This window comes from Parasteatoda tepidariorum, chromosome 9, assembly GCF_982258835.1.
Source record: "Parasteatoda tepidariorum strain Cologne lab strain chromosome 9, Ptep-v5.0, whole genome shotgun sequence".
In the NCBI taxonomy this organism is placed as follows: domain Eukaryota; kingdom Metazoa; phylum Arthropoda; class Arachnida; order Araneae; family Theridiidae; genus Parasteatoda; species Parasteatoda tepidariorum.
The window spans coordinates 83,962,654-84,093,348 of NC_141763.1; the positions used below are offsets into that span (position 1 = coordinate 83,962,654).

The 130,695-nt window shown below is 30.5% G+C and overlaps 3 protein-coding genes across 3 annotated transcripts in view; all 3 read left to right on the forward strand.

Moving 5' to 3' along the window:
• The first annotated feature begins 582 nt into the window (after positions 1-582).
• Positions 583-63,861, forward strand: LOC107441166 (glutamate [NMDA] receptor subunit 1). The gene is given in 21 exon segments (XM_087152270.1): positions 583-790; positions 5,587-5,996; positions 10,224-10,352; positions 18,760-18,936; positions 20,270-20,370; positions 23,280-23,392; positions 25,483-25,663; positions 27,124-27,272; positions 31,252-31,302; positions 31,305-31,351; positions 33,503-33,608; positions 36,355-36,479; positions 36,567-36,731; positions 40,178-40,412; positions 41,792-41,940; positions 43,863-44,020; positions 45,945-46,117; positions 51,214-51,318; positions 54,152-54,297; positions 59,038-59,103; positions 63,401-63,861. Coding segments are annotated over 20 exon segments (3,099 nt in total). The 5' UTR covers positions 583-790; positions 5,587-5,633; the 3' UTR covers positions 63,761-63,861.
• Positions 63,862-75,784: 11,923 nt separating this feature from the next.
• On the forward strand, positions 75,785-124,354 carry LOC107441163 (excitatory amino acid transporter 3). The gene is made up of 10 exons (XM_016054315.5): positions 75,785-76,231; positions 86,007-86,205; positions 92,297-92,510; positions 99,438-99,480; positions 100,563-100,677; positions 101,341-101,467; positions 101,924-102,157; positions 117,134-117,328; positions 120,360-120,500; positions 121,907-124,354. Exons 1-10 carry the CDS (start codon positions 76,157-76,159, stop codon positions 122,139-122,141), a joined length of 1,578 nt encoding a protein of 525 aa, XP_015909801.1. The 5' UTR covers positions 75,785-76,156; the 3' UTR covers positions 122,142-124,354.
• Positions 124,355-128,961: 4,607 nt separating this feature from the next.
• LOC107441162 (speckle-type POZ protein) overlaps positions 128,962-130,695 on the forward strand; it is a 3,071-nt gene continuing 1,337 nt past the window's right edge. The window contains exon 1 of the mRNA XM_016054314.4: positions 128,962-130,695. This exon is cut by the window's right edge and continues 1,337 nt beyond it. Within this exon, the coding sequence (XP_015909800.1) occupies positions 129,119-130,695 (1,577 nt within the window). The 5' untranslated portion in view covers positions 128,962-129,118.

Here is a 130,695-nt window from a genome sequence, read left to right on the forward strand (position 1 = left end):
AAATTAAGCTTATAACTAAAATATAAAATTAATCATTGCCAATTCACGAGTATTATTTATTCTCAGAAAAAATAATAACTTATTAGTTGCTGCTACTTTTCAAGTCAAATTTATATGCATTTCTTTTTTAATTTATTGCAAGAAATAAAATTTTGTAAAATACAGTAAATAAAATATTTGAAATAAATATTTGCTTTTGTCATTTTCCCACGCAATTATGTGAGTGGAAATCAAAATCAAAAAGTATCGCGATTTTTACAAGTGAATCCAATTAAATGAGATGAATACTTATTGAGTCTAATAAAATAGGCAAATACTAGTTATAAACACCACTTACCGAATATAAAAATAATTTTACAAACAATTATATATAAACTTCATTTACGATATTTAAACAAAGATTTATAAAGATCATTACTCAGGATTTTTTTTACAAATTTTTATTTATTTAAATTTCGTTAAATCGTGTTCTACAGCCACATGGTAATATTTTATTCGTACATTTTTATTAAAATCATAACAGATGTAATTTAATGGATAAATAACAGATGGCGCCACCTCTACAAAACAGTCTCGAATCCCAGTCATTCAAGGACGAGGAAAAGATGCAGAAGAGAAGGAGAGAAAGATGTAAGATATGGATGAAAGGATGCTGTTTTTTATCATCTGAGTTACTTTCCTGCATCATCGAGTGATAAACAACAGCTAAGGATAAGACTGAATATATTTATTATTACTGTGCGAATAGAGATTCGTTTTTGCAGTCTCCAAAATGGAGAAAAAGATAAAAGTAAGTAAGGATTTTTTTTTCACTCTCATTTTAGCAACGTTTTTATTTTATATTTGTGCCCAGGCACAGTAAAGTGCTTGACCTATTAAATATGCAGTTAAAGGCTATCATTTGTAGGCTTAGTTTTTAAAGAAAAAAAATATGAATCTAATATTATACTTCGAATATTTAGATGTTACACCACAAGTGCATTTTATCTTTGATTCCGAGATAGCACTTATCCTTAAAGGATGAATGTACAAGACTATCAGGGAAAAATGTAACTTAATAATAATTTTTATTGGAAAAAAAATCGAATTTTTCAGCTAATTTTAACTCGTACTTAATAAAAGGCTATAACTAAAAGGGAAAACGAATGCTGTTTATGATTTCGCAATCATAGTCAACTAAAAACTCATTTTCCTAATTAAGGGTTTATTTAATAATTCTACTTTCAACACCATAGAATTACTTGAATTTTCAAAGTAGTGATTTTATAATCACACATGCATTATATATTAAAAGAAAATTCATCATATTGTATGAAATAAAATTTAAAATACTAAGCCTAAATAACTGCAAACTAATTTACGCTAAGTAGCTGTTAAGCGTTAAAATAATCAATTGAATTGAATTTTAGAAGATATAGCTTAAAGAGTTACTTTCAGAGTTTATTTTCAATACACGCTATTCATTTGTGCATTCATTTTTTAATGAATTTCAAATTTATGGAGATTAAAATTATTTCTCAGTTAACATATTCAGCTCCATGGAAAAATATGTAATTTATGGAGATTAAAATTATTTCTCAGTTAACATATTCAACTCCATGGAAAAATATGCAATAAACAAATGTAGTGTACAAAATCTGTGTTTTTTTATACAATAAATAGATAAATTAAAATTTTACTAAATGAAAAAGAAAGAAAAAATGAATAAAGAATACACATGGAAGATTTATATTTAGATAGAACAAAAAAAATATGTTTTTACAAAGTCACATTTTAACATTAAAAATAATATTTGATATAAATAAAGAAGAAAAAACTTAGACAGAACATACCGAAAGAAAATTAAAGGAAATCTGAAAAAAGACACATTATTAAAATTCAACTATATGATAAGTAAAGAATTTTTAATATTGTTTTCCATTGATTAAATTATTATACCAAAAAAAAGGTACAGTTTGTGTAATTTGTTAATTTTATATCTCAAAAGAAATAAGTTGAAATTTCCTTATTAGACTGCAACACAATGATTTATCACATCATGCTTTCAGAGAACAGCTTAAAACTGTTTATTTAGATTTTCAAAATATAACTGACACAAAATCTTGCATCTGATAACACTTATAAGAAAATATTAAATACACTTTTAACAATTTGGCAAGTTTGAAGCTATATTATATTACGCAATATCAAAATTAAGCTGAAAAAACTGTAAATTTGTAAAAATTGATTAATTAATTAAATACTGAGATCATTTACTAAATTCATGCTTTTAGTTTTCAGTTCAAGATCATCAAATTCAATTTTTTTAATGAAATAATACGATTTAATATTACATTCATTAAATAATAGCTGCTGATTAGCATTTTAAATGCGTTTAAATTATAAAAGTTCTAAATTTATATATTTATATATTTTGTACAATACTTCTGGTTAATACAAAAAAATCAACTTTAACAGAGTTTTTATTTATTATATAATATCAACAATGTTGATTAACAACGTGCTTAACGATATATAATAATAGCACGTTGAATAAAACCAATATTCAATATAAAATAAATATAAATTAATATTATTTTTAATAAATTAATAATTAAACGTATCTAAATATTAGATAAAAAATAATTCTCAACTAGCTTTTTTGGAAACAAATAAATTTCTGAAGTTATAAAAAAAATAGCTTTTAATTAATAAAAATTAAAAATTAATTTTAAATTCATAAAAATTTAAAGTGAGTAATATTTCATAAAGGTTACCCACAACATTCACCAATTTCATAAAATAAATATTCAACATAAGATAGGCAGCTTCAAGTTTTAAATAAATATAATAATAAGATTTAAAAAATTTGAGAAACTGGTTGCCCAATATCGAGAGCGCATTCGTCATTTTTATAAGAATAATTATTAAAATAATAATAATAAAGAAAAGAGAAATATATAAATGTTTTTGTTAGAAATGAATGAGTTTATTAAATAATTTTTTTTTATTTAAAATAAATATTCAACTTTCAAATTAACATTCTATAATTTACATTCATAAAACAAAATGCAAGAATTTGTAAAATGAAATTAAATGTTTGTTTCATGAAATAAAATGCTTTGACATCTAAGAAACTGGCCAATGTTAAAAATATTTTTGAACATATTTAAATATAAAATATCAAAAATAAGTTTAATGGGAAAAATATGAATTAAAATTAAAAAGCTATATTGTAAACCTCTAATTCTAAAGATAAAATTCAGTATATGAAAAGAAAATTAATTTTTAAATACAATTAAAAGCAAAATTTAGGAAACTACTGCATTAATTAAAAAACGTGTTACAAAAATTGTTATTAATATAACAATATAATTTACGACACATTCTATTTAATAAGATATTATATTCTACTTAATTGCATGAAATAAAGTAAAATATAGGCTAGAAAAATTACAGAAATAAAATACTAATTATCGTACAAAAAGTAAACTTCTTATCATATAAAGAAAAAAAAACATTTTCACCAAAAAGTTTTTTTTTATTATTGCTAAATATTCCACAAAACTTCAGCTACTCTACAAGTTGAAAACCGTATGAAATCGTATCACAGCTATCTGTTACAAAGTTTTCTTTGAAATGAGCTAATTTCTTCTATCGTAAGGTTTAGGAAGTCTATGGTTCAAGATCGGAACTATAAGGTGGATAGTCAAAAACCTTCCAGCAGGAACTTTTGGTGTATTTTGCCTTATGTAGATCAAGCGTTGACGCTAGGATGTATCTGACCATTCACTCCATAGGTCAGATATTCCTCCAAGTGACTTTCATCTGTTCTTGCTCTTGAAGAAGTTCCTGTAAAGAACATGTAGAACGCAAAATAAGAGAAGAATATTGTGGAGAATTAGCAAATAATATCTTCATAATCATCTTTAAGCTTTGTTGTATGAAATTTCTGTGATAAATTTGAAACTTTAACGCTCTTCAACTCCAAAATAGTTAGCAGTTTTAAGAAAATTAAAGACTAATACCTTAACAGTTATAATTCAACATTAGTGTGAGATAATTCTAAAATAATTTTGAACGGAATCTTGCGCTATATTAGCACAGTGTGAGAGAAACAGCTAAAAAGGGTAAACACGTGTTTTACTTTAAAACTGAGGTTGAACAGTCAATCTATATTTAGATTTGAGATTATCAACGTTCAATTCAGAACTTGTGCAATTTTGAACTTAAAAAAGAAGACAAGAGAACTTCTAAAGCAAGAAATGGGGTAAACCACTCTTCGTGGTGGACAATTTGATGGAACTAATCCGCATTTGCGTTACATGAAGAGGAAAACCACAAAATTCTCCCATCGTGAGCTTGACAGGAAGGGGAACTTATTATTTGTATGTCATTGAGGATAATTAACGTCAGAACTGTGATTCGATTGAATCGGAAGCAGAATTTGTTTCAACCACTGGGATTCGAATCTGGGTCACCTAATTGGGAGGTGAACGTTCTATACTCTGAACTACCGCTGCTCACAGATTAGGGAGTGCCTAAATTAATGTCTGGAAAAATTCTTTGAAACTCGCGTTTTACAGGTGTGAGTCACCTGTAAAACGGTTTAAAGTTACGGTTAAAACTGATTTAAAGATACAGTGCGTAATGATTTTTTTATTTATTTTTATTTCCAATGAGCTGCACAATCGGTCTTGCCGATGAGCAGACCTAGTGCGTTCTCCAGAGGTGGTATCCACTCTTTCAGGACCACCACAATGGGTGAGATACCGTTGGTCATGTTAAATTGGACGTCTAGTTTCTGCCACACTAGATGGCAGCACCGAGACTCTATTTGGATGCTAAAGTGCACTAGGAATTTAATTTTGCCGGAAATGCCATGAGCCAATAAGGCACTCCAGGGATCTCTTACGTGGCGCATAATCATACGACATGGCCTCTGAGGATTTTCTGCATCCCGAAAATCCGGTGTCTGGGCCGGGGATCGAACCCGCAGACTTGGGCTCAGAAGGCCGACGACAAACCAACTGCGCCACCCAGCCACTGCGTAATGATTTTAATAACGTAATAGCAACTTGATATTTCCTATACAGTTAATCTTTAGATTATATTCATCACCGTGATTCCAACCTGGGTCACCTCATTTAAAGGCGAGAACTTTATAAAGAATATTATATTTAAAATCTTCATTCTTGATTTTGGGATAGTTAACACTTTTAATTATCCCAAACATTAAAAACTTAACATTAAAAACTAAATTTAAAAACTTCGCGTTTGAAATATCAGCACAAGTAGCAAGTTGATAGAACTCAGCGAATAACTCCTAAAATATCTATCATTTAACTTGCTGGGGAGTTATTTTTTGAATAATTTTAAAATGTATCGATATGAAAGAAAAAATGAATTTATTTTTTCGGTTTAATCCGGTACGTAAGTTCACCAAAGTTTACACGATATTAATGTTCAAAATGTTCAACAGTTTTAACACTGATAAAATTTTAACAACATTTGGTGTTAAATTAGTTTCACATGTCTAATCTTTCGTGTTTTTTTTTCTCTTTTGGTGTTAATATTAGCATTAAAGGAAATTAAATGTTCTTTCAGAAAAATGTTATATCTGATCGGTGACCCTGAACGTCGACTCTTCAGCCATGACGACCAAAAATCACCGAACTTCAGCCAGCCCTTCAGCAACATTCAGCGGAACTTGTAATACATTCAGCTCAAGCAACATGCGACTTTCTATATCTAAATGGCTTGTCTCACTTCTCTTGGCGCATTTTATATCGGCGACGATAGCAGGCCATGGCGACGATCGTACTCAGGTGTACAATATCGGAGCCGTGCTGTCCATAGGGGACAAAATTCAAAACTTTCTCCAGGCAATAGAAGATGTGAATGAAGATATCAATGTTCTTCCTCCAAGAGTTAAGCTGGAAGGAGTGTCGTTGCCAATGGACAGAAATCCTATAAGAACGGCTCAGAGTGTTTGTGAGCATCTAATATCAGCTCAAGTAAGTAATTCTTTCAATTTTTCAATTAAACTTTTTCAATCTTCCAATTTTTAAATCTTCAAATGTTACATTTTTAATCCTCCATTGTAATTTTTTTTATTCCCCAAATTTCATTTACTAATCTTCAAATATTGTTTTTATTTTTAAGCATCCAATGCTTTTTTTTTATTTTTAAAATGCTATTTTTTTTGTTTCCAATTAAAATTTTTATTTTCTCGTCTCATATTTTTATTTTTCACTGTTATTTTTGAAATCTCAAAATGTTGTTCTTTAATCTTATAATGTTACTTTTTAATCTTCCTATGTAATTTGTTTCATATTTAAGTGTTACTTTATTCCTTCAATGACTTTTTTTGTCTTTCAGTGTTATTTTTCAATCTTCAGATTTTATTTTTTTTATATTGCAATGTTATTTCTTAATCTTAGACTGTTGTTGATATCTTTAAAAAGTAATAATTTTTATCTTCAAATATTTCAATTTTTTAATGTTATATTTTAATTATTCAATATTATTTTTAATTACCTATTGTTTCCGTATCTTTTAAAATCAGTTTTTCTTACTCTTTGACTACAATTAGTAGAAAGATTTTAGAAGTTAAGCAGCTAATATCATGTAATCCAATGAGCATCTAATATAATTCAATAGTTCATTGCGTTTCGTTTAATCTTCTAGCGATAATTCTCAATCTTCCAATAATATTTTTAATTTTGAATTGCTTTTAATTTTCATTCTTAGAATGTTTTACTTTATATACTATTACTTTTTTTAAGTTCCAGTTCTTAGATTCCAAATTTTCAAATGTTTTTTTTAAATCTCTAAATGTTATAGAAATGATTTTTGTTTTTTAATATTATTCTTTATTCTTATATTATAATATAATATTTTTATCTCCCAATCCTATTTTTTTGTCTTTCAACGTTATTTTTTTAATCCTCAAGTAATATTTTAATCTTTAAATGCCCTTTTTTAATTGTCAAATGATATTTTTTAATCTTTTTATATCATTTTTGTATCTTTCCCATTGTTAATTTCTTTTATTTTCCAATGTTATTATTTTTTTATCTTCTTATTCAATTGCTTCCATCAAATAATGTTTTAATCTTACAATACTTTTCTTTTGATCTTAGAATATTATTTTTGTAATCTTCAAATACTTGTTTTTAATTTTCCAATGTTAATTTTTTAATTGTACATACTAATTTTTTTTAATAAATAAATGTAAATTTTTATTATTTAATAATTCCATATCTTCTCAGTTCAGTTTTAAATACAGTTAGTTGCTTTCCTGTATGAAAGTTACATTTTTAATGCCCTAGAATAAAAAGCAACGCTAAAAATGTAGAATCTCGTTATTTTAAATAGCCTTTTTTTCCTATTGCTAAAATTGTATTATATTTCTTATTTTGTAGTACAAAGTTTCTATGAAAGTAATAACTGACAAAATGCTTGCATTTACATTTGTCTAGAAAAAACCACAGGTTAGGCTAAAGTATATATATTATTTTTAATATATACATTTAATGTGTTATTTATCCTTGGTTTGTTCAAAACTGCTTGCAGATTGTTTTGTTTTCTCTTTTAATATTTTTCTATTTTATGAAGTTTCTGGAGCTGTGACTTCATATTTAGTGAGATAATTTCTACCTGTAGTATCACTTAAAACGTCAAATTAATGTTATTACTGATGCTTAGAATACGGGGCTTCTATATATAATCTAAAAACTTGACGTAATATTATCGAAGTAAAATAAAAAGTAAAATTTTCAAGCAAGAGTCTAAAAGCTAAGCAATTTTGATTCATCTGAACAATAGAATAAATAATTACACTCAATTATATAAACAATGAACACTATTATGAATTATTGCTCCTTAGAAATTATTTGTTTTTCTTTTAATTTTTTTCTTTTAATTCATTTTCTATTTTATGAAGTTCACGCAGGTATAAACGTTACTTATAGTGAGATAATTACAGACTGTAGCACCGATTAAAAACGTAGCTTAGAATAAGGAGATTCTATGGAATCCTTAGTAAGACTTTCAAAAAAATTAAAAAAATTTGAACTCAGCATTCAATCAGAGTACTTTAATTACATATGGTCGAAAAAGAGAGCTGCTTCACTTAAATGACTAAAACAATAGCCATTTTTTTATTTTTCATTTAAAAAATTATTTTTACAAAAATTGAGGTTAGTTAACCCACACTTTATTTTTTCTACGTAAATACGCTGACATTTTTCTCTCAATCTATACCCTTTATTATGACCCTATATTATTACTTTACCCTTAATCTATACCCTTTATTTAATCTATACCATTAATTTGGGTGTTCAACTTAATGTTACAATTTATTTTGTTACGCTAAGTACAAAACTAATAAACTTAAAATTTCGAGGGTGGGTTGACACATGTACAAGGAGTACAATGGAGCAAAAGAAAACTATAATTGTATAATTAGTTCGATAACTATTAGGTGTTAAACTATTAGGAAGAAATATCATGTGGGCCGCTCTGTGGGCATCAGGAATGAAAAATACATATTTGAAAATTGACATTTTTTATTAAAAATCTAACGCTAGCTTTTTTCAAGAATTTTCATCTCTTCGAAAATTACTGCAATTCCTTTTTTACGTTTAATTTTATTTTGGTTGCTCAAAACCTATAAGAACTTGAAATTACGAAGGTGTGTCGATAAATGTACAAAGAATTAAATGAAATTTTAAAAAAAAAATTATTCAATTATTAGTTCTGTGATTACCAACTGCTAAACTTGCAGTAATCATAAGCCATGTTGAGGGATTCATTGCAAATATCTTGGGGGATTAATGCGAATATAGTATGGCGATTTAACGTGCTGAAATGGCTATTTTCCTTCATCTTATTAATTTTGCACACTTTTTTTGTTTTCGAAATTCATCTTTATTTTAAAGTGATTGCAATTTTAAGTGTTTTTAAGGCTCATGTCCAAGTGGTCGTGAGTTCGATCCCAGCTGGCCAAGGATTCCCTGTGTAGTTAATGGTGACTGGTACACGTTAAATCTGCTGGGTCATAAAGTCCTTCGTGTTCCCAATACATATCCATGCCTCTGGGGATACTGAATTAGATATTGATCGTTCTCTGGTTCACGTCAAAATTACGATATGTGGTTGAATGAATGGGACCCCTCTGTAAACGGGCTATGACGTGTGTGTGACCGAAGTCAAATTCTTGGTCATTGACCCCACCACGGAAAGACAAGACACGCACTTTCTGGCTAAATTTTCTTGGTATTAGAAAGCAGGCTTGCTGATATTGGCAAGTGGCATTAGAATTTTCATCCTATTAGTTTTCATACGCTTAATTTTAATTCATTTTTTTTAAATTTATATATTTTCCTAATTTTCTGTTTTTTTCCCTTTATCTTCCTAAATTTACGTTAGTTTCAATTTTGTTCTACGCTTCTGTTTAATTCATTCTATTAACTGACTTTTGTATTCATGATATTAATAAGACAAAATCTTCCTTATTCATTTTTGTTTTTATTTTTCATTCAAATTTTTTCTCCAATTAATTATGTATTATGCGAGCTAGATTGGTAGCCGGACGTGGATTATACGGTTAAGGGTTTTGCAAGCCTAGATACGTGTCCACGACTGGAAGAAAAGAAAAAAATGGCATTAGAAACAACAAAAACATAATTTTGAAAGCAAGAACTTTCGCTAAACCGTTACCATATAAACAGAAAAATTACTAAATGAATGGTTTAAATACCTATATTTCAGTTTTATTATCAAAAGTTTAGAACTCTTACCAGAAATGTCTTTACATTTCTGGCATATTTCTGCTGTCTTTACATTTACTATAATGTCTATTCATTAATGAAATTTTTCTCCGTTTAGTTTAGCATCTAACTACAGCAATAGCACTTCAAAACGTACAGATACATTGGACCATTTTGAACCAAATCTTAACTGGCTCTCAATTACAATTCAATATAGTGAAACGTTGAAACCTGCTTTAGATAGTGGGATTATTACTTATGTTACTTCGTAACTAGAAATCTCCTTTCATTCATAACAAAACTGTCAAACTTTTTGAATAAGAAAAGTAAAATTGTAAATTTTCCCTTAATTAAAATCATTGAAAGTGCTGAAACCGTTACTTAATGTAAAGTTGAAATTGGATTCTATCTTAACTGAAAGACTGTGTATTTTCGTACTTTAAAAGTAAGTTTTTGTTGTTTTCGCAGGTATATGCAGTTATTATCAGCCATCCTACTGCAGGGGAATTATCACCTGCAGCTGTTTCTTACACTTGTGGATTCTACAACATTCCAGTAATAGGTATCAGTTCCAGGGATTCGTCTCTCTCCGACAAAGTAAGGAACCAAATCAATTGCTGACCTATAGTTTCTCTAAAGTAAGAACTCCCCTAGCTATTCGTCTGGACCCGTGGCAGTGACTATGTTAACGAGGAATAACTATTTTAAGTAGGGGTGTGGGTCACTCTTTAGGACAGATTTTGGCTCAGATCGGCGAGGGAAAGGGAATCTTTTTCTTTGGTTGTTTAGCCCTAGAATGAAGAGAAGCTACCCTCCCTGAAATGCGCTTTTCTTGTTTCCATAGCTGCAGACGGCCTCATACTTTGTGGCTGGAGAAGTTCTTACTGTAGACAAACTATAACTGTTAAAAAACTGCTAACTACAGCTGTATTCAGAAACTGTTTGTAAAAGTTATATTTTATCACCACTCAATCTACTTTTTCCAGAAAACTTAAAAACATAAAAAATGTGGGCAGTCATTGTTTCATAAAACGGATTTCAATTTATGCATTTATTACTTTGAATGAGACATTTAGAGCTGAAAGAAAAAGAGTTAGGTCTAAGAAATGTTGAGAGAAAAACAACTATAGATATTTTCGAAATTTATTAATTTCAGGTTACACCTTCTAAGCAATTTATTAGTTGTCACTTGAACTTTAAATATTTGTGCTTCTAAAAGAAAATTCAGATTAAATTCTCATGGCTGTTGTCGTCCAATTTGAAGTATTGCAAAGTTTTGCAATCATATTCTTCTTTACGATTAAATATGGTAAAATGAGTTTCAATTTCTGTATAAATTACAGAATTTAGTTTCATAAAAGTGGCTTCGACCCCATACCTAAAAACGTACCCCTCCTACTAAAAAAGTCCCAATAGTGTTCCGGTCCTTCTCTCCTAATAAAGTCCAAAATGTGTCTTATTTAAATGTTTGATTGGTTGTCAAACTTTATTGCAAATATATTTCCAGGACAAAAATACCACTCATTTGTTTTGAATATATTAAAAAGACTTAGCAAGCTCCTATCCACTTAAGAGAATAAGATCGCTTTAGATAAAATTTTCTTTTAATATATTTTCTTGAAAAAAACAATACTCTACATCAGTGATTCTCAACCACTTTTGTGTGACGCCAAATTCTTAAAATGTGCCGCCAAATATTAGAAATTATACAATAAAAATTATAATGCTTTTTTTTTAATTATGAGTAAAGTTTAAATTAAAGAAAAGTGTATATATATAATATTATATATATAATATTACTTTTTATAGTGTTTCCACGCTTTAACCGCTTGAACATATTTGTTGGCGATTGTCTTGTCTCTGACAATCCTAAAATAAGTTAAAATAAGATGGAAGTGTTTAAATTGTCTTTGGCGCACAATTTTAAAAAATATTGAAATAAGTAGGAAATTTAATGACTATTAAAATTATTAATTAACAAAGGAAAGCAAGCTAAATACTAACTTTCAACGGAAATAAAAGCTAATCATTAAAGTAAGCTATGCAATTTATAAACAAATTAACAAAGGATAACTAACAGAAAAAATAAGCTAACAATTAATAATTACCAAAAAAACTAGTTTACAAGAAATCACAAAAAATAACAGTTAACGTAAAAAGAAACTAACAGTTAATAACTATAGAAGACAAGCTAACAATTAATAACTAGCAAAAAATAAATAACTCTTACTAACTAATAAAAAATTAGTTGAAAGAAAAAATTAATCCCTTAATAAACGTGCTTCTGTAGTACATATTATTTTATTTCACATTCAAAATTATTATCACGAACTATTTAACATAGTGCATAATAGGTAAGTAAACAACTTTTAATCTAATTTTTTTCATTGTGTGCCGTCAAATTTCGAAATCGTTAAAAGTGTGCCGCACCAAAAAAAAGTTGAGAATCACTGCTCTACATTTTTGTTACATATTACAATAAGAATGAGCAAAACCCTATTTATTTAAGATAATAAGAATCAATTAATATGATAAAATTTGTTATAGATATGGTATTTTTTTAGAAAAAATACTTTATATTTTTGTTGAATATTACCATAAGAAAAAGCAAGGTTCTATTTACTTAATTAACACAATATCAAATAGATATCAATATCAATATCAAATAGTACTATTTTTAATGGAACGAAACAAGTCCTTGCTTTGGCTGATGATGTATTATTGATTGAAAGAAGAAAAAATGCACTTGTTGACCATTTTAAAGACTTGACCAAAGAAGCTAGCCTTTTTGGTTTAGAAATAAATATTGATAAGACGAAATACGTGATAATGGATTCTGAAGGAATGGATATTGACACAGAGCTACGAATTAATGAAATGACAATATTTGAAAGAGTTAGGGAATTTAAGTACTTGGGTTCAGTTTTCTCAGAAAACAATGATATTATGCCAGGCATTAAGCAAAGACTAACTGCTGGAAATGGCAGTTTTTTTTCACTGAAGAGATTGCTAACATCAAAAGTAATAACGAGGAAAACAAAGCTTCAGGTTTATAAAACTAAACTGCTGTTTGTAGAAAATGCAACACCATGAAGGAATCATCAGAATCAAATGAAATTCGCAGCAAATGTCAATTATAGGATATTATGCAAATTAATAAAGTTTCAGAGCCATCGCGCGTGCGTGGCGCGCGCAGCGCCCTCTGAATTGATGCTGAAAGCGTATAAATAAAGTGCTGTAGCGGGACGTTGAAAATAGTCTATGATTATTTGTTAGTGGCAAACGTTTAGTGAGACCTGAGTATGCCTCCACGACGGAAGAATAAGAAATTCAAGCAACTTACGGAGTTTGAACGAGGGAGGATAATCGGCCTTCGAGAAGGAGGATTTTCCTATCGCGCAATAGCAGCTCGTATGCAGCGGAACAGTTCCACAGTGATGCGAGTTTGGAAGCAGTGGACCGACGAGCACCGAACAACTCGAAAAACAGGCACTGGACGACAGAAGGTGACGTCAGAGCGCGATGATCGACACCTGCTCCGCATGGCGGTGAATGATCGCACAGCTTCCTCCAGGCAGCTGGCAGCACATTGGTCTACTGCTACAGGTGTACAATTGTCGGCTTCGTCAATTCGTCGTCGTCTGCTGCGCCGTGGATTGCGTGCAAGGGTGCCATTATACAGGATTCCCCTCACGGCGGATCATCGACGGCTGCGTCGGCAGTGGGCTCTTGAGCACAGAGACTGGCGAGCTGATTGGCACCAAGTTGTCTTTTCAGATGAATCAAGCTTCAATTTGTGGACCCATGATGGCCGTGTTCGTGTTAGACGTTATGCCGGTCAACGCTGCCTTCCTGAGTGTATTATTGAACGACATAGTGGTCGAACACCCGGAGTTATGGTCTGGGGTGCGATTTCGTATCATGGACGATCCAATTTGATACGAATTGAGGGTAATCTCAATAGCAACAGATACGTCCGTGAAGTGCTACAGCCCGAAGTCGTTCCTTTCCTTCAAGGCATCCCTGGAGCTATCTTTCAGCAGGATAATGCACGCCCACATGTTGCGCGGACTGTTAGAGACTTCTGTTCAGCACAACGCATGCAACTTCTTCCTTGGCCTGCTTATTCGCCGGATATGTCGCCTATTGAGCACGTGTGGGATATGGTTGGTCGGCGTCTCACTCGTGATCCGCGTCCTGCAGTTTCCAAAGACGAACTTTGGTTGCGCATACAGGCGATATGGAATTCTCTTCCTCGAGCAGATATTCAACATCTGTTTGACTCCATGCCATGTCGTATAGCAGCACTTATTGCAGCGCGTGGTGGCTGCACCAAATACTGATTTCGGACGCTTAATTTGTTTCTTTTGTTTTGAAAATTTCATCATTTATTTGTATCAGTACAAGTCGTTTCTGCATTAAATTTCATTTGATTCTGATGATTCTTTCATGGTGTTGCATTTTCTACAAACAGCAGTTTATAATCAGATCAACCGTTATCTATGGATAAGAGACATGGACTCCAACCCAGAAACAAGAAAAAATGCCGATTACCTGGGAAAGAAAAATTCGTGGAACTATTTTTGGACCTGTCAAAGAGGGTGATCCGTGGAGAAGGCGATGCAATTTCGAAACTTCAATACTATTTATGGAAAAATATATAATCAATTATATGAAAGCAAAGAGAATTCAATGGCGAGGACACCTTGAAAGAATGGGGGAAAACAGAGGCACTAAGAAAATATTCAAGGGCAGTGCCAAAGAAAAAGAGGAAGGCAGGCCAATAGATGGTTAGACGAGGCGGAGAAAGACCTTAAGATTCTAAAGGTCCGAAACTGGAAACAAAGAGCTAGAGACAGGCGACTTTGGAGAAAAATTGTTAGTAAGGCCATGGTACAACCAGTCCCTAAGCATTAGTTAGCTTTGTATGTATGATGCAATATCGGTACCTAAGAAAACGGTGGTTACGCTAACATACAGGATTGTTTACAACACGAGTTCAATTTGTATAAATCGTTAACAGGTTTATAATTAATTTTGTTAAAATATAACTTCTTCAGAAACAAGTGCTGTTTTTAGTGCTTATTTTAAAAACAGTACTTTTCTCTCTTTAATGAGAAATATATATATATATATATATATATATATATATATATATATATATATATATATATATATATATATATATATATATATATATATATATATATATATATATATATATATATATATATATATATATATATATATATATATATATACAGAGAGAGAGATTCACGGTTGGATAAGGACTTAAAGCTTCAAGATATCCCGTTTAGAAACAATAATCAAATAAAGAAATAATAAGTAAATAAAAGTTCTGTAATCAGTATCACCGATTTGACGGCAGCGTCAACTCATGTTAGAATCTATTGAGACAATGCGCCTCAATAGATTCAAACGATTCGATAGACTGAATGCCCTATTTTATTGTTGCTGTTGCAATGCTTAGGGACTTCTTGGGACATTTATTGGTAAATTAGTTACCAAACAACGACACAAATTCCAACTATCTTTATGTTATTGCAAATAAAATTGCTGGATTCATTATCACCGATTTGGCGTTATCGTCACATCACGTTTGAATATATTGAGACAACGCATCTCAAAAGAGTCAAACGTTCCATTTTATTGCTTCAGTTGCATTCTTAGGCACTTGTATTTCAAATAAAATTTGAAACCAAGAAATTATTTAGTTTACCAGTATCATATTGGTACGATTTTACAGTAAATTAAAGTGCTGTAATTAGTGACGTGATGACCACTCATTTGACGTTATCGACTCGTCACGTTAGAATCTATTACAATAGCGCGACTAAAAATCAGGGCACGTTTCAGACGTAACAAAGACCAACCTAAATCACATATAAAAGGGAACTCATCTCCGTATACCGATTCCCTAAAAACAACATCGAAGCATTCAAGCATCCATTTTATTGCTTCAATTGTATCACATCTTCGGCAGTTGAAAGCGTTATTTCGAAAAACTGAGATTGTCTTTACTTCAGCCCAAACACTCTCTATAAATAGAACAAAAATCCCATCAAGAGGACTATCCCTCTCTACCCCCGGTACTTCTCTGGAAAAAAGCAGGATCTTGGCTGGCTGCCAGCATTCTCCGGACCAAGTCCGTATTGATTCCAGCGAACTTCGCTTCACCATGGAAACCAGGATTCGTTCTCCCATTCCGGTTTTCAATTTCCTGCGCAGCATCTCCAGATTATCGTGTGTAAATTCCTAATTTCGAACTTTATCAACGGCAAAGTCGTTTGTTTTCATTATCGTTGACAAGTTCGAAACTCTGCACCGCCTTAGTTTGTTCGAGATGTTCTTATTGTTGACATCTAAATTAGCTTCGAGGGGTGTCCAGAAAAGGGTTTTGGAGTAACTTGTTTTTTTTTTATGATAACATTCGAGGGAAAGATTTTATTAATAAATAACTCAGAGTTATGGTAGAAACATTGTTCAAACAAAACTTTTATGGCTATAGCTTTGTCATCATTTTAGTTTTCCTGCATTAATTCTGACTTTTCGACATATTGGAATTTAAAGATTTCTGTAACATTATTAATTAATATCATAACGACCAATTTAGAAGCTATGTCAAAAATTATCTTTTGATATACTAATATTACACTGTAATTTGACAAGAATTTATCATAGCTTGGTCTAAAAGTGTGACAATTATTTCAGACAAATTATAAGTTAACATAATTTTTTTTTCATACTTTAGCATTAACCTACGCAGTATCTCCAAATTAAAGGAAATAAATTTCTCATTTCAAACTTCAAAATCAAATTAGTGAATTTTCATAGCATTCGGCATTTTCATTTTCAATGTAATAATCACTCATTTCAACCAAAGTATTAATTATTTCACAGATTAGGGTTTGATCTAATTCCATTATTTATGCCTTATTATCTATTATTCCATAAGTATTATCCCTTTATAAAATTAAACCTACTTACATATGATGTAAATGTATCGCATGAATTTGTCTAAAATTACGTAAAAAGTTATTATTTCGGCAAACGTTTTAGACTTTATCATTGGCTATTTCATTTATGTTAGTTTTTCATTATATCTCATTCTCTTCATTAGTTCTATTAGTTTCTTATTTTTAATTTTTGGCAACGAAGAAGTAGTTTCGTTTTCCTCATCTTTGACGAGTTCGAAATGCTTCAGGGAATTAGTTTGTTCGAGATAATCTTATTGTTTTCATCTAAATAAGATTCAAGGGTTGTCCAGAAAAGATTTCGGAGTAACTTTGTTTACATTTCAAGGGAAAAATTAATAACCCTTCTCTATGGTGGAAACGCAGCTCCGTCTAAACGTTTTTGTTTAGCTTTGTAATCATTTCAGTTTTCCTGCATAAATTCTGATTTTTCAAATTATTGAAATTCAAGTTTTTTTAATATTTTAAAATTATCCAGCATTTAATATCATTTAATCATTTAATATAATATAATATCATATAATCATCATTTTATATCATATAATATCATATCATTTTATCATTAAATATCTGTTAATATCACATCATTTAATCATTTAACTATATTTAATATCATTAATTATCATTTAATATAACAATTTAATATAAATGTGGCCTAATTATTTATTACAACGCAAATTAGGGTTTGATCTACATAAAATGTGATACGTGAATTGTCTAAAATTATGTTATAACGTGATTATTTTTCGGCATAGTTATTGAAATTATATAAGCATATTTTTTCCTCCTTATACACTGCCGTTTGTAGCATCCCCAAATAAGTTCCTTATTTCGAAGTCAACGGCAACAAACTATTGCTTTTTTATGGTCATTGATAAATCCACTCCATATTATTTTTTTCGAAGTGATCATATGGAATGCTGTCAGCTTCTCCCACTTTTTGTGGATAATTTTTTTATTAATTAAAACGTTTATAAAATTTATATTTTACGATTAAATTTGTCTATTTCACTCTCGGCTATCGTAGCTTTTCTTGTTTTGTATTTCACCCTTATTTTCCAATTTTTTGTTGACAATTTTGCGTTTTCTGTTTCATTTCAATATTGCTTTCCTTATTCACGTCGACACTGTTAGAAATTTCTTGGTAAAAATGGTTAAATAGCCATTTATTTCATTTTTACTTGACCATATTCAACCTAAACAGTCAATTAACCATAAAAAAATATGCAAACTGTTATGTTTGAGAGAAAACGTTTATTGGCTGTTTCTACCTAATACCGTTTAACAACCAGAAATCAATTCGTGCCAATTAGGCCCACCTAATGAAACCATTTTGTTCCGTGCTTTTGAGAACATAATGTATCTGAGAGGACTAAACGTTCAATCTCATGACCGGCTGAACAGGGGTTCGAATCCCAACGGTGATAACACAATATTTTTCCATTCCTTCAATACAAAAAAAGTATCATGCACTCTTCTATCTGAAGACAATTAGAATACGAAACTATTATTCGCGCCTAAATCTCCAGAGCTCCAATATCAGTTTTATTTTTATGGTTTAAAAACTATGCTAATCGTAAATGATTACAAAACCATATAGTTTTGTATTTACAGTATCTTAACTCTACCAGTTGTAAACGATATCAAAACAGTAAAAATAATGAAGTTTTCCTAAACGTAAATTTTGTGGCTAATCAGGTGGACAGGCTGCTGCCGATTATTTAACTGTAATTCCAGACTAAAAATTCAAACAGTGTAGCGAGTCTTAAGAATGGTGCTTGCGCAAGGAACATGTCGACTTTTTTTTGACATCCTCATATTTTTGAAGCAAACGAAACTACATCATCATCATAAAAATCCTCATCATCAAAGCGAAAATCATCAAGTATATATATTTCCGCTTCAGTGTCTTAGGAACATTCATTTAAAAAAAATTTTTATCAGGCTTTAAATAACTTTGTTTTTGTTTGCATCGTGTAAAAATTTATTTAACTTGTTCTTTATTTTAGAATTTGCACACGTCATTTATGCGAACAATACCGCCTTATTCTAACCAAGCTGATGTATGGATTGAGATTCTCAAGTTTCTTAATTACAAGTGTGTCACCTTCATACACAGCTCAGACAACGATGGCAGATCCACTCTCGGGCGATTCCAGAATTTAGCTGATTTCTCTGGCATCAAAGTAAGTCAAACACTCACATAATGATTTAGTTTTCATTTTACAATTGTTACTTAGCTAATTTTCATTCCACCATTTCTACAAGGCTTGAAAAATTATATAAAAAAATTATTAGGAACTACTTTTGTGAAAAAGAGAAAATAATATTTTCTCTGCCAGAATAAAATTAAGAACATTAGGTGTACCACTTTGGCATAGTGTCGGAACAGTTGATTGTGAAAAGGATGCCATACAGCGGAATGCTCTTTCACATACAAAAGTAATTTGGAATTCAGATAAGAGTAGCTAAATTGTGTTGTTAAGAAGACGCTATAACCGCTGGAAAAACTTTTCATGGCAATTTTAGTTTCACTTTTATTGGAATTTTGAAATTTTAAGTTTTGAGATAAAGGAGCTCAGGTAAACCTAGAATAAACTTAAGCCTGATAGCCATCTTTACAATGATTAAACAAATTATTACAAAAATAGGGAAAATTTTATAAGCTACGTTTTTAAAACAGAGAAGATAATCAGATCTTTCTGTCAGACCTAAAATAAAGAACATTAGGTGTACCACTTTAGCAAGATATAGGAAGAGTTGGTTGGGAAGGGGACGCTGTACTGGGGGAGAAACCCTTAATATTAAATGCTTTTTCACCTAAAGTGTAATTTAAAATTACTTTTTAAGTGTTAGGTGATTTAGAATTACTTTTAAGATTAGATTATCTTCGGTGTAATGTTAAGAGGAATCTATTACAGCTGGAGAAATATTTAATGGCAATTTCAGTTTCACCTTCATTGGCCTTTTGAAATTTAAGATTTTGAGAAAAATAGTTCAGGTAAACCCAATGTAAACCATGATGTTACCAAAACTAACTATACTCTGAACTTTGAAGTTCAAAATACCAATGAAGGGGAAACAGAATTTGCCATTAAAAGGTTCACCAGAGGCTGTAGTGTCCTCTTAACGTCACATCAATGCTAACCTAATTTGACATTCGCAACCGCCTGGGATTTATCATTACTGATTGTACGAATACAATAGTGACGCATGCGCATGCTACACTTTCCCAACCGTTGCAGACTTTACATTATATGAGAGTAGTAACACTAAGAAACGATCGCAGAAAGTACAGTCTGATTAGACAACCAGACTTAGTAAAGGGAATGGAACCCAAAGCAAGGCCTAAGTTTAAGGCCTAACCCTTTATGTCGACTGGGTGGCAGATGGTGTGTTTGTTGCTTAAGTAATGGCTTTGCTTTTTCCGTTTTAGACCTGATTAAAATATTATTTTAGTGATCTTGGCTAAATTTTAGTCTACTTTTTTAGCATTTTAATTGTTTTTATTGCTTTCAGGTAGAAGACATCATTGAGTATGAAACAGGAATTACAGAAATCAGTCAAAAGCTGGAAGAGGCTATGGGACGATATTGTAGAGTTTTTATTTTATACGCGAGGTAAGTTTTTTCGCATCAAGTAGTAAAAGCCTAAAAAGTTGCAGCTTGTTTGTTAGGTTGTAAAAAAGTGCTTTTGTAAGATTCTCCAAAAACTTGATACCTTCAGATCTAAAATTCTTAAACACTGAAAGTGTTATAAGAAACCTGAAAAAAAAATTAAACTTTCTCCTTATTAGGCACTTTACTGGTGGAAAAATAAAAGGAACCTAATTTAGCGATATTGGCTATTAATTGGCTCAAAAAATACCAAGAAAATGAAATTTTTTTTATATAATTACTACAACAAAATATTAAAGATACATTTGGACTTAGTTTAAGAAAGAAAATAAAGAAAGTTTTTTTTCTTACCAAAATCACCACAATATCACACATAAAGACACTTATTATTTTTTTAAAGAATGTTTTCACTCATAATACAGATGTTGTACAGGAGAATAACTGTAAAAACTGTTACATACCTCAGTTTAGAACTTCAAATCTATGATAAGAACATTAAGTGAATCTGATCTACAACTACTTCATGAATCCAACAGAATGTGGGGAATAAACAGGGAAGACTCTTCAAAAATTTGCTCTTTTTTCGTAAAATTAGGAAACATTTCTGACGCCAGGAGAGTAGCATAAAAACCTTTAAACAACCCTTTAAATTATTCAAAATGTCAAGTTTAATGAGACAATTTAATGAAATATTTTTTATACGGCATTAAACATGCATAATGGACCGGGATATCAGAGTTAAAAGTACGTCGGGCTCGTGTTTGTGAGTTCGAATCCCTCCGGTTGAAGAATCCCTGTATATTAAATGGTGACTGATGCACGTTAAATCCGTCAGTGTCACAAAGTCCTCCAAGTCCTCACATCAATACCTCCAGGTTACTGAATTAGAGATTAATTGTTCCCTGATTTAGGTTTAAATTACGTTCTGTAGATGAATGAATGGACGTGTGTGTCTGAAATCTTATTCTTAGCCATAGATGGCACCCCTAAAAAAAGAAGGAACTCACCCTCTGTCTTAAATCGCTTATCTTCCCACAGCAGGCTTGCTGGTATTGGCAAGTGGCATTAGTAACAACGAAAACAAGTATACATAGTTAATTAACACTACGCTAAATATTGAAATGTTGGTGTAATAGTTTTAAATAAATTAAATAAGTCTAAGAAAAAGTTTTGTTCTGGACAGGAGGGAGACTTTCGTATTAGGTTCGTTCAGTGACGAAGATGCCTTGATTTCTCAATTATCACAACATAATTGTGAAATAATATCTCATTTTATTTCAGTATAAATTGTTAGAAAATATATCGGATTAGCATTCTTCTTCCTTTTTTGAACAGAGGCAAAAGCAGTAGGAAGTTAATGAAAATGTAACATAACAGAGAATATTAAATTCGAAGCTTAAAGAAAAATTTTTGGCCGTTGCTTGAAATTAACCTAGAAAATTGGCGTGCTTTAATGCTGCCAAATGGCGATGCGTGGACTATTCGCAGTTTGAATTGGCGATTAATTTTAAAGGGAATTATTAGCCAAAAATGGAATACTTAAAATATAACGGGGAGGGATGATGATCATTGGAGGTACATAACCCCTCCCAATATAAATATGGATACTCCCATAGAGGGAAAAGGACCGTTTTATGATCCCCGACTCGAGAGTATTCCACCCCTAAGCTTAACTTTAACCCAGTTAGAAGAAGGACTTCAAGTATAAACTTGATGTCTGCTACCGCTTCCGCTACTTTTCTCACACTGGCCTGCGCTTAGTGCCATTAATTTAGTCGCCAAAGGGCTGCATCTCCTATAAAAGTGTGGAGTGTGCGCTCAGCAAACAGGCACATCTTAGTCATCCTAAGTTCAAGTTCAAGTTCCTCAGAGGTATTCGATTAAAGAAGTTAAAAGATAAATTGCAAAGGAAATGGGCAAGGTCTTAGACAAATTTAATGTAGAATCGAGTTACAAATGCAAATCTTATAGATGTAAGTGCATAATTATGTCGAAATATTATTTCAGTACGACAGTTTTAAATACAGGTAATTTTAATTTTTTTTTTAGGAACTTGTAAATAAATCTTTTTTATATTCAAGGATGGACATGAAAACATTTCGCCTTAAAAGTATAAAAAATGACAATTTTCTATCTCGGAACAATTTTGTGATATTTCGCTTGAACTTCGTGCTGTTAGGTGTTTGTAGAATCTTCGTATTTTGTTAGTGAAATAATTTATGTGTTACCCATGGGCAAAACGGGTCTTGTTTTGGGTTTGATGGCGTGTGCACTTTATTTGAACGTCATCACACTTTTCAACCATGTTCAAGAGTAGTAAACAGTGCGCATGCGTCGTCATTACATGCGTTGCTATGCCGACCGCTGTTGTTTGAAAAAATTTTTTAGAATTCTTTTTTTCTTTTTCTTTTCACCAGCAGTCATTCTTAATGTATTTACATAATAATAATTTTATGTATTTTTATATTCTTTTTATTATTAACTTATAATTACTGTCTTGACGGTGATTTTAATATGAATACTGTGTTTTGCGACGTCTTGAGACACGTATATAGCCAGGATTTGAAAACCAATCCGACGACAAATATCACTTGAGACAGTTTTTGCAACTCGTGATTTGAAATGTTGTGGCGTTTATCGGAGTCAAACCAGAAAAAAAAGCATTTGACAAATGGGTAACCTGTAATCGTAATAAAGCGATCACAATTTTTAAAAAAAAATTTTTTTAGGAAATTGTAAATGAATAATCTTTTTAATATTCATGGACGAACATGAAAAAATTTCGCCTTAAAAGTATAAAAAATGACAATTTTCTATTTTGGATATTTTGCTAGTTAGGTGCTGTTAGTTTTTTGTAGAATCGCCATTTTATTTATATTTTGCTAATTTTATGTATCTATATTTCTTAACAGTACAGAAGACGCCGAAAGTATTTTTAAAGAAGTCGATGCCTTGAATATGACATCACCCGGCTATGTTTGGATTGTCTCTGAACAGGCACTTTTAGCTCCAAATAAACCAGATGGTATGCTCTCAAATGACCATTTGTTTCTAAATTACCAGTGTTTTTTTCTTTTAGTCTAAAATTTTATATTTTACGATTTTTTTCATGCCTTGAAAAATATAGTAATCCCAGATTATGATAACTTCCTGAATAAAGCTTTCGAGATTATAATTATCTCTTGATTGAGGAAGTAATCGGAATCTTATAGTGTACTAAACAACAAAAAGCCTTCTAAAAAAATCTCAATATTATATTATTAAACAAATGCCAGTCATTGGCTATCTATTAGGTCATTAGGCTTCTAGCTCTCCAGTACTTCTTAACAATACAGTCAAAGTCTTTTAGTCCAGAGCACGTGTCCAAATGTGCAGCAGCCATGGCTTGTCCGGAGTTACATAAAAGACAATCTGATGAAATAGTCAGCTTGAGGCGAAATAAATGAGAACGTAGACAATCATGTCCGGTCAAAAGTCTAAACATGGCTACGGCAGTAGCACGGGCTGAATCCAGAACACTGTGAGTTCCACAGAGCACTTTTTAGGACTTATCTCTCCTCAATATTATATAGTTAGTCATGTATTGAATCTAAACTTTAATGTTTGAGCATTTTCAGAAGAGGAATCTTTTTGCAAAATCCCTTCAATTGTCTCATCGCTTGTTTGGTCTGATTTCTTTAATTATAATTCTCTTTAATTCTGGTTTTTTCAAATTATAAAATATAGTCCAGCAGTTACTAAAAAAATGTGTTAGATTATCGGAATTATATATGTACTAAAATATAAAATCCAGAAAAATGATTCGAAAGAAAAGTAATTTTTAAAAGTTTAAAACAGCATACCTCAAATATAGTTGACAGACTTACTTTGCAAAATCAGCTAATAAAGATTTTTCTGATTAGCATCAAAAAGTTGGTAAAAGGTCGGATAACATTAAAAAAGATTTTTTTTAAAAAATTCAAAAATCCTCATAGATAAGCTTTTATCTTGATTTTCTTTTTAAAAATTATTATTCTCACATATTTAATCATGAAAGCAGTAATGAAAAAATGAAAAGTATTAGAATCATCTACTGAGTTAGTTTAAAAATGATTATTTTTGGTAATAGAATCGACAATAACACACCGGTCACTTCTTATTGGACATCAGAAGAAAAATTTATATATTCCAGTAAATTTTATCTTAAAAAATCAAATCTACCTTCTAAATGTATTATAAAATGCATTTCTTCAAATGCATAAGTGTGTTGAAGTTATTTTACGTATTGGATATTAGTGAAATATAAAAAAGAAATGTGACTTTTTTAATGTGACATTTTATATATATATATATATATATATATATATATATATATATATATATATATATATATATATATATATATATATATATATATATATATATATATATATATATATATATATATATATATATATATATATATATATATATATATATTATATATATATATATATATTCCTGAAGTAAAATATATTTAGGAAAATGCTCATAGGTAGAATAAATAATTGTTTGGTTGCTTTACATGCAGATTTCACTCAAAATCAGTATTTAATTTTCAAAAATCAGTATTAGGCATACACATTTTAAAATTTCTTTTTTTTTTGGAAAATTTTCAAGCTAAGTTCAATGCTTCAAGCAGTAAGTGATTGCTTTTTTTAAGAAAAAATTGTATAAGGAAGAGCCGTGGTTGCTTAGGGAATAGAGTGCTCGCATCCCTATATAGTGTCCCGGGTTCAAATCCTAGCGATTGTTAGTCGGAACGAATTTCGCACCCGACTCGCATTGAAGACAGTGCTGACTTAAAATATCCTCAGTAGTAGACTGATAATGGGTTAAAGGCCCCTTGTTATCAGGCTAACCATGAGAGGTTTTCGTGCTTTTCTCTACATGTAACGCAAATGCGAGTTACATCAAAATGTCCTCCACGAAAGCCTAATTTCTCCTAATATTACCTTGTTAGCATTACCTTACCTTAGTTACCTTGTCCCTTGTCTTCTAGATGTCTTTTAGGAGTTGAACATTGAAAGTCCTGAACTCAGAATTGTCGAATACATATTTTTCCAAAAAAATAAAACAATATCTGTGTCATTTCAGGTGTGATTGGATTGAAATTAGTGAATTCGACAGATGAGGAATCTCATATTCGTGATAGCGTGACTGTAATTGCAAGAGCATTCCGCCATCTTTACTACAATTCGTCCCAATCAATTGAACCTGCCCCCAAGGACTGCAGTACACACGAAAAAGATTGGGATACAGGACAAAAGTTTATCGGGTAACTCTTCAATTGTTTCTGCTTCGTATTTATTTTGTTTCCAACTAAAAGCTGTTATTTATAAAACAGAAAAGGTTTTTCTGGTGAAATGAAAGTTACTTTTTCTTTTGCATAGTTTGAAAGTAACACTTTTGAAATATGCATCCAAATTTCCAAAAGAAAAAAAAATTTGAAATATACACCCAAATTTTCATATGTTTTTCTTTTTTGCATTTATTGTGTCTGTCATAATCTAAGCTCCTTCTGTAGAGCTGAATATTGGTAATTTAATAGAGATTGAAAGTTTTTTTTAAAATTCTCTCTTTATGTTGCTTTTTAATTTCGTCTGTAGAAAAAAAGAGGGAATAACTTTTACTTAATTGAAATTGATTTTTATAACTGTTGTTACAATCATCCAATCATCATGAAATTTAGTTCTGAATTTTGATTTTCAATCAAAATTCGAGGCTAAATTGAGTCAAATCAAAAATGAAAATAACCGATTTCATACGCTATATAAAAGAGCAAATGAGCAATTGATGGTTCGGAATTTTAAATTATTTCCTGACAAAAAATGTCTTAATTAGTTTCGTACTTCATAACATAAATGTCCTAATCATAAGTGGGAAGATATTACTTATTTTGCGAATTTTTATTTCCAAGACAAAAATGCACAAAACAAGTGACATAGGAACAATTTTAAAATCGATACACTTTCTTCACGATTTCCAAAATCTTAAAAATGTATTAAATAAACTGACATGACACTGTTGGAAATTCCTTGATTAAATAACAATTTATTGTAATTTCATTTTACCATATTTAACCAAAATAAACAAATAAACACTTAACTGTAAGCTCTGAGAATAATTGTTTATTCACCGCTCTTGCCTAATACGGTTAAATAACCACATTATCCGCTCCAATTAAGCTCAATGCCAATGAAAATCGAGAACGCGCGTTGTTCAAAAGCTGATAGTTAAGCCATGTGATTGGGATTACGAATTCAAATTTTTCTTTTCCATCATCGGATACCTAATAATCTTATAGTAAGAAGAATGTGAGAAACACCTTATGTAGCCATTTAATTCCGTGAAGATGGGTACATACTTTAGATGAGAGGGATAATCTGCTAATTTTATAACATGCTGAACCGAATCCCAGAGTTGGCACAGCAATATTTCCTTCGACACATGAGTTTACAGAAAAGGCCATTATTTCCTAATCTTTCACGCTTGATAATACCACTAACAAACTAATTTAAGCCACATTCTCTTGACAGAACACAACTCAACCACAACCTTACTCCCATCGGAAATAACTATATGAACTAAAGAAGTAACTATACAAGTTCTAAATGCTTAAACGCCTTTTTAGATTTTTGAAAGAAGTAACTATACAAGTTCTAAATGCTTAAACATCTTTTTAGATTTTTGAAAGAAGTTACTATACAAGTTCTAAATACTTAAACGTCTTTTTAGATTTTTGAAAGAAGTAACTATACAACATGGGAAGACTGGAAGAGTAGCCTTTGATGATAAGGGGGATAGAGTCGATAGTAATTATGATATCATCAATATCGTCAACAGCAAACTATACACTGTTGGAGAATATATTTACTCTCATGTAAGTTTCATTGAAAAATAACAATTCCATATTTTTAATTTTTATTGAGTAACTCTTGATAATTAATTATATAATTTTGATCGCAGTTATGATATCAATAATATTATAAACAGTGAAAACAAATAACTGCTTAATGATTCATTTGTTTGTACTAATGAAAACGATATCATTAATATTGTACAGGACAGACGGTATTCCGTCAGATGAATAGATTTACTCAAATGTAAATTGTAAAAAATAAAAATGTCTTATGTTATTTAATTGGTAAGTTTTCAGATTTTTTTAGTAGTTTTTTTATGATTAATAATTATTGATAACTGGATATTTTCTTAACTTATAAAATTATCGGAGTGACAGTTGAGTTTCTGTAAACACAATAATTTCAAACTAATACCCGCAATAACCCATGTATAAACTTTCGGTTGTCTGAAATGAAACAAATTTAATTAAATAATTAACGTTCATTGTCGTGTAAGAATACAGTATCATAAGAGATAGCTGTGTAATTAAGCCGTAAGAGATAGCCGTATATTTATAAAAAATAATTTGGGCAGAGCGCAAATGCACTATATAGGCACCACCACAAAATTTTATTTTTTATCGAATCCAGTCAGTGACATAATTGATCTCTACGAATAGTAAGATCTCTGTCTTATTCCAATGGAAAAAAGATTTTCTCAATCAGTGTGAAGAGTGGTGATCTTCAGGTCACCCCTGACCATATATCAGATTGTCTGGGGGTTTCCAGACAAGATCTTTTCACGAACCCAATTCCACTATTAGACTTTGAGTGACAGATTTCATAGACCTGATTTAGCATTGCTGAACAACGGATATATGCAACAACAACAACATCGAATCAAGTCTGCTCAATTTTCTGTGACCAAGAGACAAGACTTAGACCGGGTTAAATCCAAGGATCTCCATACCAGGTTGAACGCCGGATTTCCATTCTTAAGGCGTTAAACAAGCCTATTGCTTGAACACTACTTGACTAAATTGCCGGCAAAGCTTTCTGAGAATCATGTAGAACAACCTCAAGCTCACAGATAAAGATTGATCAAGGTCAAATCTCTCAGTCAACAGACAAACGCGCCTAAAAAATAGCTACACACCAACCCATCATCTCGTAATCGGTATTCGAACTTTATAATCAAAAACTATTTTATTTTATTTTATAACTGTCGTTGAACAGCTGATCCAATTTTTTGGGTATACGACTGCTAATGTTCAACTGTATTTTGAAGCCAGTCCAGAAGACAAGGGAACTCTTTTATCAAATATTGGAAGTAATTTGCTTTCGTGGAGGACTTTTTAATGGAGCTAACGAGCATTTACGTTACATGGAGAGGAGAACTCCAAAAACCTCCCACTATTAGCCTGCTGGGAGGGGGACTCGAACCCGTGAGTCTTCCACTGAGGATATTTTATGTCAGCACTGTGGTCTGTGCAAGCCAGATGCAGAATTCGAATCGACCAGCCATCACTGGGATTCAAACCCGTTTCACTTCGATGGAAGGCGAACGCTCTATCCTCTAAGTCATCACGGCTTCATCAAAAATTATTGTTGTAGGAAAAGAAAAAAAATGAAGAATATACTTCAAATTTCAACTGTCTCTCTATATCAAAAAAAAATTACTGCTGACGTTGTCACCGAGACTGTTTGAGAAAGTTTTCGCTGGTTGAGTTGGGTACTTCCATTATTTAAAAAAAAAAAACTATTGGATGAAACAATATGAAAATGCTTACATTTCTAGAACAATCTGAAAAAAATTTTTATTTGTGCGGTTCCCAATGTTATTAATTATTTTACGTGCAATTTAAATTTTTTTGCTACGTAATTCAATTAAGGGAAAACTATAAGTCATCTAACTGTAATTATTTTCACCTGTACTATTGTGTCTAAGAATGAGCAAGATGTTTTACTTCGATTAGTTTCTAAATTAACTTTGGAGTTAATAAATAGTTCAAATTGGATAAGTTCCTTGACTTGGAATTTTTGATGTTCACTTCGAGATAATCAGACACTGTAGTTCAAACAGATAAAAAAGTTTATTCTCTTTGAAAGTGGAGACATTTCATCCTTATTCTTACTATAAACAAATAATTTTATGTTGAAATAAATACTTTTAAAACAATTTTTTTCCTTTTAATATAAAATATTTCCTAACAATCACAGCTGTATTTTTAATTTTAGCTTCTTCTTCAAATTAAAAATTAATCAGGAATTTACATTTAAAGATTGAGATTCTAATTGATGTATTAAACCGAACAATCAAATCCCTAAGTTTCTGAAAATTGTGAATTGAATTTTATTATTCTTTAAGATTCTAATTAAATGAGTATAATTTTTCTGGTAGAATTATTTAATTTATTGTTTAAAGAATTATAATTAAATATAACGTTGTCACGTGGAAACTATGAACTGAATCGTTCAAAAAGTCAGCTGCCAAACGATTGTAAATATTTCAAAAGTATAGGAAATTTGGAGCTGGTTCCAAAAGCTCTATGTAACAAAACTCTTCCATTAAAGGTTTCTTCGAATTTTTGGAAGTAAAAAAAAATTTTTCTCAGTAAATTAAACTGCATTGCTCTTAGCTACAATATGTTATATAAGAAGATGCAGTGAAATTAATTATTATAAAAGAGGAGTGATAGTGAAAAATGAGCCGTAATCTTTATTTTAGTTAACATTTGAAATTTTAGAGTTCTCCAACACACAGCTCTGCAAGAAACAGTTGCCGTGGCCAGATGTACTAACAAGATTTTGATTTATTATATATTGTTAAAAGTTCAGATTTGAAATCGAGCTCTTATTGTCAATAATATGAAGCATAAAAGATGACGTGAATTAAGCAAGAGAGAGAGAGAGAGAGAGAGAGAGAGAGAGAGAGATGAGAGAGAGAGAGAGAGAGAGAGAGGAGAGAGAGAGAGAGAGAGAGAGAGAGAGAGAGAGAGAGAGAGAGAGAGAGAGGGAGAGAGAGAGAGAGAGAGGAGAGAGAGAGAGAGAGAGAGAGAGAGAGAGAGAGATATTATCATTAAGTGGAGTAATCAGAGCAATTTCAGTGGTTGGCGAGTGACAACGAGTAGTGAGCGGAACCGCTTAGAGATACCGAAAATTGCAAATGGCAAAATCTATGTCACTGGCTAATTGACCAATTTACATTTAATCTATGCAGAAAAAAAAATTAGAATTAAAACATTTTAGTTAAAACTTTGCTGCTTTCAATACCGTAAATGCAATACTGTACAATACTTGGTAGTATATTTAACCCCGAGTATGTTTTATTGGATGAAATAAAAAGGAATTCCATTATTTTATTTAAAATTCTATAGCTTTTTTACTACTTCGTTGTTTTTAATAATTACACACATACGATCAATGGCAGCGGCCATGAAAGCACAACAAAGTCACGTGGAGTTTAGTTGTCAAAAGCAGGTGGTAGATTCATAATAATCTGGATTGTTTTCTCACAATAAAGACTTCACCCAATTTTGAACATCTTAAATGTAAACTGGAAAATGTTTGGGATGCATTTTTCTCACAGTGAGATTTTTTGAAGAAAGAAATGAATCAATTATTTTAATTTATAATTCTTTAACTTTTTGTAATTTCGTTGCTTAGCGTTTTAATATTTTGTAATTAATTTAAATAAGAATATTTATAAATAGCTACATACATAATTCGGCGCTGTGCAATATTTGGAAAGATTATATTCCTCTCGAAGATTCGTCAATAAAAAGAAGATTAATTTTATTTAAAAAATTCGCTTTTTGGCAGAGTTCATTGTTTGCTTTTTAATAACTAAAGAAAATTAAGTTGCATTTATTATTAATAATGTAAATGCAATATTCAGGATCACATTTATCCCTAAACAAGCTTCTTTGAACTGAAAAAAGAATAATTCATTTTTAAAAGAATAGTTAAAAGTATCTCTTTGTTGCAAAAATTATCAATGGTGAATCTCTGTACTTATTTTTAGATAATTATGAAATGACTTTAACACTAAATGTTCAAGATATTGTCTGGCCTGGTGTGAAACAAAAAAGCCCCGAGGTTACATCGTCCCAACACACTTAAAAGTAAGTTCATTATTAGGAAATTTTACTTTTATTTTATTGATTAAAAGATACAGTGAAGTTCCTCTCTCAGTTCCCGTAGAAAGATTCACTGTATGGGGAATTTCGTTAAACTGAGATTAGAATTTCTTGCACGTGTTAATGACAGCATTAACAAAATTTCTAGTGGGGACGATAGGTTAAAATGTATATGCGAAATATATGATTTTTACTTAAATATGAAGCAAGACATATTATGAAGGAATGAGTATTGCATTTAATGCGTGATTTCCCACATCATAGAATTTATTTGTTGTGGATTGTAGCTGGAAGGAAATAGGAGAGTGGTTTTGAAAACAGGCACGAGAACAAATTACGGGCACAGAAATACTAACTTTGCTTGTGACTTACAAAAATGTCACAATTAAAAAACTTAATCATCTGAAAAATTCTAGAATGACGAAAACCAAAAAGATAAACTTTCGAAAAATTTCCAGAAAGATTAAAAAAAAAAGATAAACGTCACAAAATTTTAAATACGATAAAAATTGAAAGGAGAAACGTTCAAAAAATTCCATCAATGAGGTAAATTACGAGTAAAAAGATTAAAATGTGAAAAGTTTCAAATATGGGGAAAATTAAAAAGGTAAACGTCAGCAAATTTTAAAAAACTGTAATTGTAAACATTTGAAAATTTCATCAATAGATAAATTAAAAAGATAAAAGTTAAAAACATTTTAAAAAATGATTCAAATTGATAAACAACTGTCAATTTTTTAATTTGAAGAAAATTGAAAAAATTAACGTATTAAAAGTTCCGAAAATAAGGGTAAATTTAAAGATGAACGCGTGAAAATTTTTAAAAGTGATTCAAATTGATAAGACAAAATGTTTGAAAAATTCCAAAATTACGCAAATTAAAATGTGAAATATATATATGCACTTTTGTCAGTGTGAAAATTTTCAAGAATTATGCCTGAGAAATTAATTATAGACAGTCTGGGAAATGAGGAGTCTCAGAAAAAGTGATGACTGAGTAATTCCTAATCGGGAGTCTGACAAATGATTAGTCTGAGAAAAAATGAATCTTGACAAAATTTATTATAGAGGAATATATCACTGAGTTACATGAAGAATATTTTGAAAATTATCAAACGTTCCTCTAAAAATCTTTTTTATGAGGAGAAATTTGCTGCAGGAAACTTCGTTGAAAGGTGACTCTAGTGCAGGGTTCCTTAACCTGTGGTTCATGAACCCCTAAGGGGTCCATGACTTATATTTTGGGGTCCGCTGACTACTCCTAATTTTTAAAACGTTTGGAAGCCTACCTATTGCTTGTAAAGGGAGTTATGGCAACTATAATTCCGTTTGCTACAGTGTATCTTTGCGAAGCGGGATTTTCCACAATTGTGACAATAAAAACATAACATCGAAATCGATTGAATGTTGAACATGATATGACCGCTTGCTTTGTTGAAAACCATCCCCCAATTCAATTTGTTATGTAAGGAAAAGCAGCAGCAACCTTCACATTAAAAATTTTAATTTTAAAAATTTGCATACTATTAAAATAATAAAATTAAATGTTTTCAGATAATTGGGTATACTATAGCCTACGTCACAGGTTGTGTTATTCCTACTAAATTTAACCCATGAACGGCATTTTCTGCGAGCCTAACTTCAAGCCACAAATAAACAAACGAAGTGTTTGATCGTTTAAACAGCTGCTCGCCAGATTTTATTGCATTATAAAGAAAAGTAATTGATATTCGATTTTTGATTAATAATTGATTTATGTGGATAGTTGCATTTATGTGGATAGTGGCATAGAATTTAGGCATTGCGTCATGGTAAATGTTATTCCTACTAAGTGGAAGTAGATGTGTTTTTTTTATATTATACCCAATTGACGTTGTTTGCAATTATTTTTTTCACAGGGGGGTGGTCCGTGACTTCTTAAAATTTTTTAAAAGGGGTCCATTACATCAAAAAGGTTAAGGAACACTGCTCTAGTGTATCTTGCAATAGATCTAATTTAAACTTTCAAAATTATCTTACTTTGAATAATATAAATAAAGATGCTATTTATATTTGTGTCTTTAAAAGTTAGCAAAGAGTATTACCGTAATTTAATGCTATCTTGTAAGTGGGTCTAAAAAAGGTCTTCTATTTTAGGTAGTGACAGTACCTGAAAAACCATTCACATGGGTTCGAGAAGTAGATGATCCATTGCTGTGCCTAGATGATGAAATTCCCTGCCCAAGAAGAAATAAAACAAGTGGTAATGCTCTTTAAAGTCCAAGCAAAAATTCTTTCACACTTTTTAAACAATCCGCTTTTCGTTTAATGCACGCACATGAGTTAGCACTACACAATGGGTGAAACAAATGAGTTTATTTTTTTTTACTTTCCTAACTTAATATCGTCAGAGGCAAGAAACACTATGCATAAAAATATAATCCAGTTCTACAAAAGCTAGTTCTACTAGTTCTAAGCGTTCTGCAGAAGCTTCTAGAAAGTACTTCTGTTTTAACCTCATGATATCATATGTTCGTGCCATACAAGTGAAAATTAAAAATGTTTTAGCACGTTAATAGCAAAACTACACTGAAGAGCCAAAAAAAAAAAAAACAGGTATACCTCCTAATATCGTGTAGAGCCCCCGCGAGCACGCAAAAGTGCCGCAACACGACGTGGCATGGATTCGATCTATGTGTGAAGTAGTGCTGGAGATAATTGACACCATGAATCCTGCAGGGCTGTCCATAAACCAGTGGGAGTAAAGGCCTGGTTTCTTAGGAACCAGACCAGACAGGTTAATACCAGAACTAGCCGTCAGCTGGAAATCAGCGCTAACCTCTGATTGGTCCCATTTGTGAGTTTGATAGTATACGTCATTGAACGCTCATCTTGAACTACAATTGCCGTCCAACTCAACTGCAGTTGGATTACAACGTGACGTGAACCACAGAAGCAATGGCGGACAACATCTAACAGCACATTGAAATCAGCCAAGATTTTGATTTTGACATTAAACATAGGTTCTTCATTAATCATAGCACCCTTCATTTAGCTCAGCTATAATGTGTTTTTTCTTGGACAAAGTCATTATTTGTTCTCTAAAACACTGGTCGACAAAAACAAAATCAATACAAATTCAAAATAAATATTTGTTTACGTTATTAATGCATGCGCAATGAGAGATAATGTCTGCGTTGGACGGACTGCTCACGCTGAGCTAACAAAAAAGTATTTTTTTGGCGTCAGCTCTACATCAACTTACCGCTGACGCCCAGATAAGGCGCTAGTTCTAAGAAACCAGGCCTTGAGCTAACAAACCAGTATTTTGTTGGCGTCAGCGGGACGTTGACGTCCCGCTGACGCCCAGATAAGGCGCTTGTCCTAAGAAACCAGACCTTAAGAGGGGTTGGGGATATCTTCTGAGCATCACGTTGCAAGGCATCCCAAATATGTTCAATAATGTTCATGTCTGGAGATTTTGGTGGATTTCCGATACTCACGGTATACTCGTGAAATGGTCATACGTGAAAATCCAAATTTCATTGCTATCTCGGAGATGCTATGTCCCATCTTCCGTGCGCCGACTATAACACCAGGTTCAAACTCACTTAAATCTGTATAACCTGCCATTGTAGCTCTAAGAACTGTGCTAGACACTCGTTGTCTTATATATGCGTTGCCGATCGCAGCGCTGTACTTTGATTGGCTCCATATTTGCATACTCATGCCTGTACCAGTTTTTTTGCCTCTTCAGTGTAGTTCAATGTGAAATAAAGTTGCAAAAAAACTTTATTATTTTTTGAAAAAAATAACAGACAAAATTGTCATTTTCAAACAACAGTCAATGGAAAGTCAACAGGTTTGTGTTAAAAAAACAGCTCAACGCCAAATAAATTTACAAAATCTAAATATTTTTGATGATAGAAGCCGTATTAAAACAGTAATATGTATTTGCCTTAACAAAGACATCAATACATATATTTAAAATTAAATACCATGTATCAAAAATAACTTTGCTAATTTATTGCTGTTATTTTTACCCCATTTGCAAATTTGGTGTTTTTTACTGTTTTTATAAAAGTTTAAAACAAAAGATAAAATCTTTTCTCGTATACAAATTGATTTGTAAGATTTTAATTAGAATAACATGTTTTCAAATCTTCTTTTCTATATTAACTGCGAGTAAATAAATGGAGGTATTTATGAACTAAAACCGTAATAGCTCATTGGTTAAAGTCTCTGAAAAGTAACTGGAATTCGAATCTCATATCTCAGTGGTAGCTCAAAGCCCACCCAGCTTCAAATAGATTGTATAAGATCCAGTTTCAGATCGCATACCTACACGGGGAAAAATATTCTGGTAAAATTACCGTAGTGTATGATTATGAAACTTTTGGTAAAAAACCACATTCCAATTAATAAAATTAAAATAATTAAGCCTTTCATTTGGTAATTTTTCCACTGACATAGTGACAGCTCACAGAGGTTTTCAATATTTTAATTTTTATTACCACAGATTTAGTAAAAAATTTAACAAAATAAACACTTAAAAGTAAATTTAAAACCAAATAAATGGATCTTTTTTGCAATGCTCTTAGGTATCATGATAAAATTAACAAATTTTGCCTTATTTACCAAATTTCATTATAGATTATAAATCTAAATTTATTATTAATTTTGCTAAATTCTTTACTAAAGCACTTTTATAAAAATTACCAAGATTTTTAATGTTTCCACTGTTAATGTACTCGGAAAAAATTATCGCATTTTGGAAGTTTTGTTCATACTTTCTTAACAGTATGGGAGGCAAAAGTGGCTTCAATGAAATGTTGACTACATTACCACTTATCAACCGTTGATCACGAAAGTGTGCAGTGCAAATCTCCATGAATTTCTAGGCCAAATATAAGCTATTGCAAAAAAGCTTTATGTTTTATTAATTATAAAATAGTTTATTTAGAGTTTAATTTTATTAGAAATTTTACCAATTATATTTCTTTTTACAGGTGATTTAGATATGTATTGTTGTCGAGGCTATTGCATGGATTTACTGAATGCTTTAGCCAGCGAGTTAAACTTCACGTACAACTTGTATCAAGTTGAAGATGGTCTTTACGGAAGTTTCGATTATGTAAATTATTTTAACTCATTTTTTTTGTTGCAAAATGCCAGCCAGTAATCCAAAATAGCAGGTTATTAACTTTATAATTTATTCCAGGTAAACGGTTCTGAGAAAAAGATATGGACAGGCATGGTAGGGGAATTAGTTTACGAACGTGCTGATATGGTTGTTGCTCCCTTGACCATTAACCCTGAAAGATCTCAAGCAATAGAATTTTCTAAACCTTTTAAATACCAAGGAATCACCATTTTAGAGAAAAAGGTAATTTGATTAAATGAGCAAAATATTGACAACTTTAAATGAAGTGATTTTGTAAACGTTTTATTGAAATTATTATGTTGCTCAAGATATTGTTTGCACCGATTCATAAAGTGATATTACACAACTAACAGGCTGCTAATCACAAATACAAACTGTTATGCGGATTACTGTTACTGCTATACAAGTTGTTTTGCTAAACAAAATTATCATAAATTTAGATGTTGTTAAACAAAGAGGTATACAATACAAAGTATGATAAGATATAAATAGGTTATTATGTTATAGGTTTATGAAAAATTTGCTGTATTAAAATTAATGATTGCATTTTTTCATCAGATGCATTATACATAATGGCTGTTTTAAGTTCTTTTTCCGCAATAAAGTTGAATTCTGTTTTCCTACATAGTTAAAAAATTCTCAGAAAAATTTTTTAAGTAGCTATTTAGTCAATTTTTATTTTACCATACCAAGAAAACAGTCAAATAACTATAAGTAACGCAGTAATTCTGTTAACAGTTAGAAGAACAGTTTATTAACTGATACTGTCAAACAACCAGAATTTAACTAAGAATGAAATTAATCAGAATTTAACTAGAAATGACCTGAACTAAGCTCACCTAATAAAACCACTTAGTTACAATCGCCTGAGTACAAATCATAGCCAGGAGGGATAATCAGTCAGTCTCACTACCGACAGAACTGGGGTTCGAGCCCCACCTTTGGTAGATTTATCTTCAACGCATGAAGAGTTATCAGTGTTCAGTTCAGTCCAATTAGTGTCCTGCATTCTCTATTGCCTAATATTTAATTAAAAGCCGAATTCCAAGTCAGTTAAAGAAAATTTATGGTTTTGAAACAATGTTAAAGTGGTTAAAATACCGTATAACTTTTGTATTCTGGTTTTATTACCATACAAGTTGTAAGCGATTTCAAAACCGTAAAGATAAAAAAAAAACGTTCTTTCCTGTAAATGGACAGATAGCTGCCGCTTATTTTACCATAATATCAGAAGGAAAATTCTAACACTGCAACTGGAGTTCTAATTTTAAAAATAATTCAAAAAATATTTCTCCTTATGTCTTAATACGTTTAAAGTTATAAAGGTATCTGATTTATGCTTATGTCCATTTTGTTTGCATTCTTGGAAAAAATAATCTTCAAAACCTACTGAAGAGAATATGTTATAATAAACTTAAGGATCCTCTTGTTAAAAAAATAAATATAAACGAGAGTTTATGAAGAAAAAATATTGAAACGAGTGAATTACAAGTAAATGTAACTCAACTGTACTTCGATTGATGACGGTACCACACAAGAAATATTAAACAGTGTATTGAATTATTATATATATATGTTTTCATTTTCTGCAGTTACTATTTAACATTTTCTACAGCACACTAATTGATAACTATTAATAGCGAATAATAAATTGTTTAAACAATTATATCTATACTAGGAGGCTCCGCCCTCTGCTCGCTAACGCTCGCCATCCCCCGAGAATTGCTACGCAATCCTATGTGGTTCACGCCGTGAACCATGGCTCGCTGCGCTCGCTCACCAATAAACACAATGTTCTAGCACAAAGACATAATATACTATCATCAAAGACATAGTATTTTATCATCAAAGACATAGTATTGTACTTATGTAGAAGAATTCTACCAATGTTCTTATTGGCTTTTAAAAAAGTATATTAGCTATTTAGATTGTACATGGTGAAGAAAACAAAACATTAGCTAAATAAGAAACATATTAGCAAAATAAATTATCAAATATTGCTTCACTAATATTCTGCATTTTAAAGCGTGAAAATTCAATGCATAAATAAACGCGAAATATAAAAAAATTCAATGCATTCCATACAAACACTTAAACGTTTTTTAGACGATTAGCTCCCAGTAGAAAAATATCAATTCAACAGCGGCCTTTTAAAGCATTCTCACTTTAATTAATTAATTAATTCCTAATTGGGTATAATATAAAAAAAACACAACTACTTCCACTTAGTAGGAATAACATTTACCATGACGTAATGCTAAATTCTATGCCACTATCCACATAAATCAATTATTAATCAAAAATCGAATATCAATTACTTTTCTTTATAATGCAATAAAATCTGGCGACTAGCTATTTAAACGATCAAACACTTCGTTTGTTTATTTGTGGCTTGAAGTTAGGCTCGCAGAAAATGCCGTTCATGGGTTAAATTTAGTAGGAATAACACAACCTGTGACGTAGGCTATAGTATACCCAATTGAGTTTAAATTAAATACTGTCATGTTTTTAATGCATGAATCTGAATTGGGTATAATATGAAAAAAACACAACTACTTCGATTTAGTAGGACGCAATGCTAAACGAATGGAATTTAGTTATTGTTATTAGTAGCTGTTGTTATTTGTTTTAGTTGTTGTTGTTTATTTAGTTGTATTTAATTTCAATAACTTTTCTTTATAATGCAATAAAATCTGGCGAGCAGTTCGGCGAGCAGCAAGTTCGATCGTTTAGATCGAACTTGAAGTTAGGCTAGCAGAAAATGCCGTTCATGGGTTAAATTTAGTAGGAACAACACAACCCGTGACGTAGGCTATATTATACCCAATTGAACAACCTGATAATGCTCACTCTGGTTATTGTTATCTGGTTGCTCACTACGTGCTCTTGCGCGCCGAATCCAATCAATTAAAAATGAAAACTGCTGCCAGCGCGAGAAAAGAAATATCATCGGTTTTATTGATACATACATACGTACGTATTAGCGTTTTATATAATATAGATTAGGAAATTTGTTGTAAGCTATTTGAATGTAGCATCGGTATTTTTATTATTATTTCTGTTGCATGATTCTGTAAAATATAATTTATAATTTTCTTTCATATTTTTCATTACACACTATTTGCAGTTAAACAAAGCATTTATTTAACACTCTTTGATGCAGTGAAAAAACTTCTTCCCGTTTCGGCTTTGCCAGTATTTTTCTTTTCATTCAGTAATGAATTAATTGAAGAAAAAATGGAAATGCGTCAAGTATGATGTTAATGTGACATAAAAAGACACATAATTTCTTGTCAATTTTGTTTAATGGACAGCAAGAAGTACGATGTTTCTTTTTTTATTCAATAAATAAATTAATTGAATGAAAAAGGACAAAAACGATAATATGTAAAGTAAAAATGATAAACATTGTTTTCTTTTTAATGAATATCAAGATTTTTATTCATTTAATAAATTAATTAAATAGTAAAACCACGGGGTAATACGGTAAGGCAAAATAAAAACCGAAAAAAAATTTTCCGGTGGCTTTTTTTAAACATTAAGATTTTTTTTTATACCACATCATTTTTAGATAATATTTATGAATAGTTTTTGTATACCTATTAAAACAATATATAATGCTCAAATTTTTAAGCAACGGAATAATTGTTTTCTGAATATTTCAACAGCATCCCAAAAGTTCAACTCTCGCCTCTTTCTTACAACCTTTCCAAAAGACATTATGGATTCTTGTTATGGTATCAGTTCACGTCGTCGCTTTGGCTCTTTATTTACTAGATCGCTTCAGTCCATTCGGCCGTTATAAGCTGCCTAGCAGTGATGCCACGGAAGAAGATGCCCTTAATCTCTCCAGCGCCATCTGGTTTGCATGGGGCGTACTACTAAATAGTGGTATTGGTGAAGGTAAAATACACAAATAATTGTTAATGTAATTAATATTTTAAATCAATTTTTAAGAATTGAACCCTTATAAAAATGCATGTTGTTTTTGAAGGGTATTTGAGGTTGTTTTGAGATGTCAAAGTTAATTAATATTTATTTAAAGTTGATTTCAAGAACAACCTTAAAAGATCAACCTCCCAAGTTGTATAATCAAGGTGTATGAAGTTGTTTTATTCACATTTGAGGTAATTTTGAGATTTTGAGGTTTGCTTACTTTAGAGCAAGCAGCTTAGAGAGGTTATTTTTGAAGTGAACAGGCTATTTTTTCAACTCTTCAAGTTGTGAATAATTTCACCCAATCTCAACTTAAAAATTTTGAGTTATATATGAGGATGATTTTATGATGTGTAAATGAGGTTGAAATTGAGGTTTATTAATGAGGTTATTTTTGGTACAAAACATAACCTCATTTTCTACCTCAGGTGTATTTTTTGCATCTGTCAAATTCAAAACAACCTCAAAATCACCTTACTTTTTCTGTAAGGTAATTTATAGTTGTTAAAGTATTAACAAACAATTTATTTCTTAAATGTCATCTTATGTAAAAATCTTTAAAATAGTAAATATTAAGATCATAGATACAAACCCTGCATTTTGCAGGAGGCTCTATGATGCAATATTTACTGTATTAGATATTGCAGCACTGAAATCAAGGCAGGTATATTTATAAAATATTTAGCTCAAAATATAATTTCAACCCATCTACTATGTAAAAAGTTTGGTATTAAATATATAAATAAAAACTGTAATATATTTGAAATTTTGATTTTTGGTGCTTGCTACATTATACCATAACTTTATACCATAACTTTATGGTATAACTTAGCAAGCTCTACTTTATACCATAACTTTTTTCTAGTTAAAACTTATTGTATGATTCGTATCTGAAATTTTCAATTGGAAAAGTTTGTATGTGTTGTAGTTAACTGTAGTATATTGTATGGTAGTCACTCATATTAATACTTGTTTTATTGCACGATAAATTTATTAAAAAAAAGAATTATGAACATTTACATTTTATCTTTCATTAATCTTCAATAATATTTGATTTTGAACGTATGCGTGGTTAACAAGTTAAGGAAATTAACAGTTAAGTATATTTTTTATCGAAAGTGGAATTTGTAATTTTTTTCATGCGTATACAGCTAAAACATAAAAAAATGAGAAAATTAGGTCAATGAATTATTTTAATTTTGAGACCCGTATCATCTTTATAACACTTCTACCAATACAACTCAAGAGAGTTATAGGTTTCACACTTTTAGTTTTTAGATTAATTCTTATAGTATGAATAGATATTTTTTTATTCTGTTCTAGAATAATTTAAATTCCTGTTTCAGGTACCCCCAGAAGCTTTAGTGCCCGCGTCTTAGGTATGGTGTGGGCAGGATTCGCTATGATTGTTGTGGCTTCCTACACTGCCAATTTGGCAGCTTTTCTCGTTTTGGACAGACCAGAAACATCTCTCACGGGCATCAACGATGCTAGGGTTTGTTTGTTGTTTTTTTTGTGTGTGTTGAGTTTGGCTATAATATAATATTGAAAAGAAAATTTTATGTTTAAATTCAATTTTTAACTAATTATTTCCAAATTATAATTGAACTTTAATAAGTCAAGTAAAAAGTAAGTTGATATATAATTTTTCAAGGAATATTCATAAAAGATTTGTAATAATATTGTGAATAAGTGGAAATTATTTAAGTAATAATGCTATGAATTGATTTTTACTTTATTTCAATAAAATATCAAAACAAAATGCTTAATCGGAATCGGTAGGGCATATACCAATAATGTTAAAACTGAGCTTTTTCAAGGTACCTTTTCTCAGCATCTAAATAAGATATTGCTTAAGTTTTTTCCCCACATAATATTTAAGCACACATGTTTATACTGTGGTAACTGTTAATACACATCTTCAGCAGAGATTTTTCAACCAAAAACTTTAAATTCATCATTTCATCATTTTAGAGCAAAAATCATTTTTAACTCAAAAAGTATTCTTGTTAACGCTAAAACATCCTCACAGTATACAATTGATCTAATCTCAAATATCCTCAAAAGGTTTCAAAGCAATACCATAGAGTTTCTTAGAAAGGGTACATCGAAAAACGTTTTAGCATAATTGGTATATGCCCTACAGCCTCCCTTTAAATAATTGGAAATATTTATTCATACATGATTAACTAAAAAATAAATGCATTTTTTTTAAAAAAAAAAAAAAGATCGACAATAACTACGAATAGGATTAATCTTCAAATCAAGAATAACTCTAAGTTGCTTAAGCGATGAAAAATATAAAATTGCGACATATTCATGCTTAAAAGGATAAATTATTCATCGAAATAAACTAAAGATTGGGAAAAATAAAAGTAAAATCATTTATATTAAATCGTTATTTGTTTTAAGGGCAAAGAAAAAAATATACTTCCGTCTTTAACATTATGCATCTATTAAAAAACATTCAAGAATTTTCAAACGGATTTAAAAAGGAAGCCTAATAAGTACATAATGAAAGATAATTTTTAAAATTCTGTAGAACATAATAAAAGAAAAATACAGGAAGTACCATCAAGGAGTAGTAACCATACTATCAAAGAACAGTGCTGTATATTCTTTTAAGACCCAGCGTTCAATATATGTTACTACATTTGACACAACTTTATGAATTAAAATAAAACTTTAAGTTTATTTTGTTATTGTCAATGTATAAATATAATTAGATTTACCTTTCTGGATGGAGTTTTTAATTGCTATGAAAAAACACGAGAAAAGTAAGAGATTCGACTTAAAAAACTTATTGAACAGATTTATGGCTTTTAGTCTTATTATTTGAAACTGTGTCATGACTAACATATGAAGAAATGCATTATAAAAATATCTTATATTCCGTGAAAAATATTAAAAACAGAAATTTATAAATTTAATTGGAAATAACTAAAAAAGTAAATTAAGTTTCATTAATTACTTTTTAATTAATTAATTTTTTTTTAATAAAATAGATCCCATTACGAAGTGATTTCTTTAAAGCTATGTATTTTTTAGTAAAAAAACACACTTTCTTTTATTATTTAAAGCTTGCTCCCGGGCAGATATGTTAGAACAGAAAGCGTTGACGTTTTCCTACTTAAAAGAAGGGAAAAAAGAGCATTTTATTTATTTATTATTACTTTTTTTTTTTTTTTTGCTTACAAGTGAAACATTTTGTACTTTTAAGATAATTGTAAATTTTCTTATTTTTTCATAAATGAATAATAAGAAGAATTCTAAATGAATAAAAAAAATTCTATAAATGAAATGAAATTAAGATTTATATTCTTGCATGTTGTTATTTTAAAATCTAAGTTGTTGATGAAACGAACTATTAATTCTTTTTCTGCTTATTAATTTTGAATACTTTTTTCTGATCAATAGTTGAGAAATCCAATGGACAACTTCAAGTATGCGACTGTTAAGGGCAGTTCCGTTGACATGTATTTTCGCAGACAAGTGGAACTTTCTAATATGTACAGAACAATGGAAGGTAAAAATTACGATACGGCGGAAGAAGCGATAGCCGCTGTGAAATCAGAGTAAGTGTTAAAGAACCCGTGTAATTATAATTGAACATTATTTAATCTTCGACGCACATAAATACAGAATCTAACTTTTTATCTTTGATATACTTAAAATATTGTCTGCCCAAATTGATTAGCATATTTTAGGTCAGACTCACGAATCATTAAATTTAAGCCACAGTACATGAAAATCCGATTGGTGGATGAAAAGTTATTCTGAATGCTTTATTTTTTTATTTGGTGCATAACTTAAGGCATATATAACATCTTTGTGTACATTGTTAAAACACTCGTCTGACTTCTTTAAAATGTATAAACAGATTAATAATATATTTTTCAAATTTGCAATTGTAGAAGCAAAGTAAAGAATTTTTTGCTGTAAGTCTCTCACTCATAAAAAGAGAGGAATTAGTAAACACCTACTGAACCTAATACTTTGTAAAGTTTTGCTATTTATTTTAATATGCTTCCAAATACACTCTATAACAATAAAATCGACGCACCAAGAAGCAATCATCCGATTGCTTTGAAATTTCGTACGCATGAATGTTTTGAACAGATATGGCTGGAATGATGCCGACTGGGGACGTATAGTCTTTAGCGACGAATCCCGCTTCCAACTGTGCCCTCACGATCATCGAAGACGTGTTTGGAGACGCACAGGGCAGAGGGAGAATCCTTCCTTCATTATTGCATGCCACACCGACCCTCAACAAGGCATTATGGTCTGGGGTGCCATTTCAATGACAGCCGGACTTCTTTGGTCGTCATTAGAGGAACGCTTACTGCACAGCGATACGTCGACGACATCCTAAGACCTGTTTTGCTACCGTTCCTTTTGCAGCGCCCTGGGCTGGTTTTTCAGCAGGACAATGCCAGACCACATACGGCACGTGTTGCTATGAACTGTCTGCAAGCTTGTCAAACTCTTCATTTATCGGACTATGCCACGCCGTGTGGCAGCTTGTATCCAGGCTAGAGGAGGTCAACACCTTATTGAACTTGTTACTGTAACTCTGCAATAAATTATTCAATCTTTCTGAAATTCTAATAATTTGCTATTCTGTACATTGTCTTCCTATCCACCAATTTACGTTTCAATCGGACAACTCCTTCTTGGTGCGTCGATTTTTTTGTTATAGAGTGTATTTGGGTGCTATCAAAACTGCATGTACAACTTGTTAAGCTCAACTTAAAAAAATTATTGGAGTTTGTATAAAACTATAAATCTGTGTTAAATGCTGCTAAGTATAATAAATTCGTTTGATTGTTAATTAAGAATTTCCTATAAATAAATAATGCTGAATAAATAGATTATTAAATAAGCTAAATACTGAGTTGTGTGAAACGCTCGTACTACGCCTTTAAATTGTATTTCATTTACTATATTTAGCGAAAATCAAGGTGAAAACAAAAACTATTTTCACAGAGTTCGGAGGTTTCATTTAACAGAATTTGGTGCTCTTTTCGGCTGGCGAACGCATTATTTATTGTTTTTATTTTTGTGACAGTCTCAATTATTTGGTGCCTAGTTGTTTGCTCTCGGATCACCGAAAAGCACCCAAAATTGAATTCATTTTCAATTGCACAGTTGCATTTCATTAAGTACATCTGTAAACTATATGCCTTGGAAAAATCAAGGTGATCTCGATTTGTGAAACTATTTTCACAGAGTCTCAATTAAACTATTTATGAACTATTAGCATTATCAAAACTATTTTTACTGAGTTCCGAAGTTTCATTTAACAAAGTTTTGTAATCTTTTCGGCTAGCCAAGCGCATTGTTTATTGTTTATATTTTATATAAGTGCAGGTCTAAACTATTTGGTGTCTTTTTGCTTGGCCGCAGCTAGCTGAAAAGCGCAAATTTTTTTCTTAAATCGTAAAAAAAATATTTTTAAAAAATTAACTTTTTTTAAATTTTTTTTTAACTCTTCAGTGGTTTGAGTGCTTTTATATGGGACTCATCGAGATTGGAGTATGAGGCAGCGCAAGACTGTAACTTGGTAACAGCTGGTGAACAGTTTGGACGATCAGGATATGGAATTGGATTACAGAAGCACAGTTTATGGGCCGATCAAGTCACCCTCGCTCTATTAGGGATGCATGAAAGTAAGTTCATAAGCAGAATGTTAGAAATTTCTAGGTAAAAATGGTTAAATAGCAATTTCTTAACTGTTATTTTGCCATTTTCAATCAAAACAGTCAAATAACCTTAAAAAGATGACATTCCAACTGTTAAGTGTAAGGAAAAAGCGTTTTTTGACTGGTTTTACATAATAAGGTTTATACAAACAGAATTCTATGCGGACTAATACATAGTCACTGAGAGTCAAAGACCTCTCAGTGGGTTTGTGACGGCATCCTCAGAAGTGTTAACGAACCATAAGATCACGCGGTAAAGGCCTGGTTTCTTAGGACAGGACGCCGTCAGCTGGAAATCAGCGCTAACCTCTGATTGGTCCATTTGTGAGTTTGATAGTATACGTCAGCGAACGCTCATCTTGAACTACAATTGCCGTCCAACTCAACTGCAGTTGAATTACAACGTGACGTTAACCACAGAAACAATGGCGGACTACATCCAACAGCACATTGAAGTCAGCCAAGATTTTGATTTTGACATTAAACATAGCTTCTTCATTAAACATAGCACTCTTCATTTAGCTCAGCTATAATGTGTTTTTTCTTGGACAAAGTCATTATTTGTTCTCTAAAACACTGGTCGACAATAACAAAATCAATACAAATTCAAAATAAATATTTGTTTACGTTATTAACGCATGCGCAATGAGAGATAATGTCTGCGTTGGACCGACTGCTCACGCTGAGCTAACAAAAAAGTATTTTTTGGCGTCAGCTCTACATCAATTTTCCGCTGACGCCCAGATAAGGCGCTAGTTCTAAGAAACCAAGCCTTGAGCTAAGAAACCAGTATTTTGGTGGCGTCAGCGGGACGTTGACGGCCCGCTGACGTCCAGATAAGGCGCTTGTTCTAAGAAACCAGACCTTAAAGAGAAAACAATAATAAATAGTTCAAACTTTTGAGCGGCGTATAATATTTTTGCTCTAGCTAATTTAATAGCACTTAAATGTTTTTAAGTGGTGACTTTTTAGCTTTTTATTAGAATAAATCAATGTAATTTATCAAGTTATAATTCAATAAAATGAACACGTAGGACTGTTTGATGCTTTTCATGAAGCAATATTATGTGCATTTCATAATAGAAAATGATTTAATAAGAATTTTTTTCTTTTAATTTTAAATCTTGATTCATCATACTTTTTTTAATATCAGACGAATAAACCTTATTTTATTGCATAATTTATTATGTTCTAATATGTAATGAAATATTAGGTATAATCATATATTTGAAAATAAGAAATGATACATTTTAATAAGAAAACGATTACGAGACAGAAATACGTTGTGTCATGAAATCAAGGAGACAAATAAAGAAATTATAAGTTTATTGGCAAATTCATTTTTTATTTTAAAATAGGTTCTAAAGAATTCTTTCAGAATCGTATGTTATACATTTAAATTCCAAATGGAAGTAATCTGAGCACAAACACTGCACAACAAACATAAACACTGCATATTTACAAATAAACGACGCATATAATATTAAAATGGGACAAAATAATTTTGCTAAGTACTAATTATAAAATAAGAGTAATAAATCAATTATAAGTAATTTAGAAAATAATTCGATCCTTAAGATTGTAAAACTTTAAAATAGTATTTATTATTTTAAAATATAAATATATCTTTTTTTAATTGATTATTATAAAAAAGTAAAGTATTTCCAAATCTTAAGTTTTTCTAAAATATAAATTTATTGATGACAATCTTTCTTACAAGACTTGTTAAAAAAATATCCCAAAATAGAGATTCCTCTAAAAAATTAATAGTATAATATTCTGGAGCAGAAACTGTTCAATAATTTAAAAAATTACGCATTGTAAAAGACAAGAAACTATTGAATATTATTTTTATGAATTACATTTGAAATTGTCTACAAGATTTGGTGAATTTATAATTTTTTTACAAGACTTAAGATCGAAAAAAATAAAAGTATTTATTAAAAACATTTTTCCTGTTACTCAATAAGATACATCACATTTGAATGAGTATGCATACACATGTATAAACTTATATATTATTGTTTTAAAGCTTGTTTAGACAAACTCTTCTAGACTTATAAGATAAACATAAAAATGGTAATAAAATGAGAATAGCACATTTAATCTGGAGCAAACTTAAAATTTATTCATGCCATATGAAGTATGAACAAGTGTTTCATTAATATTCATTTAAAATTATAACGTACAAAAATTAAAATGGCTAACAATGAATTAAATTCCTTTTTTATAATAACGATTTAATGCATCGGAGTTTTTTTGCTTTCGAGTATGAATATTTATGAAATTATACTCATATGATAGTAAGCTATCGTTAATAATAAATAAGTCAATCATTGTTATTAATTTTGCTTTCTTTTAAAAATATAACCAAAGCCTTTTTAGCAGTTTTTTAAATAATAAAAATTTTAACTCATAAATGGCATCTGATATTTGTTTATGTTATATTTAAACAAGATAAATAATGTTTAAATTTGTTTTATTTCACGTCTAAAAGTTTTGCAGAAGTACAAATGCTTTTGCTAGTTTTATATTCTAATATTCACTAACAATAAACAACACCTAAAACTTTGTAATTCTTAAATACAACTCGTTTCATTATGTATTTGAAAATCTTGTTATAAAGTCTGCAAAAACGAATATTAAAATATAAAAGATAAATAACACTTACTCGACTATAAACAGTTATTTGATGTCTCGTTTAATGGAATTAATCCTTTTTCGTTTCATTTCCTCATTTTTCGGAAACTTAGAAACTAATACTTTAGGCCCACTTTCGAAGTTCCTTTTACATTCTTTACATCTTTACATTCTTTACATCTTTATTGTTAAAATTCGTGAAATAATGCTATATATATTTTTGATGATGGTTTATTACGACATATCCGACGGACAGACGGGTCTGTTTTGTCAATGAATGACAAATACTTGAAATTCCAAATCCATAAATGTAAAAAATGTCCCTAACCATAACCTTTGTTGTGGGTAACGGATAGACAGACTGTTTCCAATTATTTTATCGTAATTTTAGAATGAAAGTTCAAACTGTACACAATAACAATTAGTACACAGTAAAAAATCTTTTATATTAACAATAGAAATGGCGGCAATTTCTTAACATCTAAATGGTGTTACACTAAAATTTCTACTACGCCAAGAACAGAGGATAGTTCATGGTACAATGATACACCAAGATTGTTCTTGTCTTGGTAGCACTTCACTACTTGGTGTAAGAAAGCCGCCACCATATTTGTTATTTTTTTGTTGCTGTTGTTCGAAACACATTTATCAGTGGTATCAAACTAAAGATGGAGGCTAAAAACAAAATAGAATTGTTATAAGATCTTTATAAGGACATAAGAGCAGGATCATTTTCCTGCCTAACCAATAAATTGCGTTTAAAATATTTATAACTAATGTTGGGAAAAAATTCTTTTAATTCTAATTCATTCATTATCATTACTACCACAAGAAGAAAAATATTTTCTAAAGCTATTTTTCGAATTAAAACTGCACTAATTATAATGATATCAGTAGTACGCATAACCAAAATTAGTTACGCTTCATCTGCTTGAGGCGATTTTCTGGAGTTCCCAAAACGAATAATTACCTTTTCTTCATTAACTTTGCTTTTTAGTACATAGTTTAATTTTTATTTCAATAAATGCAAATTACCAAAATTAACTAAGCATTGGCATCAATAATAATATGGCGGTGTAGAATCAACATCTCCTAGTAGAGAGAAAACCTCAGCTAGGATCAATTTAGTAGTCCAAAGCAACGAACATAAACTGAGCCATGAAGGAAACATAAGAAAGATGTAACTACATTCGAGGTACTAAGATACGCAGTGGTGGAAAATACAAAACGTATCATAACGTTTGGACTACTAAAGTATCAAAGTTCTTGTTTATCGTAAACCGTGCTGAAGCCTTCTCTCTTCTTGGTAAAAGTCGATTATTATTCCTATCGACATTATGTGTCAGAGGAAATTAGACGCCTGGCAAAATGTGGATTCAAATGTTATTGTATTTTATTTTATTTTTTAAGTGTGAAATTTCGAATTTCTTAGATGGGGGTGAGGACAGTTTTATTGCGAGACTGAGAAAATGATGATTAAGTAGAATCCATTGGAGAGTGTGATCTGTATGACGACACAGCTAAAAATATTGAATCCAACACAGATGATATTCTTGAAGCTTTAAATTTGTATCTTCGTAAGTTTTTAATGGTTTTCATTAATATTTCTTATTTGAAGAACAAATGAATAAATAAAATTTTCTTAATCGTGATTTCTTTTCCGAACGTAATTTAAATTATTGTTTCAAAAGAAAACTAAACGTTTTTAAGTAAAATAAATATGATAAGAAAAAAGCGAAAAATTAATTGTATATGCTAAACTCTACTAAACAAAATTCAGTGGCACGACAGCCCATAGAGGGCCAAGGCCTACTGTACCCATCTCAGTTTTCTTGACCTTGGGCTCTGGGGTGCAGGAGAAGAAGTTTCGGTTAGGTGGTCACCAGAACGCGAAACCCCCAGTCTTTAGTTCCCAAGCATGCTTGGTACTCATTTATCCACCCACTGAAGGGATGAAAGGCTGAGTCCATGCTCGAGGACTGAGCCCAGGACCTGTAGCACGGGAGCACGAAGCGCTACCACTCAGTCACCGGGTTGAATAGCATATTATTTGTTCTAACTATTTTTAATATGTTATAAGAAATTGTATATAATATATTAAAAATAGTTTTCGAAAGGTGTTAAATTGATTCAGAGTTATTCAGTTTTATCTCATTGATAGAATGCATTGATATTTCACGATTAACTAATGTCCAACTTTTTTACCGATTTTATTATAATCGGACCCTGGTTCTTATAATTTTTTTAGAATGGGGGTGGGTTGAAACTTTGACATATACACCAGGGTAAACGGTTTACCCTGGTGTTACAGAGTTTCTTATATTTACGAAATTACGTTTTCTTATATTCCCGGTTTTACTGGGAATATAAGAAAATTATTTCTTATATTCTCTCTAAAATGAATATATTTTTCTAACTTCTAGGTGGTTATATGGAAGATTTAGACAACCGATGGATTTTACAAGGCAGTGAGACTTGTGAAAAAAACGAAAAATTTCCCGCAACTTTGGGCTTGAAGAATATGGCTGGTAAATACATGGATATAAAATATAACAGAATTTTTCTATGAAAATAAGATGTTAACTTTTTCACTAAAATTATCGCTGATTAACTATTCGATATGGTAGTTTATTTCTCTGTAATATGTTAAAAATATTTATGTTGTTGTTGTTGAAAATTAATTTGCAGTCGAAAATTATTTCTTACTATCAAACATTGTCGATATAATTTACTCGAACTATCATCATCATCATTTTATTTTCTTATCATTATCAATCTTGTGATGGATGGTGGTCTTTATCAAACTTTTCCTTATTAAAAGATTATAAAAAGAATGTAGTGCAGGTTGAGTAAAAGATAATTTATAATAGCCCAAGACGAAATTCTTGATGGAACTATCAAGATATTTTGATGAATGATTTATGTTGGTTTATTCATGACCCAACACTATTTGATGGTAACTATCATGTAGTAATTGATTTCGATGGGTCAAAAAGCTTCTATTATTTTATGCTGAAGGATGATATTTTATTATATGATGGTCAAGCAAAATGCTAAGTTAAAGATTCGTTGGAAAGCAACTTCCATTTTCTCATGATGTAAAAGTTTGCTTTAGTGCTGTGATGGTCATCCAGAAAGTTTTGTTTGAAATTCTTGGTAAAACAACTTTCATCATTTCATGATGGAAAATGTTGTTTTAGTGCTATGATGGTTAACCATCAAATGATGTTAGGTATTGGTGAACCTAGAACAACCATCATTGGACGATAGAAAGTATTTATTTAGCATTACTAGACTAGTCACCTATCAAGTAATGCTTGCCATTAATAATGAAGTTTTATCCCTTATTTAATAATGTAATTACTTATAATAAACGATGTATGATAAATCATTTCACATTGAATAATGCTGTATTCTTCATCTCATGCTAATAATATTTTGGGTCAAATATTTTTTTTAACATGAAGTAATGTTTACATAACAGTTATGTTTTACAAATATCAATTTGTTTTGTTATGAATACCAACTGTCGGTTAAATAAATTTAAAATTCATTTAACAGAAACTACCAGTAAAAGTCTTATTTTTTTATCAAGGGAAAAAGAGTAGTCTAGTCTTGATGGTTCTAACAAAAAGCATGGTGGTTTATGATGGAAAATTATAATAATAACTTTGTTAAATCTTGATGGATTTTTTTTGTTGGCCCATTATAAAAAACCATCATACAATGATGGGTAAGCTATGTTGGCGTAACATAAAATTGTGCCAATTTCAAATGTTGGATAATGGCAGATTTGATATTCCCATCAAGCTGTATGATGGTTTCAGATGGAAATTCAAGTTGGATTGATGGTAAATTCATACATGTTGGTCCATCAATGGAAAACCATTATGATTTGTTGTCATGGGCTCAAAATTATCTCACTTTCTACTTATTTGATCCTGTTGTGCTGCCTTTTTATTATGACTTTAGCCTGATTTTTTGACTCTTACAACTGTTGAAATCACTGACAAGACAGTAATCATAAGTTAATAATAAAAATAATAAAAAAATAATAAACTCACCAAGTTAATGCATAACAAAATTAAAAGTGAAAAAAAAGAATTCTAAAGAAATTATCAAACAGCATCTGTCTCCATAGCAATCCATGTAATGACGACGCATGCGCACTGTTTACTATTACTTTTGAACACAGTTGAAAAGTGTGATGACGTCCAAATAACGTGCGCATGCCATCAAACACAAAACAACACTCATCTTGTCAATGGGTCATAAGCTTACTAAGTAAATCCCTAATTCGTCGATAGCACTTGGGAACGAATTTTTGTTGCATTCATAGAAATACTTGATCTTACCTAATTCGGATATCCTTCTATCTCTGAGTCTATCTTTTGTACAAATGTACAAGTCTAAAAATGTTATAGATAACAAAGGAACACGTAAATGTTGCGACTAACTTCTACGGGAGTTAGGGCAGATCATAAGGATTGAAATTGCATACGAACCAATATCCAAAGATGCAATCGTACGAGACTAAGGGTGCTACCACTATTATGACCTATTCGGATGCAACCAAAGATACTGTTCAAAATAGAGGAAGTGCTACTAGTGGCGTATGATGACAATTTCGGGCATTAGCTCCCAAGCATTTTCAATCCTAATCATTTGCCCTAACTTCCCTAGAAGATTTACAGACGATCTCCTGTTGTATATAACATTTTAAATTTGCTCATTTTGTCAAAAAAAATAGACTAGAAATGTCGTTTTAAAAATATTGCTTGGAAAGAGAAACTCATTGCAGATTTGAAGCTACGAAAGATACGATTGCAGATACGAAAGTATCTACGGTCTGTTAAAAACTCACCGAAGTTAAGCATCACTGGCTGTGGTCAGTAAGCGGGTGGTTGACCACTTTGATCAGCCTGTGTAAGGACCGAGGGTGAGTGTTATAGGTTTGTGAAACTGTTCTGCCGGAAAGTGCTCAACTTCACGCACAGTTCGGTGGGCTATCAAAGCAGGGGATCAAATTTGTGATGGCTTGTCTTCGGATCATCCTCAGGGATGTTTCTCAAACAATTGCCAATACTCCATTGTGCAGCTCTAGTGCGACGTAAATTATATACCAATCAGTTAAAAACTCTTATGCAACAGGAAATAAAACGTTTCCAAGTGTAGTTATCCTAAAAACTAATAATTGTAAATAACAATTAAGCAGTTTTATATAAAATAGTGTGCCAAATTATGATATAACAATAACAATTGTTGCATAAAGAACCGGAATAGAATATAACCTAACAAGTTGTTGTAGAAATATCACGTGTCAATATTTTTATTTTTTAACCTCTGAGTCTTGTGTTGCAGGGGTTTTCATTTTGGTTGGTGCCGGAATAGTGGGTGGAATAGGTCTCATCATAATCGAGATCATCTACAAAAAGCATCAGACAAGGAAGCAGCGAAGATTAGAACTGGCGCGACACGCCGCGGACAAATGGAGAGGAGCTGTTGAGGTAGTTGTATTTACAATGCTCTCTTTATCAATTCCAGCGCCCTCTAGTTTTAAAAAAATGAAGTATTTTTTTTATAAAAACTGTGTTTATTTTTTCTAAACGTTACGCTAACCTTAAAATTGTTTTGCTATTTTCTTGTTTCGGAATTATTAGTTTGGAAAGGAATTACTATTTAAATCTCATCATATTATTGTCATGCTTATTTTTTTATATTTCTTATGATTGAGAATAACTTTGTTTCACTTTTATGACTGTTTTATAGCAGTCCTTGATACTGTATAAAGATAGTTAAAACTCTGTAGTCAACTAAAGGAGGAAATCTCTGATTAACTTTTGATGTATTGATAGGATTTGCATGTACTAAAACACCATCTTAATGGGTAAAAACAGTTGAATCTTAATTTATAAAAAAAAAATAATTTTCTTAACTTTCCGTAATAATTTACATTATTGTTCGATATTAACTATTTATTAAATATAGAAATCAGTGTTAAAAACATACTTCACAAATTAGACATATTTTGCTAATAAGTACAAACTTATTCGTAAATTTGAAATTGTTGAGGTAGTACTCTTTTTAAAAATAAAACTCTCACCTTTGGTAATTAAGGAGTTAGAGCTATGTTTTGTTAGTTTGCGAATCATTTTGTCGCTGCATCGTGTGATTTTTGACAAAACATGAGCTCTCAAGCATTTGACGAAACTACTTCCTCACTTGTGTGTGTTTAAGAATTCTCAGTTCATTGTGTAATTTTATATATTGTTTTCCTCTTGCCTGATCAATAATACAATATTACGATGTTTCTACAGAAATTTTTAGTGTAAATTAAGCTGGAAAAGTAATCGTCATTACCGTCAATGCATGGTAGCTTTCTTCTCTCACAATATGTCATTACGATTGGTTCTCTAACCCCCCCCCCCCGATTTTTAAACAGCCCGTGCTTCATCATGGGAGGGTACTAGTGATAGTGAACTTGCTTATCAAGCAGATTTCATGGTCTCAATATTCGGCAATGAATGGGCTACAAATCTATCATACCTCGTTTATTAAAGTTGCAATCCTTAACCAATTGTGAAATTCCATTTGTTGCACTGCGCTCAATTGATTTGACAAAATTCGTATTCACAATGAAATGACGATGTTCACTTCCTCAATTTATAGAAATAATTGGTTTGAGCACTCTTGAGGAAAAGGTTTTGTCAAAAAGGAAAAAGAAAAAAAAACCTATTAAATTTGAGTATAGATTTTTCACGACATGTCAATGAAAATTCGTTTATTAGTTCAGAAGTTAATAAGGATGATTTCTTTTTTTTTTTTGATGACAGCTTAAGTCCAAATAAAATCCTTCTGTATTTGTTTAATTCTTAAAAACAGCATGGAAAACTAAAATTTAAATATAAGGTAATCAAACTATTATTTTTTTTATATCCTTGCACATACTTCTACCTTTTTTCAAACACTGACACCTAACGTATTTAAGCATTTCTTTTTTCGTAAATTTTAAAATCTTATGCACCTACATTAAGGGAATTTTGTTTGCATGCTTTCTAACAAACTTGATTTGTAACAATGTCAAGAAATAGTTTGATCTAAAATTGATGTTATCTACAATTGCTACAAGTAATTATGTGTGAAATTACTAAAAAACCGAAGGAAAAGTTAATTTAAATAAGCTAATCAATTTAATATATTTAGGGCTAAACTTCAATCTAAAAATTCATTACTAATTCTTGCAGTTAAATCGAAAAATGATTTTTTTTAATGCAAATGTCTTCTCTTTCATTGTTTTTTTGCTTAGTTCATAAACATGTTAAATAAATAATATGTTAAGTAAAAAGCATGTTAAGTAAATAATATGTTAAGTAAAAAACATGTGAAGTAAGTAATATGCTAAATAAGAAGCATGTTAAGCAAAAATGTTTATTTACTTAACATGTTGTAATTTGCTAAACATGCATAATTTAAAATGATACTCGGACATCGTTCAATAAAAATACATTACAGCAAATTTATGATGTACAACAGAATTGCGATATGCATTTATGCAGCAAAGCCACACTGTTAGAACTTTAATTCTGAAATTATGGTAAAATAACTGGCAGCAGTTTGCCCATCCAATTATTCGCAAATTTACAGTAAAGAATATTTTTACCTTTACGGTTCTGAAACAGTTTACAATTAGAACGGTTAAAATACCATGAATACAAAACTATAAGGCTCTTTTAACCATTTGCAATCAGTATGGTTTCAAAACTGTAAAAAATAAATTTAACCATTTTGGAGATATACTTTGGACTCTGAAGACATAGTTTAGAATCCAGGGCCATAGTTTGTGAGACTATAGAGACATAGTTTAGCAGCTTAATTGTGCTGCCATCTATGCGTGAATAAGAGTGTTCTAATTGCCAAGGTCTAAAATTGGGAAGTGCGGGACATGGGAAACACTTCATATGTTGAAGGAAATAGAAAAAATATTGTTATGTCAACGCTGGAATTCAATTCCCCATTCTGTCGCTCAAGAGATTGACAGATCAGCCCTTTCAGTTATATCATGTTCCCATCTGCAAAGAACTAAGTTGCTTCAATAGGTGGGCCTAGTTGGTGCTATAAAGTTCTTGTTGTTTAACCGTATTAGATGAAAGCAGTTAATAAATTGTTTTTCTCACAATTAACAGTTTGAATACCATCTTATTTATGGTTATTTGACAGTTTTGTTTGTATATGGTAAAATAACAGTTAAATTAATTGTTATTTAATCATTTCTTCCGAAAAAATTTCCAACAATGAAAAATGGATCACTATAGTCACTCTTCTTTATTTTACTTCATTTTTTAACTATAGTAATGTAATCATGAGCCTTTCCCTACAATTTGTTTATATTTTCAAAAAGCAACGCAGGTTATAATTTTATTCTTAATTTGATTTATTTTGAATAAATGTCTTTTTTTATTCTCTCAGAAGAAATTATTTCTATTTTTAAATAAAAACTGTATTGATTTTTTAAAAAAATCCTCACAGCTTCTGGTTACGTCCTTTGGAAACAAATCGTAATTTATGTTTATAAACACATATTTAAAGCAAAAATAAATTTATCAAAACACAAAAGCATCATATTTTTTCTTTTTTTTTCACTCTACAAAGTTGAATAATTTAAAGGTATTCCCGATTTTGGACTCAAAACCAATAAAAAAATATATATAGATTTATCAACAATTGGTCTTTTTATTTGATCCCTTACTAAATATCTAAATGGTAAAGGTTTGCCATTTAGATATTTAGGAAATTAGAATTTAAAAAGTGTAGATTTTGGCAAATAATCATCTTAGGTGTATTTTTTTTGTAATTTAACTATTCTAAAAAGCGTTTTAAAATTATTCTATTAAAATTACTGACTTATTAACAAGCTTTTGTTTTTGTCATTTTGCCATAATAAATATAGACACTCGTTACTGATAGTAAAAAATTCGATAATAATTAGTTTTCCGTATTTTTTATATCAGAAAAAATTTTCGAAATCCACTAACATTTCTTCTTTTTTTTGTTTTCTGCAGACAAATGTCTTAATGTTCCAAAAACATCATAAAAATTAAACGATAACCATATCTTCCTTTCTCTCTCTCTCTTTCTGTTTTTTTTTTTTTTTTTTTTTTTTTTTTTTTAAATTTTTGGCTAAAATATGTGCTCGTTGGTCATAAGAGCTTTAATTGAATCGGAATATCATAAAATACATTATAGATAAAATGTTATACGTAAATTAAAATTATAAATAAAAGAGCTTTAATGAGCTATATAATAAATATCATTTCACAGTCATTATAAAAAAAAGCATTATATAATTTTTACAGTTATTATAAAATAAATAAAAATGAGATATAAATCGCAATAAATCGTCATATTAAAATATTATGAATGAGAAATTAAAATTTTGTAAATAGAATCTATACCGAGATAAATTATCTTAATGATATTAAAAACGTAATGAAACATAAATAAGATATTTACCGTAATGAAACATTTTAAACAATATATGTTAAATGTTAGAAAACATTATAACTTATACCGTAAGATATATACCGTAATAAAACATTTTAAATAATATATAATGCGTAATGAAACATTATAAATAAGATATAAGTAGCAGCAAAACATTGTGATTAGGATATAGATACCATAAAGAACATTGTAAATAAAGTTCACAGAGGAAGAACGGTTTAAGTCCATAAAAGCTTATCAGGAGAAAAAAGGATTTTAACCTCGAAAATAAAAGGTTTTTCTACAGGCAGAATCATTTTAATGATTTGTCAAAACTTTATAATTCTCAAGATTCAACAGATGTCGATCCAAGCGTCAATTTTTTGAAAAATGGACTTAAATCATTCTTCCGACATGGTTTTCCAATAAGATGCAAATCGTAAGAAAACTTAATAAATACAAGTCGTAATAAAACATTGTAAAAATTGTAAGTTAATATTATAAGTAAGTAATTAATCGCGTTTGTAATATTTATTCATTTTATTATTAGCTATTCCAGCTTTTTAGCAATTTCGACAAAACAATCTTTCTAGAAAATGCAAAATAAGAACAATATATGAAAAAAGTACAATTCCACTATCATTTCTTTCTGTTGCCATTTAGCTAAAATAAATTATGTTAAACTTTATTTAAATATATATATATATATATGTATGAGAGTGTTATATGTTTATTAAACTGTGGATTGAATCGTGATAATTCCACAGAAATCTCCGTTGAACACCGTTCCCAAATCTTTATCACTATTTTCCAAGATAACATCCAAGGAAGAGGTAAGCTGCTCTCCGCAAACAAATATTCGTGGCATGTTCTTCGCTGCAGCTCTTGGAATCTCTTTTCACTTATCTTCTTCTTTGCATGGTCAATAATGTGTACTTTTTCTCTCTCTTCCCCGTGATTGTTCCACCCCTATGTCTTTCCAAGTATCACTCTCACTGTCAAAGGTCAATGTCGTCGAAACAGTCGAAATTTTTTAAACGCAATCCACTTTCATTATTTTATTCAATATTATTGTTTGTTTTTTTTTCTTTTTTCTTCCATTTATAAAGTATGTCAGACAGAAAAAAGAACAAAATTTACAAAATTTAAAAATCATTTTCTTTGATTTCATAAACTTAAAAAATACTTTTTAGAAAAATAATTTTTTTTTTATTCATATGATGTTGCTACTAACTAAATATGAGATTAAGTTAAAGAATAAGATTACCCAAAATATCAGCGATGTTTTCTTAAAACTTAAAAGTAATTTTCTAGAAATGGAAGAAAAAGAATTTAAAAATTGAATTAGGACAGTTTATATTGAGGAGCAATAATTCCCAAAAGAAAAAAGACTTAAGGGGAAAATAATCATTGTTGACGTTCTAAAGATAGTTCCTTTCTCCTCTTTACTTTTTCTTCAAAACTTAAAAAAAGAAGAAAAAAAAAAGGTTTTGATATTTTAAATTCTTATATCAAAAGCTACAGATTTGTTTTGCTAGGAGCTATTAATTTTATTATTGTTTCAAATGAAAAGAAATATTTATTTAACGACTTAGCGAATAATTGCTTTAATTAGCAATCATATTTTCGTGAAAGGTAAACAAAAATTAAAAAATTAAAGGCTTAAGAAATAAACTTTTTACAGAAAGCTTTGATGTTTTCAATTGTAATACAGTTTTCATTCACATTTCTTTATCATCGCAATCTAAGTTATTTTCTGTTTAAAGTTGTTGTTTTTCTTATTACTCTAAGTTTATTCCATACATTGCTTTAAAAAATTTAGAAAATGTTTATTTCACACATATTTTTGGTAATAGTTAAAAAAAACTATAACGTATACAATTAATTTTCTTTTCTTGACTTATAATTTGATACTTTTGATTTTCAGCACATAATTATTCATATTAAACAGTAACTACGGTAAATAAATTGTACTTTACTATTAAGTTTTTGCAAATAATACAGTAACTACGGTAAATAAATTGCACTTTACTATTAAGTTCTTGCAAATAATACAGTAACTACGGTAAATAAATTGTACTTTACTATTAAGCTTTTGCAAATAATACAGTAACTACGGTAAATAAATTGTACTTTACTATTAAGTTTTTGAATTTTAAATGTTGGGAATCTCTCACAAATATTTTGGCTTTAATATACTACATTGCTTATAAATTTTCATCATGCATTATATCTATGTATATATAGCTTTTATGATGTTAAATTGTCATTTCTTTATGTGTAATCTAAAACATGCATTCGTTATTGAAGTAAGCGTGACGTTTTTAAAGTTTTATTAAAACAAATGTAATGTAGATATTTTTAAAGGTAACCTTACGTGGTTGCTTACATTTTTAAAGATGTGCAAAATTTTGCTGATTTAATTTCATTGAAAAAATTACGCTTTCTCCAAATTATTTTCTTGCTTAGTGAAAAAGCATATGTGACTTTTTAACTATTAAATTTAGAAATTTGGTATGGTGATTTGTGAACAGAGTCTGTAATTCAGGCGATTTCCATGAATCAAATAGTGCCTTATTATTAACTAAAAGATACTGCGATACTTGAAATGTCACATAATATAGTTTTCCATTAAGTTTTTCAATCATTAAATAACAACTTTGCTTTTGAAAGAAATATTTGAAGTTTTGAATTTTTAAGAGTATGAAAGCGACATTGGCCTTTACATTCTCTTTAAGACCTAGCATGGCTGAAGGAAAAGAATGTTCTGTGAACAGAATAAAATAAATTTGAATGATGTTTGATCTTTTGCATGAACTTTACTTCTTCCAAGTAACCACGTAAGGTTAATTAATAGTGGCTTTTAAACTATTTTTTTTCTCAATAAATATGGTTTAGGAATAAAGCAGATCGAAAGCAGAAAGGATTTAATTGAGAACACAAGATAGCAAAAGTGTATTGAACCAATAATCAAAAGCAGAAAATTGTCTTTATTATAAAGTTAATATGCATTAACCTTTTTACGTAGAGTTTTTTTTTTAATTCAACTTTATAAAATGAGTAAAAAAAAATGATGTTTTGAGAATAAAATAGCGTAGAGTCTATGCTATTTGGAACGTGGTTACTCGGCCATTACGTGAATGATACTGAATTCTGTCTATAGCTGTCAATCTATATATTGTAGAAGTAGAAGTGTTGTTGTGAGGGAGCTGTTTGAAAGGGGGTGGCCTGATTGCTTACACCCCTCTCTGGCCCCATGCATAAAAATTGCACGATATTTTAAAATTTTCTAAGTGAAGAAATGTTTTTTATGATGAAAGAAAAATTTTATAATTACAATTGAATGAACTTAGGTCATTAATTTTATTATCCACGCTGTGAAATAATGATCACATACATAAAATTTAATGTTTGAATTTTAAGATATAGCTTTTATTCGAATATTCTGGCTCGTCCAAAAATGCAGTTAAGTAATATTTTTCATTAAAATCCAATTTTTTTTTGCATTGATACATCATATCAAATTGTGAACTGAAGGAAAAAAATATAGTAAAAGTACCGTACTGTAAAGTAGAGGCGTTTCTAGTAAAAAAAAATTTAAAAATAAAAAACATAATTTCGATTAATAAGACCGAAATATGCGGTATTTAAACAATTAACTTAGTAATATTTCCACTCATATGGTAATGGTTTACAGGAAATTCTGGTTTTCAAAATCAAAATTATGGTTCTTATTATCACTCATTTAGTACAAAATTCAAAGCTCAACAGTAAATTTAATTGAATTATTGATTTTTATGCCATGCTCTGAAGTATCATGCTAAAATTACTAAATTTTACCACATTTAACAAATTCTAACTCATATTCAAGAATCAAGGTACATTGGTGTATATATATATATACATTATATACTGTTCTGGTGAATTAGATATCAATATCAATTTTAAATGCTTAACAAACGCTTAAAGGCGATACAACAAAGCAAGCATACAATGTTTTCTTTTTTTTTAGCAAAAAGTTATATTTAAAGCTGTATGTAAGGTTTAAGATATGTATTTGTATAAAGTTACGCGAAAATTTTTGTTTCGTTTCTGGACGATATTTTTATTTATTTAAAACAGGAATCAGTGTTGGTTTCAGATTTTAAGATAAAATGTCTTTAACTGGTTTTGTTGCAGTAAGAAAAGCCTTAAACTAATTCATACGATACACTGAATCGTTTGCAACTAATTGCAATACTTGAAACGCTAGTATTCTATTGGATACGGCAATGCAAATAATTTTTAATAAAATTACGGTATAAATTACTGGCACCTCGAATGCCAGTATTTTCTTCCGTAAAATCCGTTTTTGCCATAAAATGTTACAGAATAAAAAATCTGATATACCGAAATTTTTATAGTAAATGAATCATTGCAAAAAATAAGATTTCAAATTTCATTTATCATTTCTCATTTTTTTAAAAATACAAATGTTAATAAGAAATTTAAAGAAATATATAAAATATACGCATTATATAGATTGCCTTATGTATTCCATCCTTCGTTGATTTTTAAAATTGGCATTTTATACAATGCTTTAAAAATGTGTGAAATGTTTAATAGTTTTTTTTTTTTTTTTTTTTTTTTTTTTGCTACCTATTTTTTGACGTTCTGTGAAATGTTTTCTTTCTTCGTTTTTTTCTCTTTTCATAGAAAGCCCGAGATTTTGCTGGAAAAAAAATCTATGTGCTTTTTTAGTGATAAAATTATCCTTAGATAATTTTTTGAATCTAAAAGTGTTTGTTACTTACATTGCTCATTCAAACTAAAATATTTGCAGAGACGTTCTAATTTTATGTCCATACGGTGCCACGCTATAGTAAATTTTAGTTTTAAAGCATTGAGTCACAATTTTTTCTCTGCATCGCCATCTGCTCCTAATTTTCGTTACTATTTTTGAAACTTGTTTCAAAAAATTTTCGGTTTTCTGAGCAGAATAAAACAAATAATTTAATTAAATTTTCAAAACGGTGATCAACCATTTTTTTTTTTTTTTTTTTGCAATTCATACAGAGTACGTTTTATAAATTGTTTTTTTAATTTGAAGTTTACTTGTTACTTAAATTGTGCATTTCACATTAACTCTAGAAGAAAAAGACCCTAAGAGCCACTCTGCAAGCGCAGAAGCGGATGAGAGCAAATGGAATGGAGGCCTACACCATCGAACGAGGAATGCAGGGGCTTTTAAGTCAGACAAGCTCTGGAGTTTCACATAGGCCACCACTGCCCCCAAGGGGAGGAATGCGAATGGCAGAGATGTCCCAACCCGTGGAACTCGAGCCTATCCGGGCGCCGGACATTGACACGGATATTCACCATCTACCTCCACCACCGCCTCCACCGGCCTCGAGTCCAGCTGTCCGAATGAGAGGAGGAAGAGTGTCTTACACGCCAAGAAATGAGCATCTATTCACCCCCAGCGGCGATCGTTTCGATATACCGGTCTAAATAAATCAATTATTTGATATTTTAGTCATAGTATTGCGCAGTGGACCCACGGCGCAGTGATGAAAACAAAAAAATGAAGAAAAAAAGAACAAAAAAACAAATAATAATAATTTCACATCATATACACGCACTTTACTTTATATGAATAAAAATAACTTATATTAGCAAAAATAATATTAGCATTCATATGATAGAAAATATGACTCATTAATCATAAATAGAATATTTTCATTTCTCATTTTCTTTTTCTGCCTATGCGATAAAATATGCACATGGATACTGAAATAATAGGACTTTTTACACCATATATAAAAACACTTCGTATAAATAAAATATAATTAATATTAGGGAAAATCCTAACATTTACATGAAAGCACATTTATTATAAGAAGAAAAAGATTTTTTTTTCATAGATGATAAAAAATGCACATGAAAACAAAAAGTAAAGCTAATAATAATGATTTTTACATCATGTACAAGAGCACTCTTTATAAATGATGACAAAAAAGCATTAATAAAAAAAATACTAGTATACACATGATAGAAAAGATGACTAATTTAACAAAAATGCTAGACTTTCCTTATTTATGTTGCACGAGTAATAATGTATACACATCGCTAAAAGTATACAAATTTTTATACAATATATTGTAGAATTTTCTTAGATTGTACTTCATTTTAATCATTAAAGCTAAGTTAAGAGGATTAAGAGTTTTAATTATAACTATAATATAATATAATTAACATTTTTTTAAAAAAGAAGTTCAATTATTTTCTATATTTTTTTTATATTTATTTTTTATTTTCAATAAAAAACTTAAAACTTATTTTCGTATTAAAAATAGATATTTAAATACTTTTGTTGCAGCATCTGATAAGAAACGAATTTAAAAATACTCATAAAATATAAATGTTTATTTGTAAACAAAATATTTATCTACAAAAAGAACCAATTTAAATACATTGAAATTTAATAAAAGTGATATTAACGATACGTTAAAAATGGCAATTTATAAGCTAATGATACATAAAAAAATTATACATTAAAGCATAATTTATTATACATTATTATCTTGCAATACATCGAATACTTCTAATCAATTAAAAATAGTGAGTTTTAGAATTTAAAATTTGTATTTGTATTTATGATTACTTTTACGTTACGTTTATGTTTATTTATTTGTATATTACATTTTGTTTGTTTTTATAATACTTTATTTATTTATAAGTTAAATGTAGAATATGTATATATTTTATTTATATACTTATATTTATTCGCTTATTTATATTTATGTTTTTTATTTCATTAAATCAGACAAAGTTACATTTATTTATTTTTATCAAAGATTTAAAAAATAAAATAAATGCAAATATTTCTAATGAAGTAAATGAGAATTTTATACTTAACATTTTATTTTTATGAATATTTTGCTTTACGTCTTTATTTGTTTGTATTTTAACGTTACGTTTTGTACATGTTTTATATAGTTTAACTGTTGAAACTTTTATTTTTATTTCATATGCATATACTTTTAAATAGTTGCATTTGCTTATATTTTATAAAAGAAATTTTAAAAAATGTATAGTGGACTCATGAATAGCTGCCATAATTTAATATTACATAATATTAGGTGTAATTAATATTAGGAGTTTGACTATATCTACTCGTAATTACAGTTATTAAACTTTAGCACTATATTAACATATTCTTTTCCGTCATGTTAAATAAATAAATAGCGATTCTGCACTGAATTATATTTGCGTTTATTTAACGAAAAATATTTAGAGTTAGTGGAAGCACTCATACAATTATAATAATTGAAAAAGCATTAACTTAGTTACACCATCTCTGATGAACAAATAACATAATTCTGCACTTAATTATTTTTAGATATATTTTGATCACATATAATTATTTAACTTAAACGTTAACTTAGTAATGATATCTCAGATAAACAAACGTCTAATTTCTGCTCTACATTAATGCTGCGTAATTTTAAGCATAATATTAGAAAAGTGAGAAAACCCATAAATAATAGTTATTAAACTTAAATATTAACTAAACATCTAATGAACAAATAGCCGATTGCTATAAAAACTTAGACAATTTCGAACAAAACCCATGAAAGAGAAAAAAAATCGACTATATAGAATTCAGCTTAGCATGAAACTGTATTAGATCTGCTGAACTATATTATGGCATGTGTCAGACTTAATAATATAGACTATATTCACCGTGCTTTTGCTTAGACAGTGTAAACTTGCATGATTTACTCAACTAATGGCGTGGATTGCTGTGTACAACGCAAACTGTAGTTGCTGTTCATATAGCTGTATTTATAAACATGCCCCATCATCTCTAGAAGCTATAAGCAAAGATGGAGAAAAAAAAACTGGATACATAAAAAAAACCAAACGATATTTTACCCGTGTGAATATTTTTCTGAAAAATAAAGTGGCAACGCTAGAAGATGAAGTATTTTTGTCGCTGCAATTGTAGTTCCCTATGTGACTGAAGACAGAACAAGCTCTGCTGTGTTCCATATTTTACATTCAAGATGAAAGAAACTCTTCCACACATTTAAAACTAACGTTTTTCTTTCCTTTTTTTTAAGCGTTGTAGAAGATTCTTAATATGTGTTAGAAAAGGAAAGCTCAAGAATTAACTCTGATTCTTATGCATTATTATTTTTCTTTTGCCTTTTTAGTTCTAATTACAGATATTTATTTTCCATTTAATTACATAAACATTGTTCCATAAAGACTACCTTTAAAATGCTTTTTGAATCTTCATAAAAACTGATGTAAAAAGTATGCATATTCAGAGGATACAGTTGATATTTAAAGTAGGAAAGAAACGGCATGGATATGTAAAGAAACGCTATTGAGAAAGGCGGGCTGAAAACATCAAAACATGTTCGATTGCTATAGAGGAGTAGAAAGGTGATCCTTAGGAACACCTCCAGATTTTATCAGGCAATGAAGCTGGTTTTGGTGGTTTTCAGCACGCTTTTTTACCAGCACACACATTTGGAAACTTTGAATCGTGTTGAGCCTGTAATATCATTCACATTTGCTACGGTTTTTAATATAGCGCAAAGATAAATTACAAAACTAGACTTTTTAATCTTAATTACATAATACTATGGTTTGAGTTAGACAGGAAAGAAGTTAAATTTTTTCCAGGTTGCAGCAAACGTAAACCATTTTTTGAGGTTTAACTTTAAACTGCTTTCTTTTTTAAATAAAGCGATCTCTAATATGTAACTTCATTGTTTTTAAATTTTTATAATAACATACAGGATGTTTAATAAAGAACACCTTTATTATATTTATTTTAGAATCCAAATAAAAATTCAAAATGAAGCCCATTGGATTTTGCAAATATATAAAAAAAATTTAAATTTTTATTATTAATATTTTCTTATGTAAAGCGACTTCTATTATGTAAACTTTTTTTACTTCATTTTTTCGCGATGATTATTATGATATACAGGATGTTTAATAAAGAAAGCCTTAAATATGTATTTTTAGAATCCTAATAAAAATTTAAAACAAAAAAGTGCAAACATTACATTTCGTAAATTTATATTTAGCACCTTAAAGAGCTCGGGTTTTTCGAGCGTGGTAAACAGAATTCGAGTGAAGTCTTCTTTTTATGTTGCAGTGGTATTTAAATTTGAGTATAATCAAGAATTAGAAACAGCAATATGAAAGTTAAGACTGAAAAACCCTTTTTTTTGTCACTTATCATTTAAAACATATTATTATAATAAAGTATAGTATTATTTCTATTGTAAATATATAAATAAATATTTTAACTGAAATAAGAAGTTTTTTTTTCGAAACAGTTAATTGAAAAGAGGGATAATAAGAGTCGATGCATGTGCAAGATTACAATGTTCTTATTTATAATGTGAATTCAAATCCAAATTTAATATAAACATGCTTTGCTTTTTTTGTTGTAAAAACTAGATGAACATGTATTTAAAAATGTGTTGTTGTTTTTTTTAAAAATGTTTGTCGGTCTTTTTCAAAACATATGGGCGGTAAGGGATAAAAGAATGAAGGAAAAAAAAGCGCAATCGAAATCACAGTATAGGAAGGTGAATGTAGCAAACAACGAGACGTAATTTTTTGCGAGAGGAATCGGGAAGAAATTGAAAACCAAATATTAAAACCATCTTTAAGCTGCAATCTTCAATAAAACCTGTTTTTATTATTATTACATCCGCCTTTCTGTACTTAAATTTGTTTCATTTCAATACAGTTTTTTCCTACCGATAATTTCAATTTATGACCCCCAGTATGCGTACTTTTTGTTCTAGGTTTCGATAAGGAATCTAAAACTACATATTAAGACATAACAATCTATATGTACATACAAGACATGTATAATATTAACATGCATAACATGTCTTAATGAAGCATATTATAAAATGTGATATTATATTATAATAAAGTGCTGATTGTTGTCGCAATACCGCAAATTGCATACCATATTTAACCAATTGTATTATACTACTTATATTTCATTATTTGTTGTACACTATTTTTATGGTACAATTCGTAATATGCTGATTTAATAATTTTTATTAGCAAGTTTAATTTTTCTCTTAAAAGTTTTGCAACAACTTATCGAAAACACATCTATTGTTTCTTTGCAAGGTGGTAAAACTACGGGAAAAAAATTATGTTATTTTATTCAGTTTAAGTTATTAAAAGCTACATCAAGTACTTCTTGATAAAGTTGTAAATAAAAAAAAATGCGTGCTATTAACCTTCACAGATGTTTATATTTTTATCTCAAAAAGAGATGTAAAATATATATAAAAAAAAATAACGGCAGCTATGTCAAATTAGAATATTAATGTAGTAAACCTTTTCTTAATAATTTTTGGATAAAAATTATGCTTAAAATAATGCAGGGTGCGGTAAAAAAAAGACCAGGACAAACAATTTTAATATAACTTAATTAAAATTAAGTAAATTAGAAAATATAACAATTAATAATGAAATGCAGAATATTACTAGTACATAAATTGAATTAGCTTCAAAGCTGAAGCTATGCTAGATCTCAAACGCCTATTGAAATTTTCAGCAATGGACCGCAAGACCTTTAATCTATCTCATTCCTCCTGACGGACCGATTACGTGCAGCGATTCTGTTCAACGATTGTGCACGGCGAATTACTTCAAATTGTCGTTATCCTTGCTTAAACATCTGAAAAGTAGATGTTTTGCTGACATTGCAAAAAAACTGTACCTAAACTAAGTGATATATTGTAAAATATATAATAATTATAAGGATAGCCCAAAAGAAACGAACAAATGAATTAAAAAGAAAGAGGTTAACTTGTATGATGCATTAACTTTGTCTGGGTTTTTTCCCGCACCCTGTAAATATTTTTGCATTTACTCATTAAAATGCATAAAAGGCCAATGAATAGATGTCAAAAAAAACTGCCTTAACGTTCTATACTTTTTTTCTCTTCTCTTTTCAATTCACATTTTGCATAAATCAGGAGGTATAAAGAGCAATGAAATGTGGTGCTAAAACTAGTTAGCAAAAGTAAAGTAATTGTATATATTTTTCCCAAGCTAATTATTGCTTATTTGGGTACTATTCTTTTATATAGACCACTCTCTTTTCAAACAGTCGAAATTCCATCGCCAAGTTGGCTATCCTTGTATCCTTAAATTAATTATTATTTGCTGCTAATGTATCGCTACTTGGCGACGCTGATTAGTTCTTCAGACAGCTTTGAAAACGCGTAGTCGCTATAAAATCTGTGTACCATTTTTTATATTCAAAGTGAGAAACGTTGAGTGTTAAAGAGTTCAAAGAAAGTGATACTACTTATTACGTATATATATGTACTTGTGTATGGAAATTGGACATTATGTATAAAAGAAACTATTGTACCTATTTATGTACTTAAAGAAGAGATGTAATAATAACGTAACTATAACTATTACTCACAAGTACTGTGTTTAAATTATTGTTTATATTTAATTTTAATAATTTAATTATGTATGTATAATTTACTTGGATTGTGTTATTAGCTTTGATGTTGTTGTGTTAAAGTTTGTATTGTCCTAAAATATTGCACAAAAATAATTTTCCAAATTTAAATTTTTTTAAGTATCTATTTTGGTGAATGACTGCTGAAATTAAACCGTATGTTCATTTTTTTATAAAAAGAATGAAATGCTATTTGCTTCACTTATTTTTTTAATGTTTAATTCAATTTCCAAGAAAATATTATTTAATTAAAATTGTATGACTTTAAATTTTATTATAGATTTTATGATTTTTAAACAATTTCTATTATATTTATGATGTATTTAATTTCCTCTGTTCGCTGTAGGGTATCGATATCTAAAGAGAGTTACGACAAACAGGGTTGAAAAATTTACTACATTTGGAGAATATTCCCTCAAATCTGGCTTTCTTTCTCAGCGGAAAAAAAGAAATTACCTATACCGAACTGCGCCTCATTTTGTTAGTTTTACCAGCCAAAAAACATGCCAAAATTGCGTAAATTATTGACGGATTGATTCAGCTTTTAATGAAAATAAAACATAATTTTTAGTTAGTTTTAACACTTTCTTAAAAGAAATAAATTTTTAAGAAAGAATTAATTTCGTTTTTAAAAAAATGGAATACATATTTTGGCATATAATAAATATGAAGAATTTAAAATAGAATGGTTTACAAATTTAATTCATGAAATATAAATAGTTATTTAACATTGATTTTGGATTTAATAGATTCTTTGAGCAGTTAGATAAAACTAATTTTTAAATCTAGAGAAACAGATTCCTATCTGTAATTTGAAATTCCACAAAATAAAGAAGCCTTATCCATGCATTCTCATTTAGCATAACGTCAAAATTTTCGTTTCGTTTCTTTTCGGCAACTTTTGACTCTCATCCAATCACAACCCAGATAGCAGGCAAGCTAATCGCAAACGTTGTATTTACACTTTTATTTAGTTGGCTTATGAACGTTGGCTAATTCAGACTTTTTCAAACTTAATAGAAAATAGTATGCCAAGTTTGATTCCTTAAAGAAAGATTAAAGGCATGCGTCACATTTTTAGCTTTTACTTAAAACCTTATTTGTAGTTTTTTTTCTTTCTAACTTTGCCCAGGCTCTCAAATGTAACATTTTTTTTTGTTAAAAACTTACTGATCAAGCTCATCTTCACTTTTAAAGTGTTAAAGAAAGTAATATAAAAGCCTGATCAAATAGACCTTGTTTTATACATGGTCATAAAATCTAAAATAAACCTTTAGAATGCGAGTTTATCCGCGAATAGAAAACTCTTTCTACTCTTGATATGTGAATGATGATTCATCCCCGATTTATGTAGGTTTTTCTCACCTCGTTACGTAAAGACTGATTCATGAAGGTTTTTCTCACCTTGTTTTGTAAAGACTGATTCAATCTTCATAAAAAAAATTATGTAAGCTTAATGCGAACTCAATAGTGCGTAATTAGTTCGGCTAAATTTAACATTGTTTCAAGCTTGCATGGATTATTTGCTAATCTTTGATAAACCTTATTGGGCTTTATGAAGAAGGTAGGTTCTGATATTAAAATCAATCCATCACTAGAAAAGGGGACCAGGCGTCTTTGAATCACGAGGACAGCTCTAAAATTCGAATAGTTGTCCAACTTTTAAACTCTATGAGGATTTAAAATGTTCTCAAATCTTAATGTATGCCCTCAAAAATCTGCAAAGATGCCTTTAAACAACTCATATTTTTTATTTGCTGTGAAATATCAAGAACACCAAGCTAAAGCTAACTGATGAAAAATCCATACTCACCAGAAAATATAATATCATCACAAAATAAACAAATCTTAACAATCATGTATTCATGCATTTTGCATGTGTTAAGCAAGTGCAGATTATCATATGATATGCAAAACTACTTAGTAATGAAAACACCTGATATTAGTTATCCTTTTTCCAAAAAAAAGTTGGCGTGCTGGGTTACCAGTTCATTAATGGGAATAATATAAATTGATATTTTTCATAAATGTATGGGTGTCCTCAAATCGCATAATTTTTTGAGGACACTCCGTTGATTTGTTCTCAATTCAAGGTTTAAAAATCTGATAACCTTGCCTTACACTGCTATCTGGGAGGCTGTTACCCGTCTGCCGCAACTCTCTAAACGTCATTTAGGTATGGTAACTCTACTTCACTAATTCAGTTCATCAGCAAAATATATAGAACTGCCAACAATAAAAAATTATTTTTATCATCGTCAGCGAGTAACTGATACACTTATACAATGCTGCATCTGACTGATACATTTATATAATGCTGCATACACTGGAATGCAACGTTGGCCATCCACTGGACAAGCTTCAGCTACTTGTTCAGTCCTGTATTAGCAAGCTTTTTAAAATGCATGTTTGTGTATGTGTGTTAAAGCCAGAAAATAGTCAAGTAGATTTGTTAGAAATAATTTTTTCATAGTTTCACGATAAGTATCATATTTAACTGTACGTAATTTGTATCTGATTTACATAGATCTTTAATTATAGAGTCTCTGAAGTTTGTTTGTTTTTAAATATTCTCTTAATTTTTCAAGTTTTGATTTTGTCGACATTCTGGGATAAAGAGAAATATAGAATATTCACATACGTTGTTGTTCTCTCTTTCTTTCTTCTAAAGTAGTACGTTCATTAAAAAAATATTTTCTGAGAATTTTTATTTTAAAAATTTTTGTGAATTTAAAAAAAGGAGTAAAATTATTTATTAATTTTTCCCCCTCATATTTCATACAAAAAAGTAAAGTTTTCCCACAACAACCCAATGTGAGTCAGACAGTCATGGAGGTTAAGGCTCCACAATCTCTTGGTCGACTGTCATGAAGGTGACAAGTTGGTCATCAATGTGCACTGACCGTTTTTACTTCCGAGACAAACTGGTATCGATCAATCTGAAAGCTGAGTGGGTTTCAAGTCGCTGCCAAGGATCCAACCCTTGTCCTTCAAAATTACAGAATAGTATCTCAATCAATGAGCGAAAGCAGTTTAAATTTCATAAAAATACAATAAAAAAATTCCAAATACACTGCATAAAAGTCTGGATCAAATTACGGTATAAAGTACTTTACTATCGTACTTATTGATTTTTATCACGGTATAAACTACTTTACAGACACCTTGGGTGCACCATCCGTAAAATACATTGTACCATAAAATCCATTTTTACCATAAAATATTACTGCCATAATTTTACTACAATATTCATTTAATTTAAGCGATTCGGTTATTTTACAGTTAATATTACTGTAAAAAGTACAGTTTATCAAATTGTTTGTTCCGTAACATGCTCCGGTAAAAGTGGATTTTAAGGTAAAACGTATCGGCATCCTGAGTACCGGTACATTTTACAGTAATTTTATACAAGATATTTTGCAGCGTAGTCCTTCAAAATGATAGCTTAGTGCCTTCATTCTTGAGCAATCATGAATCAGATTTCGTGGAAATACAATCTGATAATTCCAAATAGTTCATATGAAACATATTTAAAATTTAAAAAAAAAAAAATTTATAATAATTCTATTTTGTAAAATTTTGATAGGATAACAGGGTACTGAATTTATGATAAGATAAATATTGATTGTTGATTTAAATTATTGCAATAAAATAATAAATATTTCTTAAAAAAATTAGCATAATATACTTAATTCGGTAATAATCGGATTTTTTTTTTAAATGATGTAATATCTTTTTATTTGCATTCGGGAAGATGTAACAAATCATGCAAAATGTTACAACGTTAAAAATTACCATTGCAGGGAATGCGGAAGTAAAAAATACATTAAATACAACTTTTCATACAGATATTTTCTTTCTATTTCAGTAAAGCTTACTAAATCATATAGAATTCTATGATGTCGAAATATATTATTTCACAGGAAGCGGAATATCTGCCAACTATTACGAGTAATATGTAAGATTTTATTTTTATATCTAAAGTGATCGTAAAATTAATACTTACTCTCACATCTTCATTTTGTAAATTTAATTTAAAATGAATTTGATCACCAATACGCGTAAAAAAATAAACTTAAATGCATGACATGTTTTTAACAATATAAATGTACGACAAACATACGTAAGTGTGTTTAGATTTTGGCAAAATGAAGAAAATATATATATTTCTATTTACAACTATAATTAACTTATCATCTAATCACCACTTGGGAAAATCATATCATCAAAAAAAAGTAAAAATTGTATGCATGAACTGCATGCAATTCGAATGAAAATAGTAAAAATTTTTTTCAAGCGGCTAGTAATGTTTTTTATTTCCTGAAAATAATGATAAAGAGTATTATGAGGGCAAAAAATATTATTGATTAGAAAATACACTAAATATAATTCAAATAAAATTACTCTTAATAAAACTTTTTACGCAGATACTTTATTTTCATTTCATGAAGGCTTAGCAAATTAGAGTGTTATGAAAATAACAAAAATAGAGTGTTTTGACTTCGCAAAATATCATTGCTCGCGAAGCAGCAGTACATTTAATTCAAATGGAAATATTTTGATTAAAACTTTTCACGTAGACAGTTTCCTTATTATTTGCTGAAAGCAATCACAAAGAATGACATCAGGGGGAAAGAATATTATTCTCATTGGGTAGAAATAAATGTCATTCAAATGAAATTAGTCTAAATTATACTTTTAACTTAGGCACATTATTTCCATTTTAGGAAAGCTTAACAAATCTTATAGAAAGTTTCGATACCGCAAAACATCATTGCTTGGAAAGCAGCACCACCAGCGATTCAAATGGAAATATTTAGAAAAAAAACTTCTCTCTAGTTTATTTTTTATTTGCGGAAAGCAATCATAAAGAATGCCATGAGGTGCAAAAAATATTATTGTTCGGTGAGTTATCAATTGTGTTATTAATATAAAAAATATTCTGTGCAATACTTCTCACTCAGAAATTTTGTTTTCAATTAAGAAAATCTTAACAAACCATATAAAATGTTTTGATGTCGCAAAATAGCATTGCTCGGAAAGCAGCATAGCATGTAATTAACATGGAAATACTTTTAATATATTTCTAACGCAGCTAGTTTTTTTTTATCTGAGAAAGAAACTAATAAAAAATTTTATAAAAGCAAAAATTTTAATAGCTATTTTGGTAAGCTAGCAATTACGTATTTTATATAAAAATACTCTGAATAATACTTTACAAGCCGATATTTTTTTTATTTTTTCAAAGCAATAAAGAAAAGAATGCTATTAGGGCAAAAATATTACTGTGCAAAGAGTAGCACTGTAAGTAAATCAAATAAAAATACTTTTTACGCAAATTTTTTTTATTCCAGGGAAGCTTAACAAATCATGTAGAATGTTATGACGCCACAAAATAAAATTTCAAGACAAACAACGCGTTTTATTCAAACAAAAATATTTTGAATAATTTTTTTTACACAGATAAAGCTTTTTATTCAACTTAAGAAAGCTTAACGAATCATAAAATAGTTTGACAGCACAAAGTAGTATTACATGTAATGCAGCAATGCTATTAATTTAAATAAAAAATAATTTGAATAAAACTTTTCATATAAATAAATCTTTTTAATAACAAGAAAGCTTAATAAATCATAAAAAATGATTTGATATCACAAATTATTGCATGAAATGTAGCAATACTTTTAGTTTAAATAATAATATTTTAAACAAAACTTGTCATATAAATAATTCTTCTCTTTAATAATCAAATAAAGGTTATAATTTTAATTATATTTATTAATAAAGTCTGATAATGCGAATGCTTTAGTGGCAAAAGCAATTAAAATAAACAAAACTATTTTTCTTAAAACAAAACATCGTAACATTCTCCGCCGGTAAATATTTACGCAATTGCCTTAAAATAATAAACAAGGGGAAATCTGTGATAACTGAAGCACTTGAGATCGCAAACGATAATAAAACTCTTCCATCCTTACATCCGTAATTTGCAAACGATTATAAAAGATCAAAACACTGATTCCCTTACAACATCGAAATCGTTTGAAGATTATTTTACTGTCAGTAAAAGCTGTTCATAAAAACTATCCGAGTAATTTACGCAGAGGAAGAAAAAAATCGCCATTTGCAGCTGCGTAGGCAGACAGATTAAATACCATCAGTAAAGAGAGAGACCTACATCGAAAAGATGATCTACGCGAGGGTCCACTTCAAATTTAAAAAAGATTCGAACTGTTGCTTTAGTTCTAAATAGAGGACAGAGAGAGTTAAATGCTCTCTGGAATTGGATGGTGTCAGATTTCGAACGGATATCACGTGTCGGCTGGGAGACTTGAATCTGAGCAAGTGGATGTGACCTTATGTAACACCGAATGGCAATCGAGAGTGGCGAACGTAAAAAACCCGCGAAATCGCGGAAGGAAGACAAAGAGGAAAACAACTGCGAGGTTAGTGATTGTTTTTATTTTAATCATGTAACTAATGATTAACTAAGGATTAGAGGTGACTAATGTTAACAGATCGTAGACCGATTAAAAAAATGTTAAGTAATATCGTATGTTAATATATTGTATGCTATTGTATTATACTGCTTAAATGTAGAAATCTGTCATTCTGCAAATTATCTAATGTGCTGAATCAGTAGGATGGTCTGTTTAATTGCAAAAAATTGCCTTATTTCTCTAACTACCTTGATTACCTGCACATAACCGACTAGGCATAAAGTGAAAATAAGATCTTTGGAACAACAGCTAAGTTTTTGCATAGTGCGCAAAGAAAAAAAACCTTTGATCAAATGATCGGATCTCTAGGTATAGGACTGACTCTTAATGGTTCGATGAGGTGACCTCAAATATGCTAATTAATTAGTGCAGACGATATTTTAAGTTGTGAAATCAGCCACAAAAAAGTACTTTTTCTGAATAAATATACCTTTTTTCTCTATGCATTCGAACTTCTGACTCCTAAAGAAAAGGGGGTTGCTACAATCTAGAAAATATGATCCCAATAGTTTTATCAAGGGAGCGGCCAAAAATTTAGACCCCTTATTGTTCATTTTAACAAACCATTTTCCAAAGATAATCAAAATTAGCATTCTTGAGGTCATCTTCTCGAACTATTAAGATTGAATTCTAGATCGTGAAGAACCGTTAGAAAATATTCCAAATAGTCTGTTTTTTTCTTTACGCACTACATGTTTAAAATTAAAATAATGTTATTCTTTTCCCGTTATCTATATCAATAAATTACTACGATCGAACAATCTACAGATTAGTTGATAGCATCAATCACTTTAAAAACTATAATGCGAAGAATCATCCGAATATCATTAGAATTCAGGAATTTAACATAATGTCACTTATTACTCGAATCAAGTCAGTATATTCAGTCCAGCAAACAGCATATTAGTTTATAGAAGGAACGAAACAAACTTAAGATATTTAACGAAACGGAAAATATTAATGCGAACCTTTTTCGAAGCGAATAGCGGAAAATTTTTGATTCCGCATTTCAACAGATTTTCTTGGTTAAACTGCAGATTAGCTTGGTAACGATTTTTTACCTATTCAGAGTATTTAGTATTGATCCCACTAAAATATATTTCGAATGTGAATTTTGTCAAAAAGGAAGCATAAAAATACAAATATTAGGAGTTGTAAAATAGTTTTATAGTAAGAAAAATATGCTACTAAAATGTGGCAAATCACTAATGAGGAAAGTGTAATAACCTGCACATTACGGACAAGACATTTGTTGAACAGATAATAAGAACGCTTCACGCTTCAAGGAACATAATTTTCTTTTTATTTATTCTTTCTCGCTGTATAAATAATAAAGTTACTACGATGGAACTATTGAAGCTTTAATTGACAGTATCGATCATCTCTTACTTTATAAACTATATTTTAAAAAAATCGACAGAATATTATTACAATTGAGGAAATAGGCCAAATGTCATTTAATTATTTTTCAATATCTAAATAATCAAGTCAGTAAATACAACATAACAGCCAATCAATTAGTTAATAGAATTAGAGCAGCAATCTTCAGAAATTTAGCGGAACAGAAAATTTTAATGCGGACCTTTTTCTAGGCGAATTGCGGAAAAGCTTTGATTCCTCAATTTGACTTATTGCTCGGGTTAATCTGCAGATTAACTTGGTAATGTATATGTTACCGGCAAAGTATGAAATGCCGGCTATATATATAATGCCTAGGCATTATCCTACACTGATGTTTTTTTAAGGTTCAGTGCCACTGCTCGGTATGCATTTGCCCGGTATACCCTACACTGATGTTTTTTAAGGTTAAGTATCATTGCCCGGTATATATTTGCCCTATACTCCAAACACTGATGTTTCTTCTAATCTATCGTCAGTAAGTATTAAAATATCGATTAAATGTAATTATATCCACGAATGAATTAATATCAAATCGGATGTAATAAATATTTCGGACATTCACCAAAGTGACTATGTGATTGTCAACATCCACCGATGAAAGTCAACAACCACCGATTTCGGTCATTCACAGTAACATGCACATTATTTACATAATAACCTCATCAGGACGTTTATTTCATACTTAGCCTAAATAGCATCTGGTATTATATATAATGCCTAGGCAATGTGTGAAATATGAATCATTTCATACTTTTCCGGCTAGTTTTAGGCATTATATATAATGCCGGATTTCACACTTCGCCGGTAACATATACATTAACTACCTTATACATACACAAAGTATTACATAATGATTCTTTTAAAATATATTTTGAATGTAAACCTTGTCAAAACTGCAGCATAAAGTTATAAGCATTAAAGATTGCAAATTAATTTTATATTAAGAAAAAATGCTATCAAAATGTGTAAAATGTCTATTGAGGAAAGTGGAATGATACTTCATCAGGTTTCGAATAATCACTTTTCCTCTCCAGTGTCTGTCCTTTGAATTCCAAGCATGTTTAGATGTTATCTGTCTCGCCTCCCTCAGTAATATTTCGCTACATTTCAATAGTGTTTTTTTTCTGGCTTAAACATTTATTTGATACCCCTAACATGCATGCATATTTGGACTACGTTTTTATTAAGGATTCTAAAACAATTTTTAAGGTTGAATACTTCAAAACATTTATTTGATATCCCTAACATGCATGCATATTTGGACTGCGTTTTTATAAAGGATTCTAAAACAATTTTTAAGTTTGAACACTTCAAAACGTTTATTTGATACCCCTAACATGCATGCATATTGGGACTACGTTTTTATTAAGGATTCTAAAACAATTTTTAAGGTTGAATACTTCAAAACATTTATTTGATATCCCTAACATGCATGCATATTTGGACTGCGTTTTTATAAAGGATTCTAAAACAATTTTTAAGTTTGAACACTTCAAAACGTTTATTTGATACCCCTAACATGCATGCATATTTGGACTACGTTTTTATTAAGGATTCTAAAACAATTTTTAAGGTTGAATACTTCAAAACATTTATTTGATATCCCTAACATGCATGCATATTTGGACTGCGTTTTTATAAAGGATTCTAAAACAATTTTTAAGTTTGAACACTTCAAAACGTTTATTTGATACCCCTAACATGCATGCATATTGGGACTACGTTTTTATTAAGGGTTCTAAAACAATTTTTGAGGTTGGACACTTCAAAACATTTATTTGATACCCCTAACATGCATGCAGATTTGGACTACGTTTTTATTAAGGATTCTAAAACAATTTTTAACGTTGAACACTTCAAAACATTTATTTGATACCCCTAACATGCATGCAGATTTGGACTACGTTTTTATTAAGGATTCTAAAACAATTTTTAACGTTGAACACTTCAAAACATTTATTTGATACCCCTAACATGCATGCAGATTTGGACTACGTTTTTATTAAGGATTCTAAAACAATTTTTAACGTTGAACACTTCAAAACATTTATTTGATACCCCTAACATGCATGCAGATTTGGACTACGTTTTTATTAAGGATTCTAAAACAATTTTTAACGTTGAACACTTCAAAACATTTATTTGATACCCCTAACATGCATGCATATTTGGACTACGTTTTTATTAAGGATTCTAAAGCAATTTTTAACGTTGAACACTTCAAAACATTTATTTGATACCCCTAACATGCATGCAGATTTGGACTACGTTTTTATTAAGGATTCTAAAACAATTTTTAACGTTGAACACTTCAAAACATTTATTTGATACCCCTAACATGCATGCAGATTTGGACTACGTTTTTATTAAGGATTCTAAAACAATTTTTAACGTTGAACACTTCAAAACATTTATTTGATACCCCTAACATGCATGCAGATTTGGACTACGTTTTTATTAAGGATTCTAAAACAATTTTTAACGTTGAACACTTCAAAACATTTATTTGATACCCCTAACATGCATGCAGATTTGGACTACGTTTTTATTAAGGATTCTAAAACAATTTTTAACGTTGAACACTTCAAAACATTTATTTGATACCCCTAACATGCATGCATATTTGGACTACGTTTTTATTAAGGATTCTAAAACAATTTTTAACGTTGAACACTTCAAAACATTTATTTGATACCCCTAACATGCATGCAGATTTGGACTACGTTTTTATTAAGGATTCTAAAACAATTTTTAACGTTGAACACTTCAAAACATTTATTTGATACCCCTAACATGCATGCATATTTGGACTACGTTTTTATTAAGGATTCTAAAACAATTTTTAACGTTGAACACTTCAAAACATTTATTTGATACCCCTAACATGCATGCATATTTGGACTACGTTTTTATTAAGGATTCTAAAACAATTTTTAACGTTGAACACTTCAAAACATTTATTTGATACCCCTAACATGCATGCATATTTGGACTACGTTTTTATTAAGGATTCTAAAACAATTTTTAAGGTTGAATACTTCAAAACATTTATTTGATATCCCTAACATGCATGCATATTTGGACTGCGTTTTTATAAAGGATTCTAAAACAATTTTTAAGTTTGAACACTTCAAAACGTTTATTTGATACCCCTAACATGCATGCATATTGGGACTACGTTTTTATTAAGGATTCTAAAACAATTTTTAAGGTTGGACACTTCAAAACGTTTACTTGATACCCCTAACGTACATGCATATTTGGACTACGTTTTTATTAAGGATTCTAAAACAATTTTTAACGTTGAACACTTCAAAACATTTATTTGATACCCCTAACATGCATGCAGATTTGAACTACGCTTTTATTAAGGATTCTAAAACAATATTTAAGGTTGGACACTTCAAAACATTTATTTGATACCCCAAACATGCATGCATACTTGAACTACGATTTTATTAAGGATTCTGAAGCAATTTTTACGGTTGGACACTTCAAAACACCCTGTGTATTTCTTAAATTATCATTCGATAAGGCTAATTATCTTATCAAAATTTCGTTCATCTTAGTATTAAGAGCTTTGAAAATATGATTTAGATATAAAATGTTTAGTGGTCGGTAAGAAAACACGTGAAATTTCGTGTGTAATTAACAAATTTCTGAAACAGATTATCACTGCTTTAGATTTTTAAAAATGATTTTATAAATAAACAAAGTGTAAGAAAGGAAATAATTTCCATGGCTTATTTCTGATAACGTTTAATAATTTTATACAAAAATATTTATTTTGAGTTAACTCTTGGAAGTCCTATCATTTATCTCGTACACCAATCTACGTCACGAAAAGACGTATTTTTCACAATTAGATACCCGCAAGTGACGTCACGACTTGGTAATCGCAGTATTTGTTAAAACAACGCTTCAGCAGCTAATCAGGTTCGACGCACACGTGACGTAGCTTGGAGGTGTTCAATTAAATCTGATCCAAAAACTGATTCAGTGTGATATTAAACCATGCTTAACAGCTGTAACGATAACATGTCATGCACAACCATATGATTCCAGCGGTATTCTTCATCTCAAATTGCAAATAGCTAATTAAGAATTGAATATTGAAAATCTTAGTAACATATTTATTGCCTCTCAACGTTAAGATATTTTTTTTTTACCTATTTTAAATTACATCTTAATGTAGGGCAAAATTAGCGGTTGCCGCCCGCCACAGTGCAACTAAATCTAACTATACTCTGTAGCAAGTTAAGAAAAAACCATTATTCTTACGGAGAGAACCTGTTTGCATCGAAGTGCTCGCCAAATGGATGCCAAGCTCCCAGCACAAATGTATATCAATATAGCCAAGAACACTACCATTGCACAGTCTTCTTTTATCTTGCTTTTCTAAATCGTGTGAAATAAGGATAACAAAACATATTGAATAAAGGCTATTGTTTTGTATGCCATCAAATAAGAGAGTTACATTATTATAAAAAGTTATTTTCTGCACGCATTTAAATGAATGGATGAAAAAATAATAAATATTGTTATTTGAAAACGATTTACTTCTACAGAAATGTAAAACTCTTCCTCTCGCATTTGATTTGTTAAGGGCATGTCAGCATAAGACTCGCCATTTATAGTGGTCCAATCAAATCCAATGCTCTTGCAACGTCCTATAGTTGTTTCTTTTTCAAGAACAAATATTCTCCTTATTTATCGAAATGTGTCGCCAAGCCTAAGATTCCTTTAAGACTACGAAACTATAAAAAAAAATTATTAATAATTCTATGATATATATCATAAAAGATAGCACGAATTAAATTTCTGTCTAACATGTTTAACTTTTAAAAGCTTTTATACTGTTTTGAAAGCATATTTGTATGATTTGATAACGGAATTAAACCCAAATATATGGAGTCGGGAATAATTTCTTAAATCTTATACCGTAACAGTCTTTTCTTCACTTGCAACCTGATATATATCATAAAAGATAGCAGGAATTACATTTTTGTCTGACGTGTTAAACTTTTAAAAGCTTTTATATTTTTCTGAAAGCACATTTGTATTATTTCATATCGGATTTAAGCCCAAATATATGGAGTCGGGAATGATTTCATAAATCTTATACCGTAACAGTTTTTTCTTCACTTGCAACCTGATATATATCATAAAAGATAGCAGGAATTAAATTTCTGTCTGACGTGTTAAACTCTTAAAAGCTTTTCTGAAAGCATATTTGTATAATTTGATATCGGATTTAAACCCAAATATATGGAGTCGGGAATGATTTCATAAATCTTATACAGTAACAGTCTTTTCTTAACTTGCAACGGAGTATAGCGACGGCTAAGAAAAGACCATTCAATCGCCACTCGATTAAAGCTTACTTTTTCGAAAATGCACCCCATGTACATTTTATTATTATTTTTTTAATAAATATGGAATAATTATGAATATTTTGTAATATTTTGAAAATCACTTTATTTCCCTCTCGTTTTTTTTTTTCTTCTTCTTCATTTTAGAAATGATGAAACTTGTAATGTTTACCTTACTTTGAGAACTTCCTCAAAAGAAATGCCTTAGTTAATATCAACAGCTTTTTTAATCACTTAAAATTTTCAATTTTTGAAAAAAATAAACAACTGTTAAAAAAGCTACAATTTGTTACTGACCAGTAGTAAACATTTTTCTAATTCTTCTTTGGTTTAGTAACTTCTGTTTCAAAGTAAATAGCTGCTTTCCTTTCAATAAGGTGTCATTAAGTAGTCAATTTTAGAGATTATTTTACGTAAAGAATTTCGCCTTAAAAGGGACAGTATTATTTATTAGAATTGAGACAAATTTATCGCTTTAAAAAGAGAATAATAAGGTGGGGTAAAACAAATACATGCTGGAAAATATATGACTCTCCTGCAGTTAGGCTGACAAGTAGTTAAGTTTACAAACATAAACTTGAGCTAAGTTGACAATTTCCATGATGCATTTATACAGGGTGTCCGGAAACGATCGCATAAACTCTGCACAGCTAGATTCCTCGTTGGGAGTATATAAAAACTGCCCAAGGAAGCGTTCCTGTACGATCCATAGTTTACGAGAAAAATACGAGAAACAAAGTATGACGTCACTACGGGTGCAAGAAAAAACACTTTATTGAACATATCAACAGCAGTATACAATGCACAATTTAAATCAGATGTTCAAAGTGTTCATTTTAAACATCATCGTCTGGAAAGATATGCAAATACTGTTGCTGATATGTCCAATAAAGTGTTTTTTTTCTTGCACCGGCTGTGATGTCATACTTTGTTTTTCGTATTTTTCTTGTAAACTATGGATCGTACAGGAACGCTTCTTTGGGCAGTTTTTGTATACTCCCAACGAGGAATCTAGCTGTGCAGAGTTTATGCGGTCGTTTCGGGACACCCTGTATAGGAAAAAAAAGAAGGAATGATATCATCTAATATAACTAAAGCAATTTCACTTTTAAAATTTTTAAGGAACATAAGGTACATAATATTGCATCGAAAATCCAAAATCGTATCTTATGGCCAGCAAAACCATGTTTTGGATGTTTTCTCGCTTTATTAAGATCTCACTTTCTCTCTAGAAAAACAAGGGAATTTTTTTAATAAAATTCTAATTAGGCCAGTCTTAATCTATGATCCGGAGACCTGGACAGAGACCTGGCCTAAAAATAGAGAACACAAAATAGCAGTTTTGGAAAGACAGATTCTCATGAGCACTCTTAGCAATATCGAAAAAAATGGCCTTTGTCAAAGACGTTTTCATAGATTTTTTTAAAGAGCTCGATGCCATCAAGTGTATTAAAATTAAAAGAATAAACTGGTCTGCTCGTATTGCCAGAATGGATAGAAAGATCCAACAAATGAAATTTTGTGTGCAAACCGATCACTCGTCAAATTAAAAGGCCGAAACAAGAATGACTCGATTCTGTTGATTCAGATTGGGATAAAAGACTGACAGTCCAGGTCAAAAAATTTGCTGTACTGAAAGTGTTGAACCTAAGCTGACAATGATAAGGTTAATGCACTGCAACAAAAAAAGTCTTCACTACTTTTTCGCGTTTTCAACAAAGAGTTGAAATATCAGTCGTCTCGAGTTGTCCCAAGCGCTGAAGGGTAAACTTTCATGTTTACAATTTTCTGAATGAAAATTCTTTTTTCACATGGACAACGAAAATCTGAAACTGAGCTAAGGGTTAGGTAGAATTAAAATGTTAAAAGCGAATAGTTCATATCAACAGACAATGTGTTTCATCACAGTAATTGTTATTAAAAAGCATAATCAATGTTTAGTTTCTACAAGTTTCTTTATTGCATGTCATATATTTCAATTTAAATTCCTAATAGTACAATTATAGCGCAATTATAGCGCAAAATTGGGAAATTCATAATTGTATTTTTGAAAAAGTTGAGAATCTTTCACAGTAATTATTATTCTTTTTAAAGCATGATTATTCTTTCATTTCTGCAAGTTTTTCTATTGCATTTTGCTTATTGCAATTATTTTTTTTATTTCAATAAAAAAAATTTAATTGATAATTAATAATTTATTGACTAAAAATGTTAATTTTTTTAAGAGGAATTAGTTTTACAGTTTTTAATAATTGATTTACATTCTGAGGGTTTTACTCTAGATTTCAAATGGGCTTATTTTAGCGAACATGGTTTACAAAGCAAACCATATAAGATTGCACAGCAATCCGGGTTTGGGTAGTTTTGTGTTAGGATTCAGGGGGTGGTGCCCACTAGTTTTTATTTGCATTTGGATTGTATTATTCTTTATTGTATTTTTCTTAAAATTTGAATTATTTTAAAATGCCAGCAAATATTCAAACGTTCTCTAAAATGAACTATTAATTTAGTAAATTAAATTATACAGTAATAGTTATAGCTTCATAATGTTTTCTAGATTGAGAGGCATTCATTTTGTATTAATGTATGATTTAAGCTTACGATCGATACTTTTTTCCTTGAGTGGAAATTTAGCTTTGCTTTTAGTAATTAATAGTTATATATGGACCATGATCATTATAACTATTCACCATTATCACCTAATCAGCAAACCGAGTGTTTTATCTAAACCGAGTGTTTTATAGAAAATACGTTAGGCCTTATTTTCTCTATAAATTACATTAGAATTACACCACTTATTTTCTATATTAAACTGTTGACGTTGCATATTTATGAATTAAACTGTTTATTTAGAGTCTGTCTGAGATATTTAACTTCATGACAAAGAAATATTCAAAAAACTACGCACATATTTACCAATTTGTAACAATATAATTATGTCTTTTTAGTGTCTACCATGGTGTCGGAATCATGGTTTTCTGCTTCTGCTCCTCCTGGCTACAGTCTCGGGATATGTTTTGGGTATCCTACTGAAGTCCCAAAATTTATCCAACCAGACCATCCGCCTCATAGGATTTCCGGGACAACTTGTCATCAGAGCATTCTTCATGATAATAGTTCCTCTTCTATTCTGCAGTCTTGTACTAGGTATGTATGAAACATATATGCTTACATTTGTTTCTTGGTACTTCGAATGTTTGTTTGATTTTACAAAAAAAAAAAAAATTTATGTTTTAAGCTTTATACTATTAAAGTGGGAGTTTTTTTAAACCCTCGCCTTGTATCCAATTGGTGGTCTATCAAATGTATTTTCACTATCCCTATACAACTGTAAAAAATTCCGGATCAAATTACTGTATAAAGTACTGGCAATTTGGTTGCATCATCTGTAAAAGCCATCTTAATGTAAAGTCCATTTTTACCGTACTTTTTACAGTATATTTAATTACAATGATTCTGTGATTTTACGGAAATTGTTACAGTGAAAATTGCGGCATAGCATATTTTTTATTCCATAACATGTTCTGGCGAAAATGAATTCTCTGGTGAAGTTCCGACACCCTGAATGCCTGTACTTTTTTCCATTTTACAAACCGTTTTTTTGTTTTTTTAACCGAATTTCATCCTAAAATTTTTACAGTGTAGGTTAAATAACTTTTTACGTGTATCTTTACTTAACTATCATTTGCTGTCTCGACACTGAGGAAGGTTTTTGTTTGTAGAATAGACACTATAGTATGTTCATTTCTGTACTTTAAAATGCGATTTATACACATTTTTTGTTTTTTTATATTTGAATGGCCCACGAGTTTATTTTCCTTGAAACAGACTAGTTTGTCTGTATATGAAATTATATTTTATTACAAATGGTGTTTCCAACAACATGCATTGACTATTTAAACTTCCTGGTTATTTTATCTGATGAGTTGTCCTTGTCGTTATGCAATTTTAATTTCATGTTTAATTTAAAAAAGTAATTTTAAGATGACTTAAAAAAAATTTTAATTTTAAGTCTAATTTCATGTAATTTTAATTTTAAAATCAATTTCATGCAATTTTATTTTTTGAATTAATTTTAATAAGTATCCAGTCTGAAAATGATTTTTTATCATGATCATCATTAGTTTTCATTATTTTTTTTATCAAGCTCATTCTGGCGCTACAGACCTTTGCAGAGTCCTTACCTCTTTTAAGATTTTGGACATTTATTTTTCTTCAGGTTACATTTATTTGTAGTTCGTAATTTGAAGTGATTTCAGTTCCTCATCAATTTGTTTCTTCTATCTTCCTGCAGATCATGACCATCCTTGTTTTCCGTCTAAATAATTCACAATTCTAGCATCCGAAATGAAGATTGAATGTATAATCTTTTAAAAGCCACAAAACGACGAGTTCGTGCACGAATTATACACTTCCGATTTATTTTTAAAAAGATAATTCTGCCGAAAGTAACTGCTGCAAAACGGAACAGGGGAAACGTCGAAAAGCTGGCTATTCTTACGGGTATTTAAATCGTTTTTAGGATCTTATCTCGGCAATATTTTAAGTAAGTCACATGAATTCGGATGCTTTTCAAAGCTTTATATATCAAAAAATTAAAAGGAAATTATTGTATTGAAAATAAAGTATTTATTTTATATTTTTGAGAAATGTTTATTATAAGATCTCTTCACTAATTTAGCTGATATGCGGTTGTTAAGTTTGAAAAATGGAACTTTGGATCAATTTGAACTATTTTAGATTGTAATCTGCGAAATTTTGACAATTCGGAGATAGCTTTTTGTATATTACTGCATTAAGAAAACGATGAAAAATATTAGATAGCTGCCCAATAGTACAATCTATAACGTTCTTACAGTTAATCGACATGCAAATTAATATTTCTACTAAATTTCAAAGAATTGTTGCACCACTTTCTACTTTTATTTTTATCTACTCTTAAAATACTTCCTAAACGTCTTCTCGTAAAAACGATAATCTTATCGCGTTGATTGTCGCCTCGTCTTTCTTCAACAAAAGAGTTAAGTGATTCCAAAATACTCAAATGTTGAGTTGTTTATTTGATGTGAAAGAAATAAGAAATAAACGACTAACTGTTGAAAAATGTTTTGAATATTTTATAGAAATTAACAACATTCGCCTTTATAAAAATTTTAGTTTTGTACTATTCTAAAAGGATTTAGGTCCTTATCACTAAAATTCGATGATTTATGACATTTTGTCTCGGTATTCTTTTTTTCTTTAACAGCTTTTTCAAAGATTTTGGACATTATTTTTATTTATGTGATCATTTCCTATTTTTTGCTACTTAAAACGATTTTTTAATATTATATTTTTCTTTATCATTATTATTATTATAAAGCTAGCTCATTTGGCGTCCAGCCTTTCAAAATTATCCTGCACAGTGTATAAACTTTAAAGGTTGTCAAGCCAAAAGCACAGCACATCTGTATTTAAATATTCTAATTCCTTATTCCTCCTCAACTCCTAACACCTTAATCAATTTTAAACAATATGTTACCCAAGTTTTTGAACCGTTTAGCTGTTGCAAGCTTCTTCTCCCGCTCAAAACTTCTATGTTTTCAGTTTCAACTATTTTCAAACAATGTCTGAGTTTTTAATGTATTAACATTTAGTAATAATTCTAATTCTGTTCAACAGCCATTTAATCTCATAAACCACCGTTAGTATGAGCTCGGGCCAAATTTAGCTGCTGCACTAGAAACAAAATTAACTAGTATCTCACAAGTATAACGCAACTTAAGAATACATGCATTTATAGACATTTTCTAATTGAAGAGTTTGGAACGGCCTCACGGAGAGTCAAAATTCGTAATGGTGCGAGTAAAATGAGAGTGAGAATGATAATCGGTTTGTGTCGTTATTTCACACACCCGACTTAAGATTTGAACGCAGCTCATGTGCTCATCGAGGCAGCTGTAATGTCTACAATCAAACGTGAAACACAATAAAAATAATGATTAGTTTCAGCTAGTTATTGCACAGTACCCCTCAATTCAGAAAGTTACTTTTTTTATTTCCAATGTCTAGACAGAAAGTTTCAAAGAGTTAAAAGTATATGAACACAGAAATTCAATCAGTGGAACTAAAAGCAACATGTCAGCAATCATTGCCTAAACTTACCTGCCCTTACCTCGATTCCTCTGTATCACTACGAAGTTTCCTTACAATTCAGCCGATGTGCCCTATCCATTACTTCTGCAGAGTCAAAAAGTGAACAGGTAGGATCGGTTAAAAAGCCTAGTGGTGCAAATGAGCAAAAAGGAAATCCTGTCTTGTAGACCACGAAAGGCCACAACAGCACTGCATCTTAATTTATTGGAAATAAGAGAAGGACACAAAATCCTCCATCTTTTTAGGGCTGTCCGAGTCCGGAGCTTTCATAAAATATTAGATGTAAATGGTTTTGTTTTACTAACAGTTTATTTCTCCAATGTTGTTGTAAACCGGCTGAATTTTCTGCAAGAAAGTCGGTTTGCTCATTGTCCCAATGACCATAATGGCCAGGCAACCACTGGAGAATAGTTTGTTTCTCCTTTCAAATAAAAGTTTTCAAAAATTCTTGACATTGCAGGATGTCTGGTATTAATGGGTATTTAACAGATCTACTTGACTGGATGATTGCTTGAGAATTATATTTAAATAACAGTTTATCTAATTATTATTTTAAAATGTTCAACCAAAATAGTCAAATAACTATTAAAAAGAAGATGAAATTCAAGGTGTTAACTGTGAGAAAAATCGTTTATTGACTCTTTTCACTTAATACGGTTAAACAACGAGAATTTTATTCACGCCAAGTAGACCTACAACCAATGAGATTCGAGTGAACATTCTACGAAAGCTAGAAGCTAAGTCATGTGATGAGAAATTTGTATTTTTAGTTTCCATCATCAGATACCTAACACAACAGCGGATACTTAATAATCGTATAGGTGTGTAGTGAAATTTGTTATGGAACCACATAGTTTCTTGTAGCAGGGTACATACTTTGAGGACCAATCTGCCAATCTCATAACCGGATGAACAAGTGCCGATTTCTCAGTGTTGAAACCTCAATATTTCCTTCAACACATAAGGAGTTTACAAATAACCCCAGTATTTCTTTTTTTTTAGCAATAGATAGAACTACTTGACAAACTAATTTTAAAATGATAGATAGTTCTCTTTAAAAACACTAGTTATCCACAGCCTTACTCTAATATCTATTGTCTAATGAAAAGCCGAGCATAAATTAATAAATTACATTTTTACTGTTTAGGAACTATGCTAATTAAAAATGGTTACAAAACCGTACTTTGTATTCACGGGTTTTTAACCATTCCAGATATAAATGGTTTCAAACCCGTAAAAGTAAAAAGAAATGTTCCTTATCGTAAACATTACGGTTCGGATGGATTATCTACTTCCGATTATTTTACTGTAATTTTGGAATGGAAATTTTAAGATTGTAGAGAGATTTTTTTTAATGTGAAGATATTTCAACTATCGACTAGTCTGAAAATATTTTATGTTAATGGCTATTACTCGTATTTCCTTAAACTATTTCTAAGTCATAACTCCACAGTATTGCAACTTTTGTCAATAGATTGTTCTGCTTGTTAAGAAAAAAATAATAGACTATTCCAGGTGAAATATTTAAACGGGCTTCTTGTCAGTTGTGGCAGCAGACTATAACGAAATGTCACCGCAAATAACATTTATTTATAATTATATCTGTAGAATTTGAGCGGTGGTGGCTCAGGGGATAGAGCTCTTGCCTCTTAATAGGGTAACTGTGATGCCACAATTGGCATTACATATTTGTTTTCTATCCTTTTAAAATATCTTCCATTACTTAAGCTTTTTTTTATTAATAGAATTATATTTAAAAATAAATCAAAGACCTAATCTTTTAAAACGAACATAAAATATTTATTTCTTCTCCTCTAAATCAACGGATACTTTTTATTTCATTACTAATCCAAAACAAAAATCTATTTATAACTTTTCAGTCTTAAATTTCCAACTGCTAAATGTTTCGGTTGCATGGTTGCAATAATTCTCATAAATTTGTTGGCGACTCGTGATCGCCAAGGCATTTTTTTAAACCCATATTGATATGCTAGTTGGCTTTGTTTTGGCTATGATATATTATGATAAATAGCCAAATTATGGATCTCCTACCCATACTTTCTCTGTCCGTTGAGAATAATTATATTCACTTGAAATTCAAAATTTGTGGAGGCTGGGAGCCCTTTGGGGCCTCCCCAGTCTCAATTTCTAAGCGTCGGAAATGATATTCTGGCTGTATGATCTCTCAATAGAGAGTATTCTGATTTCATCCCTTTAAGGGATTTCTTATTTTTTGATGAGGAAATAGCCATTGTCTAAATCACCAATTATGCTTAATAAAATCTAAATTTACATTTAACGATTTGTACATTATTTCCTGGAAACTTAATTATTCAATTCATTCATTAATGGCCTAAATGAACATTCATGTATTACACTATACGAATATTGGCGGCTACTGACGGAGAAACAAACTTCCGTCATAGTAACCCAGGATCGAATCTCGGCGATGGCTGGTTGATACGAATTGTGCAACAGTCTCGCATCGATCATAGTGCTAAAGTAAAATAGCATCACTTATCTACAGATCATTGCTTGAAGTTCTATTGCCGTCGGGCTAACCTTGGAATGTTTCCGTAGTTTCCCTCTATACGTAACGCAAATGCGAGTTAGTTCCATAAAAAAAATCTCCTGGAATCCCTTCATCCAGGAGTTCCCTTATCTCCTGGATTGGGATCAATATTACGAGGCTACTTATCTGAATGTTGATAGTTGTAAATTCAATATTGGGTCAGCTGTTCCACACCGGTTATAAAATAAAACAATAAATAGTTTATACTATCGTTTGTAGAACTTTCTAATTCATTTTGCTATCCGGTGAGAACCCATACTTGGTTTCCAAAGCAGACTGCAAAAAACCATGCATTTAAAAGGCCTTTCGTTTTTTTTAATTTGAGATTTTTCAAATCATCCCTCATTTTTAGTTCATTAAATAACTCAATAATCACTAATAAAACCAATAACAATTTAATCGTCGTTAATTAAATAACTCAATTAATTATCTTCACAGTTGTTGTTAAACAAATAAAATCACTATGAGCATTAATAGTTTTAATAAACTGTTTCTTTTTTCCGTAATGCATTGGAATGTTTTTCTCCATAGGTGTGTCGAGTTTACGTAAAGGTGGTGATGCAAGAATGGTGGCCGTGACGATAGCTTTTTTCCTGGGATTGTCATCTTTAGCTGCCATAATGGGTGCCGGTGCAGGACATATCGTTCACCCAGGACAAAAAATCACATCCAGCAGCATACAGGTACAAACTTCCATGTCAGGAAGAAAAGGCGTCATTCTTGATTCTATGATGGATTTACTATGGTAAGATATGAAACTTCTAATAACATACGACTATTTTTTCCATTTATTGTTGTTATACCCATACACAGTGTACAGAGGAAATGGAACAACTTTAAATACCTTTTCATCTAAAAATCGGATTTTCACGTAATAAGTCTCAATCTTAATGGTTTGAGGGACTGTCCTAAAATATGCTAATTAGCTAGTGCTGAGGATATTTTAAATTACGAATTCAGACAAAAAAACGCATTTTCTCTGAAAAAAAATACTTTTTTTGAAGATGGATTTGGATTCCTGACCATCAAAATTGGGAGGGGGGAGCCACAATCTGGGAAATATGATTCCAATAGATTGCTAAGGAGAGCGGTCAAAGTTTGGACACCTTACTTTTTGCATATTTCGTCTTATCTCGAGAACTTTTTAGCGAATATAAAAATCTTTCACTTAATTATAAATTTCATTTTTTCGGAGATAATTTAACGTAAAAGGTTCTTATTATTTTATTTGAAAATAGTGAAATAAAATTTGATTTGCAAGGTACACAAATTTTTACATCATTTTAAATAATATAATTTCATATGTCAAAATATAGAATTTGAATTAAATCGGTAGAAATTTTCCTGTTAAAAAGAATTTTAAATAAATTATTTTTTAAAAATTCTATTTCTCCCGAACTTTTCGACCAATTTTGTTCCTTTTTTGTATTTTGCAAAATAAAATTTCATTTTTTAAAGTAGTTTAAAATTTGTATACCTTAAAATTCAAATTTTTTTCCGAGTTTTTTTGGATAAAATTATGAAAAATAATACAGATTATTATTAAAATTTGTTTTATGTGAGGATAATCGAATTTTGTAATTAAGTACAAAAATTTAAATAAATAAAAAAGTCTCCAGATATGGTGAAATACGCAAAAAATAAATTAACTATAAGGTGTTCAAATTTTGAACCGTTTTCCTGACCAAACTATTGGGGCCATATTTTCCAATTTGCTGCTATTTTGAGCCTTGTTGGTTCAGGGGATAGAGCGTTCGCCTCTTAATGGGGTGATAATTAGGCTCGAATATCAGCGATGGCTGTTTGATACGAATTCCGCACCCGGCTCTCACCAACTACAGTGCTGAAGTAAATAATATCCTAAGTGGTAGACAGATCATGGCTGAGTCACCTTGAACTAACCGTCGGAGATTTTCGGGTTTTCCTCTGCATGTAACGTAAATGCGGGTTTGTTCCTTAAAAATGTCCTTCACGAACGCAAAATTTCTCCCGATACTTGATTTTAGAGTTCTCTTGCCCTCAGGATTGGGTTCAAAACTAAAAGACTACGAAGTTGAGCTTTGGTAGCTGTAAACTCAAAATTGAGTCAGCTGTTCAACGACAGTTATAAAATAGAAAAAAATAAAAATTGGAGATTAGGATTCATAATTCGAAAAAAAATATTTGTTTATTCAGAAAAAGTATGTTTTTGTATCATATTCAATGATTTAAAATATTATGACAGTCATTATATTACTTGAAAGTTCTTTCATTAGAAGTTATTCAGGGTGTTTGCTTGAGTGCTTGTGCTTAGATGAAAAAAGTCCTCTAAACTTAACTATTGCACGAACTTTAGGGACGCAGGCTAGAGGGATAGAGGCCGTTGTATTGTTGCACATTGCAAGAAGCAATGAAAGCATTTACAATGGTAAATTAAATTATAATACAGATTTTTAACTTTTTTAATGTCATTTTTCTAGTGTTTAGAATAGATATTTTGAATACGATTTTGATCATATTGCTTCAATCATATTGTTTACCTCTTAACCTGGAAATGATTTGGTCGATATGACTTTCTTTGAAACTAGTCTCGCGAGCTCTATCGACATCTGTTACGAGTATTTTTTAATTACAGTTCACTGTATTTATATTCAGTAGTCACTGTTCTGAGGCAAGATTTTGATTTCTTGTCAACAAATAAAGTCTAAAATAGTAAAATTGCTCTTTCGGGATAGGTTTAGCACTGCAGAAAAGGAGATAATAAGATTCTACTCTAATTGTAGAAAGCATATAGAAAGCAACACGTTTTTTTTTTTTTTTTTTTTTTTTCAGAGCACGGCGAAATGGCAATAATGTAGCCCAAATGGTTTCAGCTCCACACTATGGTATAAAGCTTAACTACTGGTTAGATTGATAAGTTTATCAATTTCTTTCACTATTTTTAATTGAATTTATGAAGTTCGTTTGATTATTTCTATTATTTTAGTTTTATAAAAATTCTAGATTTTAGTTCGTTAAGAAAGTCATGTTAACATTTTGCAAAATCATGGTAATTTAATTGAAATACTTTACTTTCTCCATACTCTTTCGTTCTTAAACTTATTTTAAAGTTCAATAAAATAGATATTTGCACTGCATGTACCATTCATCTGTTTAAACTATTAGAAAAGTGATTCATAAATTCGAAAAAGCGTTACTTAATGTGTATTTTTCCTTCTTTCTGTTTATCATATGACAAAATGAAATAAACAGGTGTAAATAAAATAAATGATAGTAGCGCTTTTTACGAATAATCTAACTAAAATCTCAGAAAAGGGGTTTTGAATTAAATAGAAAAGTTTGCATCTTTACAAATGCGCAGCGTGAAAAAAAAATTCAAAATGCTAGCTGAAATTCTTACAATCCAGTATTGATTCAAAAACTTTCATTGAAATAAAACAACTTTAAAAGTATAAATCAGTGTTCGTTCGTGTTATATAATATATTCGCACAGAAGTAAACATAAATATGATAGACACTTAGATATGCCATCGTAATTTTAAAAAAAAATTCTGAATCACATGGTGAATTAAAAACGTAATCGACTTAATTTGTTTTAACTAATGCATTTTTTATATCATTATTGAATTTTTTACTAATATATTTTTTATACATAATATAAAATTAGGTGTTGCAGTGCTCATTACTAATTTAAATTGAAATAATATATATTTTTAATGAATCCCTTTCTTCTATTTCCCATTTATATTATATTATAGTATTATAAAAATAATGAAGCAAGGACAGGATTTTAAGTTTTCCAGGAAATTCGGAAAAAGTTGGTGCTGCCATCTACTTAATACAAGACTAACTAAAATATCTTCCATAGACTCGAAATAACTTTTCTCTAATTTAAATTTTTTTTTTCGCCTCTTATCTAAAGAAAAAAGAGGAAAATAGAAAAATGTGCCATTTGCACCTAAAAATATACTATACTGATAATTTAAAAAATACTTCAGTCAAAAGTCAAAATGAATGTCTGCAGCGTTTCATGATTTAATAACGACTACATAATAAGACGTTTGATTAGATGTGTAAACGTATATGTACTTAGTTTCAACATCCTATGGCATTTGGAATTCCGTTTTTTTTTTTCAGATTTTTTTAAAAAACATTATGATTTGTTTTGTTTTTTCACTTCCATAATTAAATATGAACTAAAAACAAGCATATAAATATAAACTTGACAATTTTATTTGAGAATTATCCCAAATGTGTTTGAATTATGAATAAAATAGATTAAGTTTGAAACAAATGTAAATAACTAGCTATTATTTTTTTTGTTATTTATTACTTGTTAAAAAAAAAGAATTGTGTCTACAGTGCAAACATAAAGGAAAAATACGAATATGAAAAATTGCCACTTATGATTAGAAAATTTTGAATATATACATACATTCTTCAATCGACACTACTGCTGAACTAAAACATATTCCACTCGGCTATGTTCTAATTATAGTGTTTGTAATTAAAATAGGTGTTTGAAGATTATTTAAGCTCCCACTCCCTACCCTCCACTTTCCACAAATTTTAAATTACCCTCCTAGGCTATTTTATGTGTTCATTTACCACAGTAATTCTCACAGAAAAATTTGAAGCCTTTGAAGAATAAGAAAGGTAAAGTAAGAGACAATCTCCGAGTATTATTTTTTTTCAAAGAAAAGCAAGCTAAAAAAGAATAATAATAATAATATTTGATAAAAAAAACTTGAAAGATTGTTTTTTTAATACTTCAAATGAGAGAAAATAAACATTTAAAGGTGTTTTTTTTTTACTGAAAGATATTTATTTTTTTAAGAAAAATAATAGTAAAATTTAAAATCACTAAAAATCTCATAAGTATGCAACCCCCTCCCCTCCAAATAAAAGATGTTAATATCTCTGAAGTCGAATATCATGCGAATTTTAACTACATAACTAGGCGGCATTGGAAAACTTTTACTAAGATGAAGGAATGAAATTAAAAATTAAAGTAATATAATGAATCAATAGCTAAATTAATCTGAAATGAACTTTTCATTAAAACCAGTGTTTAAAGAAACAACCTTTTCATGAAAAAATAAAATAAAAGAACAGTATCCTTAAGGTATGGTGGCTTATTTATGAAAAATGCGCAAGGAGGGCGCATTCATCTAAGGGTAGAGTGGACAGGCTGCCCCTCTAAAAACGCTTCCGGAGAGCTTTTCCCGGAGAATATTAAAAGTTAAAAATATTGACAAATCTTCATTTTTAATGCAATCTTTTTTTAAAAGAAATCTCCGGTTGGTAGATTATTATCACGCGACACAATTAGTGTAATTATTGAAATTCAAAAGAAAATTATGGAGCTGCTTATGTATCCAAAAAAGCTTATTGAATAGCATGAAGAGCGTGAAGTTCCTTTTTAAACTTTAAATTAATCCTTGCACTTTAAAAAAAATATATATAATTTTATTTTAATAAATGACTTTGAATTCGCTGAATGGCTCAAAACAAATTGGACATAAATTTATATAATTGCTTAAGTAATGTTTTTTTTTCTTGATTTTTTTCGGGTTCTTTTCCGTGCTTTTTTCCAGAGCTTCCTTTCGATGCTCTTTTTTCCAGTAAATATTTGCTATTGTGGATACTTTCAAAATGGGCACAACACTGAAGTATCGCTAAAGAATATAGAGGAATATAGAAGATGTAGAATATACTCTCTTCCATATTCCTTAGATTAAGGATGTATTTTCCATACGTATGGCTTTTATGTGTGCTGCATTTTGAACTAAATATTTCTTTACAGCATATATACACTATCTAGCCATTAATGACCGGACACCCCTTGAACGGCAGGTGGACTCGTCCTGGTGGAATAAATACGGAACCTGTGTTGGGGGAAAGACCACTCGCAAGCAGGCGACGGCCATACGAGCGTTAACAGTGAAAATGAGTGGACGACGAGAGCTGAATGAGGCGGAAAGGGGCATGATCATAGGCGCCCACCGATTTGGTCATTCCAAACGTGCCATCTCCGACAAGTTTCAGATACATAGGTCAACAGTTGGTAGACGTCGTGTTGAAATGGGAACGAGAGGGAGTGAAAAACCGCAGTCCCGACCCGGCAAGCCCAAAATAATGTCCGACAGGGATCGACGATCTCTTCCACGTGTAGTGAAGGCAAACCAACAAATGTCGTTGGACTCTGTCGCTACCAACTTCCGGGCTATATCTGGCAGTGTTGCCAGTGCACGTACCATTCGTCGGGAGCTGATTGCACAAGGATTCCGTGGACGAGCAGCAGCACATAAGCCAAACATCTCTCCATCAAACGCCCGCCACCGATTTCAGTGGTGCAGAGCACGTCGCCAGTGGACAGAAGAGCAATGGAAAAGCGTTATGTGGAGTGATGAGTCATGCTACATGTTGTGGCACTCTGATGGACGAGTGTGAACCTGGCGAATGCCCGGAAAATGGTACCTACCGTTGTGCATTGTCCCCATTGTGAAGTTCGGCGGTGGAGGAATTATGGTTTGGTCCTGTTTCTCATGGTTTTGCCTTGGAGCCTTGGTGTTAGTGCGTGGAACCCTGAACGCAGAAGGGTATAGAGACATCCTGGACAATTCGGCTCTTCCCACCCTGTTGCAACAGTTCGGTAATGGCCCGTTTGTGTTTCAACACGATAACACTGCCATTCATAAAGCACATGCCATCACGGACTGGTTTGATGAAATGGAGGTGCAAGAGCTTGACTGGCCATCCCAAAGTCCCGACATCAATCCAATTGAGCATCTCTGGGATGAGTTGGAGCGCTGGTTGAGGGCCAGACCACAATGCCTCAAAACCACCACTCAACTCTTCGCCATGTTACAGGAGGAATAGCGGGCAATACCTGCCGCCGTGTATCAACACCTAGTGGATAGCCTTCCTAGAAGGGTTAAAGCTGTGGTTTAGGCACGTGGCGGCCCTACGCCCTACTGACTTGATACTAGCACCTCATGTATCCGAAATGAGGGATGTCCGGTCATTAATGGCCAGATAGTGTATGTTGTGACTCAATTTGACTGCCTTCTTAGTTAGTGATATGTTTATTCAATGTAACAAACAGCATAAATGAAATATAAATGATTGAAGAAGTATATCTAAAAAAAAATTTAAAAAAACGGTGGGAATTAGAAGCAAATGGTTTGCATAATTTAAATCAGCACCTTTTACTTACCTTAAAAAATTTATCTGATACATAGATATCCACAATGCATCTGTTTTTAAAGTTTTCGCAACACCTAAAAAATATAACATGCTTATCCGATCTTTATTCATATCTTTGAATTATTTCAAAACTGTTGGACCGAAATCATTTGAAAACAAGTGTTATTATTCATTACTTTTACTACTTTAACTATCTAGGGAAATTACCTGGCTTTCACTGAAAAAGTTGATTGCTTTGTTGGTACTGTTAGCTTCAAGTACATAACATTAATTTATTCATTTAACTTAGCATTTTTTTTTCTGAGAGAAAAATACTTTTAAAAATTTTCATGATGTGGCTATTTTATTTAAATTTGATTCTCAATTATTTAAATTTTTTATCATCTTCATTAGGGATTTTCTAACTTTCCATTGAAAATGAATAAACATTTTAAAGTGCAATTCATATTTCCCAATTTACTATTGTTATTTTTTTAAATTACAGGAATGCAATACCAAGCAATATTATCGAAGCCACTTTTACAAAGGTAATGTATAAAAAAATCTGATGTATATCTGTAAGAGCGAAATAAACTCAAGCATTTTATTATTTTTTTTAAATTTATGAATAACTTATTCAATTTTTATTTATATAAAAATAGAAAGAAAACACGCATGAAACTCATTAGGTATATATTTATAAAATATTTCATATTTCAAACTGTGTATGTTTGTGTACAAATTTTTGCAACAAATAAAGGGAAAAGAATTTATGTAATTGAAGCTTTTGCTTATGAAGTAAAATCTAGACTATCTTATTGAGCAATATTTGCTTTCCTTCTAATTTAATTCGTATTCTATTCATTATTGTTCTTTTCGTCTCTTATTCTGCCTAACGATTCATGCAATACTCTGTCTCAAAATATTTTGTCGAAGCGAATATTCTGTATTCTGTGTCCTATAAAATTTAATGCGTGTAATTTCTATCCCACGGTATTTTGTCCGTGTGTCCTGCCTCGTGATATTTTGTTCATGCAAGACTCCGTCTCACAATATTTTGTTCTCGAGATATTTCGAGTATTTATTATGTTTCATCATCCCAAGAATCTGCCTCACAATATTTTGTTCATGAGGTATTTTGTGTTTTATTATTATGTTTCGTCATCATTAAGTTCTGTCTCAAATATTATTTTTTTCATTAGATTTTTTAGTTTTATTATATTTTTTCACCATGAGATTCTGCCTCACAATATTTTAGCCACGAGATAATTCGTGTTTTAATAAGGTTCGTCATTTAGAGATTCAGCCTAACTATATTTTGTTCATGCGATATTTCGAGTTTTATTATGTTTCGTGAGATTTTGTATATATATAATACAATATTTTCTATTCCACAATGTTTTCTATTTGCTAGTATTTGCTTCATGATAATTCGTCCACGGATCACTGAATGCCCTTCTCTTAAATTTTTGGCGTGGTGGTTGGATAACCAATTTATTGTGTCAATTCTATTCTTCAACTAGTCGGGAGATTCTCCAAATCCCGGCCAAAGCATTAATCTTACATTTGACCTATTAAGATATAGAGTGATTTCAGAATATGAAAAGATTTTTTGTTTATGTTTGTGTAGGAGTATACTCATGTGGAAATATTAAACTCAACTGATGATCAAGAAGGAAGAGGTTCCAACTCAAATGTCATTTACAAGAAGAGTATTCAAAGACGAAATGGTGTCAACTTTATGGGTAGGTAGGAGAAATTAACGAACGACTTTTCATCCAGAGACAATGTTATTAAAATGATAGTTTTTTAATGGGTAGCTCAATGACTTATTGAATGATTTTTTTACTTAACTAATACCTTAATACTTGAGCCAGATAAGTATCAAAAAACGGCTATGAGGTTTTGAAGAGTCGACCTCAAACTAGTTCAGCCAACAGAGTTCCCAAAACATTGTGAAACTATATGAAAAAGACGTTAAATATTATTTTTTAAAAGAAGAATGTAGCATTTTTGCCAGTAAATTTTAACTAATCATTCTCGTGAAGTTGTTAAAAATTTATTCCTATACTTCTTTATTTTTAAATAGCAGCAAATAATGTAAAATAAAAGAGCAATATTTTGATGAAAACTAATCCCAAATGAATGAATCTATGTTATGATGTTTGTAGAGATTAATTACTGATTTACTACAATTGGAATCATTACATATAACATTCTAGTCTTAGAATTTGCTATTTAATTTTTTTTTTAATTAATCTTGTTCATTTATTTATTTGTAGTAATTTCGTTATTGATGTTTTGTTAGCAGCTTTTAAAAAGTTTATTTTTTACTTTTTCAAAAAAAAAAAATATGCATTTATTATGATTGAAAACTGCAAAATGATGATTATGAACTATCTTTCAAGGTTTGTTATGCTTTAGCATTTTGTTTGGCTGTGCTCTGGCATCGCTTGGCGATAAAGGAGAGGCATTGCATCAAGTGATCGAACAACTCAACGCAATTGTCATGAAGATCATGCTATATTTCTTGAAGTAAGTAAGTTACATAAAATCTTCTTGCTTTTAGCTCCTGACCTAAGATATTCAGAGAAAGTGCTGCCGTTAAAAAGAAGGATTGGAAAAAAAATAATTACTGAAATATTTATTACTGAGCAATGGCCAGTAACCTTAAGTAAAATTGATAATAGTTGGATTCACTAAAGTAATGACCCTCCAGGGGTGTATTGGCCTCTATCAGGTCATGTAAGTTTTTAAGGTTAGGAGCAATTGGGATCTTATAAAATTCTGAATCTTTGCCCGGTATTTCCTACATTGATGTTCTTTAATGGTAGATTTTACACGCGTTCAAAAAGAGTGCAGCACTTTCTTGAAACTTCGCTTGTGACAGAGAACAGACTCAAGTCCAAAATCTTAGCTTAACCAAAAATAGTTTTGCCTCGATAATTTGTAAGAGATAGTCTCCTATCATATACCCATTTAACATTTCAGACTTTTGCCCATCGGAATGTTTTTCTGGATGTTCAGAGAAGGGTTGGTGAGTGTTGCACCCGTTCAACTGTTGGAGTACATGGGCGTATTCCTGGCGACCGCCATGGGAATCATTTTATTTCACCAATTCATCCTTCTTCCGGGATTGTACTTGATTATAGTGAGAAAAAATCCAATTCCTTATCACCTGAATCTCCTTCCAGCCATCTTAACTGCTTTTGGTACAGCATCTAGGTAAGAAACAACTCATTTATTTCGAACTCTATCAAAAAGTTTTTATACAATTGTTAAATCTGAAATTTTTGCCATGCATAAAAGAAGTTGCATACTATCCTGGCTTAATTTTAAAAAAAAATTCTTCTAAATTTGTCTTTCATTTGTTAAAAATATTAACCGTTATTTTTGAAAGACGAATTAAGTTCGTTTAAAAACAAAAAAGTCGTTTATTTATTTACTTATTTATTTGCAATTTTGATAATCATTGTTGCTTTGAAATCTTTTATCAAATTATGTACCGTAAACCGGGGCGAGTCTACCCATTTTAGTTTTATTTAATTTTCACTATTTTAAATTGCAAATAAAAAAAATTTTACCGACGGAGGACTTAGTTCAGACTCTAAGGAAGATGGCGATGTAGTAGTTTGATTCGTTTTTATTTATTTGGTGTCTTTTTAACCGACCTGTTCAAACGTCTATTGAGAGATTTGTATTGAAAATCAGCAAACTTTTAGTTGGTGCTCCGTAAGTATATTATTATTATTACTATTTTCACTTTGGTTAAGTAATAAGCTTATCTAAGACTAAGATTACATTACTGTTATATGAAAAAACAAACAAAAAGAATGTAAGTTTTGCTGTTGTAAACAAAAAGCTAGAATTCGCGGGGCGAGTCTACCCATTCGTATTTAGTTTTAATAAAGCATAATAATATAATTTAGAACTTTGTTTATATTAAAATTAAGTCATTTTAAATGAATTTGAGCATATTATTTTAATTCTGCATTGATGAATTTATCATTAATAAGAAAATTTATAGGTTAAATATAAATGTAAATATAAAATATGTTTATTTTACCTATTTTTTAAATTTTTATATTACAAAATTAACTTTTTTTATTTAATGCAAGTTAAATAAATTATTATTACCTCCCAAAAGAATGGGAAAAGGATTTTTCATGATTCCCAATGTTTGAATTTCGATTTTGTTAATAATCTTTAATTATTATTATTTATTAATTATTTAATAGTAAATTTATATTAATTTTAATTTATTTTTATCAACAATAATCAGAAAAAAATGTTATTTCATAATGATGATTATAAAAACAAAACTGTGATCAAAATGTGATAATCGATCAAATACTCAATTTGTGTTATTTTATGAATAAAAAAATGGAATATATAATAAAGTTATGAATTTTACTTCATAAATATCCTATATAGTAACTAAAATAACAATTTAATAGTAAAATTTGATTATTTACAATGTTAACATTCATTTTAGTAGAATGGGTAGACTCGCCCCATACGAGAGATTTGTCAGCGGTTCTATAAAAATATACAGTAACAGCGTAATCTATATATATATAAAAGTGAATGTGTGTCTGTCCTCTATAGACTCCTAAACCATCCGACAGAAAGCTATGAAACTTGGCATACAGATAGTTCAAAGGACGAGGAAGGTTTCTGTCGACATTAGAACATTCTGCGACAAACCGTTCCAGCGATATCAGCGAAAGTCGAAATGGAATTTTCTGATTGGTTAAAAGCTAGCCATTGTTTTAAATTTGGGGATATTCTCTCTGACCCAAAAGATAACTATTGTACTACTCAAGACAGCCCCCCCCCCTATTTTAATTGATAGGCTTCGGCGCGCAAGAGCACGTAGTGAGATTAGCATTGGCGTATTTTAGTACCTTCGAAGTATGCTAAAATTCTTGAAGTCTAGAAACTCGCCAATTCTCTCAAAAGAAGTTGCATACTAGTATATTAGAAGTATTTTAAATTAAGCTATGCACTAGGTATTTTTCATGTTATTACTGAAATTAACTTTTTATGGACTTCGTTTTAAAGGAATGTATCGCCGTAATTCAGTATTTGTTTGGGTTCTGAAAGTATTAATACAAAAAAGTCACTAAAATTGAATTGAAATGGAAGAAATGTGAAAGAAGCTAAGAATGTTTTTTTTTCTGTGGTGTTAGCATATAAGCACACATTTATTTGCGAGAATTAACTTTTATCAATCTGAATTTTTCAAAACATTCATTAACGACAAATAAAATAGTAACGAAAAATTAAATTAAATACCAAAAATTGCTATATATATATGGGTCATTCTCACGAAAACTGTCATTTTTCAGTTCATAAATTCCCAAAAAAGTAAAGTGAATAAAAAGCTCTGAAACTTTTTATATTAATAGAAATATGTAATGGCATTATAAAAAAAAGTATATATCCTATAAATTATACTTAATATTTAAATAAATTAATTAATTTCACTGTTTAAAAAGTGAGGGAATGATATTTTATTTTAATATCTACATGTTTTCCTCTAAGTTACAGCTACCTCAAGATTGAAAATGATAACATACTAAGTATATCTAATATTTATTATAATTTAGTTTTATATTTTTAATGTTTTTTACAGGTTTGGGAAATAAAATTGGCTGGCACGATTGAACAGAAAAAAATTTAATAATAAACTCATCTTGAATCATTCCCTCACTTCAGCGTCATTCTCTCACTTCAGCATCATTCCCTCACTTTATACACTAGTGAGGGAATGACAAATTTAATAAAATTTAAAAATAACAGTTAGGCCTAATTAATTTCGGAAATCAATCACATACAATTATATTCATACAAGAAAGCAACATATAATTATCCACTTTCTCGATGAAGTTGTATTTTATTTTACTCTAAAAAACGACGTGAGGGAATGACAAATGTAAAAAATTTTACCTGGTTTTATTCATTCAAATTTATCCACAGCAAAGCTTTTTTAAGTTGAAAAATTAGTAGACTTAAATTAGAAAAGAAAGCAGTCATTAAAAATTCTGAATTTTATTCTTGTTTTGTAAAATCATAACATTTTGTAAATATTAAATATTAACGAAAACAATAAATAAATTTTTAAACGAATTGCAATAAATAAATTTTTAAAATTAATCGCTCAGAAAAGAATGCAGTCTTTAAAAATTCCGAATTTCATTCTTCTTGTTTTGTAAAATCATAACATTTTGCAAATAATAAATATCAACGAATCGAAATGGCACCAATCAGAGATAAACGCATCATGTCTATCAACCGCTATGAAAAGAAAGATAATGCGATGGATTAGCGTCAACTCCAAACCTGTGATTGTAAAGTGAGGGGGGGGGGAATTTTGAGCGAGGGACTTTGGGCCAGAAAGGATTCTCCCTTTAAATTTTGCTATAAACGATTCAATTTTCAAATATCTTGAAGATAACAACAGTGATATTTTCTATCTTATAACTCTATTCATTTAGAAAAGTAAATTAAAGTAAATTGCTACTTTAATTTTTAATTCGCGCGTTTCTTTATGCCAGGTGAGCACAAGCAAGTAAAATCAACGAGAATAGATTTCTTAATTGTTGGTCGTATCACGGATTCAGTACTGTGAAAACTGTTTAATAAATATAAAGACAAAAGCAAATTTCATTCAAATTGCACGTTTTCAGAAATATTTATATTTAGTACGTAATTTTAGGTTAGCACAATTAAATAAAGTTTTCGAAGATTTCAGTGCTGTGACAGTTGTCACTTGAAAACTATTAGTTTGTTTGTTTATTTATGCAAAGTTTTCGAATTCATCCATTTTATTTCTTTCATTTATAAAATTGATTTTTGTTTTAAATCTTATAATTTTCATATTTCTTATTCATCTCATTTTTATTGCTCTTTTTATTATTTAAAATATGTATGTGATATTTCGATTTAGCAAATTTGCGACCACTGTCAACTTTTACATTTCTTTTTCTTTGTCAGAAAGAATATTTGCAAAAATATGCAGCCTAAGCAAATCGCTCTTAGTCGATCGACATCTCAAGCGCGCAAAAAGAGAACTACCCGTGTTTCAGAAACATCGGAGAAACGGGAAAAAAGACTTGAAACTAATCGAGAACAGAATGCTTTTGCCCGTTCCTTAGAAACGTCTGAGCAACAGGAAAGAAGACTGTCAACAAATCAACTACGAACTACACAAGCCCGTTCGTCGGAAACATCAGAGCAACGGGAAGAAAGAATGAAAACCGACCGAGAGCGCATTTCGCTATTCAGACGCTGCCAATACTCTGATTTGAATTTCAGTGCATTTCACTATGATCCGACAACAAACTATAGTCTTCCCCCAAGTGTCATCATTGGAGAAATAGATCAATTATGTATGTTTTGTAATGCTCTCCAATTTAAAAATGAAACAGCTGGAATTTGCTGTTCTAGAGGCATACTGAAACTACAAGATTTTACGTCGCCTGCCGAGACATTATCAACCTTCGTATCAGGTCAAACAAACCAATCGAAACATTTTTTGGCGCATATACGCCGGTACAATTCGTGTTTCTAAATGACTTTATTCGGTGCTACACGTATCGTGAACGAGAATTACATCCCAACATTCAAAGTGCAAGGCCAAATTTATCATCGTGCAGGATCACTTCTTTCAATGCCTAACGCAGATCATAAATTTCTACAAATTTATTTCATGGATAACACAAATGATCAAGTCAATCAACGTTGCCAGGTAAACAATGGCACTAAACGAAAAATTGTTACCGTATTACAAAAATTTTTCGATCAACATAATCAGTTAATTAGGCTGTTCACAATTGCCCTTGACTAAATGTCATCCGATATTTACAAAGTTGTTATTAGAGCTGAAAAAACACCTGTAGGCCACCACAAAGGAAAATACAATGCGCCAACATTGGATGAAGTGGCTATTGTTATAGTTGGCGAAGAATTTACCTCCCGCGATACAGTTCTTCATCGCAGAAATCGTGACGTTCAAAGAGTTCTCAGAAACTTATCGATCATATGATGCATTGCAATATCCTATTTTATTTTGGTGCGGAGAGGAGGGATATTATTTTAACATAAAATTAAGAAGTCCGCAAACAGGCGAGAAAACCAATAAGAAAGCAAGTGCAATAAGTTTTTATGCATATAGATCAATGATTGCCAAAACGCTGATAATCATACTTTAAAATGTCGACAATTAGTTCATTAATACATTATCGATATGTATGCGAAAATTGAAACTGAACGCCTACTGTATATTAAATTAAATCAAACCAAATTACGTTCAGAAGAATGCATTCATTTACGGGATGCAATAATTAATGATGGTAACGTTAGTCCTAATGATGTGGGGAAAATGATTATATTGCCGACTACATTTGCAGGGAGAAAAACTTGGACTCCCTGCAAATGTAGTATTCACATACATGTCTGAGTATTCATACATGTGCCTTGGACTCCAAGGCACATGTATGAATACTCACAGGATGCAATGACATGTGTTCTCGCATATGGGCTCCTAGATTTATTTATTACATTTACGTGCAATTCTGCTTGGGCTGAAATTAGAGATATTTTGTTACCAGGACAATCATCATCGGATCGTCATGATATTACAGCACGTGTGTTCAAACAAAAATGATAATCTTTACTTGATTTCATTGTGAAGCGTCATGTTTTTAGAGAGACACGGTGTTGGGTGTACTCTATTGAATGGCAAAAACGAGGATTGCCACAGGCACACATTCTGATTTGGCTTATTGAAAAAAAAACCACCATGCCAAACTGATCAGATATCAGAAGAAATTCTTGATGTCACCATAGATCCAGTCTTATTACAGATCATTGTCCAAAATATGTTTCATGCTCCGTGTGCATCACCATACATGTCTGTTTGAAAATGAACTAATGATATCCTAGAGAATTAACTGCTGAGACTATCACTGGTTTTTTTCACCATTAAATAAAATTTGCATTTCAAATCATAATCGCAAATGTCATTTACACACTTAAATACAAAATTCAAATTCAAATTGAAAGCGTTGCAACGCACTTAGGGTACAGCTAGTCTATATATATAAAAGTAAATGTGTGTCTGTCTGTCCTCTATAGACTCCTAAACCATCCGACAGAAAGCTATGAAACTTGGCATACAGATAGTTCAAAGGACGAGGAAGGTTTCTGTCGACATTAGAACATTCTGCGACAAACCGTTCCAGCGATATCAGCGAAAGTCGAAATGGAATTTTCTGATTGGTTAAAAGCTAGCCATTGTTTTAAATTTTGCTTTAAACGATTCAGTTTTCAAATATCTTGAAGATAACAACAGTGATATTTTCCATCTTATAACTCTATTCATTTAGAAAAGTAAATTAAAGTAAATTGCATATACTTTAATTTTTAATTCGCGCGTTTCTTTGTGTTAGGTGAGCACAAGCAAGTAAAATCAACCTGAATAGATTTCTTAATTGTTGGTCGTATCACGGATTCAGTACTGTGAAAACTGTTTAATAAATATAAAGACAAAAGCAAATTTCATTCAAATTGCACGTTTTCAGAAATATTTATATTTAGTACGTAATTTTAGGTTAGCACAATTAAATAAAGTTTTCGAAGATTTCAGTGCTGTGACAGTTGTCACTTGAAAACTATTAGTTTGTTTGTTTATTTATGCAAAGTTTTCGAATTCATCCATTTTATTTCTTTCATTTATAAAATTGATTTTTGTTTTAAATCTTATAATTTTCATATTTCTTATTCATCTCATTTTTATTGCTCTTTTTATTATTTAAAATATGTATGTGATATTTCGATTTAGCAAATTTGCGACCACTGTCAACTTTTACATTTCTTTTTCTTTGTCAGAAAGAATATTTGCAAAAATATGCAGCCTAAGCAAATCGCTCTTAGTCGATCGACATCTCAAGCGCGCAAAAAGAGAACTACCCGTGTTTCAGAAACATCGGAGAAACGGGAAAAAAGACTTGAAACTAATCGAGAACAGAATGCTTTTGTCCGTTCCTTAGAAACGTCTGAGCAGCAAGAAAGAAGACTGTCAACAAATCAACTACGCACTACGCAAGCCCGTTCGTCGGAAACATCAGAGCAACATGAAGCAAGAATGAAAACTGATCGAGAACGCACAACTCAAGTCCGTTCGTCAGAAGCATCATAGCAACGGGAAGCAAGAATGAAAACCGATCGAGAACGCATTTCGCTATTCAGACGCTGCCAATACTCTGATTTGAATCTCAGTGGATTTCACTATGATCCGACAACAAACTATAGTCTTCCCCCAAGTGTCATCATTGGAGAAATAGATCAATTATGTATGTTTTGTAATGCTCTCCAATTTAAAAATGAAACAGCTGGAATTTGCTGTTCTAGAGGCATACTGAAACTACAAGATTTTACGTCGCCTGCCGAGACATTATCAACCTTCGTATCAGGTCAAACAAACCAATCGAAACATTTTTTGGCGCATATACGCCGGTACAATTCGTGTTTCTAAATTACTTTATTCGGTGCTACACGTATCGTGAACGAGAATTACATCCCAACATTCAAAGTGCAAGGACAAATTTATCATCGTGCAGGATCACTTCTTCCATTGCCTGGAGCAGATCATAAATTTCTACAGATTTATTTCATGGATAACACAAATGATCAAGTCAATCAACGTTGTCAGGTAAACAATGGCACTAAGCGAGAAATTAATACCGCATTACAAAAATTTTCGGTCAACATAATCAGTTAATTAGGCTGTTCAGAATTGCTCTTGACTTAATGCTATCCGATATTTACAAAGTTGTTATTAGAGCTGAAAAAACACCTGTAGGCCACCACAAAGGAAAATACAATGCGCCAACATTGGATGAAGTGGCTATTGTTATAGTTGGCGAAGAATTTACCTCCCGCGATACAGTTCTTCATCTCAAAAATGATGACGTTCAAAGAGTTCTCAGAAACGTATTGATCCTATGATGCATTGCAATATCCTATTTTATTTTGGCGAGGAGAGGAGGGAAATAATTTTAACATAAAATTGAGAAATTCGCAAACAGGCGAGAAAACCAATGAGAAAGCAAGTGCAATAAGTTTTTATGCGTATAGATTAATGATTGCCAAAACGCTGATAATCATATTTTAAAATGTCGACAATTATTTCATCAATACATTGTCGATATGTATGCGAAAATTTAAACTGAACGCCTACTGTATATTAAATTAAATCAAATGAAATTACGTTCATAAGAATACATTCATTTACGGGATGCAATAATTAATGATGGTAACGTTAATCCTAATGATGTGGGGAAAATGATTATATTGCCGACTATACTTGCAGGCTATATTCCAAGGCACATGTATGAATACTCACAGGATGCAATGACATATGTTCGCGCATATGGGCTCCCAGATTTATTTATTACATTTACATGCAATTCTGCTTTTGAAATTAAAGAGCTTCTGTTACCAGGACAATCGGATCGTCATGATATTACAGCACGTGTGTTAAAACAAAAATTTAAATCTTTACTTGATTTCATTGTGAAGCGTCATGTTTTTAGAGAGACAACGGTATTGGATGTACTCTATTGAATGGCAAAAAAGAGGATTGCCACAGACACACATTTTGATTTGGCTTATTGAAAAAATCCCACCATGCCAAACTGATCAGATATCAGCAGAAATTCCTGATGTCGCCATAGATCCGGTCTTATTTCAGATCATTGTCCAAAATATGTTTCATGGTCCGTGTGCATCACCATACATGTCTGTTTGAAAATGCACTAACGATATCCTAGAGAATTAACTACTGAGACTATCACTGGTTTTTTTTTCACCATTAAATAAAATTTGCATTTCAAATCATAATCGCAAATCTCATTTACACACTTAAATACAAAATTAAAATTCAAACTGAAAGCGTTGCAACGCACGCAGGGTACAGCTAGTTGTTAATATTTTCTAAAATCGATTTCACAGCTTTAAAAAGAGATAAATAGCGATTCCGAAACACCTATTAAAAGCCTTTTTTCTTTAATATTTACAAAAGTTTGACCACTTGAAAGTTGACAAACTGAAAAAATGGGTAGACTCGCCCCGGTTTACGGTAACATAAAATTAAATTATATAAAACATGACCTAATTTGATAAACCCTTGTTAATATTTGCACAATCATTAAAATACTATCCCATCGAAACCTCGGAGTTCTACCACTTTCCTAATGGATTTATTCCATTTTCAAAAGAAAAGCGGTACTTATATTTTGTCTTCCAATTGTAGCCATTGTGGTTAGCGTATTTAGCGTTGCACTTTTAAAAAAAATAAACTAAAAGTATTCCCTCTTCTAAAGAGGATACTAACGTTTATAAGCACTAACATTTTCCGTTCGCAACCCTTCCAGTCTAGTTTACGAACAATAAAAACATCGGCTCTGAAACCTTTGCAGCAGATTGTTTGTTAGCCAGTAACGTTGAATTGGTTTAAAAAAAATTGGCAAAAGTGGGGATTCGTTGGGAGAAGTGCTTTTTGAGTTTGTATTGAACCACCATCAGGTTTATTTCAACACCGTGTTTTTTATTTCTATTGGTACATATTGGTCAAAATTTATAATGTAGGGCCCGAGAAAATGACTTCAAATTAGCAGCCAGTAATTTAGCCAATATCAAAAGTATTAGCCACTTTCGAAATTCTTAGCCAAAGGCAAAGGAAATACAAACTTACTATAAATTGAGTTATTTTAAAAAATTCAAATCAAGAGTTAGTTTGCAATTAGGGAGGAGTAATTGAGCAAGGAATGAAAAAGAAATATGAATATGTTGGGGTGAATTTTTGATTACTTCTTAGTAGGACTGGGCGATATAAGAAATTTTATATCGTGATGCATCGTCAGTTTTGCATTGCGATATAGCGATGTATCACGATATAGTATTTTTGAATTTCATTTACTTATAAGGCACAGAAAGTCGGATTTCTATCAAAACTTCATACTCAGATTGATTTAAATCAATTTATGAATTTGAAGATATAGATATGTTTTGCTTAAGAAAGATATTAATGTTATATTTTTTAAAAGTGATCGCGCAAATAACGAAATATTTCCTGGTTTAAAAATAAATAATAATAATAAAAATAAAATTGAAATTTATCAAGATATTTACCTAACAATATAATAAGAAAATTTTAAAAATAAGTTCGTTAAAAATTATTTGTATACTTAAAACAAAGTGCTAAATAAATTGAAAAAAAATGCTTTTAAAACAACGCTATTTTTTATCATTATTATTTCACTTAAATAATTAAGTTAAATTGAATAATTAGCAAATTCTGAACGAAAAAACAAAGTAAGGTTTAATTTATTAAAAACAAAAACAAAGGAATTATGATATTCGATAATATATTTATCTGACAATATTGAAAGAAAATTAAAAAACATGGTCATACTCTTTAAAAAACAAAGTGCTAAATGATTTTTAAAAAAAAATATCGCAAACCTTACTAAATTTTTTTTGAATAAACAAAGTTGATTGACTTATGTCCAAATCCAAAAGAGGAAAAATAAGTTTCGTTATAATTTTATTTATAAAAATAAAAATAACTAAATATTTATAAATTTAAAATCAGTAATAAAAACCCATTAAATTATTAGAAGTTTTGTTCAAAAAGTTTTTAATAAATTAAAATAAAGTAAAAAATAGCCTAACAAATTTAATTACCTTGTAATGTAATTCTTTATGGGCACCTTAAATTAGATTTACGATTGTAATAAATTCAATAATGTAAAATAATTACTCAAACATATAATATCAAAATTAATTTTCACATTTAAAAATAAAAATAAAAGTTTTGTTTAAACAAAAAAAAAATTACCTACAGTGAACTCTCACTTATGCACCGGTGTAAGGGACCAAGAGAAAAAGGCGCATAAGTGAAAGAGGCGCATAAATGAAAATCTTCAAAATTCTAAAACGCAACGTAAATTGCAGTGACAATATGAATAAATATGTTTCTAAAGATTTAATGTTAATATTTATACTGTTTTGGTATTTACTATAATTATACAAAGAAAAAATTTAACATACCTTAAGACAATTTATTTTCTTACAAAATAATCTTAATACATGTTTGTATTTGTTTTTGCCGACGTTATTCAAAAACAGTTTTTTCCAGTTCATATAAATGGGATAAGGGGGAGCTTCAGAAGCAAAATTAAATTGTAAATAGTCAGGAATAGTGTCTAAAGCTTTCAATACTGCTGTGTGATTTAGCGGAACTTTATCATCTCGTCAGTATCATCCACCACGTTCTCATCATTCACAAGTTTTAATTAGATATAAATGAACAATTCTTCACTTAGTTTTATGGGAGGGTTGAAACATCACATGATAAATTTCTAAGAAAAGTACTTGACGTCATAATATGCTGCACAATAAGTTGTTCAAGTAATTCCCTCACTAAACAGATAACCTCCTTTTATGTACTCATAATGTCCATCTGACTGCAAATAAGTGATCGCGGTCTCTTTCAGCTTTCGTATTCCAGGTGTCTTAGTTTTCTCGAAAACAGCATGGGAGTGAAACTAACCTCTGGACAAGAGGAATGGTCATTTTCTAAAAGATGAATGAGCTTTCATTGTTGTTGGTGTAACAGATAAGACACCCTATTCAAAATTTTACAAAGAATGCCTTTCCATAAACAGCAAAAATGAAAAGGTCACAGGGGGAAGCAAATTCAATAGGATCTAACAGCATATATTTCTTTTTATCTGTAACAAGGATTGCTCATTTGCTTCATTTTTAATTTAAAACATTTTTTTTAAAGAAAAAGTATTTAAAGGATTAAAAAATTAAAATACTAGCCTAAAATTTCGGCGCATAAGTGAAAAATTTATTTTTAGAGCGACGCATAAACGAAGGATGTTTATCATTATTTTCCTATCTATTGTACTGGGACCTATAAAAATCGTCGTATAAATGAAAAAGGTGCATAAAAGAGGTGGTGCATAAGTGAGAGATCACTGTAATTAATTAAGAAACACTTTTTTATACATTCTTTTCAATAATAGATTACGTTCAGAACAAGGTAACGACAGCGATCACGAAGTCAGTCCCACTGAAAATAATTTACAAGAAACGATATCAAGTCGCGACAAAGAGAAAGAGAAAAACTATGAGGCGCGGAAACGAACATGCGAGATCACGATATATATTCTCAAAACTATGTTTCTGATTCTACCACTCATCAATCAAGGCCATTTCAACATAGCGAAACGAACATCGTCTTCCACAGCGCGAGTCGGTATCAGTTGCAAAAAGATACTTGCGCGTCTTATATCGATACATCGTTTTGCGCTCGTCGTCTTTAGTCTGCGGCTTAAAACAGATTTCTGATACATCAGAAATCCGATGCATCAGATTTCTGATGCATCGCCTGAAACGAAAGTTGCGGTATCGTCTTGCTGATATATGCGTTAAATCGATATGTTGCGATACATCGATTTATAACCCAGTCCTACTTTTTAGACTAGAGTAATAATGTAAGGATAAACCTGAAACAGCATTATGTTGTTGTCACGTTAATGTTATTGTCACGAGAAAAGATATTTTCTGAAAAAAATAACTGGATGGAAATATGCAACTTGGCTACCACTCAATTTGTCTTATTGACGCAAACTGTAGGAAGGAATTTCGTCACACGATATCACGTGATAAGTAAGCGAACGTATTAATCTGTATTTTACGGTAGTTTGTGTAATGCTTACATAATCTCTCTTGTTGCTCGAATGGCACTCGAAACGTCGGAACCAGTATCAGCAAAACGGCTGCTCTTGTGAAGTGTTCGAGAATAGCAGTTATTAAGTGTACAGAGACTGAACTACCAAGCAGAAAACCAGGTCTCAACGTCGAGCTTGTGGTCGTCACAGCTACTGAATACTCGAGCTGAAAGGAGACTTGCCAGAGTTGTCCAGTCCAACAGAAGAGCAACAGTGCATCAAATAGTAGGAAATCTTAATGAAGGTGTAACTGCGAACGTCTCAGAATGAACTATGCGCCGCACATTACACTGTATAGGCTATGGGAGCAGATGACCGGCTCGAAAGGCTCTACTGCCAGACTTGAACAAGAGCAGACGTCTCCAGTTTGCAAAGGAGAATAAGGATTGGACAGTAGATGACTGGAAAAAGGTCAGGTGGTCTGATGAATCGCGTTTTCAATTACATCGTGCAGACGGCAGGGTTCGGATATGGCGAAAACAGCTCAAAAGCATGGACCTCCATCTACAAAGCCACAACACTTCAAGATGGCGGAGACAATGTTATTGTTTGGGGGATCTTTTCTTGGCATTTCATGGGTCGTTTTATTCCGGGAAGGGTCGTTTTATTAATGGTGTACCCCGCCGGGGATGGATACTTTCAGCAAGACAATGCTCCTTGTCATACAGCTCATATTGTCATCAGATGGTTAAAAGAACATGTCGGTGACTTTACCTTGCTTCGTTGGCCCGCATAATTACCAGATCTCAATCCAGTTGAGAATTTGTGGGATGAGATCGAACAGGGGCATCAAACAGCTGGATCCAGGGCCATCCAATCTGGCGGAACTGAAAATTACAGCTTATCGGACATAGGGTCAAATTTCTCTTACCACTTACCAACATCTTATAGAATCTATGCCAAGACGAATTCGAACAGTATTAAAAGGTAGTCCAACAAGGTAGTTCAAATATATATACTACCCTACAATAATAGATGAGACACTTTCAGTTTTTGACATTTTTTTTTTTTGGAATTTCTCTTCTCAAGATATATTTAAAGGATTATTTTGTAACTTTAGAGGTGTTTAATTCATGCGATTTTTCATACTTAACAATAAGATTTAAAGCTTTCATTGGTTTAAAAGACCAGAAGATCGATAAAAAAATTTTTACCCTATCTAACATTTTCGCCTTACGTTTCTTTTTTTTCTTCTTTTTTTTTTTCTTTTTTTTTTCTATGACTTCCGCAAATATACGATATTGAACAAAATTTTGAAAAATTTAAAATCAATTGCAATATTGTTGATTTAAATGATTTAAAAAATTCTTTAAAAACCACGCAGGATATGAGTTTTTAACCTAGTTCTTTTATACTGTGCATGTGTAGTAAAAGTTTTTAAAAAAAATTATAATTTTGTAGAGAATCGTATTTAGCTACTAACGATAAACGCTTTATTGGTATGTCTTAAAAAATTATGAAGTTTCAAACAATTTTCTAAATAGTTTTTGTATTTTTTAAAGAATCGATCAAAACGATAAGGGTTTATCCAAAACCGGCATTGTAGGGGATTACTCTCCCCCCATCAGATTATGCTTTCTTTCTCTATGCTATCAAAGTTTAGTTTCTGGGCGAATATATATATATATATATATATATATATATATATATATATATATATATATATATATATATATATATATATATATATATATATATATATATATATATATACAGAGAGAGAGAGAGAGAGAGAGAGACAAAATATACAAAATATAGAGAAAACATGGAAAAATTACTGAATAATGAACAGAGAAGAAGAAGATTATTAAAATGAAATAAAAAAAAGATGTAATATCTTCATCAGCTCTCATAATTATATCCGCAAAATGGAGTGCTTTCTAATATTGTATCATTATAGCCAAAGCAAAATATATCGATACATCCCGCTTAAAATATAGTTTCGAAATTTATGGGGGGGGGGAAGCAGGAATATTAGAGATCGTAATTTAATATTTAAGGCAGTTAAAAACAAAAAACTTTATTGAAATCTGTTGAATCCTTGGTGAGGAAGGTGAGACTGAAAACCATAAGAAACCTGTTAGACTGCCTGATGGAATTTACTCATGTTTTCATTAGTTGCCTGTTTGGACATTTTCAGCTCTGTCTTCCTTAGTAGTGATTTTCTAGATTCCACGAACTTTTTGTTTTTTTTTCCTTTACTTAAATATTAATATGCTTTTAATGTGTAAACATGTCTGATTTCATTTCCGATAAGTATTGTTGAAATAAATATTACAAGCGGTCGCTTAGAAAAAAATCTACATAATTGAGTGAAAGAACTTTTTTATGGTAATATATGCTTTTTAAATTCGATATGTATTTAAACCTTTTTTTTTATTAATACTTTTAGTGCTGCTACACTTCCTGCTACAGTGAGATGTGCTGAAGAAGTGAACATGGTAAATAAATGTGTAACGCGTTTTGTCTTGCCATTAGGAATGGTAGTGCACATGAACGGAGGCACATTTTATATCACATTGTCTACTATTTTCTTAGCACAACTTGAAGGGATTGAACTTGGAGCTACTGAAACTATTATCGCTGCGTAAGTAGTTTTTGTATTAAAAAAATGATTAAACAATTTGAAGATAAAGCACATTATAAAGGAAAATGTATATAATATATCATAGAACCATACAACTAATGCAGGTAGTACCAAAAAATATCATTCTGAAATAAAACCATATTGAACTAAGATTTGAAAACAGAACTAATATAGTACCAAAAAAATATCATTCCAAAATAAAACAATATCAAACTTCCATTTGAAAACAGGACTAAAGTAGATAGTACCTAAAAATATCATTCTAAAATAAAACAATATCAAACTTATATTTAAAAACAAACTTAAGTAGATTGTACCAAGCAATGTCATTCCAAAATAAAACAATATCAAACTTATATTTGAAAACAGAACTAATGTAGATAGTACCTAAAAATATCATTCTAAAATAAAACAATATCAAACTTACATTTAAAAACAAACTTAAGTATATAGTACCAAGCAATATCATTCTAAAATTAAACAATATTGAACTTCTATTTGAAAACAGGACTAAAGTAGATAGTACTAAAAAATATCATGCAAAATTTTTTTAAGAATAATAAAATTATTTTTGCCTGATTTAACAAAATCAGAAACGTTAATGCGTTTTGTACGTTGGCTAGTTTCTTTATTGCCCTTCGGATAAATCGTGGATCTGTGGACTTTGATATAATATATTCATTTTTTCGTGTTTTTTTAAATTGTTTTACGCTTTTGAAATATTCCAATTATAGTTTCTTTGATATATCTATTACGATTGCCTTATTTTAAAAGATTTAAGAAAATTAATTTCATGAATATCTAAATTCAATCAATTAGAAAGTTTAAAAGAAAAGAACACAAAATGAGTGTTGTCTTAAGAATAACATCTAATGATCCAAGGTACGGAGCCATTTTGTGCCTTCGACCGATTTTCTTTACTTTAGAAAACACTTTTTAAATAAAGTGCGTGGCGGAATTCGTTCACAAAATATTATGTCAACAGATAAACTTACAACGGAATTCTCACAAACTTTCTAAGTGATTGGAATTATTTCTTACTGCATAAAAGTAAATAAGACAAGTTATATTTTTAAGATTTCATTTTTTCCAAAACTATTTTAACGATTTCGTTCAAATTTTGTTGTTGTCTTATAAAACTACATTCTTTAAAATAGTGTATAAACAAACTATATACCTTGCAATTCACCATTGTTTTGATAATTATCAAATGAAATATAAAACAATTATTAAAAATTGGTTTCTGCATACTGCTATCTTTAGATAAGCTAATTTTATAATTGAGGGTATAAAGTTTCATTTCGCTTAAAAAAATCCTGAAGTATAGCGAAATATGGAAAAAAATAGCATTCAGGGGTTCAAACTTTCAACCGTTCTATACTCGAAACTATTGAGACCCTATAGATTGATATCCACCCTCCTTATTTTGAAGGTTAAGAATTCTAGTTCGTATAAAAAGAAGGCATGTTTATCGTTAGACAGTATGGTTTTGTATCCGAACTATAGTAATTTAAAATATCGTCTGCAATTATTAATTAGCATATTTAAATTTAGGTCTTGAAACCACATGATTGAGTCTTAGAACTTTAAAATCTGATCACTTCCTCAAAAGTTATGGTTGGCGAACTTGGCTTATCGCCAGTACCGTCTTTATGCATGGGTACACACGGGTATTGCCCGGGGGCCCCATTCACTTAGGGGGCACTTGAGAATCTTGGTTTTTATAAATTGTATTGAAAAAAGTTAAGAATAAACAGCATTTCCTTATATATATATTTAAAATAAGTATATTCTATTGTAAAAAAAGTGTGAATTTTTTTCTGCAAATAGTAAGTAATTATCATGCAAGCATCAGTATTTTGAATAGTTTACCATCAAGAAAACTTAAAAAGAAAACCGAAATCTATTTTTTTACACGCCAATGAAAATTTTAGGTACTTGGGTATTGAAAGATGTTTTAATAACTGTTTAGTTAGACAAAATAATTCATACTTTTTGAATTTTCTTAAATTTGTTAAACCTTTATGTTTATTTAATATAATTATTTTAATTAACTTCCATGGTTTCGAAAATTATTTTATTATTTAATGATTACAATAGGTTAGCATCTCAACTGTTTTTTTTTTTAAATTATGCATATTTTAAAAATGTTTTATTTGAAATTGAGGCAAACAAAATGTGTTTAAATTTGCTAAAATTATTAAATCATATCCTAAAAATGATTTATTTTATGTATGTAAAGTTTCTTAAGTTCGTTTTTAAAAATTATAGCATGTTATAAGGGTCTAAAAAAAGTTTGTGTCCGGGGACCCTGCATGTTATCAAGACATTATCACATTGACATTAGAAACAACAACAACATATCTGTTAAGAGTTTTGATAACTTTGATACATAGCAAATTTTTGTTGTTGTTTTTTCACAGCGTTAGTAATATATGTTTAAAAATAATAGAGCACTACAGATATATCATATGATATATTAAAAGCAATGTAAAAACATTTAAATGCTAAATGAATGCATAATTATTGAACAATAAATTAGTTTATAGAAATGCATGCCAGTTTTATTCTATTCATTTTCCTATGAAATTTCCAGTTTAGAACTTTCTCGATAGAATTGAGCGCGTTATTTTCATGAACGTTATTTTTCTATCGTCTTTTGATATAGAAAAACAACGTTTCAACTAACAACCGCGACACTTTTTTTACGCTTGGAAGGTATCAAATCTATTGAGAAAGTTTCAGACTAGATTTTATAGGTACTTGTATTTCTATAAACTAATTTATTGTTAAATAGTTATACATTCATTTAATGTTAAATTAAATGTTTTTATATTGTTTTTAATATAAAGTACGATTTATCACTATCTTCACATTATTTTTTAACATAGATTTCTTATCAAAAATTAGCGAAATTTCTTGTAGAATTGCAATAATAAAAGTAAATGATGAATGGAAATTCTTGTTAGTATTAAGGATGAGTAAGACTTAGAAATATTGTAATATTTCTTTTTTTCTCTTATTATTTTAGAATGACATCTGTTCTACTGTTCATTGCCGCACCTGCCACGGCAGGTGGCGGCAATCCGGTATACTTGTTGACAGTCATGGCTGCTGTAGGCATTAACAAGCCTCAATATGTCTCTCTGTTTTTGTCCATGGAATGGCTCATGTAAGTATTTAATTTATAAAAAACGAATAAAAGCTTCGATAGAAATAAATTATCAAATTAAATGATGCAAAATGTTTACAATTTTTGTGCTATTTTAAAGCGAAGACATTAAATAGCACAGAAATGTTATTATGCAGTACAGAACCCATTATCCGGAAATCAGAAAACCAGAAAACCGGAACGAAATTCGATAAATTTTCCCGCAATTTTTTTTTAAGAAAAATTTTTTCCTCATAAGATTTTAGGATTTTTCTTTCTTTTTTGAAAGATGTTTACCTTACCATCATTTCAGAAATAATCATTAGTGCATTACCTCATCGTTTTTTCTTATTTTTAAGATTATTTCCAAAAAAAAAATTCTCTTTTAGTTGGGTTTAACACTAAAAAAACGGCTTTTTGTAGCGATTCAGAAAACCGGAAAAATCAGTTATCCGGAATAGCGATAGTCCCGATCGTTCCGGATAATCGGTTCTCTACTGTATTTCATAAACCTTAAGAGACATTATCATTATTATTATTTCCTAAACATAAGAGACATTATAAACATTAATAAAATATATGTTCATGAAAAGTTCAGGTTAATAAACAAAAAAACTTATTTTTCAAGTATCAACTCGGTGTTTCAGGAAATGTGTTCTGTGGAACACTAGGGTTCCGTTAAAAGAATACGGAAGCTCCGAAAATTAGAATTTTCTTTTTACAAAAAATAATACTTATATCCTTCAAAAATTCATAATTTATTAAATATTTCATTTGTTTATATAAACTTATTTATGTAAAATGCTAATTGAAAAAAAGTAGCAAAATTTTAAAAAAAATTCCAAAAAGGGAACCTGGACTCGAACCTCAGCAATGGCTAATCGAAACGAATTTCGCAGCCGCTTTGCACCAACCACAGTGTTAACGTAAAATATCCTCAGTGGTAAATAGATCATGGGTAAGAGTCCCCTTGCCTTGAAGCTAACCGTGGGAAGTTTTCCTCTCCATATAACGCAAAAGCGGGTTAGTCCCATTAAAACGTCCTCCTAGAAAGTAAATTTCTCTCAATACTTAATCCAGATGTTCCATTGTTTTCCGGATAGGGTTCAAAATTACAAGGTTACGGAGTCGGACATTGGTAATCCTAAGAATAGGGACATTGTCGGATATTGATAATCGTTGAACAGCCAACCCAAATTGGATTGACTGTTCAACTAAGGTTATAAAACATAAAATAAAAGAAATAAAAAAAAGTCAGAACATGGAATGGAACATAGACATAAATGCCTTCCAAAAAGAAATGCATGATTTTCAAATATAAAACAACTTTTAACTTTAATTTGCATAATGTTTAGATGTATTTTATTCTATTTGTTTCATAAATGTATAACACCTAACATTTAACGAGAAACATGTTTCATTTGTAGGGAACGATTTCGAACTGTTATGAACGTAGTGGCTGATAGCTATGTAGCGGCTTTCGTTGAAAAACTATGTCAAAAGAGACTTCCACTAGATTTAGAAAACGTTGAGTACCCATCACCAGTCATTGATGGATATAACCAACCATCACCGCCAGTGAGCATTGTTGTAGAACCTCCATCACCCCATGAACATGCAAACATATGTAGATGTTGTGGAAGTAGAGTAGATGTAGCCTGATTTTGCCCATATTGTGCACTCAAGACGCATCACGATGTATCTCCAGAAATATGAAGAAACTACGCCTTTTCGTAGTCGCGCAGCTATTTTTCTAAAGTTATACGAAGTTCATATAGTAAAATTCTAAAACAAGTAAAATTACTGATATTTTACGAGCTGTTTTTGCATAAAAATAAATTGATTTTAAATCCATTTAATTTTGTTATCAGAATTTACAAAAATTGAGAAAAAGTTTGAGTTTAATCATCGTTGTTCAATCACTGATAAACGAAGGTGGTCTAAACCACCAAAATGAGGTAAAATTTAGCATGTTTCTGGCTCTATGGAAACACCAAAACACTCGGTAATTTTTATCGAGACGCGTTGGTAATGATTATGATAAAATTAACAATGAAATACGGTTTTATTGCAATGCTGTTGGTAATAAAGATTGTAAAATTTCGTAATTTTTTCATGATACTTTAGAGCATGGCATAGAAACTTTTCAATTTTCTAATTTTCATTAAGTGTATTGTAATAAGAGCTATTATTTTTAAAACCATACTTTTCTATAAATCGTTACCATATGTACAGAAAAATATTTAAAATAATGGTTTAAATGGCATATATTTTAGTTTTTATTAATAGCATTATGCTTCTTTTTTTCCCAGAAATGTCAGTATCATCATATAGTATGGTAATTTTACCAGATTTTTTCCCCTGTCAATGAATTAGTGTTTTTCGCTATAGGTAATGGTTTTGCCTGATATACCCCCAAAAAATAAATTATAATAAAACGCCAAAAAAAAGTTAACAAACTAAAAAGACTCATCTGAAAATAAGAATGCTATAAGACAGGGATTTCGAGTTTTTCGTAATACATGCTTACTGTAATTCAGTAACCAGTACCATAAACCATACAAATTAATTTGTAGTAGTTGAATTTCTATTTGTAACATTAATTTGATGGATTGCCAAAAAGTATACAAACGCACACGAAATAAAATCAAAAGAGTTGGGAATGACGATATAGCAAAATTTAGAAAGTTTATCTTAAAGCACTTTTTTAAAGAGAATACCTTATTCAAACTTAAAAATGAAATCTTAAAAGAAAATGAAACAAAATGCTAAATGTGATTAATTTTTGCTTTGTTATGAAAAAAAATTTTGATGTGATCAAATCAAAATCATTTAGTACCAAAAAATTTTTAAACAAAAAATTTGTAGGTAAAATTTTTTTGCTGATTTAAACATATTTCTTAATATTTAATCTTTGTTTTGACTTAGATATACGTCCTTTAATAGCCATATCATCATTAATCACTGATTAATTATTTGTGAATAGGGGCTTTAGAAAAAACTATACGATTTACATAAAATTGCACAATTCTTCATTCGAATTACTTTTAAACCAAGCAAAATTTAAGTTATAAATTCAAGATAGCTATTATTCACCCTATTTATTCACTGTAAACAGCAATTCAACCTTAGTTTACAAGCTCGACTGTAATTGCGGTCATGAAAAACGAAATATTTTTGCCATATTATTAAACAAAAAGCCATATACATCTGAATGTTGAAATGCTTAATTTTCTATTTATTCGAAAGATTTTGTTTATGATTGCAACACAGTTTCTATTTCTTTCTAAATTATGAGGTTTTGTCCGAGTATGAAACAGAGAAGAAATGAACCCGGTTGTTCGTTTGCTACACAAAGTTTTGATTCCTCAAAATCTTGTCAATTAAATCCTTTTTTTTCTACTGTTTCATTTTTAGCGACGATTTCTAAGTTATGCAGCAAATGATGAACTACTAATTTTCAAAACATGACCCATTTTTTGAAGAAAAATGACAGAAAAAAAATTATCCTTTTCATTTCTCAGCTGTTATAATATTTTTTACAACAGTTTCGAAGTCAGGTAATAAATAATTAAGTACTAATTTTCGAAAGAAAAACTATTTTTCGAGGGGGAAATGACAAAAAAATTTGTTCAAAATAATGAGGATTATTGGATGCAGAATTTAAGGCAACAATACATCTTATGTAATAAAGAAATCACTTGTAAATATATGACTTCTTGTGCACTATGTTATTTGAAATGGCAAATAAAAGATGCTTAAATTTGCTACTCGAAATCGTCATTGTGTATATAATATTATATATTGAAAATATATGTGCATTCATGACTTTTTTTTTTCATTTGTATGTAATCAATAAAAATATGTTATATAGATTCATCTAGTTTTTTTCGATTGACTGGCTTTTTAGTTTTTTACTTATTGCTTACTAGTATCTCTGCCGACCGGCCTGTGTAGGGGGCAGGGAACTGACCTAGCATCCGAAAGGTCCTGGGTTCGAATCCCGGGCAAGGCATGGATGTTTCTTTCTCTCTCTGTGTGCTCTATGTCCTTTCTCATTTGTGTGTGAATGTGACCTGCCCTATAAACGGGTTGTGGCTGTGTGTTTGGCGTGGCAGAAGTCGAATTCCTGGCCATAGATGGCGCCACTGAAAAACGGGAACAATCGTACCCCCACTGCCTAAGCAGGTATACGACAAAAAAAAACTAGTATCTCTTTAATATTGATATTAGTTAGTATTACCTACCGATCAGGCCGAGATAGCCTGGTCGGTAGGGCTCTGGTTCCATGTCCGATAGCTCGTGGGTTCGAGCCCTGCCGGCCGAAGAGTCTCCGTGTAGTAAATAGTGACTGATGCACGTCAAATCTGTCGAGTCGCAAAGTCCTCCATGTTCCCATAACAAATCAATACCTCTGGGGGTACTAAATTGGAGATTGATCGTTCTCTGATTCAGGTCAAAATTACGATCTGTGGATGAATGAATGGATGTATCAATGGTTCCGTCCTATAAACGGGTGTGTCGTATGGGTGTGGCAGAAGTCGAATTCTTGACCATGTATGGCGCCATTGGAAAACAAGAACAATCGCATCCCGCTGCCTTAACAGGCATACGTCAACAACAACAACAGTTAGTATTTAACTCTGCATAAATTATCATCATCATCACTTTTCTTAAACCATTCTTAAAGTTAAGTATACATAAAACTTTATTCGCTATAAAATTTAATAACAATTAAAAACTTTACTTCTCGTATTATGGGAAAAATTTTTTAATTTTATCTGATTTGTGTTTGGATAAAAACGACAGTTCATAAAACATATTAAACCATTAAATAAATTGTCCCAAGAAACTGAAATGGTAAAATGTTACCTGATTAAACTTCATTTGCTTTAAAGCTATATAAATAGGAAATAACAGTCCTCTCTTTAAAATAGGTGCCTATTTTCAAGACTGAGTAACTTCCCTGCCACTTCTTGTTTTGTTTTTCATTTTTCTTTTCTCCTCCCTCTACTGTTTCTTTTCTTGTTTTATTTCTCCTCTTTCTTTTCCATTTTTTCATTGACACATTTACTTTTGATATTTCGAAGGACTTTAGTTCCTTTTCATTCACGCCTGGAAAGTTTTGAAGATGGGCGCCTATTTTTGAGCGCTTGAAACATGTCGACTGTTATTTCCAATTTATATATTTTTGAAGGGACTGTATTCAAGTCATATCAAACCATTCTATCCACCGGTCCGCTGATTAATATTGGTATTAAAATTAATAAAAATTTTATTTATATTTAATTAGATTTAAGCTTAAAATATTTTTCATTGAAGAGATGTATATATTTAGAAACAAACTTTCCTAATTTTGTGTGAGCGTTAAAATTATATGAAAACTTCAAAATATTAACCTTACCAATCTACGATAAAGCACTGAAATATTTTACAGATGCTTCGTATAAACAGATTTGAGAAATACTGTATCTGTCAATGTAAATTTTGTAAAATATGAATCTTTATACATTCATTTAAAAAGTATGTATAATAAAATATCTTTACATATGTATAAACAAATGTACAATTATTTAATAAAATCGTTCATTAATTGTATATCTGAAAAACAAGGTCTGGCACTTTTTTGAGTTAAGAGTCCTAAGTTTTATAATAGTTTTAGCTTGCAAAGAAAGTAATTTTCGCTTTTTTTTAGTGAAAATGAAGGCAATTTTCAATGAATAACCATTTTATCAAATTATAAGGTTAGTGTGCCTAAATGCGACACAATTTCGTATACGTTTGACCCTTTTTAAGTCAAGATTGACCTTTTTTAGTTTTTTTCACTGAAAATGGCAAGTGTTACGATTTCAGTTCTAAACAAACGTTTTTTGCTGTAATTGAATTATTATCTACAACTTGAGCAAATATATTTCAGTGTCACATTTGGGGCAATTTTGTTTCATTTAAGGTAACTAGTTCTTAAATGCGACACTCAAATTACCAGTGCATCTTTACAACGTTTTTATTCACGTGCATTTTGTCTCTAAGAATAAAACCTTAGTATCAAAATTTTAAATCTTCAGCAACTAACAGAATGCGGCATGCCCGTATACAATACAAGTTTAAATCGTTTCATTATTATAGTAAGCAGCATTTATCGTCATTTTATCTCAAAACTGAGTTTATAGGCGATGAAAATTTCGAACATTTTAAATCCTACTAGAGAACTTAAAATCAAACTGGAGCTCTGACCTGGATGACTACGCAAGTTCTCATAGTTTCTTGATTGCTACTTAAAAAATTTATCGTGATATCATTGTCGAAAGAATTTATCGCCATTCAAAACTATATCTACTTTAAAATTGAACTCGACAATTTTAATTTCAACTCTATGTTGGATCACATAGCAAGCTTCAATCATTTTCTGATCATCACAGAATCGTCATTTAAAATTCCGAATAGTCTATGTCTAGCTTGAGTACTTAAAATACAACTGCAAGAGTTTTTCTCTGAATGACTATACATGTTATGACTATTCATGACTATACATCCTTTATTATACACGTATCATCATTGATTATACAAGTATCGCAGCTTTTTTTTAAAACTACAGGGAGAATTTATCCCAATATTATAGACGATAGGAATTTATCATCAAACTAAGATATGAAAATTGGCTAGAACTCCACAATTTTTTGGAGGAATCAGGCTCTAAATGCGTCAACTCCTCTAATGGCTCTAAATGCAACAACAAATGGTTCTAAATGCAGGCTCTAATTGCAACAACTCCACTAAATCTAATACAGGTGATCTTTTCCAATTTTTTTCTTGTAGTATTATGTGAAGATGGTCAAGACAGTGCTGTGGACGCATAACCTGTGACCTCTATTCTGGAATAGTGACCCCCATTTCACGGAAAAACGTCGCATTTAAGTTTGGTGGGGTTGGGTGAGCAGGAAAATAAATTGTGAAACTGTTACGAGAAAATGTTTCAAATGTGGTGAAATAAATCAAGATATGCTTCAGAGGCCCGAAATTTTCATTCTATCGCACTTACGGATAAATCATGAATTAGGATTTAAAGTAACTGAACGTTGTTGCATTTAGGCCCATTGACCTTATATTGCCATTATATATACTAGGCAAATCTACCTTATTAGGCACATTGACCTAATAATTTTTTTTTGCTGGAAAAAAAACTAATTCTGATGATGTTTGATCTCCTTATTTGAAGGAAGGATTTTACCGTCTAAAAATTTTGTATTTTCAAGAGCATTCTTTCGGACAACACACTTCTGGTCCCCACTGATGACGTGCTTCAAAAATGGATAATTTTCTTGACGTTTGAGAGGCAAATCACAGACAAAACGCGGTGGCACAAATTTCTTTCCTAAGAACATTGAGAACCCATATGTCGAGCATTGAGATTAAACCTTTAGGCTTTTCAAATAATCTTGATTGAACGAATTCAATCAATTAAATCTCTCAGAAATCTCACGAGTTTTAATTTGCAAGTTTCTACCACTAAATGGCTTTATAGGGTCTTTACCAGCTCAAACTGGCGTGGTGCCTCTCCGTAGATCTGAATCAAAAATTTGCGGAATCGAATTTTCACAAACTAGCTTTGGCACTGGTTTACTTATCTGGTTACATCTTCATCATACACATCGGATAATTTATTTCTTGCTTTAAAAGTATTTTTCCCTTTTTGATGGTAAAAAAGTAAAATCTATTGAAAATTCTGTTTTTAACTCTCCATATTTGAAGGAGCGCCAACCGAAAACAACTGCGTTGAATCACTCGAACTTTTTGACACACAAGCCTTGCTATATCAGCTGCCAAAATATATAAAGATTATGAGGGTTAAGTGTGAAGTTGGCTGTGAAAAAATATAATTAAGTTCGCTGTTGGTAATAAATAATTCACTGTATCATGAATTTATTTTTTATATTAATCTAAAATGCGTTTTGATTGTTTTTAAATTATTGCCTAACATCGATAGCCTTTAGAAACTTCTTTTTAAAGTCAAAAAAAAATAACAGATACTAATTACAAATTAATTTTATTAGGTTATTGCAGAGATTATTTTATTGTCTTCAAGAAGTGTCCTTGATGATACAAGTTTTTTTTAAACATTTATTTTCGTAAGCGAATTTAATTTTTCAATAATTGCAATATTTTATTTAATCTTTTTTAAAACTTAAAATAGTGCATTTTAGTTTACAAAAAAAGCATCCAGTTAAGATTTGAATGTGATTTGTTTCAATCTAGTTTTAATTCATGATTAAAAATATTTAAAATTAATTGGTTTTTAATTGTTTGTATTCAAAAAACTTTGTTTTCTTGTACTGGTCAGAACAAAATCATAATGTCTTAATCTATATAAATGAAACTTTAAATTATGAATAATAAAAATAAAACTTTTATGAACTTGAACGCTTTTTTTTTACATCATTTCAGAATTAAATGCTTAGAGAATGTTAAACTTCTAAGTCGTTTCTCTTCTAAAGGCTCTGTTATCTCAAATGTGAACCGAAACGTGAACTTTATCCTTAAGATAAAGTAGAATAGTCTGACGCTTAATATAAATAATTACATTCACTTTTGGAGTTCTGATACTTTATTATATCAGCGGAGTTTCGATACTTTATTTAAAAATGGATGAATTTGTGTTCACTTGGAAAATAGAGAACTTTAATTTGGCTGTGAATAAAAAAGGCGAATCCGTCTCCAGTCCAGAATTTATAAATGACTCGTTGGAGAAAACTAATTGGTTCCTTCAAATCTACCCTTATGGAGAAACTGATGATACTTATATTGGGTTGTACTTAAATCGTTCGCAAAGTGACACTGGACCAACTAACATTGCAATCAACTATACATTTTCAATAGTAAAAGCCGATGGCAGCGAAGAACCGTATAAAATGTTTGAAAATGTCAACTTTACGCTATCTAAGAGGGACGGTTGTAAAGAATTCAAAAGAAGAGATGACATTATGAAAGGTATTAAAATTTACCTCCCAAAACACACTTTTACTGTTCGATGTTATATACAGAGATGTGCTGCAACTCCGTCTGCATCAAAAAACAAAGAAACTGTCAAAAACTTAGCGATGTTTTTATTTAATGAAAAAACTGATTCTGAGTTACCTGCGGAAGTGTACTCTGTAGCAGATGGTGCTCTGAAAGAAGTGAAAGACAAAATTTGTCCATTTCCAAATCAGTGCACTGCTCGTACTAGAGTCCGCCTTGAAAAAAGGACTTTTATTTGGAATATCGAGAACTTTTCCCAGTTAAAAAAGAATCAAAAGGTATTTTTGCCTGTCATTTCAGCATCGAAGTTGACGCCATCGTTTTTGATGACACTATATTTGGCAGATGAATCAGCATCTGATCAGCACATTCAGATTGAAATAAAGAAAAAGAAAGATTTTACTTCTGTTTCAACTATAGGCTATGGCGGAATAACAGTCCTAAAGCACAAAAGTAGGCCATCCGATTTCAACTGTGCTATTCATTTCTTCGAAGCTCAGAAAAACGATCCAGTTTGGCAGTTCCCGCCAATAATAAAAAGAAGTAAACTACTCGGAGAGAGAGAAGAATATCTACGAAATGACACCTTGTCTCTGAAATGCCAGTTTGCCCTATCAGATGGAGCAACTCTGCATCAAATTGAAGATACCAGCTACTGGTCAGCAGAAATAGATGATGCTGAAAAAGAATTGGAATCCTTGTTGAACTTGAGAGAAGATTTTCTTAGTCTAAGTACTGATCCTAAACTGTCCGACATAACCTTAATGATTGGAAAAGAGAAGTTTCCAGCCCACAAAGCTGTGCTGTCTGCTAGATCGGCTGTTTTCAAGGCCATGTTTGAGCGAGACATGGCAGAAAAGGAAAGTGGGGTGGTGAAGCTGACTGATCTTGATGCCGATACCTTAACGAGAATGTTGAGGTTTATATATAGTGGATGCGTGGAAGACCTCAACTGTGAAATTGCAGCTAATTTGTATTCTGCAGCTGACAAGTATCAGTGCCTTAATCTTAAGGAAGAATGTGCCTCATTTCTGAAAACAAACCTATCTGTTGCAAATGTCTGTGACGTTATATATATTGCCGACATGCATCAAGATGAGGATCTAAAAGCTGCAGGGTGTGAATTTATTACACTCCACGGTGCTGAAACTTTGCGTTCAGAGGAGTGGAAAATGTTTTTAAAGAATAAAACTCAATTGGC

Excerpts from the sequence above, each read along its gene's own strand:
- LOC107441163 (XM_016054315.5), top strand. The coding sequence starts at position 76,157 with ATGGCAATCGAGAGTGGCGAACGTAAAAAACCCGCGAAATCGCGGAAG. Across the intron at positions 76,232-86,006 it reads AAGAGGAAAACAACTGCGAG|TGTCTACCATGGTGTCGGAA; the intron begins GTTAGTGATTGT and ends ATGTCTTTTTAG. Across the intron at positions 101,468-101,923 it reads ATCATGCTATATTTCTTGAA|ACTTTTGCCCATCGGAATGT; the intron begins GTAAGTAAGTTA and ends TTAACATTTCAG.